General features: G+C 38.5%; 5 protein-coding genes and 1 long non-coding RNA gene across 9 annotated transcripts; 2 read left to right on the top strand and 4 right to left on the bottom strand.

Annotated features, from left to right (window-relative positions):
• Positions 1–289: 289 nt before the first annotated feature.
• On the bottom strand, positions 290–24,739 carry PSME3 (proteasome activator subunit 3). Its single transcript, XM_014055358.2, has 11 exons — positions 24,565–24,739; positions 19,906–19,938; positions 19,479–19,541; positions 19,221–19,325; positions 18,975–19,023; positions 17,967–18,079; positions 15,748–15,816; positions 9,799–9,866; positions 9,632–9,686; positions 8,749–8,835; positions 290–1,748 (listed from the first exon to the last, which is right to left on the bottom strand). The coding sequence occupies exons 1-11, from the start codon at positions 24,712–24,714 to the stop codon at positions 1,668–1,670; spliced, it is 873 nt and encodes a 290-aa protein (XP_013910833.2). The 5' UTR covers positions 24,715–24,739; the 3' UTR covers positions 290–1,667.
• A 94-nt stretch (positions 24,740–24,833) lies between these two features.
• On the top strand, positions 24,834–35,823 carry BECN1 (beclin 1). Of its 4 annotated transcripts, none has more exons than XM_087713277.1 (12): positions 24,834–24,990; positions 26,417–26,547; positions 26,871–26,938; positions 27,161–27,219; positions 29,691–29,781; positions 29,984–30,120; positions 30,810–31,004; positions 31,576–31,722; positions 32,426–32,575; positions 32,709–32,769; positions 34,145–34,287; positions 34,757–35,823. In XM_087713277.1, the coding sequence occupies exons 2-12, from the start codon at positions 26,421–26,423 to the stop codon at positions 34,923–34,925; spliced, it is 1,347 nt and encodes a 448-aa protein (XP_087569403.1). In that variant the 5' UTR covers positions 24,834–24,990; positions 26,417–26,420; the 3' UTR covers positions 34,926–35,823. The 4 variants fall into 4 exon arrangements, with proteins under 4 accessions (XP_087569403.1, XP_013910836.2, XP_087569404.1 ...); XM_014055361.2 differs by having other exon boundaries at positions 24,842–24,962; XM_087713278.1 differs by lacking the exon at positions 24,834–24,990 and adding an exon at positions 25,406–25,680.
• Positions 35,632–41,888, bottom strand: CNTD1 (cyclin N-terminal domain containing 1). The gene is made up of 8 exons (XM_014055334.2): positions 41,730–41,888; positions 40,952–41,144; positions 40,774–40,849; positions 39,833–39,989; positions 39,206–39,368; positions 38,080–38,224; positions 35,913–36,009; positions 35,632–35,768 (listed from the first exon to the last, which is right to left on the bottom strand). The coding sequence occupies exons 2-8, from the start codon at positions 41,121–41,123 to the stop codon at positions 35,661–35,663; spliced, it is 918 nt and encodes a 305-aa protein (XP_013910809.2). The 5' UTR covers positions 41,124–41,144; positions 41,730–41,888; the 3' UTR covers positions 35,632–35,660.
• A 35-nt stretch (positions 41,889–41,923) lies between these two features.
• LOC106540277 (uncharacterized) lies at positions 41,924–43,844 on the top strand. The gene is made up of 2 exons (XR_001312862.2): positions 41,924–42,260; positions 43,518–43,844. It is a non-coding gene; the product is annotated as an uncharacterized LOC106540277 (long non-coding RNA).
• Positions 43,845–50,845: 7,001 nt separating this feature from the next.
• On the bottom strand, positions 50,846–89,090 carry WNK4 (WNK lysine deficient protein kinase 4). Its single transcript, XM_014055363.2, has 20 exons — positions 88,490–89,090; positions 75,105–75,277; positions 73,265–73,485; positions 72,093–72,250; positions 71,647–71,735; positions 68,986–69,205; positions 68,031–68,364; positions 67,580–67,689; positions 67,407–67,465; positions 65,864–66,005; positions 62,544–62,660; positions 62,262–62,438; positions 61,800–61,857; positions 60,488–60,640; positions 59,121–59,623; positions 58,502–58,598; positions 57,102–57,420; positions 56,811–57,013; positions 55,950–56,047; positions 50,846–53,312 (listed from the first exon to the last, which is right to left on the bottom strand). The coding sequence occupies exons 1-20, from the start codon at positions 89,057–89,059 to the stop codon at positions 53,310–53,312; spliced, it is 3,804 nt and encodes a 1,267-aa protein (XP_013910838.1). The 5' UTR covers positions 89,060–89,090; the 3' UTR covers positions 50,846–53,309.
• A 40,460-nt stretch (positions 89,091–129,550) lies between these two features.
• On the bottom strand, positions 129,551–142,342 carry VPS25 (vacuolar protein sorting 25 homolog). Its single transcript, XM_014053998.2, has 6 exons — positions 142,247–142,342; positions 139,378–139,523; positions 138,302–138,355; positions 137,962–138,050; positions 137,068–137,143; positions 129,551–132,638 (listed from the first exon to the last, which is right to left on the bottom strand). The coding sequence occupies exons 1-6, from the start codon at positions 142,294–142,296 to the stop codon at positions 132,526–132,528; spliced, it is 528 nt and encodes a 175-aa protein (XP_013909473.1). The 5' UTR covers positions 142,297–142,342; the 3' UTR covers positions 129,551–132,525.
• Positions 142,343–144,179: the final 1,837 nt, after the last annotated feature.

Below are 144,179 nucleotides of genomic sequence, written 5' to 3' on the forward strand. Positions count from 1 at the left end.
GCTGCATGAAATGAGACCAGATATTGCAAGCAGTTTACTCCTGCTTAAGTACATTCTGAATGAACAATATTCATTCAGCTTGGAAGCCAACTAGGTTTCAATGTATACTACAAAAAAATAAATAAAATGAGGATGTCTTCAAACTTCATCGAGGAGACGGACTCAAAATTATACCTCTTTCCCACTAACAGGGCTGAGATAAGAATAATAAAGGGCAAAAATCAAATGAATACACACAGAAATCTTGGTTACCAGTGCACTGGCATCTATGAGGGTGATTAAAGATAGATTCAAAGTTCCTGTTACTTTTAATTTGTTGGCATAATAGAAGTTGTACATAGGTTCAATGTAGCAAGGAAATATAAACAATCCAACAAAGCAGCTGATACAAGGAAACAAAAGCAGGGAAGGCTGCTCTCAGGAGCAGGTGGTGAGGGCAGTTGTTATGTGAATTTTTACCGGGCTAAGGTATGGCTTGTCCAGCTACAAATGACAGTGATGCAGAAGCATCTGCAATGAGTTCAGGGCAATGAACGAACCTCCTGTGCACTTGGGAGATGGCAGAGAAAAGATCTCTTTAAAACAAGCAGGGGAAGCAGCCAACAAACTTCATTCATCCTGCCACTGTTGCCTATTTTTTAACAAATCTAACACCACTAACAAGACTACGTCACTAGATGGATATAAAGATAAATAGTAAATCTGAAAAGAAACTGCAGCATCCCAGATAGACAGCAACCCCTTCCTGTTCTCATGAAAACCAGAACGAGAAAAATGGAAGAAGCCAACTGGACTTATTCAGACCTAGCAGGACACCTAGGACACTTTGGGCATTCGTGAAAGTGAGGCAAGAAACAAGTGCTAGGCTCATTTAATTAGAGAAAAAAGGATTAAGATGAATATACTTGACCGTGTTTGATCGTTCATGCTGAAATTTGGCAGATCAATTTTGCTAAACTATCTAATAGGTTTGCTTTACCCCAAGGAAAAAAAAATGTGAGAATGCCCACCGCACTCAAATGCTGTGCTAGAGTTCCTTGTTAGGCAAGAGTAGATTTACTTTCTCATAAACGTCTGGAAGATTGTGTGTGTGGTGTGTGTGTGTGTATTCAGAATGATAAAATAAAAGTAATGGAAGAAGTACGTGTAGAAAGGAGAAATTTACAGTGGCATTAGAACTTGCATGATTGGACAAATTAGATAAGGGCAAACCATGTTGAGATGAAAAACTGAGTTTCAGTGGGAAGACTGAAGTGAAGCTTATGACTAGAAACATCAGCTCTGAGTAGGTCAACAATGCTTTTGGCAGGGACAACCTACCTGGGAAGCAATTTGTCAGGGATGCTAGATCTGGATCATTTAGGGCTTCTGATCTCGGGATCCTTGCCTGCAGCAGCTTGGCAAATCTCCCATTCCTACCAATATAGGAGAAGATGCTCTGTTCTAGCCTTCTATATCTCAAATACATAGTAGGAAAAGGGAGAAATTTAAAGATCCAATAAAAAAACCAACCAGAAAAGGACTAGGTGAGAGTTTCTTTAGATGTTTAACTAAAAGTATGGTGAGGACTGTTTCCAGCCAGCTTCCCCATCTTGATAGTCACATAAATTGAGGCAAAGACTTTCTTGAGCCTACTGAAGAGTTCATAAGTTCAGAATGCAGCCAGTTCAGTAGAGGGTCTCTGCATTGCTGCTCCGGGGTCGCTTGATCTTCTCAATATTCTTTAGAATCATGTCATGCAGAGTCACCTGGAAGGAGAGAATCTGGTTGTTAGTTTTATATTTGTTTAGCCATGAGTATCATATTTCTCTCCAGAGAAACTCAGAACAATTGTTGGCCAACAACATAACATTCTATACTTCAATAAATGCAAGGTTGTTTGGGAACTATTGAGTTAAAATTAAACCAATTTCATAGACTCATGGGTTTCCCACAAATGTTTCTAAGATACTATCAATTGAATAGATGATTCTTTAGGTATAGAGGATTCTTTTTCAATAGGCTTGCATTTGAAGTGTTGACCTGAATCATGAATGCCGTTGTAGTTGTAAATATAAATTGCCACTACCAAGAGTGCAATACCACAAGATTGAAGCTGAAATAAAGAGAATATCCTACCTTCAAATTAATCAATGTTACAGTAACATAGCCTTTCCTAGTCCGATACTTAACAAAAGTCATCAGATTTCATCTCCCAAAATTTTCAGTCAGTATTGTCATTTGCCATTTTCTTCTCCATTTCCCAATATTTTTAATAAATGAAAAGCATTTCTTTGGCAGACACTAATGTTCCAGACAAGAATCTCAAAGAACAGTCCTGCCATCAGTTACAATTTTGAAATTTTATTCCAGTAGATCTGGAGGGAACTACCAATCCAACAACATGGAAGTACGTAGTGCCACTCCTGTCTATCATAATGACTAATCTTCATAGTGTCACCTTTATTTTCATCACTTTAACACATCACGATAACTATGATTGAGAACAAGTTGTCAAAAGACCTGTCAGGTTTACAAATGAGAAATTTGGAATTGCATTTCCATTAGCTACTCCTATAGTAGAGTATATGGAAGAAATACTGAAGTGAACACAACACAATGGTATAAATTAGCTGCACAGCCCATGATTAAATATGTTTTTTCTTTCAATTGTTAAAAAAGTATTAGCTGCTATTGACCAGTGCTAATGACTTATGTCACTTGCCCAGTTTAAATGAAAGCTTTTTAACTCCTGGTTGTAACTGTGCCACATGAAGAAAGATCTCTAAGGCTGTCGGTGTGGTAATGTGTCACCAATGCTATATGAGCAGCAATGGCTATCAGTTGGCTTAAGAGTGCAATTCAAGATTCTGATTATTATCTAAAAAGTCCTACATTACGTAGGGCCTGATTACCTAAGATACTAATTCCTGCTCATCAGTTAAGATCCAGCAAAATGGGTGTGTTCCAGGACCCCTCTATTAAATCTTGCCATCTTATGGGATCTAGGAAGTGTACCTTCTCTGTTGTACCCCCACCATGCTGGAATCGCATCCCTCAGACATAAGCATGGCACGCTTTCTTCTAGGGTTCTGGAAAGGCTTGAAAAACTGGCTTTGACCCAAGGGGCTGATGGGTTTTTCTTGTTGTTTGTTTAAAGGCCCATTTGTTTTGTGGATTTTATTAGAACATTTAATATCTTTAACTGTTTTGTACACTTTTAAAAAAAATTTATATGCAATCCAGACTCCACTGGGATTGGGTGGCCAATAAATTTAAATATATAAATGAAAACATTAAACAGCAATAAGAAGATAAGCATTTCAAAAGCCTTATTTGAGAGAAATGTACTTAAATTTCACATTACTGATGATTTTATTAATAAACTAGAGTTAGTATTTAGGTATACTTGGGTTCTGTATATGTACACTCTTTAGTTTTTTGAAAACAATTTCAATATTTCTTTCACTGAGAAAGAAAAAGAAAGGTTTCTGTTAGAAGGTTTTCTTTATGTGTTGTGCTCGGCTATTAAGGAGTTCAAAAAAGGAAGTGATACATTTCCAATATTTCTCACCACAATTTGTAGGCCCTCAATTAGGTTGCTGCAGGAGACTTTTCACATTTAATTAATTTTAGATCTGAAGCAATTTTAATTCATTGTACTTTTCTCAATATAACATAAAACATGTAAAATGTCCAAATAAACCAGGGAATTTCTTTTTAAAAAATCTGTAAAAGTAGCATAGCTAATTGATCATGTTTTTATCGTTATGCCCTGGTTCAGAAACTATGTTATGCCACTTTGTTTAAATTTAGTTTGTGGAAGAAGCCATAATAGCCTTGGGTTACATAACACAGTCTGGTTTGAATTAGGTTTAGAATGTTATGTGTGCCCAGTCTGTAAATTCTACATATTATGTGAATAGAGTTATATTTCCCATTTTTATGTCCCCTCCTGCAAAAAAGGCATAGGATATGCTTAAAATAGGTGATCTAATTATTAACTAAGGAAGCAAAAGTATCAATTATTCTATTCTTATTTTTCATTACATTCTTCATTTCTATTTCATTTTCATTACATTCTTCATTTCTATTCATATCTAGCATTGATCAGTCTGAGTAGTTACTCAGACTGATCAATGCTAGATATGAATAGAAATTAAATCAGTATCACTTAAGCACTTGTCTGGTATTTGCAAATCCAAACAGATTGGAAAGTTTCATGTTATCTGAGGGTGATTCCTTAAATAAGCAGTGGGACTGTTCTACAATCAAGAAGCCTGCACAATTATATGGAGCCACAAAGCCAATTACATGGGGACTGCGCTTAAATATCTGTTTATGTTTCTCTAATACAACACATTACACAGAAATGTTTTACTTTTTATTTCTTTGTCTGTTTCTTGTTTTGTTAAAAGATATCCAAAGATTTGTTTTATCTGTTAACCAGCATATATTTTACTGTATTTCTCAATATTTCAATGGTTTGGACAATACTATTATTCTAAGATGGGCAGCAACCACAATTTCATACACAGTTGAATTATAGACTAAAAAGTGGTTTTACCCCCAGAAAGAAAACTCCAGGACTGGGCTGCGGGTGGACAGATGATGGCAGCATTGTGCGTTCGCACTGAACCCCCGCAGGACCTTTTGACCAACATTGCCCGGCCTGTTGAACCCCCGGTCTCTTTAGTGAACCAGGATTATTCTAGAGGACGTGGTTCGGGTGTTAGTAGAGACTGGCCACCTTATGGGACTGACTGTGATAGTGACTGTGATTGTGACCACTATCATTACAACCCTCACAGACGCTCCTTTCCCCCAGCTTTTCCCCGTGACTCAGCTTTTGCTTTAACATCATTACTATCAACTGCAGAACCATCTGTTGAGAGCCATGTGACTCTCCTTGAACTCGCAATTTTAATTTAAAAGCTGCGCATTTCTATTTCTTTTTAAACAAATTCTTTCTTTTCTTTCCTCTTCTTCCTTCTGCCTTAGCATGGGATATGTATGTATATGCTTGTAATTGAGTGAATGCTCCCACTTTTATTGCAATTATTGTTGTATTTTTCTGTTTTAACTTTAATGTGGGGATTGCTTGTGTGAGTGAATGATTATGCCTGACTTGGAGGGCCTGCTGGGGAATGCGGGGGGTCACCGGGGTGGTTGGGGGGACTACTGCCACGGGAGTGGGTCGGAGCATTGCGGTCGTAGCAGGGAGGGGCAGATATGGCGGGGACTTTAGGGCTGGCCATTACCGGGGAAGGAGGGCTCGCTACATCACAGAGATCCCTCCTTCCGGCCCTATGAGTCCCACTCTGAGGCCAGATGGCGCGAGTAGTCAGGACCCTGGTCTCAGGCTGTTGTTGCTAAATGCCAGGTCTGTTGTTCACAAGGCTCCCCTCGTCCAGGACTTAATTTTTGACGAGAGGGCAGACCTGGCATGTATTACTGAAACCTGGCTGGGCCCAGAGGGAGGAGTCCCCCTCGTAGAGCTGTGCCCAGAAGGATTTCAGGTGCATCATCAGCCGAGAGCCCAGGGAAGGGGTGGCGGTGTGGCTATTGTTATCCGGGAGTCTTTAGCACCTCGTAGGATCCCTGCTCCGGAGCTTGTCGGGTGTGAGTCCCTGCTGGTGAAGTTGGACCTCAAGGGTCAAGTGGGTGTGCTACTAACGTACCTGCCTCCCAACTGCGTTGCAGCAGCCCCCCCCCCCCCGCTCCTCGAATCAGTAGCCGAGCTGGCAATTGAGTTCCCCAGGCTCATGGTTCTGGGGGACTTTAATTTGCCTTCGCTCGGTGAACACTCTGATGGAGCGCAGGAGTTCATGGCTTCCATGACAGCCATGGGCTTGACCCAGGTAATTCGGGGCGCAACCCACTCAGCGGGTCACATGCTCGACCTCGTATTCCTCTCGGAGCAGTGGATTTGTGATCTTGGTCTGAGGGGTAATGAGATCATACCCCTGTTGTGGTCAGACCACTGCCTACTGAGGCTTGACTTCCGGAGGCCAAACCCCCACCGTAGGGAGGAGGAACCGACCAGGTGGTTCCGTTCCAGGCGACTTATGGTCCCCTTGAGGTTCCAGACGGAGCTTGGGGTTATTCCTGATACTCTCGCCCACAGTTCGGCGGAGACTCTGGTTGCTGCCTGGTACTCAGCGGCATCGGAGTCTCTCGACCGGATTGCGCCACTATGGCCGCTCCGGGTCGGCGGATTCCGGAGGCCTCCTTGGTTCACCGAGGAGCTCCGGGAAAAGAAGCGCCGGAGGAGACGCCTAGAGCACTTGTGGAGGTCCGATAAGTCCGAATCGAACCGAGCACTTTTGACAACATGCACCAAGGAATACATCAGGGCATTGAGGGCAGCTAAAAGAACACATATTGCCACCTTGGTTGCGTCCGCTGAGTCCCGCCCAGCCGTCCTGTTTAGGATCACCCGCTCCCTCCTAAATAGGAGGGATGTGGGGGACCCCCTACAGGGTAAGGCTGAGGAGTATGCCCAGTTCTTAGCGGACAAAGTTGCTCGGTTTCGGTCGGACTTGGACTCCACCTTTGCAGATCCAGCCGAGTCACAGGGGGATTACTTGGCAAACCATCTCTGGGATGAGTTTCAGGATGTTACCTCTGGGGATGTGGACAAGGCCATACGAGCTGTGAGTGCCTCCACCTGTATACTGGACCCGTGTCCCTCCTGGCTGGTTGCCAACAGCAGTGAGGTGACACGCGGCTGGATCCAGGCGGTCGTGACCGCCTCCCTTCAGGAGGGGCACTTCCCCGCCGCGCTTAAAACGGCGGTGGTGAGACCCCTCCTGAAGAAACCATCCTTGGATCCAGCCGTTTTTAACAACTACCGTCCAGTCTCCAACCTCCCCTTTGTTGGGAAGGTTGTTGAGAAGGTGGTGGCCTTCCAGCTTCAACGGTCCTTGGAGGAAGCTAGTTACCTTGACCCCTTCCAGTCCGGCTTCAGACCTGGTTACAGCACAGAAACCGCTTTGGTCGCATTGACCGATGATCTCTGGAGAGCCAGAGATGGAGGCCATGTGTCCATCCTGGTTCTCCTTGACCTCTCGGCGGCTTTCGATACCATCGACCATGGTATCCTTCTGCGACGACTGTGGGAGGTGGGGGTGGGAGGCACTGTTTTGCAGTGGTTCTCCTCCTACCTCTCGGACAGGTCGCAGTCGGTGTTGGTCGGGGGGCAGAGATCGTTCCTGAGGCCCCTAACATATGGGGTGCCACAGGGTTCGGTCTTATCCCCCCTACTATTTAACATATACATGAAACCGCTGGGCGAGATCATTCGGAGGCACGGGATAAAATACCATCAATACGCGGACGATACTCAATTGTATCTGTCCGCCCCGTGCCAACTCAATGAAGCGGTGGACATGATGAACCGGGGCCTTGAGGCCGTTAAGAACTGGATGAGTGTTAACAAACTGGTACTCAACCCAGACAAGACTGAGTGGCTGTTGTGTTTCCCTCCCAACAATTTGGCCAGTGTTCCATCGCTCAGGCTGGGGGGTCAAATTTTACACCCCTCAGATAGGGTTCGCAACTTGGGAGTCCTCCTGGACCCACAGCTGACTTTTGACCATCATTTGTCGGCTGTGACCAGGGAGGCATTTGCCCAGGTTCGCCTGGTCCGCCAGTTGCGACGCTACCTGAACCGGGAGGCCCTCGCAACAGTCACTCGAGCCCTTGTGATCTCTAGGCTGGAATACTGCAATGTGCTCTACATGGGGCTGCCCTTGAAGTGCATTCGGCGACTGCAGTTAGTCCAGAATGCAGCCGCGCGAGTGATAGTGGGCGCACCACAGTTCGCCCACATAACACCTATCCTCCGCGAGCTGCACTGGCTACCTGTCGATCTCCGGGTGCGCTTCAGGGTATTACTTACCACCTTTAAAGCCCTCCATGGTAGTGGATCTGAATACTTGAGAGACCGCCTCCTGCCGATTACCTCCCTCCGACCAATTAGATCACACAGATTGGGCCTCCTCCGAATTCCATCCGCCAGTCAATGCCGACTGGCGACTACGCGGAGGAGAGCCTTTTCAGTAGCAGCTCCGACCCTGTGGAACGACCTCCCCGTCGAGATTCGCACCCTTACCACCGTCCAGACCTTCCGCAAAGCCCTCAAGACCTGGCTATCCCGTCAGGCCTGGGGATAAGTTTCTAATTCACCCCGCCCGAGTGTTGAGTGCTGAATGAAAGTTGTGTTTTACTGTTTATTTTATTCATATATTGTTTATGTTTTTATATTGCACCCCCCCTTTCCCTATGAATGTAAGCCGCCCTGAGTCCCCTCAGGGAAAAGGGCGGCCTATAAATCCCAATAAACTAAACTAAACTAAAAAGTATTTATTTTCCCCCCACAAATAATTTCAATCTCTTTCTTAAGGCTTCCAGTATCTATGCAATTTGTTACTCACTAGCTTGCTTATATTAGTATTATTCCTTAGAAAGGATATATCACCATATTTCTTTCAACAAGAAGTTAATTGCTAATTGCTTCTGCTGGACAAATAATAAATCTAAATAAATAATCTAAAACAACAGCACAAAAATACAGTACTCAACATACTATTTATTTGCAACTTCCAATACTTCTCACTTGACTATGGTCGCTAGGAGTTATACGAGTTGAATTCAGCAACACACAGAGGTCAAAAGACTCTTACCTACTTTTGTGACAGGAAACTCTTAATTCATTAGGAAAAGGGATATTATCTTCCAACTTGGGAAGAAATAACAGTAACTTACATATTGATTTCTGAGCTCTGAAATGATGAGGCGGAGACTGATGTATTCTTTTTCATCCATTTCAGTCACTGTGCGGCGATAATCTTCCTACAGAGACAGTTATTTAATCAGAACCATTTAATCCAGGGCTGCCAAACTTGCTGCCTGTGGGCTGGATGCATCACATGCTGGCCACGCCCACTTTACCAAAGGAGGGAAAAGTTGCAATACATCACATGACAACATAGTGACAATACAAACTTGACACCCTTGATGTAGTTCCTACCAAGCAACAAGTAGGAGTGAAGAATTTTTAGGATCTTTCATTATTACTGTATGGCTGGAAGCTATAGTACAGATTTCCCATCTCTGCACTAAGACAACTTGTAGCTAAGGAGTTTCATTCCATCTCTCAGATTTAACAGTACAAAAACCTGTCATGTTCTCAGGGTTTTCATAAACAGAACACCAACCATTTCTGGAATATTATTAATTAAATTCTAATTGGAAAACTAGTCTTATGTGAAACCTTCAGATTGGAAATCTGAAGCAAGGATGTGCACTTAGGGTAGGATTGGGTAACTTTTTCCAATTGTGGAAGCGAAAGGAGGGCTTTTTTTTCCGTCCAGTGATAAGGGCTGCAAGTTAAGAAAGTTAATCACCATGTTTTAAAATATTTTATACTTTTACCTTAAATCTCGAGAAAATAGTTATCCAGCAATACAATTGTTTCTAGGGGTTTCTAGAGACTTCCCACTTTTTATCTAATATAGATCTAGGCAGTTTATTCATAATGTTATTCCCAAGGAAAACATGCTCTAGAATCTTTTCAATTATTTCTAATCCACCCAATGGTCCTAAATCTAATTCAGTAGTCAATTTAATATCTCCACTTAACACTTACCACATGAGGATATTTTGCTATTTTAGAAACCAACTTTGCTCGTGTGATGTAGTATCTGAAATAAAAGGGGGAAAGTGCTACAATGGGTGGTGTAAGTGACACACAATATATACTCTGGAGAGTTACCCATCTAGAAAAAACTTGAAATGGTCTGCAAGGATATTCACCTAGAGATCTGGTCTAAATATGAAGCTGCCTCACTCTCCACAGTTCGGAGCTCCGCCACAGTCTCTTCCTGCAAATAAAGAAGTTAGCAATATTAAGAGAAGACTTCAAACTGAGGATAATTATAATTGGCTACATCCAGACAGCATTTATAGGTAGAATACAAGACTTGGTTTAGCAACAGTAACTGGGGCTTGCAGCTGTTAATTGAAATGGTTGCTAAATAGGAAATGAAGTGCAGGTAGTCCTTGACTTACAACCATTCACATAGTGATGATTCAAAGTTACAACAGCAGTGAAAAAAGTGACTTATGACTATTTTTCACACTTACAACTGTTGCAGCATCCTAAGTCATGTGATCAAAATTCAGGGGCTTGGCAATTGACCTGTACTTATGACAGTTGTGGTGTCCTGGGGTCACTTGATCACCTTGACAACATTCTGTCAACATTGACAAAGTCAATGAGGAAGCCAGATTGACTTAACAACCATGCTACTAACTGATCAACTGCAGTGATTCACTTAACAATTGTGGCAAAAAAGATCATAAAATGGGACAAAACTTACTTAACTGTTTCGCTTAGCAACATAAATTTTGGGCTCGACTGTGCTTATGTCAAGGACTACCTGTAATTGGGTTTGCTTTCTTTTCTTTTTCCCAATCCCTGCTGGCTCAAAGCTGAAAAGACCTACCAGTGTCATATCCTAGGCTTTCCTTTGCTTCCCAACAACTTTTCTATCCTTTGGAATGCTCATCTAGAAAGTAGACACATAATGGGAAATAGACATTGAAAACAATGCATTGGTGCCAGGGCTGGGAGCCATGGGATACCATGCAAACAGCCTGGTATATTGCCTATTATGTGCCTGCAAACTTTCCTATAATCCCTTTCTTTCCAATTTCTCTACTCTGCAAAGGGGGATGGGAAACCAGGCAATTTTGGTATGCAAATCTGTCCTATGCCTGACCTATTTTTGCACTCATAGAGTGGTGAACAAGAAAATAGGGAGATGGATTACAAGAAAATAGGTAGAAATACAATGGGGTGATTGCACAGCATGGTTATGGATCCTAGCCTCAAACTGGTACCATCACATCCCTTTTGCATATATTCCCCATTTTGTACCTGTTTACTCTCTTCCAATTCCTTCCTCTAATATCTTTCTGCTCTACAAGGTGACCAGATACAGGACATTGTGTACTGATTATAATGGTGATCATATGATTGAGGAACACAACAAATGTCATTGATATGGTCATAGGACATTTTTTTCAGCACTATCACAATTTTAAATGGTCTCTGAATGAGGCAGTGGATAAGCAAGGACTATCTCTGATCACAGCATTATGCCTATGATTTCTAACTTCCAATTTAAATAACCTGAGTCAAATGAAATAAAAATAATCAAAATGCAGTAGAATAATATAAAACACTAGCACTGTGATGGCGAACCTATGACATGCATGCCTGAAGTGGCACCCAGAGCCATATCTGAACTGAACTGATATCTCCTGGCACATGCAACATCGCCTGTTCATTTTCTGGGTTTCTGGCATGCTTGCACATGTGATGATCAACTGGTCTTTGTGCAAACAGCAGTGCTGGAAATCGGAAGAGCTTGTCTTCAGTTTTCTGGCGATAGCCAGCTGATCGGTGCGTTTGAATGCACAGCTGTAACTGGATGACCTCCTGGACGGAGCGCATGCATGCATCTTTTTTTGATGCATGCATGCCCCCTGGGTAGCTCCTCTTCCTGGTTGCGGCCAAGATGAGCACATGTTAAGTACTCCCTTTTCGGCACTTGGTGCCTAAAAGATTCACCATCACTGCTTAGCACAATAACATAGTTGGAAGTGACCTTGAAGATCTTCTAGTCCAACCCCCTGCTCAGGCAGGAGACCCTGTACCGTTTCAGACAAAAGCAGTCATATCAGGGAAAACACTTCCTACAAGTCAGTCAACTTCTAAATAATGATTTGTTCTTCCCCCATTAAGAGAAAGTTCCATTCAGTCGATCGGAAGTTCTCCAGCTGAACAGACATGGGGGATGTGAGCTCTGAAGAGCCTCACATGAATCCTGTCTGACAAACCAATTCCGAGATCCTTTTTGGATCAGAACCCACCCACCCACTCCACTGAAGAAAGAGCAGCATCTCATCAGACCCAGAGGGAGTCAACAGGTTCTGCGCAGGTCGAAGATTGGCTCTCTGAATCGGAGTAGGAGCAACAGCGTGGTAACATGGCTGCACAAGAAGCAGGCTTCAAGCCAAAGCAACTGAGCAGGAGCATACAGGACAAGATGAAAGATTAGTAAGAAGATCTATTTAACCCACAGTCATACATCAAAACTTGGAAAAGGCAAAGAATCTTGAGAATATAAATAATATTAATGGACAGATCTGTATTTTGGCAAAAAGAAAGAAAGAAAAGCCAACATGGGTTTGTCACAAACAGATCATGCCAGAATAATCTTATTGCGTTCTTTGACAAAGTGACAAAATTAGTGGACAGGGGAATAGCGTCGATATAGTTTACTTAGACTTCAGTAAGGCATTTGATAAGGTAGACCAATGCCTACTACTAGATAAAGTAGAAGAATGTGGGTTGGATAGCATCACCAGCAGATGGATTCGTAACTGGCTGACCGACTGCACTCAACATGTAGTCCTCAATGGAACTGCATCTACATGGAGGGAATTATGCAGTGGAGTACCCCAAGGCTCTGTTTTAGGTCCAGTACTCTTCAACATCTTCATCAATGATTTGGATGAGGGAATAAATAGGGAACTCATCAAATTTGCAGATGACACAAGGCTGGCAGGAATAGCCAACACTCCAGAAGAAAGGCTTAAGATACAGAAGGATCTTGACAAACTTGAACATTGGGCATTATCTAACAAAATGAAATTCAATGGTGAAAAGAGTAAGTTCTACATTTAGGCAAGAAAAACAAAATGCACAGGTGCAGTATAGGTGGTACCTTGATCAATAGTAGTAACTGTGAGAGGGATCTTGGAGTCCTAGCGGACAACCATTTAAATATGAGCCAGCAGTTGCCAAAAAAGCCAACACAGTTTTAGGCTACATAAACAGAGGGATAGAATTAAGATCACGTGAAGTGTTAATAGTGCCTTGGTAAAGCCACCATTCAGTTTTGGTCGCCACGATGTAGAAAAGATGTGGAGACTCTAGAAAGAGTGCAGAGAAGAGTAACAAAGATGATTAGGGGACTGTAGACCAAAACATATGAAGAACGGTTGCAGGAACTGGGTATGTCTAGTTTAATGAAAAGAAGGACTAGGGGAGACATGATAGCAGTGTTCCAATATCTCAGGGGTTGCCACAAAGAAGAGGGAGCCAAGCTATTCTCCAAGGCACCTGAGGGTAGAACAAGAAGCAATGGATAGAAACTAATCAAGGAGAGAAGCAACTTAGAACTGAGGAGAAATTTTCTGACAGTTAGAACAATTAATCAGTGGAATAGCTTGCCTCCAGAAGTTGTGAATGCCCCAACACTGGAAGTCTTTAAGATGTTGGATAGCCATTTGTCTAAAATGGTATAAGATTCCTGTCTAGGCAGGGGGTTGGACTAGAAGACTTCCAAGGTCCCTTCCAACTCTGCTATTGTATTGTATTAAAAGGGAAAAATGGAGGGTTGAATCACTAGCTCAAAAAAAAAGCCATTTGCTTGAAACAATTTGGACAAAAAAGGAGAAAGTAGAGAAGTGACAAACCACTCAAGTACAAACTCTAAATTTGGTTTTGGATTTGAAATAGAAACCAAACATACCGAGGAGATTTGCTTTGTCCGAATTTCTTCTAACTAATATATCTTAAGCAACTCCAATTAATGAGAGGTGGAATGTAACAAGGGGAAAAAAATCAAGAAAAAAGTACTATTTTCTCACTGATAGTTGATAACCTAATCTTGCTGGTGCAGGAAGATTTAATTAACCAACTGCCATAAATCAGAACTTGGAAAAGAAGATGGCGAAGAGAAACATTCTCAAGTTTGGCTGTATGCAAGTTTGTTTCAATAAATATATTCTGAGTAACTATAACCAACGAGAGGTGGAAGGTAACAAGGGGGAAAAAAATAATAAAATCAAGAAATGGGAAAATACAACGTTTTTTTTCTTTGCAAAAGATCAAGGTGGCTCCTGTTTCTCTTCTGCTTCACATTAGCTGAATTAGCTAAATTTAAGGTGGACCAAAACTTTGAAGTAAGAACTGTATAACTAACTACAATTTTGAACTGGACATTAAGGAAGAACAAAAGATTAAGATGGCTCCCGCCGCTCTTCTTCTCCACATCAGTTGAACTAGCTAAATTTAAGGTGGACCAGAACTCTGAAACTCATGAAAGTGTAAATAGAATTGTGAACTCAGAGAAACAGGAACTGAAGGAAGAAGTGAAGAAGGGGGAGGGATAATGAAGGGATAGAAACGGTGGGAAATAAAAAGCAGACAAAAAACTTCATTGGGTTCAACAGTGGTATAGAGAAAATTGTAAAGGGGGCATTTATCCCAACAAAAGGGAATAAAAAGCAGAAAAAAGATGTTTTGGAGATTGACATGGCATAAGGAAAATTGAAATATGAGGTTATACCCCAACAAAGGGAAATATAAAAGATCTTTTTGACAGAGGTTTGGGGAAAATTGAAGAGGCTGGACGTGTCAAAACAAAGAAAAGGGAGAAGGCAGAAATAGACTTACAAAAGACTTACTAGGAAAAAATCAGAAAACTAGAAATTGTTATATGTGAAAATATAAAGGAATAAGGGGTTATTCCTAAATATGACAATGGAGTTGCTAACTGACTGAATATGATAATGGAAAGATAATTAAATAAAGGTTAAAACATATGGAATATGGACAAATATGAAAATGATATGGGGAAATTGTAAAGCAGAGGTTTGTGATTCACTTTTATACATGATAATTAAACTGAGTTGCTAATTGATTGAATATGACAATAGAAGGACAATTAAGCATGGGTTAAAATATATGAAACATGGACATATATAGAACTTTTAAAATGATGAACAAAGTGAGATGTGTACCACTTGTTATTCTATATAGTAGATTAAGGGAATTGTAATGAACATTGAATAGTAAGGATTGTTATTTAAAGACAATTAAGGTTAACCTAAGCCAAGATAGGGAAAAATGGAGAGGGAACATGAAATATACTTACAATGGGAAATTATTGAGATTTAAAGACAGAACCACAAATTTGGGGCGTGTAAGGATGCACAATGATATAAATATAATGATGAGAATAGCTGGGAATTATAACCAGGTCTACATCTCGGCCAAAAATAGGCTGGGGGTGGATGGGTTTAAAAACACTATTACTATATATGCATACTTCCCCCCCCCTTTTTAAAAAATAAGAAAAATATAAGTTAAAATTAAATGTGTATATTGAAAAAGAATTATAAATACCAACAACATAAAATGGAGCTTGCTCAGAAGCTGAAATACACAAGTAAATGAGATGAAGAGTGTGAAGTAGAGGAGAGAGGTAAGGAAAGAAAAGAGGGATAGGGGAGGGGGAAGAAGAGAGAAAGAAGGAGTGGAAAGGAGAGAGAGGAAAAGGAGAGAGGAAGGGAAAGTAGAGAAGAGAAGGACGATAGAATGAAGAAAGGAGGTAGGGAGAAGGAGAGAGGGAGAAGAAAGTGATGGATAAGGTACAAATATGGTGTATGGAGAGCAGAAGAGCCAATAATTGTTTAATTGTTTTTGGGAATTGATGGTAAGGCAAATTGATGTGAACATTTAATAATATAATACGATGTTTGCTACGTAATAGTATACATGTGGTTATATGTTATGAAAATGAAAAAATAAAAAACTTTATATGAAAAAAGGAGAGAAAGTTCCATCCATAGTACTTTATCCATAGGCATAATTTCCCAGAATTATCTCTTCCATAATCAATTTACCTGAATAGAAACACCAAAGTTGTTTCCATCTTCTATCCTGGGAATCAGCAGTTGTACCCACATTTTGACCTGAAGAACAAAACTGCATGTTAAAGAATTGCTATCCTCCTGGATAGTCTACAAATGTTTTGCTAGCTGAGCTCTGCATGAACCATTTGCTTAACTGAGAGGCCATTTTTTTCCAGAATAGTCATAAAAAGTAACAATTTAACAAACATTTGGCCCTTAGACCCTTATGATCAATTCTAACATTGGGTTAACACTGATTGATGTGTTACAGCCCTTCAGACGCAGGAGCACAGTCATGACTGACTGCACCTCCATCCAATCAAAAATTGATACTCCTAATAGTCTACACAGAAAGTATCTTTGTACAGCATAGCAGCAGCCAATTATATCCAAATTTCTCTACAATCTACAATATGTAGAACTGATTATTTGACAGATGACATATACCGTATTTTTCAGAGTATAAGATGCACCAAGGTTTTGAAGAGGCAAATTTAAAAAAAAAGTAGGTAGGTAGAGGGGGAGAAATACAGTAGGTAGGTAAGGAGAGAGAGTAGGTAGGTAGGTAGATGTTTCCAGGTGTATTTATCCATGTGCTGGAGAGGGAAATCGGTGACAATTTGCAGCACCTAAGACTTTGTTTCTGCTGGCACAGCACTTGATCAATATAATTCTCATCAATCAGTTAAAGAGCTTTCCGAAAGGAAAAAAGTTTTTGTACTCTGCAAACCTTGCGAAAACGGGCCAATTTTTTTTTTAAAAAAAAGGCATGAATAGCCTTGGGGGGGGGGAGGGCTTGCAGAGTGCTCCTGGGGGGGGCAAAAATGAGCAGAAAATGGCCCATTTTTCGTCAAAAAATTGCATGTATAGCCTTATGGAGGCTTATAGAGTGTTGCTGGGGGCCGGGGGGGGGGCAAAAAACGGGCTGTTTTTTGCGCATTTGTGCCCTCCCCATCCCCCAGGAGCTCTCTGAAAGCCTTCATAAGAGTATGCACGGCCATTTTGGTGAAAGGAACAGTGCTTTGGGAGGCAAAAAATGCTGTATTCGGTGTACAAGACGCACTCAGATTTTCAGCCTTTTTTTTGAGGAAAAAAGGTGAGTCTTATACTCCGAAAAATATGGCAATTTTTAAAAAATAAAACAGAGTACTAGCAGTCCTTAACTTACAACCAAAATTGAGCCTAATTTTTTTGTTGCAGCTTTCGTATGACAGTTGTTAAATGAATCATTGCAGTTGTTAAGATAGTAACAGAGTTGTTAAGTGTTGGGGTCTGCTAATGGCCAGCAGAGCTGGCAGCAGATTCGGACAATGAGGAAGTTGGGGAGGAACATGAGCCAGTCCTGGAGTCTGGGGAAGGCTCTGATGAGGGCTCTGCATCGGAGGCAGTGAAGGGCCCAGGGTCGTCTGACAGTTATCAGCTGCCTTTGAAGCCTGTTCCTAGTGTGTGCATATGCAGAGTTGCCAGACAAAGAGAATAGATAAGGAACAAGGGTTGACTTGGGGTAAGGCCACAGGTGGATGGTGAATGCCCCTCCCAGAGAAAATAAAAGAGGAGGGAAAGGGGATAGAGTTTGTAGGAGACAGTTAGTTTGCTTAATTGGTTCGTGTCTCTCTGAGACTCCTTGCCAAGTTTTGAAGATATCGTCCTGGCAGCTCTCCAAGCCAGATAAAGTCTCTGACTGTAAATTTACCCTTGAAAGACTTTGCTGGATGTGAATGAGAGGAATAACTTAATAAAAAGAGGTTTTGCCAGGACAAGGAGTCTACTTCGTCATTTGGGGAAGCCTAGGTCAGAACATTACGTAAACCTGTCTTCCCTATTCACTTTGCTTGTCAGGTGATTTCAAAAGGTGATGTTGTGCACTGCATTCATCATAAATACATGCCAATTGTCAAGTATTTGAACTTGATCATATGATCATGGGAAATGCTGCAATCAATTGTGTGGAAAATGGTTGTCCGTTACTTTTTTCCATGGCATTGTATTGTCACTAAATGATTGTTTGTAAGTCTAGATTTGTAACAAATGTTGCCTTAATATAATACCTCTGCAAAAGATATCCTAGAGGTGCAGAGAATATTTATTGAATTGTAAACTGCAATTTCAGAAAAGCATTTGATTTTATCTCTCCCCTCTTAAAAGCAGCATGTCTAATAATTGTTTTGTAAAACAGAATCTCAAGGCAAAAAAGGCAAACCAATGCTTACTGTATTGCACTTCTCAATCAGCAGCCGAATCTCTGGTTTTACTTTCTCAATGATGTCCACCAGTTGCTGGTTGCTCTTCAGCATACCATTAGGCATGACAAACACTTTGGTACCTAGTGCCACAGAAAGAGACTAGTTGTAGGTCCTGCCAGTTCTTGCCATCAAAGGCTGAAGGAGGGGTGGTAGTGGACAAATGGGCAATATGATTGTGTGTACGTGATGGGAAATAGGGAGTGGGGAATGACAGGTGATGAAGACGAGAATCAGGTTTGTACCAGAGACACCACCAAGGCCATGCACCCTGGAAAAGAAATGTGAATTGCCTACATCTCAATGTTCTCATAACTTGGTGAGTTCCGATTGGTGAAGCATGGATTGGTTGCAGAAAACCTTTTCTGTATCTTTTTCATGTGGAAAACCTTAGAACTAGCCTGACTTTACTGCAACCAATTTCCTTAATAACAAAAAACGTTTGCTTCAACCTAATGGAGTCAAGGGTCTTTCTTTAGGGCAAGTCTGACACTAGTTACTTATTCCAGGGAAGCAAGCCACCCCAATTTCTCATAGAAATTCAAATCTTTTTTCCCCATTCCACTTTTAATCCAATTTTTAAACTCCGTAGTACAAGTGTTGATCTCTGGTTGAGGTTATGGTAATAAGTAATCACCTTCCATTCTTTAGATTACATCCAATTCTAGGATCCTACTCTGTTCAAATTATACAGAGACACTGCTTTATACAGAGATAGAAAAATGGCATTTCAGAGAATCATTTCAAATTCCAAAAAGCTTATCAAATATTAAGCAGCCAGCTTAACATGCATTTTGTTCGTAGTACGTCCGGATGCAAAATAAATATACATAACATTCATGGATTTTTTTGTTACCATATCAATGTTCTAGGATTCTGAACAGTTTTACCTACTTTGTGATCTCAGTGATTTCATCAATTAGGACAAATTTCCAAAAACCAAATTGGTAGCCAATAATTAACTAATACAAAATCTACCTTGGAAGGTTTCTTCAGAGTCTTCTGATTTTCGCTTTTTCATATTGGACTAAAAAAAGAAGAGAGGAAATATTATATACATAGTCTTCCTTAAGAGTAGCCTCTGGAAACAGATGCTACAAAGCAGATAATTGCTTCAAATGCCAAAAAGCTTTGTTCTCTCTCCAGCTTATCAGCAAGTATAATTAATATAATTATGTTGTTTTAATCAATCATTAAATGTTACGAACAGATGACCAACCTTACCCTATCCAGTCCATCGTGACTGTTTGTCAGCAGAATTGGGTCCGGAACAGGAAGGTTCATGTCTGAGTGGATTTGTGTGAGATCATGAATGTTCAGAATGGGATCCTAGGGCAGAATATCCAAAAGAGTGAGGTATTTATGCTCAGGAACAGTATCCAATGTGGTATTAAAAGCTAATAACTAGCAGACTGTTATTTGATAATGTATCATTCTTGAAATAAAGTATCATTCTCAAAATAAAGGAAATAAAGCTCTTACCTTAAGGAACCCATCAAGTTCTAAAAGCTTCTTTGGGAAAAAATTTGCCACTAGATCCTCAGCCTGAAAGAGAAAGACCACTAATTATGATGCATGAATTTTATTAATGCAACTGCTGATTCCATAAAAGGAAGGCTAAGACCAAGCCTTGGTATGGATCAGGAGAAAACACCAAATAGATAAATGCTTGGAAAGCTGAGCTACTTCTAAAGATACATAACAAAAGTCCTACAATTTTCTGTCAGTAAGCACTAAACTATAGGGAAAGCCTCTTTTATGACAATCAAAAGCAAATGTAACAATCTGAAGCCATATTCATTTTCCAGTATTTGAAGGGCTGCTGCAAAGAAAAGATCAAATTATTCTCCAAAGCTCTGCTCTAGTCAAGTCTATTCTTTGAAATTGCAAGCAGAAATCAGACACTTACTTCACTTGTGATTCTCTCCCTGAAAGAGTCTACCTGCAAAAGAGAAAAGGTGCAGTTTAGTACAGCATATCTGAATTAAGTGCAACATCATCACCCCAAGCACTTTATCTTTGCTCACCTGAATAAATTACAATTTATCACTTGCAAGTGATATTTTTGAATCATTGTTGCAGAATATAAGGCATATATAATAAATCAATTAGATACTACAAAACCAGGAGATACTTTAGAAGAGTATTAGATTAAAATATTTTTAATGATTTCCTATGTATTAGGGCCCAGTATAACCCTCTTCTCAAAATTTCACTGTTTTGGAACCATACACATGTAAGTCCTCAACTTACAACTAGAACTGAGACCTGAATTTCTGTTGCTAAGCAAGGCAGTTGTTAAATGAAGCATAGCTGATTTTACTTTTTGCCATCATTAAGTGAATCACTGCAATTGTTAAGATAGTAACACGTTGTTAGACGAATCTGGCTTTCCAATTTAACTACTTATTAAGCGAATCACTGCAGTCATTAAATGAATCATATAGTCATTAAGCAAATCCAGCTTGCCTCGTTGATTTTGCTTACCAGAAGCTTACTGGGACAATCATAAATGACAAAAAGTGATTCTAAAATGCTGTAACCGTGGTAAATATGAGCCAGTTTGCCAAGCTCTTGTATTTTGATCATGTGACTATTGCAACAATCATGTGAGCACTGGTCCTAAATGACTTTTTTTCAGTCATTTAATGGGTGTAAATTGAGGATTACATGTATCACTTTTGCTTCCTACCTAGTTTGATTTTGTATCATTGCTGTTGTTTGCTTTCATCTATTTTTATAAAAAAATAATTGCAGTGCATATACTGCAATTATATACACATACATATATACATTTTTTTGACAAGCAGTGAGGTAGCCTAGAGGTTAAGATGCTTGCCTCTCATTTGGAAAGTTGAGAATTTAATCCTAGACAATGACAGACAGTACTATCAGGGCACAAAGAGAAAATATCTGCTGTGAACTCCATGTAGGCATCAGGAAGACCACCTAACCAATAAATTACTCAGCTCCATTCAGTCATCCCAACAACTCTGAATTAAGGGATTGCAAAATTGTAAAAGGGAAAAAAATCAAATTTTTATGCTGCCCATCTTCCCTCCAAGATGGATTTTAAAATCAGTCTGTATAAAATAGTACTTATATATTCACAAATCTGTAGTTTGTGAGATATTGGTTACCAAAATTATTGTTTCAGGAAGAGAACAATTTTTTTACTTCTTTTTATTTGTTCATATTACTGCTTGAGCTAATATGAATTTTCTCCAATATTTCAAAAATTCATTAGTTTCTACCTAAACCACTGTTCAAATTATCATTCTTCCATATTGAAAATATTTTTACTGATTTTTATCTTCTTGCACCTTGACATGCTTATTATTCTCAACTTTTCTGCTTAATTTTCAATTAGGTTGATCACTTATTCCTTTTCCCCCCAAATATGATCTGCTTGTTTTGCATTAAATTTTAACGACTTTTCAGCCAAAATCCTAGAAAGACTAACCTAAGTAATATCATATTGAACTGAGTGGTTTTACTTTTTTACTGACATGTACAGAACTGAAACATACTCTACTATCATGCCTTGGTTTATCTTCATTTGATCTGAGTTCTTTTTAACTTTTCCCAATTCAAAATTTTTCATTAAAGTTGCAATATATTATTTTATCACATATTGTGTCTTATCCCTCAAAATTTCTGTCAACAGATGTCACAAGGTCTCCTACTTTTACAAGTATTAGAACTTTCCTTATTAATACTATATTTGATTTTTCTTAATCTCTTCCTAAATTAATTATATTTTGTTAGTGTTAACTTCTTTTAGTTTCTGCTAACTAAAAGTAAATTCCCATCTTTCCCCTTTTAAGAACAGCAGTAAGAACAAGTAGAATTTCAAATGAAGATGGTGTCAATAAATTTTATTTACCATTATCCTACTGTTCTATAGTGTATTCAGAAAGTATTCAGACCACCTTCACTTTTGTTAATTTTGCTATGCTGCAGCCTGATTTTATAGTTGAAACTTTCTTTTTCTCATTAATCTACACTCAGAAGGCCATCATGACAAAGTGAACACAGCTTTAGAAATATTTGTAAATTTATTAAAAATAAAAACCTGAACTATCACATTAACATAAGTATTCAGACGCTTTGCAACATGTGAAATTTAGTTCAGGTGCCTCCAATTTCTTTTGATAATTGTTGACATGTTTCTACATCTTGATTGGAGTCCACCTGTGGTAAATTAAATTGATTGGATGTGATTTGGAAAGGCATACACTTCTTTATAGAAGGCCTCACAGCTGACAATGCATACTGCAGCAGAGCCAAAGCCATGAGGTCAAATGAATTGCCTGTAGAGCTGAGACAGGATTATTTCTGCTGCATTGAAGGTTCCTAAGAGCACAATGGCTTCCATAGTTCTCAACTGAAAGAAGTTTGGCACAACCAGGACTCTTCCAGGAGCTGGTTACCAGATCAAACTGAGCAAACAGGGAAGAAAGCTTTAGTAAGAGAGGTGACCAAGAGTTCAATGGTCACTCTGACTGAGCTCCAAAGATTCTATGGGAGATGGGACAGAGATCCAGAAGGATAACTACCATCGCAGCCCTCCACCAATCTGGGCTTTATGGCAGAGTGGCTGGACGGAAGCCTTGCCTTGGTGCCAAACATATAAAAGCCAGCTTGGAGTTTGCAAAAAAACACCTGAGGGACTCTGAGATTGTGAAGAACAAGATTTTCTGGTCTTGTAGTCAGAATTCTTTAAATCGTAGGGTCATTTTTCAAAAAATTGAAAAATATATATAGAGATATAGATGATGCAGTAGAATTTGCTGTACTATTTATATTTTAAAAAATGGAATTGCATTTTACAAAGCCAAAACTAATTTTAATTTTATTGGTGAATAGAAATAAACAATGTTATTCAAAATGCATTAACATTTCATTTTATTAATGTGATGAGGTATCATCTTAATAAAACAAACATTATGGTAGAACAAAAAGAAAAAAAATAAAGAAATTGGAGCATTCTTAACGTATTTTTTTTACTTGAAGCACTTTTTTTAAAAAAATCTGGTTTAAGTCCATCTTTTATACACTTCTGGCAATAAGGCTCATTACATTCTACTAGTCTTGTTGCTGGTTGCGAATTTGTATCTGACCATCGCGACCCCATGGACTCCAGGCCTTGTTTGCCTTTGGTACTGTCTGAGTGGGTTTGCCATTTCCTTCTCCAGTGGACCACATTTTGACAGAGCTCTCTGCTATGACCTGTCCGTCTTGGGTGGCCCTGCATGGCATAGCTTATAACTTCAAGGCAATAATCCATGAAGGGGCTGTTAGTCTTATTTTTGAGCAATTTTTAGGATTGAATTATAAAGAAAAATTAAAAAACTGCATTCATAATTAACATTACATTTACATATCTTTCTTAAAATATAAATCCAACACCACTGGTCAAATTGATTTGGCTTAAAGTCTGCTGTTTTATTACAGCCACTAAAAGGAATCCATTTTACTTTACGCAATTTTTTCACCCATTCAATCATTTAAAGGGTGAAAAATTAAATAGGATTTTGAAGCAGTTATATATATTTCTCAGAATACAATTACTATTGTGTGCACATCTTTTCTACATATCAGGATTTACCTTTGAAATATATACAACTATGACTATTGCAGATTCATTTTTATTTTCGTTCAATTATTCATAAGTATTCTGTAATTACATTTTGTCAATAACAATGTAATTTTGCTTACTAATCTGCATACTAGACATACTGAATATTATTTTTTAAAATTCAATTTAAACGAATCCTATTTAATACTATAAGACATTGTGGAAGACCTATAACAATGTCAATATCAAATGGAACCTACCGTTTTACCCAGTAAATTTAAAAAAAAACTTTGTATGTGCTGTATTCAAATAATAGAAAATTACTCCATACAGCCTTTATAGAATAAAACCCTACATAACATTTGTTAAAATCAAAATTATTGCTATAAAGCTACACATCTAGGTTTTGCAGGAAGCATGGTGGCCGAATAATTAATAGTCTTGAATTATGTTCCTAAATTATATAAATTGGGGTGCTTTTCAAGGTAAATAAATATCCCATCCAAGAAATGTGTGAAACATATGATTTTCGTGGAATTCAATGATCTCGCTAGATAAAAAATATTCTAACGCAAACATCTTGTTTTCATTGCCATGGGAAGCTGGAAGGGTTGCACTGCTTGGCGGGTTTTAACTCCCATGATAAGAATAAACAGCAAACTGTCGTGTTTGTTGGCCTACAACCTGCGTAATTATAGAGGAATTTGCGGTTCCTCTAAGCAGACTGGCTGACGAATGGAAGCCCAGTGACGCCCTACCAGTAAAGCTCCCAACGGCAGATCACTTGATCCAAACACGTGCCGTTCAACGGGTCTGTGGCTTGTCGCTGTAATAGAAAAAACTACCATGCTTGGATCACGTTCGACTGGCAAAAATAGTCACCGTGGCGGCAACTTGCTTGCGTTGACCTTCTATACCACTCTGCACATGCCTAAAGGCACGCTCGCGGCGGGCTTATTAGGACTTCCCCCCCTCCCCCCCCCGTACCTTGATCTTAACTTCTGGGTCCACCTTGAGCAGAGAAGCCATAGCGGGGCGGAGAAGCCAATATTCCGAGCCAGATCTGTTTCCTTTTATCCCGCGCGCGCGACCACCTGAGAAAACCACCGGCTTCGTTACCGCCGGAAGTGAGAACATAACGCCCCGCCACCGCCCTTTCTTAACCAATCACAGAACGCGATTTTAGCCAACGTGATTGTTCCTTGAGCCTTTGTGGGACAGGCCTTATCCGGTGCTGTGCACATGCGCTGAAGAAACAACTTCCGGTTGATATGGGTGAAGCTCGGTAGTAATAAGTGAAGTGATTGACGTGGAGCCAATCAGCATAGAAGTAGGAAGTTGAGGATGGTTCGCGTTCGAAGTGACTTTTTCCCTGCAACTTACAGGTTATCTTCCGCTGTGTAAAAATCCTAGGTATTATTTCCTTCTGTAGCCGTTTGTTCTTTAGTATCTTTTGCCCCTAAGAGATGGCCTACCTTCCATGGTTCTCTTTTTGATTATTGTATTGCCTTTAAACTGAAGCATTTTTGCGTTTTGGATCTAGCTGCGTTACTATGGTCAACAGATGGCAGCAAAGAGCCAACCAGATACCCGCAGCCCCAACATTGTGGTGAAGCCACTTCGTGGGCTTCCTCTATGCTGCTGTGAATATGGGGGTGGTCGTGACAGTAACACGTATCAGTTGTGCGGTTTCCATTCGTGCAAGAAGGACATCACCGACTTTGCATCTCTGCAAATAGCTTTTCCAGTCCAGCACACAGGCTCCCTCTCTGATGCCACGGAGAGCGAGAAGGCGGCCCCGTCTGTGTGCTTCCTACGGGCGTGAGCAGAGTGCGATTTCTCCGGAAGAGAAAACTTTCTGCGAAGCCGTTTTGAGAGGCGGCGGGGTTGCTTGGGAGGGAAAGCACTTTCAGAGGAAGAGAAAGTCGACCGTGTTGTTGTTGTGAGGGAAAGATGGTCTAGCGGTGATTTTTTTTAACCAATCGATTTCGTTCGCTCCTGGGGAAACTTTAAATACGTATCGATTGGGTATCCCTCCCATCGTCAGGGAACCTGGTTATGGCCACTTAACAAGCACCTTATTAGTTCGTTGTTGGGCGTGGAGTAGGTAAGAACGACAGAGAGACTTGGATGGAATCAAGGTAGATTCCAACGAATTTACCCTTTTCTATTCCCAGCCATAATTTGTCTACCAGCTTCATTTTAAACTGGACCAGAAGAAGGAAACTAAAGCTGTGTTCTTTATAGGTAGTAAATATCAGTAAACTGCAGTAGAACAGATTATGCATTCAAAGTACCTCAAAGATAAGTATGTGTATTGTTCCATAAGATGGGGTTGCACTACCAAAATCATGTTAAGGATTGAACCGTACTGGTACCTGACTAATTTTTGTGAGTAGATTCTTAGTTTGGACAGTTCCTGTTTTCCCCAAAGATACTTAGTATCAGAACCTAGCTGATTTTCTTGGGAGTTACACTTGAAAAGGTGATGATTAAATCATATGTCATTAATTGGATTGATTCAATATGTGTCATCAAATTGATGTTTTCCCACAGGCATAGAGTTAAGGTCTGTCTATGCATAGATAGGATATATAAATAAATGTTCTCCATGATAATGCCAGAGGAAGAGATGGATGATCACTGTAATAATAATGGCAGAAACATCCCATTCATGCTGCATGAGAGAAGATACCTAGTATAGTAGTAACCATTCCTGAATTTTTACAATAGAACTACATGGATAGAAAACACAAACTGGATAGCAAATATAAAATATAAATGTATACCTACCTACAAAATGTTAGAAACATTGTATTGACTATCTTTTTACTTTCAGAGATATGGATGCATATAAGTCACCTGCTTGTACCATGCAGGTCAGCTTTGTTTGCCAGCGTTGTAGCCAGCCCCTTAAATTGGACACATCTTTCAACGTTCTTGACAAAGTCACCATCCAGGAATTGACAGGTAAAGAAAATGTGCCTAAGGCCAATGCAATCATGAATTCCACATTGTGAATGCATACACTTGTCAATGGCTGAGAAAATTCAATGAAAGTAGAATATAAGATTGTTGGAAACAGTAACACAGTGTTGTTATGAAGAATTCAGCAGAGCTTAATCTGAGGCAGTTCTCAAATCTGAACTCTGTTTCAGAAATCTCCTTGGAATTGGGAAGCAAAACCTCAAAGGAAAAATATTATTGACAGATATAGTAATATTTCTGCTGAGTTTAGCGTTATGTGCAAATATTTTTATTTTTTCTGTGGTAATTGTTTATCTTTTGTGTAGCTCCTCTGCTTACCACTGTTCCAACAAAACTGAGTGATGCACAGGAGGAAGAGACCCCTTTGACTGAGGTAAAGTTAGCATATGATTCTAAATTAAAAGCAATGCATCATTAGAAGTTAAACACCAGTCATTATTAGGAAGTATTATTTTTTTGGCATTTAGTCTGCAAATTTTCCTTATAATATGTGTACCTTGTAAAGTGACAGGTTATTAAAAGCTGCTTATGGACTCAAACATTTATTTCTCTTTGGTAAGGAATCACAAGATGCTAATGCTAAATTTCTTTTTAGGAAGTGTTTATTGAAAATCGCCAAGATGGAGTGTCCAGAAGATTCATTCCCCCAGCCAGGTATTAATTATTATGTTCTCTGCTCTAATACCTTTGTAGTAAATGCCATTCTTTCACAGACTGGACATTTTGATCAAATTCTGATACTGAAGTCTTTCTGAGGTTGTTGCATTTTAATTCGGGTGGAGGATGTGCACATGCACACACTCATACCCTCAGCTGCTAATAAAAGCAAAAAAATAGAGCTAGAGCTAGAGCAAAAGATAATAAAAGAAACAAGAATTCTCCCTACCTATAGGAAGTGAAAACAAAATATATTTTAGTTCTTTCAGCCTTCCTTTGAAAGGAAACACAAATAGTCCTATGACCACTTATTAAGGTTCAATTCAAGGTTATGACAGCACCACTTACAAATGGTTCTTGCACTCATGATCAATGCAGCATCCCTATGGTCATGTGATCAAAATGTGATTGCCTGGCAACCATCATGTATTATGGGTGCAGCATCTCAGGATCATGTGATTACCATTCACGACTTTCCTTGAGGGCTTCCAGCTAGCAAAGTCAATGGAGAAAACTGGATTTGCTTAATGACTGAAAAAAAGGTTGAAAAATTGTAAAATCACTAAGTCACTTAATAACAATTGATGTAATGTAATCTGGTGCTGAGCTGTGGGAGGGAGGAGTAAAGTGAAATATCAGCCTTGAGTTGTCGTTATGCAGAAAGTGATGCAGAAGAGACCCTCCCTAATTTCTTCACAGTTTTTATCAGATAGGTATGAAGAGTTTACTCTGGCAAGATTATGCCCTTTTGTGAACAGCAATTTTAAAAAATGATTTGAACATCTACACATTTAGTACTTGATTTCCCATGCCTGACTATTGCTTAGCGATAGAGAGTTCTGGTCCCAATTGTTGTCATGTCAAGGACTACATATAGTTCATTTTGAACTGGATTCTCTATTATAGAACAACAATTTTCAGAAGGAGTCTAGGAATTAGGGGAATTGGTCCAATATTATTAGTTAGTTTAGTTGCAAAAATTTAAAAAGCTAGTTATGTTTGCCCTCCACAGTAATGAGACCGAAGTATCCCCCTATTATTTCTGCCATAGGACATTCATCCCTGCCATTTTTTTTCCAGATCAGAGCAACCATTCTACAAAAGATTTTTTATGTGGCCATGGTTCTTGATAACTTGTATAAACTAGCTAATATATATTCTAATGAAAAGGAATAGTTTTCTAAGAGGCATTTAAATTGAATCCAAGTGATTCTTGGATGCAATGAATCCAAACAAAACTTTGTTATTTTTTAACTCTATTGTTTATCTCTAACAATTCAGACATCTTTTTCTTTGTAGCTTAAGCCTGCAAATTATAGATTCTGTTTTCAAAGATAGTATATAGCAGTGATGGCAAATCTTTTTTGGTTCCTGTGCCAAAAGTGGGGGGGAGTGCAGGGGGATCATGCATTGATGTGCCACTCATAATGCTATGGATGCGACTCCCCCCCCCTGCTTTTGGAGTGGTTTTTTCACCTTCCCCAGGCTCCAGAGACTTTCTAGGAGCTTGGGGAGGGTGAAAACAGCATTCCCTCCCTCCTTCCATGCCCTCAGGGGGCCTCAGGAGCTTCCCTGAAGGCTCTGGAGGGCGAAAAATGGACCTATGAGGAACCCTGAAGTTCGGGAATGGTGATTTCTGGTTTGCTCGTAGGACCAGTTTTTGCCCTCTGGAGCCTCCAGGGAAGCCTCCTGAAGGCCTCTGAAGGCTCCGGAGGGCGAAAAACAGACCTATATGGAACCCGGAAATTTGGGAATTATGATTTTGTTTGTCCATAGGACCATTTTTCGCCCTCTGGCGCCTTCAGGAGGCTTCCCTGAAGGCTCTAGAGGGCAGAAACCAGCCCTACGAGCAAACTGGAAGTCCAGTTTGTCCTTAGGGCCAGTTTTTGCACTCCAGAATCTTCAGGGAAGCCTCCTGAAGGCCCCTGATGTCTCTAGAGGATGAAAAACGGCCCTATAGTTTGGCCATAGGGCTGTTTTTCGCTCTCTGGAGCCTTCAGGGAAGCCTCCTGAAGGTGAAAAACGGCTTCAAAAGAAGGCCGAAGTCAGCTGGAAGCCCGAGCATGTGCACTGGCCAGCTGATAGGGCAACACCTCGTGTGCCTTAGCAAATGGCTCTATGTGCCACCTATAGCACGCGTGCCATAGGTTCGTCATCATGGGTATAAAGAGCAAAACCTATTTACTATTTAGGAACTGGAAATTGTTTGTGGAACAAAATGTAAACTACTATGGTTTAACATCAGAATTTTTGATGTTAAAAAAAAATTAACCTCAGCCCTCTCTGGGCATGCACGCCGTCATCAGCTGCTCTTCCAGGCTCCATCACGTGCATTCGTACCGGACAGCTGCTCTCTTCTGGGTTCCAGCTTGTGCATGTGCACTGTTTCGGCACTCAGTCCCAAAAAGGTTAACCATCACTGATCTATGAGAACACAGCTTATAACAAAATCTTGCTGCATTTTTCAGGATGATGTCAACAGAAAGTGCCAACAGTTTCACTCTGATTGGAGAGGCCTCTGATGGAGGAACCATGGAAAATCTCAGCAGAAGACTCAAGGCAAATTTATCCCTATTCTTGAATGTACTATCAATGTTTAGAAAAGAGTGGTTGGAAGAATAAAATACAATAATTTTCAACCTTTTTTATCAAAACAAAGCGCTAATGAATAGTAGTTTTGTTTGACAAAAGCTTTCTGTCTCATTTAACAAATTGTAGAACTATTTTCTCTTTTCTAAAATGAGCTTTTCTTTCCTTACAGGTCACTGGAGATCTGTTTGACATCATGTCTGGCCAAACAGATGTGGATCATCCTCTATGTGAAGAATGCACTGATACACTTCTGGACCAGTTAGACACACAGCTTAATATTACAGAGAATGAATGCCAGAACTACAAGTGAGTAATAAATTTCAGAAGGACTACAATATGTTCTTGACAGAATAAAGACACAGAGTTTTACTTTTGTTCACTAAAATATTTTTTACTGAAAAAGGTACCATATGCTCTCAGACACGTATATACTCAAGCTGTTGCAATTCAGCTTCTATTTTAAAATATAACAAATTATAGGTAATCCTTGACTTGTGACCATAATTTATGTTGCCAAGTGAGAAATTTATTAAGTGAATTTTGCCCCATTTTATGACTTTTCTTGCCACATTTGTTAAATGAATCACTGCAATTGTTAAATTGGTAACATGTTTGTTAAATGAATCTGGCTTTCCCATTGAGTTTGCTTGTTAGAAAGTTGCAAATGATGATTACATGACTTCGGGACACTGCAACCATCATAAATATGAATCAGTTGTCAAGCATCTGAATGTAAATTACATGACCCTGGGATGCTGCAACAGTCATAAGTGTGAAAAATGGTCATAAGTCGCTTTTTTCAATGCTATTGTAACTTCTTACAGTCACTAAGTGAACTATTGTAAGTCAAGGACAACTGTATATCTACACAGATTTGATACTCAGAGATTACTGGCTGGGTTTCCAGGTACATAATTGTGAAAGAAAGTGAGGTTAAAGGGTTCTATATGGTTCATTGCCACCCCATATAATCACTGGTTTTTTGTTTTTTTTAGGAAATGCCTTGAAATCCTGGAGCAAATGACTGAAGATGACAAGGAGAAATTACAGTTGGAACTGAAAGAATTTGCTCTTGAGGAAGAGAGGTTAATTGAAGAATTGGAGGAAGTAGAGCAAAAGCGCAAGGCACTGACTGATGATTTTGAGAAGGTCAAAACTGAGGCTGAGAGGCTGGATCAGGAGGAAGCTGAGTGAGTGAAATATTGCTTAAATATGTTGTTGGAGTTCATATCCAAGTTTTCATGTTTATTGGTGACTGTTTTTCCATTTTTTTCCTGCTTATACTAAAATTTCCATTTTTTATGCCTATACTAAACATCTTCCCGCTTTTTATACTGCTTTCCCAGCTATTACTTACCACATTCTGCTACACTTCATTTTCTCCTTATCCCTGACAGACTTTTTATTGGTTCTTGTGTTTTTCACATTTCCTTTAATATCCTATCTGTGGCTCACTTACTCTAGCTATCCTGAATACTTGATAGGAAAGTCCAGATAGAAGTAAATATAGTTTCATAAGTCAGACAGGGAAATGCTTATCTTTATGCCATCTGTCTAGCACTAGATAGGAACTATTTTTTTTACTCAAATTAATTCTCATGAAATTAATTTCTAATTCATCTGAACATTTTTGAAGCCTCTTAAAATTATCCCTCTTAAAATTTGTTCTTTTGGATTTGCCACTATTCTACATGCTGAATCCTTAAAGGTTTAGGGAGGTCCTCCAAAGAATTAACCTTATTCTCTTGATGTTTCCTGGAGGTATCAAAAAGAATACAGTGAATTCAAGCGGCAGCAACTAGAATTGGATGATGAACTGAAAAGTGTTGATAATCAAATGCGTTATGCGCAAATGCAGCTGGACAAGTTAAAGAAAACCAATGTATTCAATGCTACTTTCCATATCTGGTAAGAAAAGAGATTTGGATAGACTGGGATGGGAGAAATGTAGTAGAGTACCAGTAGTTGAATCTGGATGGAGGAAAATGCATTTAAGTTGCAACATATATACAACAGCATATTTGATCATTTGGGCTCAGCAAAGTTGAAAATTTCAGAAGACTGGACAGCATTAGAGCAAGTATAATAGTTTCAGTTTAAGTTTGCTGCAGAAGTCTAACTGAATACTGTTTTCAGTTTATACTTTACAGTGTCCACTCATAGTTGGATTCTTACTTTCCACTTTTTAAGAAGCAACCCTTATTTGAGAGTCTTAGGTCTTTCACCATGAATAAATAAGCTCTTTAATCAATATTTATTCCCTTTTTGGAGGGTACTATCTGTAGTATTTTTTTAATGATAACTAATTAGTAATATTTCACACATGGTCCTGTCCAAGATCCTTCTACCCTTGTTTTAAAGTTTCATATTGCTTTGCCAAACTGACTGGAACTAATAGTGATGGATTTTAAATAATCTGGGCAATATCAGACTGACTTCCTGTGCTAAAGACAGATTTTCATAAAAGCTGTGGATCTTGATGTTTATGTTTAGAAAATCATTTTAATTTTGGATAAGGTCCATAACTTGCTTAAAAAGACTTGTTTGTACTGTGGGTTAGATTTTTCTGTTTTCCTCAAAAGCTTAGCTGATTAGATTTCTTCCTGCATAGGCATAGCGGGCAGTTTGGCACAATAAACAACTTTCGTCTAGGCCGCCTTCCAAGTGTCCCTGTGGAATGGAATGAGATCAATGCAGCCTGGGGGCAGACTGTTCTGCTTCTCCATGCCCTTGCCAACAAGATGGGCCTGATCTTTCAAAGGTAGATACGGAGACATCAAGCCACCCCTCCCTTTGTCAGCCATAGGAATGGCAAGATTAGTTGACTTGTTTATTGGTATAGAAGCCTATTCAACACATTTCAATCAAATTATTCTTGTGGCTGTTTCTTGCAGATATCGTCTTATTCCATATGGAAATCACTCTTATTTAGAGTCTCTTACTGACAAATCTAAGGTAAGAGACTTCCTCACATTTTAGTTTCCAAAAATCCCTTTCATGCACCTGCATTTTGGATTTCTAGAGTACTGTATCTGTTTGTACTTAGAAGAGATTAGTCAGTTCGGAACAATATATATCCAGGTTGCCCAAAGTTTTTAATCATAGTTTGGCTATTCCACTTTAAATATAATATGTTGAAATATCTTGGTTTCTGAGTATTTATTGATGGGAAATGGGCTTAATAAAAGACAGAATTGGTTTAGCTTTTAGCATTTTTAGTTTAATGAAATATTCATGCATGATAAAATACTTAGATGAAGATAATTGAATTTATATTTTGGAACTATTACACATTGTGTTTATGCAGTGTATGTAAACAAATATAATAAACATACAACTTAAATATGTGAACACTGTACTGCATATGTATTTAGGGACGTGTTTGAATATTATCTTTTTACAATTGTACTGTTTAATTTGATATTTTATATAGTCTCCTTAAATATGATACTGAATGTGTGGAACATAAGTATGAATAAGTGTTTTTGGGTAGCATCTCTCTACACTTGTTTTACCATGGATCCCATAGGGATTTACCATATTTTTCAATGTTTAAGATTCCCTCCCCTCACCCCCCAAAAAAGTTTGTGGAAATGTCTGTGCATCTTATACAACGAATGTTGCCAAAGCCCCGCCCATCCACTGGCACCCACCCTTCAACCTCTGCCTCCCAGCAATTTGCTGTACCTATCCCTGCTGCCTGGAACAGGCCGAAAATGGGACGTGTGAAGGTCGAAAATGGGACGCACAGAGGCCGAAAAGAGAGGTGGCGATAGGTGGCAGCGGCAATGCGTGGTGATGGTGGCAAGGGGCAGTGGTTATCACTGTAGCCTGGAACAGCTGATAGGCAGTATTCCAGGAAACAGATCCAATCACCAATCAGCTGTTCATGCTAAATCAGGCTGTGCTAAGGTAACCATGTTTGCTGCTTGCTGCAAGGAGGCAAATTGCTACGGGGCAGAGGCAGATTTTTTTTTCTTGTTTTCTTCCCCAAAAGCTACATGAATTTTATATCCAAAGCATCTTATAGTCCAAAAAATATGGTATTTGTATTTTAAAATGCCCTAGATACTAATTGAAAAAGAAGCTCGGGTTTATGAGAAACGGATAATTCTCCATTAGAGTAAAACAGATTTTATTTTCTTGTTTCCTATAGCCTTGACCTACGGTAGTTTAGAAGAGCAGTAATAAACAACAAAGATTATTCATGCTACCTAACTTGCAATGAATGCTCTTTATTGAGTAAAGACGCTAAGCAGCTTCATTAATAATAATGTAGAGCCATAGGACAATTCCCTGTATTTCTAATATTTACATTTATGTCTTCAAGGAGCTCCCTCTTTACTGTTCAGGAGGCTTACGGTTTTTCTGGGACAATAAATTTGACCATGCAATGGTGGCATTTCTAGATTGTGTACAACAATTCAAAGAGGAAGTAGAAAAGGGCGAGACCCGTTTCTGTTTACCTTACAGGTAAATGTCAATGGTGCAGAAAGTAGGTTTTCTTTTCTTACAAACTTTAATTCTGTCTGGTTAATCTAAATTAAGTATCTCTTGCTAAACTATTATATAATTGAATTATTTTCTATTAATTTCAAGGTATCAGGTATACCAGAAGTTTTGCTTTTCTATTTTAACGCAATATAACAACAGCTAGATTATTGTGGTTCTTCAAAGTACTAATAATAAGCTATCACATTTAGTGGTCTTGGTATTTTTTAGTTGACTCTGCTTTGTCGTTTGGTTGTTGAAAATATGTCAAATAAGGAAAACTTATTATCTCTCTCAACAAGAGCTTTAACATAAAACTTATATCTAAAGATTAATAAATCAGGGCATTACAAAAGAGGAGTGGGATTTATTAAAAAAAATAATGTAGTGCTAATTTAAGATAAAATGCCAGCATTTTCAGTGTCTAATAGGATCTGTTTTTCCAATACAGAATGGACGTGGAAAAGGGCAAGATTGAAGATACAGGTGGAAATGGTGGTTCCTACTCCATTAAAACCCAGTTTAACTCAGAGGAACAGTGGACAAAAGCGCTCAAGTTCATGCTGACAAATCTGAAGTGGGGTCTAGCTTGGGTTTCTTCGCAATTCTATAATAAATGACAATTATGAAGGAAAAAGAATTCAGCATGGCGCAATATACCAAAATAGGACTTGGGACTGTGACAGCCATACATTAATTTAGAAGAAGAAAAATCCTCAAGCTTGATATTACATTATAAAATGGAATGAAGCAAAAAGCTTCATAGCATAGTTTACATAACATGTAGCTAAAGTATACAACTAAGCTTAGGAAAAGAATCATGTATTTTCTCCAATAGGACAGGAAAAGGAGACAATATTCGTGGTCGAGGCTCTGCTTAGTTAGGTTATTGTAGTTTCATTATTGCACTAAACTAGAAATACAAAATAAATACATTGATTTTTTTTCGGAACAGTTTATCAGTTCTAGAGATAGGAACACATTAATGTATTTTTTGTCAGGTACATTTACTTGTTTATACTAAAGCTTCTGCTTTTACATGTAATATTTATTGTCATAATCCATACATCTAATATTTGTCTTACACTGCTATAATTTTTGTGTTGTAATGGTTATGCAAGACTGCTGTAAATGGTTTTGATGCCCTAATCACGGACAAGATACTTTTCTTTGAATCTTCCCTCTTAAAAGATTAAGATAACAAAAACTGTGTGATATCCATTAAACTATTGAAGTTATGAGGATGTGTAATGCCATTTTAGTAGTTATCTGCTTACAAATCCCATGCTTATGTCAAATACTATAGTACATTTCTTGATAATTAGGCTCTTCAACTTCAGAAAAATGAAGGGTTTCTAACAATCATTCACTCTATTACCTAGACTGTGCTTCAGAATTGCATAGACTGCCTCAGTAATGCTCTGCAGACTGATGCCTGTGGTGCTATTGAGGTAGTCCACAACCTTTCAAAAGAAAGACAGAAAAGTTTTAGATGGGTATGCTATATCCTATAAAGCTGGGGATCTTATGGCTAGCAAGTCACATGTAGGACAACAAAAATCTCTTCATTTAATACATGAGTGGACTAAATGATAAGATATATGTACCTGATTCCAGTCTTCATGATTCAGCAGGAAAGAACTTGCACCAATTACTCCTACAGCTAGTAGCATGAGGTCTTCCTTTACAGACACAAATTTGGCTCTATGAAATTAAAATGACAAAAAGAACAAGAACTGTATTTCAGCAATATAATAATGATGTACATTTGGAAGTACAAACTTCCCCTGTTTTCCTTAAAATAAAACCTATCCCAAAATAAGCTCTTGTATGTTTTTGTGCTTAATATAAGCCCTACCACCAAAATCAGCCCTACTTAAGAGTCTACATGGCTGGCCGGCTGACCATTTCATCTGGTTGCTCACTTTGCCATGGCCGTGAGGTGAGGTGGTGATGGAGCTTACCTCAGCGCTCCCACAGCCAGGCCATCCATGCTGACACCTGCCTCGCAGTGGCAGCACAAATAGCCATGTGGAGCAGGAGCCTACATGGCCACCAACCCACTTCTGCTTGCAGCTGCAATGGAGCAGCCACAAGGACAGTCTGGTGTCAGGGTGTGGATGGCTTGGCTCTAGGGGCCTTGAGATAAGCCAGCGTGGGGTGCATTGGGCAGTTCCACCCCCCCACCACCTCACCTCGTAGTCGTGGCACTAGCACGTCATTTTGCCACCTCCTCTGTTTTGGCCACAAGTAAGCAGAAGTGGGCCGACAGTCACATGGTGTTCTGCTGGATGGGGCTGCTGGAGGCTCTGCCACAGGGCAAATATTGGGGTGTGGGTGGCCTAACTGCGGGGGCCTTGAGGTAAGCTGGTTTGAGGCATGTGAGGCAGCTCCAACCCCCACCCTCGCCTCACAGCAACTGCACTGGTACACCACCTGGCCTGTCCCACCATGAGCAAGCAGAAATGGAACTCCCGTAGATGGAGAAAAAATAAGACACCCCCCCCTCAAACAAGCCCTAGTTTATTTGGGGGCCCAAAAGAAAATAAGAGCCAGTCGTATTTTAGGGGAAACACGGGTATTTAGCCATATCAAACCAATATGGTAAAATAGTTGATTATTTGTAAAGCATTTCTCTGTTACATTCACTCATCTTTTGAATCAAAATATATGTTTTGAAGACATAATGGCTAGAATGCCTATAGCATCATTATATTTAAATAGCACATTTCTCACAAATTCATTGTGTTCAGTGGAGCCCAGGTACTGCTGTGAGTATCCATATAATAAAACAGTATACTTTCTTCTGAATTTCTCCTCTTACATTGAATATATTAGGCAACAGTGCTGAGTGGGGCTGTATTTTGCTGGCAGCTAACAATGAAGAGATAAATTTAATGTTTTCATCTCCCAAAAACTAAACATTAACAAAATTTAATGTATAGCCAACAACCCTATTAGCATAGGAAAAATATTTTTTTCCAATTTCTGTATATTGCGCCAAAGTGTTAAAAATGTAACATTGGGAACCAAAGGTTTTCTTAAGAAAACCTGCAGATTTGTGAAATCAGTGACACTTTTCTGTAATTAAAAAAACCCAGATTCAAAAAGGTTATTTGAAATGTTAAAAGGCAAGTAAAAGGATCCAAAATGAAACAGTTTCTATTTAAAAGTTCACTAATGCAGAGGCTGCCAACCTTTGGGGACCAGAGACTGGTTCTATGGAGACTGGTTTTTCTGTAGACCAGAAGGGGTGTGGTTTCGCATGCTGCCTGCATCCTGTGCATGGGGCTTCACTTGTTTGCTCAGCGCAGTTTTCAATTCTGCAGCTTTTAATTTTACGCCATAACTCATTCCAGTGGTGTAAAACAAAGTAATTGTAATTATGTCTTCCCAGTAACTCCTCCAATTCATATCACAATAACTTACATAGGGAATATTTAGGTACATTTAAAGTTCAAAACTATCCCAACCAAGTAAAAAAAAATGCTTTAAGCTGAGCATTGTCCATATTTAAACATTCTGCAGAAGGAAAGGTTTATATGATCCCAAAAAAAATCATTATGATGTTTGCATACTGAAGCTAGATTCTATCAGGAGAGCTTTGTTTACAAACACATCTCTTTTAAAATCTGGTAGTGGAAAACTAACCCAGATATTCTTGGTCTATAAAGTTAATTTTCCATTTGTGCTGCTTCAATATGCACAACTCTCAAATTTTGACTTCCCTTTATGGCATACATTTATTGCTAGCTTGCTTCTTTCAGAACTTACAGTTGAAGTTCACTTGGTGAGGAGTTTTCTATTGAAGACTTCAGCAAGGTATCATAAATATTGTTCCGCAAAAGATATGATAAACTCAATAAATGTTTGCACATTTCATGCAGCTCTTTTGTGGGACGTAAATAGCCATTGTATCCTAGTATTGGGAGGGGAAAGTCCAAGAATTAGATGCTATAAGAAAGAGAGTGGGTTTCTATAAGGTGTGAGAATCTATCTCCTTGATCTTATGATCTGTGAGCCATGGATAAATTTGCTTCCCCCACTCTCTTGTTTCTGTCTATTTCAATACTTTCCATTTAGCTAACTCCATGTCCAAAGCAGGACAAGAACTCATCATTTCCTGGTTTCTAGCCTTGTGCCTTAAACACTACGCCAAATTGGCGGTCATATTATAACAACCCATAAAACTTAACTATATCTGTGATGCCTGAGATAAAGATTGAGAATAATCACTGATCCACAACCCATTTTATTGAAACATTTAGCTTTCTAACCACTAGAAGCAACCCCCCCCCCACACACAAAAAGAAATAATAGGATTCCTAAGAACAACAGGGACATGGCCCTGTAGTTCATTGGTTAAAAGAAGAAAATGTGTAGTCACTGCCTTCCCCTGAGATGTTCTGTAAATTGTCACTTTATCCTACTGCTCTAGGATGTAATTTGGAGATTTTTTTTAAGAGCAGCAAATGTTGGATAAGTGCTTCCACCTGCTGTAGAACCTAGGAAATAAAGAGATTTACCAATTTAAGAGTGGCTGCTCAGCTACGGTAAGAGATATAGACAAATCAGAATCAATACCAATTTTTTACTGTTTCCCTAAAAATAAGACCTCCCCGAATAATAAGCCCAATCAGGCTTTGGAGCGCATGCCCTAAAATAAGCCCTCCTCTGAAAATAAGCCCTCCCTGAATATATTGCAGCACAGTAGCAGCTATGAGGTGACCACGCTCGCTGCCTCCTGCACCTCAAAAATAATAAGACTTCCCCAAAAATAAGGCCAAGCTCTTATTTGGGGGATCAAAAGAAAATAAGACCCTGTCTTACTTTTGATAAAACACAATACTAGCAGGGCAAAGCTGTTTCATAGACTACAGTATATGTTTCCTAGGTATACCTAAAACTTCTAGGAGAACTTCAACATAAGCAAGTGGAACTGGAACATTGACTTGAAAATGCAGAGCCTTCAAAATAGCTAGTTCTGATTCTAATAATTCTTCTGTAGTGTACGAGAAACCCAAAGACTTCAGAAACTTCAGAACCATTTTGTTATTAACAATCTGTGTAAAAGAAGTAAGAACATTACATCCAAAATGCCAATTTTACTTTGCCATAGTGTACTATGTTTTATTGGAATGGGTTGTGTTGTATGTTGCAGTTTTTAACACAACATGAATCATATTAAAAAGCTGCCCAATTAATTCTTTCTACTGCTAATAGTTTATATTTATTTATATATCAAACTTCTTAACCATCCCATCTCCCTCATAGTTGATAGTTCATCATTGTGAAAGCCAACTTCATATATAGTCATACATCTCCTTCAGCTCTAACAATTAACGCAAGCTATTTATAAAGACACCATTGCTGAGCAGTTTATAACATCTATTTTCGTCTTCTGATCAGATTGTCTAGTGAGAAATAATTATATTTTTCTCAAATGCACACGTGCATTTAACAGTGCTTTTTCTGTCATTGAGAAAGTCCACAAGATATCTCAGAAACAAAACTTGAATCTCCTTACTTTGTAATGGAAAGAAAGCTTGCTGGCAAGCTGAATGCAAGAGACTAAACGCAGCATATACGTGTCTTCCATTTGTACTTTCAATGAGGCCCAATTGCTGTCTTCTTCCTTTCCTAGAGTCAAATTAGAGACCTCTTCTAAAAGTTTGAGCATATACCTAAAAATACAAAAGCATTGATAATGTATCTAGAGAAAAGAGCAGATACTTACTTGAAATTTGCTTTATAATTTACAGAAACAAGTAACCGTGTAACTACACTGATTTTACAGAGTGACAGCTATTCCAAAGAATCATGAATCAATGTATGAAACAGCTACAATAAGCTTTAGGACCTTCACCACCACCACCACCCGCCCTGCGCGCCCAAGAATCGAATTGTCCATTTGATTCAGTATTTTTGGTGCAGTATATTCACAATTGGATATTAACTGGGATAATTAAAGTGGCACAAGAATGCAATTTAAATACTCCAGACTTGGTTTCAGACAAAGTTTTATAAAAACAAGAGATGGGAAAGAAGCATGCAAGAAAAGAAAAAGAAGCATTGAAATCTAAATTGTATATTTGTAGACTGAATGCATTTGTAGTGGTGTCCACAAATTCCCCCTCTGATAGAATTTGGGCTTTTGCTATTCAAAGCAGGCTTGTCATTAAATATCTTTTGATTTGTAACTGTTGATAAAGTATTCCCCACAAACAATCTTTTGAGACTTTAAAAAGGAAGAGTATATATTTTAGTTTATATATTTATAGGTTAAAGCTGTGATTTGGCTGCTATAACTACATCTATAAAACAATAAAGGTTACAAGAAATAAAACTGCAACTTTAAGCACATCTACTTAGAGGTAAATACTACAAAATTAATTTTATTTAATCTGTGATAAACATATAAATTAAAGGTTCTATCCTAATATCGACAGTCAAAGAGAAAATAAATACCTTTCAAATATTTCTATTGCTTGATATGTGGCTGATTCAGTTAGACTCCACTTCCCAGCTAAAAGAAAAACAAATTCTGGCACAGACACAAAGAAAAATTATCATAGTTAGAGGCTCTTCTAAAATGTCTTTCAGAATTTCATCTCTGTTTCAAGAACTTGTTAAGGCCAATTCTTACCTACTATCTGTGTGACTTTGAAACTGCCTGCCTCATCACGCAGCTCACTCAAATATCGCTCATTCTCTATAGCCATGTGAAGCAAAGTATCTTGGATAATTCCAGGGGTCACTACTCCAAAGATAGGTTCTGAATACTGGTATCGGGCAGACACCTGTGCAGGTAAGCCCATTCTAAAAGTATTGTTAATACTCTGAAAAAAAAATTATCATTAAACTACAGTAATTGATTTCTTCCAACAGTTTGTTCTGTTTCTATTAATAAGGAATATAATGATGGTTAAAACAGGGTACAGTGACATCTATCATATTAAGATATTATCTATTGATGTTTTATATGTTAATGCTGTTCATGTAAACAGCTTAGATTTAACAGTATTGAAATGCCATTAAAGCATCAAAAATAAATACAATTCAATGTAAACTTTATGAAAGGGGATAATAAAGTAATTTAGAAATTTAAAGATTAAATTAGTCTAATATAAAATTGTACTTTCTTTAAGCTCCTGCAGGGAATACTCCTAAATGCATCTCTGACTGAAGATTAATTGTAGGTGAGAGAGAAGAAAAGTACTGAAGCGGTAGGTACATTCATGATATGGCTAGTAATATATTTCATATAAACCTATCTTTAGAAAATGAACAGCAACCTTATTTTAAAAATCCGGCTTTGTTTAAGGGGACAATACGAAATACATTCAGAGTTGTGCCATTAAATTGCAATAGCACATATTAAATTCAATTAGAATATGTGTGAATTTATCGAGTAAATTAAATACCTAGTCAAGGAAAGAAAAACTGTGCTTCTCCAAGTTTTTAGCTTTCACTTTGAAGGGGAGAAAAAAGACACACAATTAATTTGAGGAAATCCTCATCTACCATACCGTGCCATAAACTGTCAGCTCAAAATATATGTCACACCTCCCCTTTTAATTAGAGTTTGCCCTTATCAAAGATGGCAAAAAAAGCATGACCTTCACAGCAGTAACAGTCAGGGGTTTTTTATTTTTAAAAAAAGCCTGGCGTCGCGATAAGCGTACGTCATAGCCCTCAACAAAAATGGCCGCGCGGTCCTCACTGGATTTATCTTCCTGGAGTTGATATCTACTTTCTTGCCAAGGTCCTGGGAGAGATGTCTGCGCCACAACGAGGAGGGAAGTTTTTGCGCGTGCCGCCGATGAATGCCAACCCGCAAAGGATGGCTCCCGCTGGATTTAATCCAGGGCCGGGCATGAGGGTGGTTCGGCGAGGGATGAACACTCGCAACAACGCCTTAGCGCTCGGGCTAGGAGTTGCCGTCGCAGGAATCTGTATCCTTTTGTAATCTGAGTGCCATGGCTGTCCGAAAGGGAAAGCACGTGAGCCAGTTTCGTTGTTTGAGTCCTTGGGCTTCAATAACCTTAAGTTGTCTGGGTTCTTGCGCGTCTCCGTAAGTCCACAGAAAATGGAAACTTTTCTGTTTAAAATCGGGGGCGAGGGCGGAAATTCAGACCTCTTGCATGGCAAGCAATATCTTGGGCCTGCAGACAACCTAGAAATGGATTGTTTTCTCCCTTCCCTCCCTGATTTTAGGAGGGGAGATCAAGATCCCCGCGTGGTTTTCTCCTATTTTGCCCTAGTTTTATTCTTGCAGTTACAACTACTCAAGAAATGACTGGCTGACAATTATTCTTCAAATGCCCTGGTCCAGTGAATCCTGAGTTTCTGTTCTCATAAGCCGAAGCTTATCCACTACACCATCTTGGAAACTGAAATCTGGCAACTCCAGATTATACTATAAATTTTCACAGTGAGTTGCATGAAGCAGAGAGTTTCCTTGTATGCTTTGGCTCCAAGGAAGCAAAATGCATTGCTCCTAGCTATATCCCAGCCTATTTCCTGGATCCAAATAGCTAAGAGCTTTGAGTTAGAATTTGCAGGTATTGAGATTTTTTTTTTTACTTTTCAAAGATATAAGAAAGGTTTTGAAATGTAAACATGTATTTATCTACATTTTAGTGGTCCTTTCTCCAGAATATGGGAATCCATCACTTGTTCATACAGAATACCTCATCCAAACTGATTGGATCTATCTCTATCTCCCCCCCCCCCCCCTTTCCAGAATGACATTGTTTTTTTTTCTTAAAGCATATCTGACATCAAGGGTGGTTCAGTGGCTAAGACACTGAGCTTTCGATCAGAAAGGTCTGCAACTCGGCGGTTTGAACCTAGTGCTGCGCAACGGAGTAAGCTTCCGTTACTTGTCCCAGCTTCTGCCAACCTAGCAGTTTGAAAGCACGTAAAAAATACAGGTAGAAAAATAGGTACCACTTTAGTGGGAAGGTAACAATGTTCCGTGTGCCTTCGGCATTTAGTCATGCCAGCCACATGACCATGGAAATGTCTTTAGACAGCGCTGGCTCTTCGGCTTTGAAATTTTCTCTACACTATTCCTTTGCATCCAGTTTAAGGCAGAGAGAGTGTCATGGTGCAATACCTCTTGACTGGTGGTGGAAATGACTGTTAAGATTTATTTAGCAGAGGCTAGTAGTATGCATACTGGAATTTTCCTGAGCTGTCATGTGCAGATACCTACACCATGTACGCTTTCTCCCAAGATGGCTTGTTGAAGGAAGTAGAATCAGAGGCTGAAATCATGCGAGCACAGGCAGCAAAAACCTCATCAGATTGAGAGTGAAAGAATTGAAGAATTACTCATTTTAGATGTTGAAAGTCAACATTCCTCTTTGTGCGCTCAGACTACTTGACGATAAGTTGCACAACTCCAAGGATAACACCCTGCATTTCAAAGTGTTCACTGATAACATATATATCGCCATGTCTAAGCTATAAAAGCTATTTAAACCTTTTATCTGCTTTGTGAAACTCCAATAAACAAACTCAATGGAGGATAATTGTGTGTGAGAAGTTATTTTGGGGTAGAACTCCAAACTGCCTGAGGAAGAAGGCTCAGAACTTAATGTACTGAGTTATGTTTTAAAATATATTTTACATCTGTAATGATTTATTAGTATTAGAAATAGTATAGGTGAACTCTTTGTGTTCCTCATATACATGTAACTTACCAAGGTGTCAGGTTTTATCAGCATATTTATATTTACTAGAGCTGTGTAAACTTCAAAGGGGTATTTCATTTTCATGGTGCTTTGAGGGGGAAATAGACCTTCAAAGCTGTTTTATGAAGTAACATGACCCCTGCTATCCTACCTTTGCTTTGTATTCTGTAGGTCCCTCCACCCCCACTCAGCTAGAGCACACACACGATGCCTCAATAAGGTTACCAATGTTGCCTCCACAATGGAAAGCTCTGCTAATCATGTCCAATTCTAAATTCCTTGCAAAGAACAAACATATTTATAAACATGACAAGAAGCAAAATTGTAATAAGAATCTTGCTCAAAGGATTGTTTTTTAAATCTTTTAAATATTCTTACTTAGAATTGTAGGTTCTGAATATAATACCTTTGAAGACTATTGACCTAAAACATGTGTAACCATTATATTTGAATTGTTCATCTCTTTTTCTGCAGCTAACTGTAACAATTTAATTAATGTATTTTAATCTTTAAATCTTTCCAAATTGGCAATTATTATTAGAAAAGAAATATTTTATTAGCTATCCTAAAACTCACCATCCATCTTGAGTAATCTGTTTGAAAGTATGAGAGGTACTATGGAATAGATAAAAAGCGAGGTTGCGCTCCGAAAAACGTCTATGGATAGCAGCGCAAAAAAACATTTTATTGATGAGAAATAATAGACAAAAACAAGGTTAATTTAATGCAAGATATTAAAGTTTTGTCCATTTTAAAATAGAACCAAGAGAAGAACTGATGACAGAAGGATATAATTGTCAGTGATTCTTTTATTTACAATTATTAGAAAAGTAGACAAAAATATAATTTTGAATACTAATATTTAATTTGAAATATAACCATGTATAAATATAAACATATAATTACTAAAATGCATAAACATTTATTGAAATTTGAAATAGAAGAACGAGTAAGAGAATGAATGAATAACGGCGACCAGAGGTGAGGCAGGCCCCATTCCTGACCTTTCGGAAAGAACCCTGGCCTTGCTTGGAGTACACAGAGCAGCATGCAACCATAGGGCTGGCTAGCACCCTGAAAGCATTCCCTATCTTTTAATTAATTTTTAACATTGAATTTTATTCATATTTGCCTCTTTTGCATTTTATATACAGTTTTTATATTTTAATATTTTATTTGTACACTGGCCAGAGTGACTCTGAGGGAGATCGGCATTTTCAAAGTTTTTGGTTATAATATCCAGATGGAGGCTATTCACAATTTCACAACCCCTTTCCTAATCAATGCCCATATTGGACCCAATGCAATATCTGAATTTAACCAAAATCTGAATTTATTACATGTTTATACCGAATCATGTGCTACTTTAATTCCTGCCCATAATGTTTACAGCAATCTGCAACTCTTATTCCATCATTTAATAATTATATTTGTCACTTCATTGGATAATTCTAACTCCATATAATTTAAGTTAAAAATGCTACCCTTTGGAAACACTCTATTTATTACTAGTCATTGTAAAGCTTGTCTTTTCATTGAAACATTTTGTGCTTTGATAATTCTATTAAAATACCTCATCCTATAGTTTGTTCTGAATGATTTTTGAAAGTTATAAGCAGTGCCTACCAAATCCCACATTATACATGTATTTGTTGTTACTTTAGATAGATAAGCCAATTTAACTTTCCAGAAAGTTGTAAAGTTAGTTGAACTCATCTATATTTTCTTGTCCTCTTTCCATCCACAAAAAGATAAGACTTTTTTTTAAGATAAATGTTTGCTTAGTGTCTTCTAGCATAGATACTTGGGATTACAGTATATTAGGTTTGAAAACAGACTAAAATCAGGTTCTATAATTATCCAATTATAGAACACTAAAAGAATGAAATTTCTTTAAGAGTCCTAAAAAGTATATGTTTGCGTCTATTATTATTGCTTTACATTCTTTTTGTTATTTAATTACCAAAAAAAATATAGACACTCCCTTACTTATGAACTTTAGAATGACAAACGTTTACCCATACAAACAAACCTATCCCTGACTCCAGTCTAGAAGGTTCTATAAGTAGAAAATAGATTAGTTTATGCATGCTGTGAGCCTCCTATCAGGAAGGTGGCAGTACCACATCCTTGGCCAGGAGCATGTCTGGTAGGCTCCATGAGCCTTAACTGAGTGGAGCAGAAACGGACATGAACATGCCTGAACAGGGTCCAAACACCTCAGGAGAAAAGAATTGCTGAGGCACTAAAAATTGTCTCCACCTGAATACTGACACAGGAGGGGGCTCTATCAGAGAAGAACAATTGACTCATACATGCTTGGAGAGGTTTAATGGCAGGAAAATGGGTGGCATGAGAATGGGCATTGGAGCTGGGAGTCTCTCATTGCTGGGAAGCTCCCACCAAATTTGCTCCTACTTATCCCTGTGAAGAATTAAACGGTATAGCTTGCTTATCGTTTATATGATCAAGACCAAACAGTGTACACCTCACCCTTTCATTTGTGGATTGTACTGGTTTATCTTGCTGGCAGTTCTTTCCCAGTGCGGGTCCCAATGGCCTGTCTTTGCCCCAGTGGCTGAAGTCTGAGCAAGTAAGTGAGCAATGAGAGAAAGCTGAGGTGTTCACTGCTGTTTAAAGAGCATTCAGGGATTAGGGTTAATTTGCAATTAATCAGGTGAAGAAATGTAACATTTTTTTTAAAATACTTGGACTTATGAAAAAGGCACTTAGTAATAGCCTCTTGGAAAACAATCTGTTCATAAGTAGGGAACTGTAGCCGTTTCTGTAATAGCTGCCATGATATTGTACATTAAGGGGTTCTTGGCTACTTGGACTTAAAGGTACTTTGCTTACCCTCAGACACTTTATGATTTAGCAAGAGCGTATACGAGTCACAATTCTATTAATGTGGAACAAACGTCTCTTAAAATGTAAGCCTTTTCAGTTCAGATTGATCCTCAAGGTAGCTTAAACTAATAAGGTCATCCAGGGCATGAACTAATACGTAATTTCAATTGAAAATATCCAGAGAATGACTACAGTGTTTAAATAAGATAATTCTATTGTCACACAGAATTAGTACCAGCACACTAATATTTCCCCCCCCCCCCCCAGATATTAGAAACACATTACTCACATGTAATTTTTAACAGCTTTGCAAATTATCACACATTCCGAAGCATTTGATGCTTCGGAAGCATCAAAAGTAACAATATTTAATGAGGCTCAGAATATCTGAGCACCCCTTTTCAAAGCAAAATTGATTTCAAAAAGTGAGTATGAGTATGAGTAGTTTATTTATATGCCGCCCTTTTCCCTGGGGGGACTCAGGGCGGCTCACAATTCGGAAGGAAGGGAGGACAAACAAATTAACACATAAGACAGTACATCATTAAAAGCACAACATTCATACAATTCGGGTGGGTTGCGGTCTTTAACCCCAGGCCTGACGGGACAGCCAGGTTTTAAGGGCTGTGCGGAAGGTCTGGAGGGTGGTGAGGGTACGAATCTCCACGGGGAGATCGTTCCATAGGGTCGGAGCTGCCACCGAGAAGGCTCTCCTCCGCGTGGTTGCCAGTCGACATTGACCGGCAGATGGCAATAGCAATAGCAATAGCAGTTAGACTTATATACCGCTTCATAGGGCTTTCAGCCCTCTCTAAGCGGTTTACAGAGTCAGCATATTGCCCCCAACAACAATCCGGATCCTCATTTTACCCACCTCGGAAGGATGGAACTCGGAGGAGGCCTAATCTATGGGATCTAATTGGTCGAGTGGAGGTAATTGGCAGTAGGCGGTCTCTCAAGTACCCAGATCCACTACCATGAAGGGCTTTGTAGGTGACAAGTAGCACCTTGAAGCGTACCTGGAGATCGACAGGTAGCCAGTGCAGCTCGCGGAGGATAGGTGTTATGTGGGTGAAACGAGGTGCACCCACAATCGCTCGTGCGGCCGCATTCTGGACTAGCTGAAGTCGCCGAATACTCTTCAAGGGCAGCCCCATGTAGAGCACATTGCAGTACTCCAGCCTGGAGGTCACAAGGGCACGAGTGACTGTTGTGAGAGCCTCCCGGTTCAGGTAGGGGCGCAACTGGTGCACCAGGCGAACCTGGGCAGATGCCCCCCTGGTCACAGCTGACAAATGGTGTTCAAAAGTCAGCTGTGGGTCCAGGAGGACTCCCAAGTTGCGGACCCTGTCTGAGGGGCGTAGTATTTGACCCCCCAGCCTGAGAGATGGAACACTTGCCAAATTAGTGGGAGGGAAGCACAACAGCCACTCGGTCTTATCTGGATTGAGCACAAGCTTGTTAACCCTCATCCAGTCTCTAACAGCCTCATCACGTCCACCGCTTCATTGAGTTGGCACGGGGCGGACAGATACAACTGTGTATCGTCTGCATACTGGTGGCATTTTATCCCGTGCCGCCGAATGATCTCGCCCAGTGGTTTCATGTAGATATTAAAAAGTAGGGGGGACAGGACCGAACCCTGCGGCACCCCATATGGGCAGGGCAGGGAAGGTCTGGCAAAAGATTATGGCAAAGATCTTTGCCAAAGGAATTGGTGAGTAAGTTAATTCCTTGGAATTTCTCTGGAAAAGGAGATTGTCCATGTATGCTCCATATGACTGTTTCCCACTAGACGGCAGGGCAGTCGTTTTCTGTGGATTTGAGTGCTGGGATATGATGAGATTAGCCATCTTTCTCACAACTCCAGTGGGACTTTTTAAAAGAAATTATGTTTGCAAGCCACACTTTTAGAAATTGCTCATTAACTATTTCTAAGCTATTAGAGACCTTCACAATTACAAATTTGAAAATGATTGTGAGTTTACATTTAATCATGAATTTTTTTTTAATTGTAAGCTTAAAAATTCAAAGAATCTGAAATAAACAGCAAAACATAAAATAGGATTTTGAGCCTAGAAAGTCCTAAATGGATTAAGGGTCCAGATATAAAAAGATTTGGAATTACTTATAAAGCACAATTAGCTTCTGATATGGTTTTCACATGACATGGATAAATATTTTAATGATTTCAAAAATTGACCATTAGAGGGAACTAAAATTTTTGCATAAAGATATAGAGGCTTGACAGTTGGTTTATGTTATAACAATAACAACACTAAAGGAGAATTTTAAAAAATGGGATTAGAAAACAGTAGCCACAATGTTAACAATATTAATGATGTCTGCTTCTATGGAGAAACTTACAACCACAATTGAGCCCCAAATTTTTGTTACTAAGCAAGACAGTTGTTAAGTCAGTTTTGCCCCATTTTGAGACTTCTTGCCAGAGTTATTAAGTGAATTACTGCACTTATTTAATTAGTATCATAGTTGTTAAGTGAATCTGCCTTCTCAATGACTTTTTCAAAAAGTTGCATAAGGTGATCACATGACCTTGGGACATTACAACTATCATAAATCTGAGTCAGTTGCGAAATGTCTGAATTTTGATCATGTGACCATGGGAATGCAGTGTGAAAAATGTGGGAAATGGTTGTATTACTTTTTTCAGTGCCATTTTAACATCAAATAGCCACTAAACAAAGGATTCTGAGTCAGGATTGCCTGTATGTTCAAAAGATATTATTGAAAAAATATCAGATATAGAACAAATGTTATTTGACAAAATAAGAGATGGTATCAAAACTGTATATATAACTGATAGGCCAAGAGAATGATTTAGAACAGCTGTCCCCAACGTTTTGGGTGCCAGGGACTGGTTCCGTGGAAAGAGGTTTTTCCAAGGACTGGAAAGGGCATGATTTCACACACTGCCTGCATCCCACACATGCGCAGATAGGAATTCACTCATTTGTATGGCTCAGTTTCTGGTGCACCACAGACAGGTGCTGATCCACCATAGCCCAAGTTTTGGGGACCCCTGATTTAGAGAAAGGTTTCATTGATTGTACAAAAGAAATTGGTTAAAGTTTGAAGTTGAAAAGGGAAATACAAATGATAAACCAAGAGAGTGATCTAGATAATTTTTCAAAAGAGGTGTGATGGAACATATATATGAAGGTGAGGTGAAGTGATGGTTTACAGAAAAACAGCAGATTCTTTCAAAGGAGGGAACATGTTTGAAGAAAGAGGGCAAGACAAGAAACTTCCACCACAGAGCTGGATTTTGGGAAGCGGAAATAATTTGGGATAGCCGGTCTCTAGAATCTCCCAAGGTATAGCCATCAGTTTAGGATAGTATATGTTTAGTCTGGAAAAAATCTGCCTATACAGCGTAAGCAAATACAAGAATTGAACTTTGGCGGTTTTGTTTTGCTTTGTGTTGGGGCAAGGCCTGATGAAGCTTGAAAGCTTTCTGTGATGGGACACAGAAGAAATGAAGAGAAATCAAATCCTACAAGAATATTTGAACAAACTGAAGATTGACACTGATAGAGGTAAAAGGAAGGAATATAAAGATGGGTTTATTTGAAATAGTTAAAATAAGATATGTTACTAATAGCTACTCTTTATGGACTTTCTGCTGAAACTGGGACTGGAAAAAAATGCTTTATGGAATAGATAGCAGATGGGATATCACATAAAGTGATAAATGTTTGTAATTTTAGAGAGGCTGGAGAGTTACTAAAATTTATACTTGTGGTGGTTCTTTATATTTTGTTCTCTTCCTTTTTCTTTGTTTTTGCACTTTTCACTCATTTCTCTATTCTGTTTAAATTTAGTTAGATTTTCCTATTATAATAAATATTCTTAATAAAAATTATATAGGGGTGACTTCAAAAAGTAGAAAAAATAAACTTGACATTTAGTATTTAAGTGTACTGTTTAAGTTTAGTTAGATTTTCCTATTATAATAAATATTCTTAATAAAAATTATATAGGGGTGACTTCAAAAAGTAGAAAAAATAAACTTGACATTTAGTATTTAAGTGTGCCTGTACTTTTTTTCTCCTTCAAATGACAAAAAAAAGATTCTTATTGCACAGGTAGGTCCCTACCCCTGAATTGTTGAGGTTTTCTATTAAGCAGAATTCTTGCAGGCTTTGGCAAGAATTTCCAGGCCATAAACTTTTTGATGTGCTACTTTGTCAACTGTATTGTTGCTCTTATTGTTTCTTATATATTTGGAGTAAGTGAATCATTAAACCAGCAATTGACTAGAAGCCAGCCAAGGTATTTATCAAATGCATATTTCTTTAAAGCTCAAAGAAAGGATATTTTTCTTTAATAGAAAATGTGTCCTATGCTCTTTGTTTGTAATTCAGATTTTAGCAGCAGGATTTCCCCCTCTTATTAGAAGAGATTCTAGAATATTCTCAGGTCTAGTGATCAGAGCTAATTAAGGCAATTATAACTTAACCTTCTAATACTACTACTTAGAGTATATTTTGTATGAACCAAAGAAGCAGGATTGAGCTCAATAGTACTCCATCACTTTTGTTCTTCAAAAGTGGAATACAAGAATAAACTATTTTCAGAAGAATTACATACTTGGCATGAGTAGTCCCCCCCCCCCCCAAAAAAAAATCAGGTACACCAGAATTATTGGAGAGTAAATGACTCAGATAGTTGAAATGTGTGACAGTTCCTGCTTGTTGCTTTCATCCATTGCCAATTTCATCCATTTGTCTTTGTTGTTTCTGTTAGATCCTTTCCTTTCCTTCTAAAGAGTTTTGATCATAATATTGTTCCTCTTTGGTATATTCCAGCTATGGCAGTTTTTTATAAATACATTTCTTTTACTGTGGAATATGCCTTTTGCATCAAAGATGTTTACTATTAAAACAATTTTACTGGAGATGTAAGAAAAAGTAGAATACAATGCTTTCTCAGCTTGTGAAGAGAGGCATTGTATGCATTGTTCTTTCTCTTTTACTGGCCCATTTTATTCCCCTGGAAGTTCTACTGATGACAATGGAGGTGAATTCATCTATACTTACTCAACTATTACCATAAATTTGCTGCTTTCGTGCACATTTATCTATCTATAGCACCAAGGAAATGGAAGACTAGATTCTGTGGCTAGAAGTCTTCAAATAGCAATTGGGGGGAGGGGGGGCTCTGCCAAAAGCACTGTAGCATTAATGCTGGTGTGCAGAACATTGGAAGTCAAGAGAGGACTTAGTAGGTGGGATCATCTCAATACAGGAATGCAGCATTCCTTGTTTAGTGAGCGGGGGATTCAAAACACCTCCTGGATCCTGCCCTCCAGTGGGTTAGCCTCCTAATAAAGCCTTTATTGTGCTACTGCTTGCCTTATTAACATCAATACTTGGGAGGAGGGAGGAGTCAATTATTTCCTACTTGCAACACTTGTTTTTTCACTAACCCTGCTTCTCAATATTTGAATCTAAAAAGATTATGGAAGAAAAAAGAATAGCTTTCTAAAAGCTCTTAGTCCGAACACAACCTCAATAGGGAGCTCAGAATATAGTAAATATTGTATAGGGAAGACAGGGGAAAAAAGGGTCAAAGAATCTAGACTGTTTTTGTCTGAATTATGTTTATTTATTTTAATTGTTCACATTTTATTTATTTCAGCCAGGTTGGTGCTGCTTTATGCAATATCATATTTCCTTTCAAAGCCCGCCTTTATATATTATGGTAGATGTACAAAATCTCATGTACAAGGCTTTCACTTCAAAGTGCAGATACCTTTGTAAAAAAAAAAGTTGAACCTTAATCAAGGCAAAAATTTTCAAAAGTGCAAAGGAGACTGTCACTGCTTTTAGGGCTAAACTTGCAGCTGAATTAATAAGCAGAGGACCTTTAAGGCTAAGGCATATTCATCTCCCATAAGACAGCTGCTTAAAGAGAAGCCTCAGGTGGCTTTCGTACTTAAGGAGAGCAAGTAAGATCCTTCTCTAGGCCCTGATCTCCCTCTTATCAAGGCACATAGTCAATAAAGCTTGAAGCATAAGGATTCCACTCCAGAGCATGAAAGATCTCATAGAGCACACTTTGCTTCTATTTTCGTTGCATTCTTTTATAAGAGAGAAGCAGCAGAAAAGCACGCACATCCTGACATTTTCATGAGAAATCCTCCCAAATTGCAGAGGCTTGACATCCCTTTGCATATCCAAAGCTTATAAAGAAAAATTCAGTAGCACTGAAGTATGGTCATCCTTATTTGTTTGGTACAGATACAATTCTCAGGAGCATCAATTCTGTTCCTTTTTTCTCAAAATATCTTTGCCATACTAAATAATAGTGACAGCCCTTATAAACAGGGCAAAAGGCATAGGTTGCAAAAGGCCCTTTCATTCCATCCTTTTGAGGGTGGGCACCAGGTTGAGGTAGAATCCACAAAAGCATCCTCCAATGGTCTGGTTACTGAAGAAACAAAAATAATTTTTGAGAACAATGAATTTTAAATAGCAGGCACTTGATGTCTACTCTGATTGATGAAATGGACTTACTTAACATGCTAAGCCATAAAAATCCATCATTTTGTAGGGGCTGATCATTTTTATTACTCAGATGTTACTATACTTCAACTCATAAAGTCCCTTGCTATTGATATTGCTGGCTAGGGCTGAACTAATGGAAGTTTTAATTCTGGAGTGTCACAAGTGATGCACTCCTAGTATGTGATATTTGAATCTTATTACTATGGTTTAATAGATTTAATTCATGGTTAGCACAGTATATGTTTTATTTCATTTATCAGATTTATAAACCTGTCCATCTCACTGATGTGACTGTGATTATTTAAAAAACAATTTTTAAATAACCATTAAAAACAACTAACCTAAAAACAACTTTTAAATAGCTATTAAAACAATAAACTTAAAATGTATCAAATCTCACATAAATTACTTCATGGGCTCCTTGTTCTTGTAGGATTCCCAAGCCTGCTGGAAAAAACCACTCTTAAAGAGATTTCTAGAATCCAATAGGGTTGAGGCTAATCTTGCCTTGAGGGAATGATATTCCAAAGAGTGGGTGGTATGTAGCAGAAGGAACCAGTGGTGGGTTGCTAATCGGTTTACTTCTGGATTACTTATGCTTGTCATGCGCACAACGCATACGCAAAGTGTCTGGGTGGATGAGTGAGCAGAGCCTCCCTCCTCCTCCACTACTGGTTCAGCAGAACCGGGAGCAACACACCTCTGCATGGGACCCGTAACATGCTTTTCCTGTCAGACCTAGATGGATGCTTGATGTAACCCAGAAGAGGTGTTACATATTATTAACATGTATCTAACAAACCATGATTAATATATTCAACCCAGACAGTCTATTACTATAATGGCATGATTTCTCTAGCCAGAATTTGATACCTGAGAATTTCAGCTTCTATTCAGCTCTTGTCCTATGTTATGCATAATTAGAAATTTGGAGAAAGTATTTCAAGTGTTATTAATGGACATAATTATTCTAATATCTCTTGAAATATTAAACATGGACTTGGTTGTCATATTTTGACAACTATAGCAAAATAATAAACTAGTGTGCTGTATTCAAGCTCTGTTGTTTGACTCTTATAGGGTCCTGATCTATATTAGATATTATGGATCTGCACAGTAAATAAGTTGTTTAGACTGGATTTGGCATTTTTGTCCATCTATCAAGTCCTTCCCAAGGACATACAATAGGCAGATGTTGTTTGATGATGTGAAAAAAATCATTGTAAGATATAATCTGTTCCAAGTAAAGCTACCTTTTGCAATTGACTGACCACAAAATAGAAAAAGTAGTAAAAAAATAAAGCAGTACTCTAGAATTATAGAATTCAAACAGACAATACATGTTTAAAAATTATTGATAAGAAAAACAAGGAATTCTGAACAATGGATATGGCACTTGGAGACAGCAGAATAGAAGAGAGAACTGGAGAAAAACAGAAACCACAAAGACCTGCAAAATAGAATGACTGTGGCAAAAAAAAGCAAAAATGTACCAATAGTAATAGGCACCTTGGGTGCAAAACTACTGGAGCATCACTTGAACACAAAATCATCACCAGTCAATAGCAAAAGGCAGCTTAGTATTATATTTTTATCTCACCTTTTATATATAACTTAAGGCAGCAAACATACATGTTCATGAGTGAGATCCAAGTTTTGCCAGGGCAGGTTTTTGATATGAACATTGTTCTTCAGATATTTATTGTTTCCTGCTCTCTTTAAACAAGCTGAAGATTTTGAAAAACTTATTTTCCTAATTGCAATTTTTCCAAGTATTTTTATTAGCTTCTTATGCACCCTCGTATACTATTCCTCCTGCTCTCCTGACAATGTATATAATTGAGTTATAAAGTGTCCTACAGTGGCTGTTGGCAAGTCTATACAGTATGAGCCATAATATATTACTGATGGGATAGTTTTACAAACCAGTAAATTTATTCTTAGGTGTGGTTTAGACTTACTAGAGAGGTACAACAGGTTACTCCCTTCTAATGAACAGTGCTTGTCCAGGCATTATTTGCCAAATGCTAATCAAATATTCCACCTTGTCCTTTTTGGTACCATATTTAACATTCTATCTCTTTCATTTTTGTAGCGAATTAGTGAACATAGAAAACATTTCTGGTTTGGCTAATTCATGCCTGGAATTATCACATTTGGGAGAATGACAAAGTGAATTTTGCAGTGGGGGAGAGGGGTCAAACTAGTCAGCCTGAAGAAAACAAGATTCTGCTGTGTTGTAGTACAAGTCTGCACTATCTGCATATACGACAATATCTGCATGTACCAAAGGATCAGGGCTTGTGGTCCAAGGCTGTGGTGCTACTTTTGCCATGTAGATGAAAATATCTGGATACCATGCATGGGAAAAATTGATCTAATTTCTTCAAACAAGAAAAAGGCAATATGGGTTGCACTGCCCAACAGAGGGTACTTAACCTCTGGCCCAGAGCAAACATTCTAGAAACATTCTAGTGTTTCTCAAACTTAGCAATTTTAAAATATGTGGATTTTAACTCCCAGAATTCCCAGCCAGCTGCATGCCTAGTCCATTCCTTACCAGACATCCAATATCACTAGCAAACTTCACGCCTTTACTTTGTCGCTGTTCCTGGGAGGCAAGGTTGCTGCCACCCACAGAATTTCTCCTCATGATCCCTGGAGAGGCAATAATCACATTAATGCAAAGACAGCTGTTAACAAAAATCAATACATATAAGTATAATATGGGAAGCTAACATCATTATACAATATCACACACAATTACAATATGTATGTTACTTGCATTGGAATGGGGGGGGGGTTAAAAAAAATTCTCCCACCCACCCATCCTACCAAAATCTTAATCAAGATCATTAGTTTCTTCTAATATTAGAAACAAGGAAACAGTTATTTTAACTACTGCTATGGGATGAGTGGGGGTGATTAAAGTCTCCTCCCTTCTCAGGGATTTTATGTGTCTGGAAACAGGTAAGTGAATAAATAGCTGTACAATCTGTATGTGAATGAGGTTAAAAGGATTTATCCATAAAAAGTTGCATTTGTTCACTATTAAAGTGTTTTCATTGAGTTCAGGGCTATAGTCTTGTTATTTCATTGAAACAATTTTTCATAAATAGGTTGGCAAATATGAAAGGTTCTCAGCTTACAGACATCCAGGAAAGGCCCAGAGCTTGTTAACAAAACAGCAGTGCTGAATTGTTTCTCACAAAACATTGAGCTGGTGTACACAGAATCAGGGTGGGGCACACTGCATAAGTTCTATATTCCTTTATTCGCCAAGGACATTTTCCAAAGTGCCATAAGACACTTTCTCATTTAAGTAGGCTTACTGAAATTTGCCTTACAACTACCGCAGATTAGTCAATGAAGTCTGTAGCATGCTTGCATGCACTTAGCAAGGAGGTAAGAAAGGACTTACCTTGTGGCTGCGTTGTGTCTGGGCGCTGTAGGCTGCTGCGCCTCAGGGTATTGGAGCTGCCCTTAGAGAGGCGGCGTTGGCGACTGGAGAGTATGGTGGCAGGTGATACAATTCCAGCAGGTGGCACCTTGCCAAGGCGGGCATAAAGCTCCTCTATTTCTTGTTTTTGTTGGGCCTGAAGCTTTTCTACTTCAGAAAGATGCCTGAGAAAAGAACAGAAATAAAGGGATTATTACTGAATGGAATAGAGGGAAAACTTACTTACTGCCAAGTAGTACCAAGACTACTCACTTCTGACGCAAGGCTTGTAGTTCAACCCAGACGTCATCATCTTCTGTGTTATCTGAATCATCGCTGCTGGGGCAGGAAGGGATGTGCATAAAATTCATCCAAACAGTATTGCCATGTGGCAACTCTCCTTCGCCCTCTCCTTCTGCCACAGTAGTAGTGCCCTCCTCGCCTTCCTGCACAGGTGTTTCACCAGGAGATCCACTATCAGATTCAGAAGTACTCGAGATGTTGGGTCCATTGTCTTTGGGGGGGGATTCTGATGGGATATTTCGTGTGGGTGTCACCTGGAAACGGCCCAGGATTTGTGGCTTGGTCTCTCCTGATAAAGAAAAATGAAGTATGAAGAGGGCAAATCTTCCTATAGAGTAATATTTTTCAAAATTAGTAACTTTAAGATGTGTGGGCATATACTCCTAGAATTCCCCTCTAGATGTTACAGTTACCAGCCACTGCTCACAGGATATTATGAAGCCCAAGCAATGCTACTTAAAGTTCCATGAAATCTATGGCCCCAAACAAGTAACAGAGTGCCAAACAAAGGAAAGACAGCTGGTACTTTTGCCTCCCATTTCATTTGGTTAATGCTCTGGCTGTGACTCATTTTGAAAGCTGGTGAAAGGTCACGGCTTATAAGGTGCTTATATACATGCTTCCATAAGAGTGGTAAACCTTCCCTGTAAAACAAGACAGCCAAAGTTTCAAGGAGAGGGATGCATTTGGAGCTCAGTTTGGGTGTCAAAAAAATCAAAATAAAAGCAAAAGGGCTAGCTCAGATCCTCTTCTCCCTCTTTCTCTTTATCATGCCTGTGAAAGTAATAAAGCAGGAAAGTATGGTTTTAGAACTTTTCCATCGTTCCACAAGTCTGTGACTACAGCAGCAGCCTTGTGCCACCTGCAGCAACACAAAAAACTAGCCATTGAGTCAATTGATGTTTGAAGAGAAAGGCACCAGAGAAGATTTTCAGGGATTGGAAGGGACAATTTTGCAGCTTGCCATAGCCAATATTTACTAGTTAGACTTCCCATTAAGGTCACTTAACCACATCAACAAAATGGATGCAGTCAAGCATGTGAAGAGATTTTGCACACTTTGCAACTGTTGGTACTCTCTTAGGAAAAGAACAGAGTTTTATATCAGTATAGCTAAGAACAATTTAAGCCTAACACATAGTATTTGTAGAAGGGAGTGGGGTGTCAAAATTTGCAATGCAGCATTGTGTTGCAAAATTTATCCCGTTTGAACAATATATGCATCACCACATCTGGCGCTGTGCTGATTTTGAGCTATCTGAATTATCAATGGATAATAATATATGCTGCTCTTAGTCATGACTTTGCACCACAGCTACTTGCAGAGGGCTTCAAATTTCCTGCTCCAATTCTTCTGAAACACTTCTTACCTTCACTGACAGTTGTGTGTTCAGCAGGGGAACCATTGGAGGTAGACTGATCTGATACGGTTAATTCTGTTCCAGACCATGAAGAAACAGGAGGTACCTGTGGAGAAAGGGAAATAAATCAATAGAGAATTTCCTATTTTTGGTCCATTCACCAGGCAGTGGAACTCTAATTTATTTCTTCAAGAGATATCTGTGTTATCCATTGATAATTCATTAAATCAGAGGATTAATCTGGGATTCAGACAAGCTAAAATAATGTACATCTCACCCTGATAGGGAGAAAATGCTACAATCAGGAGTTCTCAGTCAATATTTAACTGAGGTTCCTATGGAGCTGAGGTAAAGCTTCCCAAGAATGTTCCTCTTGTATAATAATAAAAAAATCCCCATGCCCATTGTTAGAATTGCTACCTTTGATGACTAAATATAAAGCATTCACTATTCCCTAAAATGAACAAACTTCCATGTAACAATGTTCCCATTTGTATTCACTCATCATAGTTAAGTAATACATTTCAACAGTACCTTAGAATTGAGGCATAAGGACACAAGAGAGCCTCTTGTCCCCCCCCCCCCCCACATCTATAGGCACACAAGATACTTGATTCAAAAGACTTACTGGATGGTTCTCAGAATTCCCAGCAACCACGGGGACTGGAGTTGGCTTACAGCCTGGAGACACCACTGACCCCAACATTCCATTGACAAAGTGGGCTGGTTTTGGGGAAGACCCCAGCTCAGGATAGATAAAACGTACGGTAGTTGGGCTTGGTGGACACAGAACTGGTGGCTGTGGGAGTGGCGAGGTATAGAGAGGCCCTGTCTGGGCAGTCCCTACAGATACTGCTGGGAGAAATGACTGGGCCATACTCATCATAGCCAGAGAGAAGACATTGGCGAAGGAGAACAAAGGGGAAGTAGAGGTAGACCACATTGGGATAGGTGGTGCATGCACAGTGGTGCCAATGGATGGGGCAGTGGAATTGGCAAGGGGTAATGTGGGGAGAACAGAATTTGGCAGAGAAATTGGTTGAGGAATGGGGACAAAGTAAGAGGGAGTTGTAGGAGTCCCTGGATACATATGGTAGGTTGGCCAAGTTTGTCCAGGTGTACTGGTGATGCCTGTAAGGAAAAAAGCAAATTGGCAGGTCAGTTGCTCCTAAAAGCAAAGGAAGAGAAATCAGCTGTATTTCACTCATTATGTAGCATTGCAGAAAGCCTTCCCTATGTTTGCAGAGCAGCTGGACCCAGTTAATTTTGTTCTTTCCAGTCACCAATCAAGCTTTATTTCCTAATTAATATTGTGGATCATTTCCCGGCTTTTTCCATCAATGTCCATATTTTGCACCTTGGGAAACTAAAATATGTGATGAGTTTGGCATGGCTGCTTATGTATTGATTGATTCTATTTCAAAAGGTTTAAGATATTTTAAAAAGAAATAGAGGAATGGGAGACTAGTATAAGATAGAGTGAGAGACATAATGTATTGTGTTATATAATTCGCTTAGATTTCCCCACATTATTGGGATTACAAAAAGTCTTGCCCCTGCCCAGATCATAAATACTGTAAGTAAACCATTTTTACAAGTTTTTCCAAATTCAATTTCTCTCTTTGTTTTTTTTAAAGGATGGTTCATGCAGGATATTAGACTCCTCCAGATTATCCCTTTATTGTTGAATAATGTTATATCATTATCACCAGCACTATTTTGATCCAGTAACTTTTTCTCAGTTCAATCCACTCACAGGGTTGTTGTTGGGAAAATAGGAAGAGGTGATATTATATACACCACCTTGTGTGGTACAACATAAAGGCAGGAAATAATAGTTGTTATCATCTTAGATATCTAGCCAATGTCCAGCATTTTACATTGCTGGATAAAGATCTTTCAAGATAGCAAGCCTGGTTAGCTTCCCTGAATGCTGTTTACTTAAATAGTATTTTACAACTACTGGTAGAAGTAACCACAAACAATCCGTTTTACCTGCAGATGTAGTTGAGAGCAGTGGCTGCCCAAGGTTTTGGGTAGTTGTTGGGGGAATGGTGGGGCTGAAAGGATCATTCTCAGAAATTGCATCCACCACTGAAGTATGGATAGGTGATGACACAGGCTGTCCTGAGCTAAGGCAACCAAAATCTGTAAAAAGTTGAATTCTTAGAATACATATTTAGATCCTTTACTACAGATTAACATCCCTTAATGAATAATCCTATAAGGAGGAATATGAATATGAAGAATGAACATCCTATAAGGTCTTTCATCATTTCTCATTTTCATATTTGCTAGCATATTATTTTTGATAAGGTATAGCAGTGATGGCTAACCTTTTTCTAAAGGTGTGCCAAAATTGTGTGTGCACGTACAATTGTGCATGCATACATGCATGCCCACCCACCTGTGTGCATGACCCCCACACCTACACATTTGCATGTGCTCCCTGTACATGCGCGGGCGCCCTCTCCATGCAGGGAGGGGAGTTTTCACCTTCCCCTGACTCCGGAGGCTTTCCTGAAGCCTGGGGAGGGCGAAAATGGCCTTCCCTGGCCCTCTGGAAGGCTAAAAATTTGCTGGCTGGTCCATGCACATGTGCTGGAGCGGAGGACTGCTGTCCTGGCAAATATGGCTCCATGTGCCACCTGTAGCATCCATGCCATAGGTTCGCCATCACGAAGGTATAGTATTCAATCATTATATCTTCTTTTCTTGTCTTATGAAACACATTTGTATTCCAAAACAGCATAAAGCAGATAAACTCTGTTTCAATTTTTATTAAAATCTTGAGAACTGGCAATTGCAGCCTAATGCAAAAGTGTACACTTAGAATTAAATAATTCTAAATTCACAAATATATTTTGGGTACCCAAAATGAATGGCATTTATAGTGCCTCTTCATTAAAAAATACTATTATTCCAAGCATTCTTTGTTTCAGCAATATAATCAAGAAAAATTGAGACCATATGAAAAAAAAATCATTTTTATTAATTCCCTAGGAATCTGTCTCCTGCACTTTTTTTGGGTGAAAATAATAGAATCCTAGAGGAAACCATAATTCTTTGAATGTATCAATAACTGACTATTAAATTTTGGAAAGATTTATCCTTCCATTTTTATAAATAATGAAGACTAGTAGGAGTAATATTATAATGGGTTAAATTCTCAGAGGATTTCAGTCCTATTTCCTCTCTCATTGCCTGTTAGGTTTCAGTATCTGAGAGATCAGACCCAGTAAATGAAATAGCTTTTCAAGTAGCAATTGAAAAATAATATGGGTTGAGCAAATGTTTGATTACATACCACTGAGAGATGATGATGAGGAGATGGAACATGAGAGGTCTTGCAGTGGCAGCTCGGCCTAAAAGAAAACAGGAAAAAGGTAAAAAATGTAAATAATCATTCAATAGATAACGAAGAGAGATCTCTCTGACCATCTGAAGAATGCTCTATCCTTCTTAGCTATTGTGTATTTGGGATTAATGGAAGAAGAATCTTATTCGAGGTTCAATTTCCAGACAAATCTGAATTTTTCTTGTAATAAAGTGCCTTAATGAAAGTGGCCTCAGCATTTTAAGTGATTGTAGGATGAGTATAAGAAAAGCCAAAGGAAAAATGGCTTATCTCTGTTAGTGTGCTTAGCTGACCAAAAAAATGAGGAGATGCACCAGCTACTCATTTGGAAAATAATAAAAAGGAGCATTTCCGGATGTTAAATAAATATTTTCTATCCTAATTCTCAACCAGTAAAGATCTGAAACTCACTGAGGGAGCGTTAGTAGCTGAAGTAGGAGATTTACATTGCACATCAGGCTTGCCCAGAGCCCCCTGTTCTTTGTTCAACTTATCCTTCTGGAGTAGTGCTTCTACACGCAGGATAATATCATGAATTCCTTGGATGAATTGCTCCTGTTCAGATTTCAGGATAAATTCCTTGGCAACCTGGAAATCCAGAGGCACAGTCACAAGCAGAATTAAGGACGTTCCATCCTGCCCCCAGTTCCTACTGTTATAGATAATGTGAATTAAAAAAATCAACATCCATACCATGGCAGCTGCGATTTCCTCAGGATTGTCTCCATCCAGGTCAAATTTGAAGGTGACCATCTTGTTATTATATGTTTGTAGTTGACATTCAACTACTTGATCATTCTGATTTGGCATCTACAGAAATTAGGGGGATTAATATTAGGGTTTCTGTGAACATGTGCAAGCAACACACACAGACACACACACACACACACGGGAATCCAGCCTTCTTGATGGGCTTCAAACTTTTCAAGACAGTTTGTTAGAACATGGATGATTTGGAGAGGAATTATTCCTGCCAGCATGTTAATCATACAAAAGCGGTTTTTTAATGCATACATTTATATGTATTTCTGCTGAGATATTTTACAATATTACAGTTAAGTAGATTGGCAGAAGCCTAATGCATACCATCCAATTTATATAATTTTGTTTCTTAAAAACAAAAATAGACTATGAAGACACTACAGTAATATTCTGAATAATTAGTCATGATATGTGTATGATTGGTAAAGATTTTAAACATACATATATAAAAGATTTTGAAATTATGGAAATTCCATTGCATATAAAAATGCTAAATTCCTCTGAATAGATTATTTCTGTATGCTACTTACAACAAATAACCTTCCCCCAAGATTAATATAAAGTATTCTCTGAAAATCTGAAGGTCAGACAAAAATAAGGAGTTTAAAAGTAGTCTGTACTGATTCCTCAGGCTAATTTGCTGAATTAATAAATGTGGAAATCCAGAGCTATTTACCTAACTGAAGTTATAATGAGAATATTTGGAAGGCATTCAAAAAGGACAGTAGGAGTTAGTAGGGTGTAGTTGTTAGTAACTATGTCATGGCCTAGAAATCAGGAGCCTGAGTTGTAGTCCCATTTTAGGAAAATCAGCTGACTAGGTGATGTTCGGCCAGTCACTCTCTCCCAGTTCAACCCACCTCATAAGGTTATTTTTATAGGAAACTGGAGGAAGAAATATTAAGTATGTTTACCATATTGAGTTACTTATAAAGTAATAAAAGCAGGATAACAATCTAATAAATAAATAAATAATACTAGATGATCAAATCTTATAATTACAATTCCGAAAGGAGATATTTATATATTCAGTTCAAATAAAAATTGTTTTTTCTGTTATTTACTAATTTCGTTCCTTGTACTGCAAAATAGTTCTTATATGTTTATATAGGAAGAGAGGGTGATTCTTACCAGGACAGCAGGGAATATAAGTACATAAGGGATTAAGTATTTCTTTTATTAGAGAACAAGAAATAGATGAGAAATTAGAAAAAACAGGGGAAGGGGAAAATAGAAATGAAAAGAAAGAAGCTCCCCAATGTATAATAGTACAGAGAGAAAAGAGAAAAATCTCTCTAAAAAAAACAATAAAAGGAAATCTTGGAGATGGGTGTTCAAATAATGCAACAAAAAGATATAAAGGATACTCAGGAGGGAAAGATTAGTAGATACAAAAAATTAATAAGAGATACAAGAGCTCAAGAAAGAGAGAGAAAAGATTGACCAAAAAAATAAAAAAAATGGAATTCTAGAAAGATTAAGAGATGATGGATAATGAGCAAATATATTAATAAAATGGGAAAATACCATAATCCCAATAAATGCAGATTAGTAAATTGTAATCCAAGATTAGGCAATGTAACTGTATTATTAATATGAATAGTGTGTTAAAATATATTGTACTCCCAGGATGGATTGAATATTGTTTATAATTGGTGTTGTTAGTATTCCCATACATTTGGAACATTGACGCTATGGTGGCATAATGAGTGATTTTCATAATATTGAAGGACAACACCTAGGAAGGGATAACAAATATGGGACACAAAGAAATGTTATTTATATTTAAATGAATTAATGGGGAAATATAAAAGAAATATGAAATGAGAAAAATATTGTCAAAGTTGGAAGATAAGAATTTTACATACTATTTGTATTATTATTGTTAATGTTGTCCAAAAAAGATTTGGTCCAGACAATGCAATGTCCACAAATTATGTATGTTTATACATAATACAAAGTATTTTCTCTATCAATATAGTAGGTACTACACTTCTATTCAACTCATTTCTCCAAATTGCTGTCTTTTTTAAAAAAAAAAAAACCAGTCCATAGGACTAACGCAGACACAAATGTCACAGTGGTTAATTATCTGACTCTAGAATTGTAGGGGAGCAAATAAACATACCGTATATACTCGAGTATAGGCTGACCCGAATATAAGCCGAGGCACCTAATTTTACCACAAAAAACTGGAAAAGTTATTGACTCGAGTATAAGCCTAGGGTGGGAAATGCAGCAGCTACCGATAAATTTCAAAAATAAAAATAGATACCAATAATGCCATTGCCCATTGAATAACATATACAGCCTGCCTGTGCCCATTAAATATACAGTAGCCATTGTAAAAATTTGCTCTGCATAACAAATTATTATCACACAATACCGGTGTATTCAATGAAATACTTCACTCACCTCATGATGCTGATGTCCCGCTGTGATGATGATGTCCTGCCTCCTATGACACACAGCACAGTGATTCCTATCATTGGATCACTGTACCAGAGGAGGTGGGACATCGCTATGTGGCTGCTTGCCATAACAAGGAGGAGGTGGGACATCGTTGCAGAGCGGCAGGAGGGGGAGGAAGGGGAATCGTAAGATAGCCCTGCATTACATTAGAACGTGAGGAGGGGGGATGGTGCGGTGCACGCTGCGCGGCAAACTGACACAGAGGGAGGGGAAACTCAGGGGCGCTGGGCCATTCACGAGCGTCACCCAGTGGCATGGCCCCGCCCCTTTTTCTCCTCCATTTTGGGCAAATTTTTCACTGACTCGAGTATAAGCCGAGGCGGCTTTTTTCAGCTCAAAAAGTGGGCTGAAAAACTAGGCTTATACTTGAGTATATACAGTAATAGTAGGGAAAGGACACAAAAAATTTATGCAACTTAATATTGTGTCCTCATCATGTTTTATTTAAGAAAATGGTTCTAGATCTGATAGACATAATTAAATTTTATGCCAAATTGCACGGTTCCATTTTTTCATAAAGAGCCAGCTTGGAGTAATGGTTTAGGCGCTTAAGGTAGAAACCAGGAGATGGTGAGTTGTAACTTCTGATCAACCGTTCTGGAGTTGCTTTGCTTATGATTATAATTTTCCAGGGCTATTTTCTCCTTTTTCCACTATTAATATTATCTCACAATCTTAGTACAGTTGTATCTATATAAATCCTTTTTTCTATTATTGTCTGTTAATTACAACAATAACAACAACAATAAAACCTAAGTGTTGCAAGTGATAGCACTCACATTAGTAATGCGCAGACGAGATCGGGCACGACGGCGAGCCAGCCTTCCAGAGCCTCGCTTGGTCAAGGGCTTTGATCTATCCTCACTTGCGGAGAGACCCTCATAGCCATCACTCAAGCCAGAGGCCACATCAGATGTGTAACTATTCACAGATGATGATGAGGAAACAAATTAGAAATGTGATCAGTTTGGATGTATCATAAAAGTTATCTCACTTCTTGTCCTTTTTAAATTTATTGTTTCAGGCAAAGCTGAGCCTTTCAAGAAATGGCCTTAATTCTTGCTCGGAGGGAATATGTACCTTCTTGTCCATTCCATCCTTTCCAAGCTGGAAAGGATGGAAAGTATAGAGAGGGGAAAAAGAAGTATGGGATATTACCACAAGATTCCAATGCAATCCTACCAATGGTAATTTCACCACACCTTTTCTGCTATACATATTCAACCTATACTTGCAATTCTTTGCTACCCTTAACAAATTGCCCTTACTAAAGGGTTTTGTTTTTTTTTTGGCCAAAATGAAATTCCCATGAAGTTCTTCTGTGAATGTGAGCATTGTCTTCCTCTTAGGAGAATCTGCTGTTATGTTCCTTGGTCTTCTCTCTCTTTCATTCAAGTAACCGTTTGGGAAAGGCCTTGAGAATAGCTTTCCTGTTTGTTGTGTAATTTAGATTTAGATCTATGTCCTTTCCCAAAAAGCACCATGGTGAATTGAATGCCTTTTTGCTTTTCTTTTTTGTTTCAGACAGCACTGATTATTTGGATTGGGGAAATAAAATCAATATCTGATAAACTTCAAATAGAGAAAGCAAGCCCAGATAGGCTGCATCAGAGTTCTATTGTCAGTTAGTTGGGCATAGTAATGGTTATTAGAAAGTGGTCCATACAGCCCAATACATCTTTGGCATCCCCAGATACCAAAGACAAAGTTTTTTTTTTCAATCAAATTTTTATTTTTTATTCCAAAGACAAAGTTGTTGAATCATGGTGCCTTGGAAATTATTTAAATTATTTATTGAAGAAAATGTATATGTCTGCCCAGTTCCCTCTCTGTTACTCTGGGCAGTTTACAAAGATAAAAAACAACAACATAAAAACAATAAAAAAGCAATAATCTCTCCCTCCTGGCAACAACCACCAGTCAATCAAATAAGCCACTTGTTGAGCTCCATCCCACTCCGGGTGCCCCTGCCCCACGTTCATCAGTTCTTCAATGCCTTGCAAAAGGCTGTCAAAGTGGGTCCAATGTTATCTCCATGAGGATCATGTTCTGAGTTATTTAGAAATTAACAGATGCTGGCATGAAGTAGAGCTCTTGTGAAGGCAAGCACTAGAGGGGGAAAGTCCAATATATAACAGACGTTTTAAAAGCACATCTTCCTGGGTAATCCCTATAGAAGTTATCTTTATTCTAGGGAATTCAGCTTTATTTATCTCGGTACAGTATATTTTAGGGTTTAGAAGAGAGAGCAAGCAGCAAGATATTGTTCACTCTGCATCCTGAGACATAGCCCATAATAGCTAACCTCTGAAATTCTCCTACCTGTCGACGGGGGAAGAGATGTCACTGATAGAGACAGGATCCAGGCTCACAGCAATGGTCTGTGGGTATAAAGAAGGAAAGGGGAGTTGCAATGCCTAGCCAATTCATCTTCTCCCCATGTCTAAGCCTCAGCCACGGCAGCTGCACATGCCAGGGACAGAATTTCCACTCACCGAAGCAAAAGAATGTCTTGAAACAGTTATTGGGCTAGAATGACTCTTCAGTTTTTCGGGCGAGTCCACAAATCCAGAGGAACTTAAATATCCATCAGTTTCACAATCAGCTGTGGAGGGAAAAGGGGAGATATAAAGTAAGATTTGACTGCATCTAATCTGGTGGCCTTTTAAGCTTCCCAGAGCACTGCTAATTTTGCGCAGCTTCAGTGTAAATGTTAGATCCCTCCAAGACAAAAAGAGAGCAAAAAATCTCAGCAAAAACTGACAGAAATATTTAAAAGATGCAAGCTAGAGATTTTCAGAATGCTTGTGCAGCTGAGTCAAACTTCAAATGCCTCTCCGTCTGGGAATTATAGAGACTGTGGTTCATTATGCTGGAGGTCATATGTAGTCATACAGTCAGTCATTGGTTGAAGATAGAGACAACAAAATGAATGGGTGTGCTTACATGTGGTAGAGGAATAATTGGGATGAAACTGGAATGGCTGGTGCTGATCAACCTCTGGCTCTTCTGGCTCTGTGGGAAAAGTTGATCCAAGGGCAGAATCAGCAGACCCTGGTGTGGTGGGGTTTGAGGTCTGGACAGGACTGAGAGGCGAGGGGGAGTCCAGGTCCAGCAAATGCAGGATATCAGGAGTCATTGCTAGAGATTGCTCCTGGCGCTTCTGCTGTTCCTGAGCTTGTTTGGTCTTCTCCCGCTGGCGTTTGATAGCAAGAACTCGCTCTCGCACTGCTTTTGCCACTGGCTTGTAGTCTGCCTCACATACAAAGCCTAGAACCACCTGCATGATGGGCCAGTGAGATAGAGTAGAAGGATAGCAGAGCAGGAAGACAGAAAACAGAAGGACAGTCAGACAAGGTCATACATCTTATCTGTTATCTGCAGTACTGTCCTCAGAGCAGACTCTATTGTAGATGTGTAATTAAATTGTAAGTTTTGGATGTGAGTGTGAGGTAGGTTTGTGATTAGATATATTCACACACACAAATCTCTGGTGGTGTGAGCAATTCCTGAGCTACCAGCAGACAGAATTTGTAGAAAAATATACATCCAATGTGACATTGTAAGGGAACAGATAAAGAGTAAATCTCAACTGTGATAAATCTCACGACACAGAATGCAATGTGAGAGAAAAGATAATATGAAACTACTCTGATTTCTTAAATACAGATTTGAATAAATAATGATTATTCCTATGTTAGGATATGATACTGCCATCATAAGAGTTAATGGATAGCCACTTCCCTCAGAAGATGTGCCATTCTTAGGATGTGCTAGTACAAAATGCAGTTAGAAAAATAAAAGACAGAGATGGCTCTACTCTAAATCCCTTATTTATAAAATATTCTAACCTGGAAAGATTTGGAGAAATAGTAGAGAAATGAATGACAGTAAGGTGTACCATTTCTTGGGCAACTTCCTCAGCCACATCCTTATATAGCTCAAAGTAAAACTCCAAGGCATTGTTGTCCTTGTACTTCCCATGCAGTTTTTTAGTGTCATCCATCCGTAGCCAAAGCTTCAAAGTGGTCTTAATACCATCATCCTCTTCGGCTAATTCAACATGGACCCCTGTATCCTCATGGAAGAAGGAGTGATCCAGAAGATCCTGGATGGTATATCTGCAGGGAAGATAGGGAAGCAAGTTGAATTTAAACTATTCTGGAAAAGGAAGGTAACAGAAAGTAAGTTTAATTCCCCAGATTGTTATTTCAATATGACTTAAAGAGGTACCCAGGCCAGGATCTTCATAAGTACATGAACACCAATTTATCCCATGCCCTTAACGGCTGTATTTTTCAGAGTATAAGATGCACCTTTTCCCTTCAAAAAAAAGGCTGAAAATCTGGGTGCGTCTTATGCATCGAATACAGCATTTTTTGCCTCCTGAAGCCCCACCCCTTCACCAAAATGGCCATGCATACCCTTATGGAAGCTTTCAGAGAGCTTGTGGGGGCTGGGGAGGGCAGAAGTGACCAAAAACAGTGTTTTTTGCCCCGCCCAACCCCCAGCAGCAGTCTATAAACCTCCATAATGCTATGCATGTATTGTTTTTGACAAAAAACAGGCCTGCTTTTTTTGCCCCTCCCCCCTCCCCCAGGAGCACTCTGAAAGCCCCCCCCCCGGCTATTCATGCCTTTTAAAAACAATGGACCCGTTTTCACGGAAAACGGACCGTTTTTGGGAGGTTTGCAGATTGCAAAAACTTTGGAACCCATTTTGGAAAGCTCTTTAACTGATTGATGAGAATTACATTGATCAAGTGCTGTGCCAACAGAAACAAGTCTTAGGTGCTGCAGATTGTCAGTGATTTCCTTCTCCAGCACATGGATATATACACCTGGAAACATCTACCTACCTACTCTCTCTCTCCCTACTTATCTACTGTATTTCTCTCTCCCTCTCCCTCTATCTACCTATGTACCTACCTACCTACACTCTCTCCCTACTACCTATTGTATCTCTCTATTTCTCTCTCTCTCTCTCTCTCTCTCTCTCTCTCTCTCTCTTTATCTCTTTATCTACCTATCTATCTACCTATCTATCTAACTACTCTCTCTTTCCCTATCTACCTACTGTATTTCTTTCTCTTTCTCTCCCCCTCTATCCCTCTATCTACCTACTTACTTTTTTAAAAAAATTGCCTCTTCAAAACCTTGGTGCGTCTTATACTCCGGTGCATCTTATACTCCGAAAAATATGGTATATAAACTTACTTCTTAACCCCCCCCTTTTTTTTTGTTAGATAGCCTCCTCAATATTCAGCCAGTTGTGAGTGTCTGAAACTTGTTTGGTGCTCAAGAAAGCAGAATTTGGGTTGTGTTGTTAAACCAACCCACCCTACCATCTAATAGTTTCCATGACACAGCTGTCTCCCACATTTAATAATGACAGTCTCTGAAGTAGCATTACAAGTCTGAGGGTCTTGAATTCCAAGGGAATTTGAGATTTAGACTGACAGTATCTTAATTGGTGATTCAGTATTTTATGTCCATCCTGACAAAAGGCACATCTCAAATTACAATGTACTTGAACTACATGCTATTTTGAATCTTTGCACTGAATTGTCTACCTTGGAGAATATATATACATATTATATATTATATATTATATATTATATATTATATATTATATATTATATATTATATATTATATATTATATATTATATATTATATATTATATATTATATATTATATATTATATATTATATATTATATATTATATATTATATATTATATATTATATATTATATATTATATATTATATATTATATATTATATATTATATATTATATATTATATATTATATATTATATATTATATATTGAATATTGAATATTGAATATTGAATATTGAATATTGAATATTATATATATTTATATGTTCCCAATTTGGCTGTCAGGTTCTATGTAAGATTCTAAGTGATTTCTAAAACAAGAATACAAGTAGTTGTTGATTTACAACCACAACTGAGCCCAGAACAAGACAATTGTTAAATAAATTTTGCCCCATTTTATGATCTTTCTTGCCACAGATGTTAAGTAAATCACTGCCATTGTTAAATTAATATCATGATTGTTATGTGAACCTGGCTTCCCCATTGACTTTGTTTGTCAGAAGGTTGCAAAAGGGGATCATGTGATCCTGTGACAAGACAACATCATAATAAAACATGCCAGTTGCCAGGTGTTCAAATTTTGATCAAGTGGCCATGGGGATGCCGCAACAATTCTAAGTGTGAAAATTGGTCATGTCACTTTTTTCAGTGCTGTTGTAACTTTGAATGGCCATTAAAGGAAGGGTTGTAAGTTGAGGACTATTGTATTTTAAAGGGGTGCAAATAGGTACTGAATTCTTTTTACCCATTCCTTACCTAGGTCTACCCATACTTCCTACCCATTCCTACTTAGATTATTTTTTGTGTTTACCAGATATTATGGAATTTTTAAAAGGGGTTCAACATGCACTTTTACACCCACAGGCAGATATGCATGCAGAAACCACAAAACACCGATATTCATTGATTTAGCATAATCACGTAAGCAGCTATGCTGTTTTCTACCTTTCATTTTTGTTCATTCGGATACAACCCTCAATTATCTCCTTTAGTTCAGGCACCTTCACCTTGTGAAAACTGTTTGGTTTCATACCCTGTTTTGAGAAACAAGAGACAGGATCAAAACGGGTCAGGGTAGAAGGGAGAGCAATTCAATCTCTTTTTCTCTTATGACAACAAATCTTGCTTGCCTTTCCTGCTACGAAGAAAAAAAAGGCAGTTGCTTAGCCCTTTTCTGTAAAACCTAATTAGCTGGGCTAACACACTAAACTAATCTGGATGCCTGGAACATGGTTCCATTCTAAATCCAAAATTGCACTAGCAATCTAATTTAAAAAATTAGAAAGTAATCATGGGAAAGTTTCTTTCTCCCTTTCCACCACATAAGGACACTGCAACAGAGAGAGCCAGGAATGCAGAGAAGTGAGAGAAGGTGGAGGTTGTACTCTTACCGAGGTAACCTTACGATAGATCTGAGCTGCATTCTGGCATTCTGAATAGGGGTATTCTGAGGTTGCCATTTCAAGCATGCACATGCCAAAGGCATAAACATCCACTGCTTCATCATACTTTTCCTCATACATCTCTGGAGCCATGAATTCAGGGGTTCCTGGAAAAGGAAGGAAAGGATTTACTTGAGACTTAATATTAACTTAATATTAAGTGACACCATGGCAGTGCCCAGGACATCTTTAAACCTTGATTTCCCATCTCTACTTAACATCTCAGACAATAGCGCCTGGTATGTACAAAGTTTTTAAACAGGCCCTGGGCAAAACTCATTCACATTTAACCATGAGATATACAGATAGTTCTTGACTTATGACCACAATTGAACCCAACATTTCTATTGCTAAGTGAGACATTTGTTAAGTGAATTTTGTCCCATTTTACAAGCTTTCTTGTGACATTTGTTAAGTGAATCACTGCAGTTGTTAAGTTGTGGTTCCCCATTGATTTTGCTCATCAGAAGGTCACAAAAGGTGATCACATGACCCCGGAACATTGCAACTGTTGTAAATATGAGTCAGTTGCCAAGAGTCTGAATTTTGATCATGAGGATGCTGCAATGGCAATAAGTATGGAAATGGTGATAAGTCTTTTTTTTAGTGCTGTAACTTCAAATGGTCACTAAATGAACCATTGTAAGTCAAGGACTTTCTATATAAAGGCCATAAAAGACCCATTTAGTTCAATGGGAACAGTAATACATTATTGAAGCAACCTTGTGAGAATCGAGAAATACTTAAACTAACAATTCTGTCCCTTAAGGTTTTGCTTAAAAGATTGCCTCTTCCATAGGAAGAATAGAGCAGAGTGGAATAGAATAGAATAGAATAGAATAGAATAGAATAGAACAGAACAGAACAGAACAGAACGGAATGCATAAGTATATAAGAGTGTGCATATGTTCCCAATCCCAGCAAAGTTATGCCATTTAATACTACCATCTGTGCAACTCATGCTTATTTCCAAATTTTGGAAGCAAATAGATCCAAATATCTTAGCAAGGTAATCCTAATAATTACTATTGCTGAATATAGTTTTAAGGATGAATGGCTACATAATGTCAAATCAATATATTCTGCTACACATTCTTTACTTTCAAATACACATCAAGTACCTATGACACTCTTGGCAAATGAAGCACACTTGAGTGTGGCCAAACCAAGGTCTCCAATTTTGACTGAGCCAGTAGGGCCTGTGATAAAGACATTATCACATTTCAGGTCCCGATGGATTATTGGGGGGGATCGTGTGTGTAGAAAATGGAGTCCTCGAAGAATCTGTCTGCTCCATCTCTGAAGAACTTTCATCTTCATCTCCTTGAATCGTTTCAAATATCTACAAAGAGAAAGAGAGATCGAGAGAGAGATCTGGTTCAGAGCCATCTCATCATCATTGACTGTGGGCCATGATAGGCAGAACCTAAATGCTTTCAAAATGCCAAAGATATTGATGAGTCAAGAGTCTCAAAAGCAGTGTTCCCAAATAATCCCATGATGACTAGTCTACTCAGTGATATAATCATAAACTGGTGATTAGATGTTTAACAGAAAAATAAAAGAAAGGAATAAAGTGAAGTTTCCTTATCTTTGAATTTTCTGAAGTTCGCTGAAAGAATAAAAACAAAGCAAGATAAAATTTCCAATTTCATTGTTTTAGAAATATTTCTTTTTTATTATTTTAATGCTTGTAAGCAAATAAATTTAAATAAATAAATACCACATAGTTCATGAAAATACTTTTTAAAAAACCACAACCCAAGGAGAAAAAATGTGATGGGACTCTGACCACAACATCTATCATCCCACTGATGACCAGAGTTGATTCAACTGAACTAACTGGCTACGTGGCTGCCTCCTTCCTCTCTTACTGCTCCATGTGCATCCAGGGTGAAATTCAGCAGGTTCTGACACGTTCTGGAAAACCAGTAGTGGAAATTTTGATGGGTTCGGAGAACTGGCAAATGCCACCTCTGACTGGCCCCCGAGTGAGGTGGGAATGGAGATTTTGCAATACCCTTATAGCAATAGCAATAGCAGTAGACTTATATACCGCTTCATAGGCCTTTCAGGCCTCTCTAAGCGGTTTACAGAGAGTCAGCATATTGCCCCCAACAATCTGGGTCCTCATTTCACCCACCTCGGAAGGATGGAAGGCTGAGTCAACCCTGAGCCGGTGAGATTTGAACCGCTGACCTGCTGATCTAGCAGTAGCCTGCAGTGCTGCTTTTAACCACTGCGCCACCTTGGCCCTTCCCCCAGGAGTGGGGAGGGAATGGAGATTTGCAGTATCCTTCCCCTGCCATGCCCACCAAGCCACGCCCACAGAACTGGTAGTTAAAAGAAATGAATTTCACCACTTTACGCATCCCTCCCAAAGTTGCACTCTTGATGAAAGATGACCATCATCTGAAATACAATGCACCAATCTTTGGTTCAAATATATCTCCAGAACTGAATATTGGAAACATGAATTACAGATTCAAACTCATTTGTAGTCTGAAGGAATTCACCTTAATGCAACCCAATTATCTTTGAAAGAAAAACTTCCTTTCATTGTCCTACAATGTAGCAGAGTGGTCCTTATTTGAATCCTATTCCCACACTGATTAATTGCAAATAATTTGTTTTTGCAAGTAATCAGCATTTGGATAAAAAGTTGTTGGTTAGCAATTAAGGGAAAACATGCAGGAAGCCTGAAGATCTCAGTTCAGACACTTCTTTTTCTTCAGCAGAAAGAGGAACGTATCAGACAATCTTTGAAATGTTTTCTAGAGAAATAGCAATGTTATTAATATTTTGCTGCACAATGACCCTCTCTGTGGCTTGTAGACCTGTCCTTTAATACAGGAGATGGGTTAAAAAATGCCCCCCCGCCGAAAAAACCCTCAACATAGCTCCTCCAAAGCTGCTTTTCATTCCAGCCACCCATTCCCATCCAATCTGTTGTGTGCTCACGTTTTAAGTGTGCCTGACGTCATGAGTTCTGTCACCAGCACAATGCAGACTTGTCCTTTGATAGAAGACTTCCATGAGTCATAGAAACGGACAATGTTAGGGTGTTGGAGTCCCTTCAGCATCTCTACCTCCTCACTGAAACGTTGCCTTTCCATTTTGGATAATTTCCGTGTCTAACAAACATGAAGAAAAAAGAAAGAATCTCAAAAGCTCATTTTTGAGGCTGTTGAATTCATACCAATATACTGTAGTCAAATTAAGATTCTAGATTTTGAAATCAAAATTTCACATTTTAAAATGCTCACATTTTATTTCAAACTGGAATTGTGAGAGATATTTTTATTCATAATATTAATTCCAAGGAATGAATCCTTTGAAGGGAATGATTTTCCTCTGCCTTACTTTTTCAGATAGTCTCATGAATGGATTATTAGGCATCCATCAATGCTATCTACCCCTCTTAGCTTTCCCAGACCAATTACCTTTATCTCAGTGGAATAATATTGATCTCTGAAGATCAGAAACTTATTACATGAAATACAACCAAAACTGTTGCGAGCAGACACCTATACATGATTATATGTGTGATATCCTCTACAATCTTCACATATCTACCTAACCTTCCAGACTTCACAATTAGTTTTCATTTGTCCATCCTGACTTTCTCCCTGTCACTTGGTGTCTTCCAGGATCACAGACATTGGTGAGCTCTCCAATTATGTTCATATTCATCACAAGCTTATTTTACATACTTTTAATTGGCTTTATTGCATTTTCTGCTTTTTCTGCCTGAGACATTTAACTCATATCTTCTTTACTATTTATCCTAACATTTTTGTATCTAAAACTGAGATGCTTACTCCTCTCACTCCTCACAGACCTCAACTGCAAGCTAGCCATATTCATGGCTGTCATAGTTAACTTCTTCTATGGTATGTTCCAGTCAGCTGGAGATTATACAAACAAGGGACTGAGATCCACTAGATATTGGTATGGAAAATAAAACAGAGTCAAGTAATCCCCTTAGGAAAATAGAATTTTGAAGATATTTTTATTCTTGTTTTTAAGTCAGAAGAGTGGTCAGTAAATGATTATTAAGGAGAATATGTAAACAATCTATACTTCTTTGGGAAAGCACATTCTGACTTATTATATAGCTGCATCAGTATTCTTTCCTAAACTTAAGGTTTTTAACTAAACACTGAATTCAACCGTGAATAACACAGGTATTGGGAAAATAAAGAGAATATGTAGTATATTTGAGTCAAGTAGTTAGAGCAAGGACCCAAATCTGTCTGAATTTACCTCAGTTTTAATTCCACCATACCTCATCGCCTCCTTGAAAAGAAAAGCCAGCCAGAACCCTACTCAATTCACAGGCCATACTGAGCATTAAGTAGAAAATGGAAGGTCAAAGTGAATAATTAGGCCTGATCTGTCTATGCAAAATGTGAATTAGAAGTAAAACTGATGATGATAAATTAAAGTTGAATTTATAAATGTTCCTTTATATCAAGGTTGTGCAACTCAAGAGTCAGATGAGGCATTCTCTGGTCTGTTGACAAATATAAAATGAAAAAGGTGAGGCCAGAATCTAAAATGGGATAGATTTAGGAGATTTAGGTCCTTTAAAGAAGGGTTTAAAGGGTGGAACATATGTCATAAGCTTTGTGCAATCAGCAGGGTGCTTCTTTAGTAACATTTTACCTGTAAAAGTCAAGCTAGTCTGCCTAAGTACAATATTTGATATTCATTTCAAATGACCATGTTAGGTAGGAGAGAAATCCAGACAGCTGAAATCTGGTACTATCCAGTCCGTACCAGCATCAAATTACAAACTGGAGGTCCCTGAGGGAATACTTATTTCAAACATAAAACCAGAAACAAGTACAAAGTCCAGCAGAGCCAATAATCACTTGATATTTTATTGCCTTTTCAGTCTTCACCATAACACTGTATAGTAATTAATTTAGTCTCTCTCTTGTAAAAGAGAGTACTTGTGGAAGGCTTTACAAATTTCCTTGCTCAAAGTTTTTCTATACAAATGTCAATGGCCAGCATGCGGAACATATTTGTTTTTTCAACTAGGAAGCAAAATGGAATCATCAGAAAGTCCTGTGGAAACTCTTTGACCACCATTACAAAACACATAGCAGAATACCAAGCTCCCCAAATTAATGTTCATTTCTCTGACACACAGCACAGAACCAAAAGTCAGAAGAATATTCTGAGAGATAAGGAAGATAACATAAAAAGACAAGAATCCTGGACTCATTTTGCCATTCTTGGGAAGAGAAAGAAGTCTAAAGCAAAATTTATCAACCCTGCTTTCCCGGGTTCATTTTACAGCTATAGAAAAGGAGCACTCTCATATAAAGATACGGATTAAATATCTAGAAAATCACAGTCATCCTTGCTCAAGCAACCTGTTCTTCTAATAGCCACTGTAATTCCCTATCTGCAATGGTTAGATTGCCTTTGAAAAAGCTGCAGGAGAGGGGGAACTAGAGAGGTAGGTAATGGCAGTAATCCAACTATTTTTCTTGCAAATCAGAATTGGATCCAATTGGCTAAGTGCCAAAACTGCTGCCACCACCAAATTCTCTGCTCCATCCACTCAGTGCTGGAACAGAGGCACTTTCTGGGTTGCAGAAATTGACTGTGTTAAGAAATTCCTCTGTGTGCATGTGGTTATTTGCAAGAAGAAGAAAAAAAGAAAAACCAAAGGCCCAGGAAAAAAATACCACACAACTGTCCATGTCTGCCTTCTTCCATATTCCAGTAAGCATATTTGGAAAAGAAACAACAGGGAAACAGATGAAATGTGTTAAAAAGAGGCAGTTTTGCCAGAGGGATAGTGTCTGTGATGGCCCTGTGCCCACCTGTTAGACCACACTTCCTCCCTGTGCCGGCAGGAACCGCCTCACCTCCCTATTGGCCAGAACCTCTGGTGGAGCTGGAGGTGGATCATATTTTTATACTTTGGGGTGTTTATGAAGTTTTGCTACAAATGCAGCTGTGTGCCCTCAGCCACTGTGAAAGCTTCATTGTATGCAGTTCAGGAGGGGCCCGAAGAAGAAATCCAGAGCTGGAACAACTTTATAAATAAGGAAAACCTATAGCAAGGAGCATACTTGTAATTTTTATGGAGGTGGAACTGTTGCACAGGAGGTTCATTCCCTCATGAGAAGTGTTCTGAATTAGTTTATATGATAACACTTTTACAGTACTATGATAAATGTGATTCTGCAGAGTCTACATATTAATTGTATTCATATATTACACAAAACCAGGATATATTTAACTATGGTTTGTTAAATAAGCCACAACTAACTAGGCTTATACTACATCTGGGTTTACGAAACACAATGGCTGGGTTCTTATAACAAACCCAAATCACATTATGGCCTAATGCAATATTGGAGCCCGCATCTACATCACAGGACTATGTTTCTAAATAAGCTCTAAAAAGTCAGCTTAGAAACAATTAGAAATGGGGAAAATTAATTTGCATCATATCTCTTAAATTTCCTGAACAAATAGGTACAAAACTAAAATACTTACATACTGTGTATTAGGACTACAGTATCATTGCAAAACATGTGAAATGCTGTGAAAACATTAAAACAGCACTTAAGAAAGAGTCCTAGAAAAAAATGCATATATTTGAAAAAGTCAATATAAAAACGCATTTCTTAAGTAGTACAGAAATGTATGCATGTTTGTATTGCTTACAAAGTTGCTGGTACACATATAAGGCAAAAACAAAGCCAATGTAGCTTTTACTAGAAGCAAGTCTAATTTGGAAGATTTGCCTCTTGAAATTAGAAGATAAGGAGTGAATTATTTAAAAGAAAACAATATTGAATCTCTGTATGAATTTGACACCTATTATATAATTTGATGCGTCTTAAAAAAAAGGAAACCAGTTTTCTGAAATGTTCAAATTCTTGAGATTTCTACTCCCTAAGCCTCAGCAGGTTAGCTAGTCATTTAAAAGGGAGGTGCATAAGCAATTCTACCTCCCTAGAAATACCTTCCCTATGATTCATTCCTATTCTGAAGGAAGAAGGGGTGTGTCAACACAAAAATGTCTGGACATGGACATCACCCGGATTCCCTTAAAATGCCTAGTGACTCTCTAATCTTATGGCATCAGTTGTAGGAGATGACCAGGCTGAGGCTGAGCCTGAGGGAGAGGTCAAACATGTCATCAGTCATGAGTCCCTGCACACCCACAAAAGATCTAAGCCCACCTTGAATTCCTTCTGCTCTTATCTCCTACTACTTTCCCTTGGCCATTAGTAGTTCAGATTCTTGTAGAGAGTTCAAGCTTACAATAAACCTTTATAACCATTTGAACTGTCTGATCTCCTGATTTTATTGGTGCTTGACACCAGCCCTATAAAGAGATTGGGTTGCTACTGAGCAAAATTAAAACTTACTAGATTGCCAGCTACCAATATGTCTTAGTTTATAATAAATTATAAAATCAAAATTCAAACCAAATGAGCTAAAAACAGTTACCAACATCAGTTAAAATTAATCTCCATGGTTAATTTAATTTAATAACAATTAAAATCCATGGTTAAAGGTTTTATCCAAAACAAAGTTTCTTTTGATAGTGAGATGGGTGGCATATAAATTTAATTAATTAATTGAAAGCATGTTTCAAAGCCCCTTTAGAAACCAACAGAATGCTGAGGTCTCTCAGTTCAAGAGTGTGTAGTAGTGCGTTCAGGGCAATTGTAGAAAAGGCTGAACAGAGATGCTATGAGGTGACCTTTTGGCAACTACAAACCAGCTCCTTGGGTTACCTCAATGAGATGTGGGGCAAGGGCAGAGATCACATGGAAAAAGATGTCTTTCCAAAATCTGATTAATGGCAGATACAATTTGCTGCTTGATCAATTGCTTAGACAATGTAATATATGAACTTCCATCAATTTGTTTTCATTAACAAGGCAAGATTCAATGAGATGAAATCATCTGTCAGCCCCACAGTGCATCCCCATCTGGAGGGACTAGTCTCCTTTCATGTTGCTTGATAAACTATTAGTTTTTGTAGAAATACTGGTTGTCTAAACTGACCTCCCCCAAATTACAAATTGGTAGAATGAAGGCTGATACAAATGATTTGACAAATGAGATTTACTGTAATTTCTTTGTTTCATTGTTGTGAGCAGCCTAGAGGCAATGAGTTAGGTGTATACAAGTTTAATAAATTGGTTATACAGTTAGCCAGATGTTTAGACTGGATTTGTTATCTATCAAGTTTGGGAATAGGAAGATGTTGCTTTTTGATGGTATTAAAGATCGTCACAGGATGTTAGCTGTTCCAAATAAAGGATATATTTTGCAATTGACTGAAGGTGATTTTGTCAATGCCAATGGTTATCACCATCATCACCACCACCACCACCAGAAAGTGGTCTATGATAGATCTCTATCCACAGCATTCAAATGCATATTTAGAAGCTTATTTCTTGCTTTTTCCTTCCTTGCAAATTTGCCATTTATTTCTCAGCACAGGAAATAGCTAACCCAGGAATTCCTTCTCATAGGCAAGACCACAGATCAGATCTTAAGACAAGAGGTAGGGCATTGGGTTCAAATAACAGCTGTTTGACACCCAGCCAATACTATTCCAGGCCTTTGCTGCAGCCTCAGGTAATTGATATGGATGGACCAAGTTTGAAGATGGCTATCTCTTAATCCTGGACATGATCAAGAATGCCAGGCCCAGAAAGGGTACCTCCTTGTAATGATACCTTCAACATTTACACTTACATACTCTGCCTATTTCAGCATTTTTCTCCAACTAGATTCTCTTAGAGCAAGATACAGTTTTTGCAATAAAGACCAGTGAAGATTCAAAGGGGGCAAATGGATTACTCATTGGTTATGGTACCTTCTAGTCTACACACACACACACACACAGTCTCAGTACTGAACCTAAATGCTAGGTTTTGCTCTAGTTGTAGAATCCACATTATAACTAAAGAAAATTGTCCATGTATGTACATTGACCTTTTCTCCCCATTCTGCAAAACCCTAGTTTAATGAGGGCAGTTTTTCCAGTTATGGGATCCCTTTTCTCTCATTTTAAAATCAATCACTGCCCATTCATACTATCTACTCACACTACATAGGAATCTCAGAGCTGAGAAAATGTCATTGCTAAAATTGTAGAAGAACCCTAAGTAGAGTAGTTGCAGTTAAAGAAAGGACATGTGGCCAGAACATTCGGAATAATGGAGATAAGGAATAGGTGGCATACAAATTATGTTGTAATAAATGAATTGGCACACCGGCATTGTACATAATGCATTCGTGATTGTACCTTCTTTTCCCATGTCATTATAGAAGCGCAGAGTCATTCCTGGCATTTTTCCTTATTTCTTAAAAATAGTGCTCTCTAAGTCCTGTTTCCCAGGCACCTACTTAATTGGAATTAAACAAATTGTGAGGAAGAAATACATATATCTATATTATTATTTATTTATTGGTTTAGTATTATTGGTCTTAAATTTTTAAGGTATGAGCCTTAAAGTAAAAATAAAGTAAAATAAGTAAAAATAAGTAAAGTAAAATAACATAGGGACTAGTGTGCAAATTGCCCATCCTACCAAAGTATCCAATATCTGAAAAAGCCTGGCATATAAGCATATAGGCATAATTACTACTTTGCTTTAAAGTCATGGCACCCAAAATAGCAATGTTTGCATTTATGAATGTATTTATTGAATCCTGAATCCTGATTCTGATCCCACAATATCGATTTCAAGTTTCCCCGCCTTTCTCTTGGGACCACAAACACATCCAATTCTTCCCTTTAATACTTGCAAGATCACTTCAATAAATATTTATCCTCTCCTGACATCCTCACTACTTTTCTTCCCTATACTTCCCCCACCCCACAAAAGAGGGCAGGCATAAAATAGCTTGAACCTACTTCTGAAAACCAGAAATAGACCCAGACAGCCCATTTTGGATGAAGAGTCTGGGTACCAACCGCTTAGGTTTGTGGTTTGCTGACCACAGATATTTTAATAGGTAACATAATGAACAACTGCAGGAAAAAATAGGACAGAAGTTTATTTAAAGAACAAGTGACAGAAAACCCTGTGTTTCTACAAAAGCCTCCACAGTACAAGAACTGATTTTAAGTAAAAAAGAGAAAGAGGGAGGGAGGGAGAATGAGAGATAGTAAGAAGATATTGTAAATTTTTGTCAGGTTTTTTTATTTTTAGTTAGCATCTGCAAACTGAAGAACATCAGTGGAGATTACTCATGGCCTATGATTCCTATTCAACTCTGTGACATCCTACAATTATGTCAATGAATTGCGACCAGATTCAGGCTAAAGTAAGAAATCTATCTATATATCCATCCAGTCAATCATTTACCACTTTTTCCCAAAAGATCTCTGAGCGGCTTTGCTTGAGTGCAAGAAATTTAAATCTATTCCAGAATAGCATTAAAGAGCTAATTCTGTATTCGAAAGAAGCCCAGAGATCACATTTGTATTAAAATCTTGCACCACAACAGACCAAAAGGTTTAGTCCTCTGTCAAAACCTGTCCAGTAGGGGCAGCCAATTTTATGCCCCCCCCCCAGTTTTCTAATTTAGCATTTAAATTCAGTTATGAGAAAATGGCCATTGTTACTTTTGAGCATATGTAGAATGTCTTTTCTTAGCATCTAGTTTCTAGTAAATTATCATCAACTTTGCAACCTTAATGTGAAAAGAAAACGTTCAAGGTTACACTATGTTACTTTGAGGCAAGGCCCAGCCAACATCCTAATTTCCACTCAAGAAACCCACTTTCTTACCATTGAAAAGCATCCCCTTTATTTTGAGGTCAAACTGTAAATGTACTAAATAGGATGGCAAGGAATACAACAGGATGCAGATTCCCAGAAATAATTTTAATACCTATAATACCACTTCTTTATACTGTAGTTAATAAAGATTTATGTGCCTCCCCCCCACCCCAGTACAATCATCAAAGTCCTTGCCATGGATATCTAATAGGGCTATATCAGTAAGAACAGAATGTGGGAGAAATAATCAAGATCTACCTAGTTTCAAGACATAAGCATAAAGAAAAGCTAACAGTTTAAGGCGTTCTTGTCCTGTATCCAGCTAGGGCACTATCTGCTTACTCTAATGACTTCAAGGATATTTACCTTATTTGCAGATAAGAATTTAATCCAGCTGTGACTGTGACTGTGTGTGGCAGGAAAGTGAGATAGACCTAGACAGCAATGAAGTGTCTCATTGTGTATGAAACAAAACTCATAATATGCTAAACCTGCCTGAGTTTTAAAAAATCAAAGTTGGACAGAGAGCAAAGAACAATATTATTTGCTTTTCTGGATGTAACAAGAATTGGGAATTCGTGGTCTGAATACATTTTTAATTGACAGAAATGAAGAACAGCCAAAAGCAGAGAATTATTAAGGAGAAACAATAAGTGGATTCCAGAATTTCAAATAATTAAGTCATCTTCACTCTTTGGACATCAGTCACATCATCACAAGCTCTTTTATTTGCTTACTGTAATGAATTAACATCACCACCAGTGATGGGTTATCATTTTTTTACTACCAAATTGCTCATGCGCATGCGTACACTCATGTGTGCATGTGATGATTCTGCACATGCGCAGAAGCATCCAGGTGGATGGGCGGAGCCTCCCACCACTGCTCCCGATCTGGGCTGAACCAGGAGCAACCCACCTTTGATCACCATCTAGCCTTTTGCTAACTACAGAAGAAAAATAAATCAATACCTATGCCATTTTCCCAAAAGATGATAATCCTGAATGTAATAAATAATAACCTTAGTCATGCTAAACCAGAAAAACTTGATTAAAAAAAAGATACTAAAAAGAATTAAAAAACAAGATTATAGAGAAAGGTAACATTGGGTTAAATCTTGTCTTTGTAGAAAGACAGAAATAATAATAATAGGAGGTGTGTATTCATGGTTGAGCTGTCATGTTACATGGAGACAAATACTGTAGTGAATCCTCAAATAATTATGTTTTAATAAGCATGTTGTAGTGGTTGCCTTCAGATTCAAGAAAATTCCAACATTTCTATAGAAATGACAACAAAGAGATTGCTTCAACAATAGCTGCAAGCACATTTGCTAGAATATAACATGTCTAAAATCCATCATTGCTGTAATACATTGGACATTTCTGATCAGTTTGATTTGAGATTTGATAAAATTTGCACAAAGGCTGAATTATCTAAAAGAGTTGTACTGAAATAATGCAAAGGTTTGGTTTTAGAAAGAGCTATGATCAACCAGTCATGCATAAAAGAAAACATAATTCCAAAAAAGAAGCAATTATTGCCATGTACTTCGTAAATAAAAGAATACATGTGTGTGTTTGCATGACACTGTGTTATGAAGTTGTGGAAATAAGCATCCTTTGTTCACGTACTCAAACCAGACTTCTTTGTAGATTTAGGAGATTGTGGACAAAAATTCCATTTAGGAGAAATTACTACATAAGCAAAATGAATTGAGATTGTGAATTATAGCAATCTTTATTCAGCAGCAACAACAGTAAAGTAACCCCCCCCCCAAAAAAAAAGAAAGAAAGAAAGAAAGAAATGACTAAGACTGGAACTGAGATTTATCTCCTCCTTCTGCAAAATAAACATTTCTTTCTTCAGAGCAGGTAAAGTGGGGATAACTGAAAAATGTCTTTCAAGGGGAGATAGTCATGGTCTATATTTGATAGTTATATCTGCAATCATTAAAACTCAGTTGTCCATGATGACCCTTGCCTAGTCCTAAGCAAAGTGAGAAAATATTGCTTCAACATGGGTTAGGATCAAATATGGATCCCGATTGTGATAAAAGAAATGCAAGTTAATATTCAAATGCAAGTCCTCAGTACATAAACCAGTCTTCTCAGTTAAACCCAGTGATCTAAGCTAAGCCACACATGCCTTTTTAGAATGATAGGTTTAGCCATAGCCTAGTGATGCAAGCTACCATGTGACTAGTCATATTAATGTTTTGCATAATTACATGTTTCATTCTGATATATCTTACCCAATTTCCTCTTGTCCACAGGCAAATAATTTAGGAACACTGAGGTTTTCATACCCCCACCCAAAAAAAGAATATCTCACCACTATGCATTAGGACAGATTCGCTCATTAAACTTTGGCCCATTGATTGTAATTTCCTACTTTTTCTACCTGAGCATACAGCAGAGATCTCTTTTTCTGATATTCCATATCTGATTCCACAATAGTGGAGTCCAGGATTGAATGCTGAAATAAAATTACTGGATACAATATAATTTTCCAGAAACTTCAAAGTGGAGAATGCTGATAATGGGTCCTTATGCCAAGAGCTATTTATAGGGATTCTGGTTCACATCATCAAAACATTAATGCCCTTTATTGCCCATTGGCTGAATTTTTGGGGAATAAAAATATTTAACCCACTTCAGAACACAATGAGAGAAGAAGCATACAAATAAATATCGTAGCTTTTTTTTAGAGAAGAAAAAAGTCATAGAAAGAAGAGGAAAGGCTGTGTTCCCTTGGAAAGCAAGAAGAGTGAAATGTTCTTAAGCCGATAGAAAAAATGAATACTGAGCAGTGCAGCAAGAATTAATTTTAGAGAAAAAGAAAATGGAAAAAATGTCCAAAGTGCTTGAGCTAAGGAGCAGGAACTTAAGAAATCATAACATATAGCAGAAGGAAAAAAAAAAGATGATGACGGGATAAAACTGAGAAGATACTGTAAAACTTCTCAGTGAAGGTTACATTTGTTTGCCAAGAATTGGGCAAGCAAGAATTTTGGGGCTGGAAGAACTAAAAAACTTTTGTAAGCAGTCAGAAAGTGGCAGAAAAGAAAAAAGAGAGAAGTCAAGGCTGAGCTTCACATTTGTACTTTTTTTTTAGTTGCAGTTATCCAATTAGCTACATCAATCTTTTTTATCCTGGTTGCTGTCTAGACTTGACTGACTACAGCTGCTGCCATTTAGCATAACTACCACCAGCTGTAGATGATGGAAGTTCTAGTAACTTAATTGGGATTTGCTACTGGAGTTTACTACTCAAATTAGGTGGCTATATCTGTTTTAAACAATTATCTGACTTTAGAAAACAGTGTTTAGCTGAACTCCTATAAATGGATCTCATAAACAGGACATAGAAATTGTATTTAAAAAATCTGTTTATATTACTTACAGTATTGAATTACAGAAGCTTTCCACAAACACTTAATTAAGCAAAATGTTGTTTTAAACTAAGGTAACAAAGATTCAACAAAGTCCTTTAGAAAACTGGTTTAGTGCCTTGAAAAGTAAGAACTTTGGCCTTCTCTATTTCTAAGACTTTCTACTACTACTTACTCTCAGAAAAAAATTATCATATTTCTCTTAACTATTTTTCTACAACCTGAAGGATTCCTTTTACTATTCTTAGAACACACAAACTACTGGTACTTCTATTCTCATATATGTCCCAGTCATAAATGAACACATAAACATTTACTTCCAGATACTTATGGGAATATACTTCCATACCTTTATGGCACACAACTTGCCAAGCAAGTCACATTGAACTCTGATGAATTAATCCCTCTGGCAACAAAGAAAAGAAAATAGCTGCTAGCCTAGCACTTTCCCTGACTCTATCATGCTATATCCTGGAAACTAGAAACTAATCTTGATGGGATGAAAAAGCAAGGGCAATTGCACCTTTCACTCCATGGGAAAAGGAAATTTTGTCAATATATACTTTTACTTCAATTCATTCCGCAGGAGTACTGGAAGTAATACTCAAAGAAAGGTCAGTTTGTATCAGACATTAGTCTTGGAACCCGGGTGGATAAAAGGGCTAAATTCTAAAAAAAAAAATGTGACTGCATGAGTCCAGACAGAAGATCATTCCCTCATTATTGAAAAATAGATCTTGAACTTGAGATTGAAGACAGACGTCTTCAAATTAAACTTTAAAAATTTCTCTTTAAAAACATCCATAATACTTTCCAGGTTATTTAGATTACAACTCCCATCAAATCCAACATCACGAGTATGTAGGAATTCTGGGAGTTGCTTGAAGTAATTATGTCCCAAGGTCAGCTAATTAAAATCAGTATAATTAAAACATCACCTACAATTACTATATCTCTTTATTTTTATGCATTGACACTTTCAGGGTAACAATTTTTCCAGTAAGTTTTTGTAAAAAGTGGGGGGGGGAATGTAATTTGTATATCTTAGCTAACATTTAGGATTGGCAATTGTACTGGTTTTTTAATTGGATTGCTTTGGGAGAAACACCTTTATAAAAATGAATAATTGAACAAATAAAAGTAATCATGATATACAATAAGACTTCCAGAATAGTCTTAGATTATTTTGAAACATATACAAACTAGCAATAGTGGCTGAGACAACTAGACCATCGTAGTGCAGTAGAATACTCCCTGATGTTTTTCAAGGATACATAAGGAAGTTCAACCAATAAGATGAGATGTGAAGTAGGGTCTTCTTTCCTTACTAAGCAAAAGGAGGACCATCTATTAATTATCTTCAAGATAATGCCACAGGCACTCCGTCCCTGCCTCTTCTTGGCTGATTTGTAACTTTCTCTCATTTACCCCATTTTGGTTTCAGAACATTTCCTACATGAATCATCTACTCATCTTTTCTAATTCTCCAACCACGCCTCTAGAAGATAATTTGTCAGAGGCAGCATTGGTAACTTTCTAATAAAAGTATTTCATTTTGACTCAAGCTTGGTTTAAAGTTTTTTAGACTGGCCTAAAGATTCATTTTACACTACTTCTAAGCACAACTATATTTTCAATGTTCCTTTCCCTTGAAAATGGGAGAAATATTGAATGAATCTGCCTCCAAACTGGTGAAAAGCCTAGTAACAATATAAATTGAACCACCACAAACACAAGATTTTAGAAGTGGCAGGAAAATGTATGTGTTAGGTGTAATACTCAAATACACCATGTGCAAATACTTTATGGAGAAAACAAGGATGTAAATGCTTCAAACTTTGACTAAACCACAATCCAGTAAAATGATTGCTATTTGAATTGTTGTTTGCACAATGGAGCTATGGCATATCTATCTTTACCAGGAAAAAAAGGATTTGGCATAAACCTTCTCCCATTTCAAACCTCAAATTCAAAAGGTGCTCCCTTCCTCTCTTTTCACTATCCTCCTAACCAGAAATATTTTCGAGGTGTCCAAACTATCATATCCCCAACCAAATATATTTCCAGGGGACTCAGCCATCCGCACTTTGAGCTTTGTCTTTCATCTATTCCAGGACCTCCGGATCCCTGCTTGCTAGGAAACGCGGGACGCCCACTTTACCAACCTGCAGCTCGCACCAAGCCACTTCCACAGTGGTCTCCGTGTCTAGCCCTTTGTAAACAGTCTTGAAGGAGCCGCGGCCAATCTCGATGTCAAACTTGAGAAAGCGACCGTCCGGGGACGTGGCCACGGCCCGGGTCTCAACTTCTTCGTTTTCTTCTTGTTCCCAGTGTTCGCGATCTTGGCGGCTCTCCGTGAGACAGAGCAGAGGGTTTGACGGGGCGACTTCGGGAGAACTCTCGCTGCTTGCGGATCCCTCGAGAAGACCTCGAGACTTAGAACTCTCTAAAACTGTAGCTAGCGGCTCCATCCCCTCCAAATCCATGGGGTCGGGACCTGCGGCTACAGCGGGGGCACCATCTTCGCCGTCGAAACTTCTTAATCCAAGCTCGGTCGAGCTTCGACGGCTGATTTTGTAGGCTGATGCACGGCGACCAGAGACTCCGAGGGTCCGGGGACCCTCAACCTGGCCAGCATCTTCATCCATGCCGCAACTAGTCTGGTCCATCCTATCAGTCTGGGGTGTCAGCGCTCCGGCACCGGGGCCCGAGTGCGAAGCCCGCAGCATTAGCATCGGACGGCCAGTCAAGAAAACGCGCTATATCGGAGCGCAATTGCTTGCCTACTAAACCAGTGCCCAAGCAGCCGCTAAGTGCGCTCGGCGGCGGCACCGCCCCCCTCCAGGCGCTGCTTTCTCCTCCCCCTTTTTTAACTAACCTGTTATGTTCTACTCGCCGCCTACCTCTTTTTTTCCAAGGGAGCCACAGTGCACTGCACCGACACGACACGCCCACCCCAGAGTGCTGGAAGCGCGTACCCTTCCAAGAGCCTTCTTTAAGCTCAGTAACTCGTGTGTTCGAGGGTAGCAAAAGGTTAGCAACGGGATATCGTGCTGCTGCTGCTGCTGCTGCTGCTGCTGCTGCCGCCGCCGCGCCGCCATTCCTGCTGTTTTTTTAATGGGTAATAGAAATGCAAAATGTGTTACTTTAACTTTGGGAAAACGCCTTTCAATGAAAAAGGCTCTTAAAATCCCACGTGCGTCAATGGGGCCAACTGCATTGTCATCGTCATTGCCTTCATATTTTCCTAGTTTTATGGCGGTTGAGAAGGTAAAAGTTTGTGGGCAAAGCAAATTTCTGTATTCTCTGTTATGCCTTGACTTTTTGATGAGACGACATAAACTTGAAATGTTTGCTTTTTAAAACAGGATTGGAGTTTACCAATCTATTTTCATTGCAGCTGATTTCAACCCAAATGCACCTGCAACCTCTGTTGTCCTATATAGCTGCTTCTTAGGAACGACTACCAACAAGCTTCACCTTTTTGCAGTTTAGTGATATTCACTGTTATTTTTCATCCATGAATGTGAGTTAGATACTATTCCTCAACAAATGAAAGATGACGCTGAATTGTAATAGTTTGTTCAAGATTGTACCAAAAGTATTTTGTTTTAATGACATTTTGACATAATGACTTTAGATAGAAATCTTTTCCATACTAGAACTAATAGATTCCTTAACTCCAAATTGAAACTTGTAGGCACTTTGACTGTTAATGCATTTTTTGTATGTAATTCTTTTGTGGCTTACTTTTCCTGCACCAAAAGCTGTTCCAGAAGCTTTATCCTGTCATATATGAATTGGGATGCAGGATGCAAAAAGTGTATAAAGAGAGATTGTTGTATTTCTTTCTGGTCTACAATGTCATGGAAATCCCCAGTTAAGGTAGTCCCCACTGAATCTCTTAATGATGAAGTCTATTCTAGCAATATATCCTACATTACACTTAGCTGAACTAATTCCATAAATTGCCTATGTGACATCAGACCAATTGGATTATAAAGGACTTTTTTCTCAATTTCCACAGTGATTTCTTTTTAACCAATCTTAGTGGTACCTGGTTCAGCTTGCTCAAAGCAATTGTGCTGTTGTTGTTAGTTGCAAAGTCATGTCCAATCCATCATGACCCCCTGGACAATGTTCCTCCAGGCCTTCCTGTCCTCCACCATCCCCCAGAGTCCATTTAAGCTCATGCCTACTGCATCCAGCCACCTCATTCTCTGCCGTCCCCTTCTTCTTTTGCAAAAGTGTATTAGTGTATTCTCAGCATTAGGCTCTTCTCCAATGAGTCCTTCCTTCTTATTAGGTGGCCAAAGTATTTGAGTTTCATCTTCAAGATCTGGTCCAAGGGAAGTCAGGTCTCCTCTAGAACTGACCAGTTTGATTGCCTTGCAGTCCAAGGGACTCGCAGGAGTCTTCTCCAGCACTATAGTTCAAAGACCTTAAATTCTTTGGCGCTCAGCCTTTCTTATGGTCCAACTTTCACAGCCATACATTGCAAATAGGAAAACCATAGCCTTGACTATATGGGTTCCACCACAAAATCGCGGAGGACAAAATTGCGCTCGACGAAAGCGCGCATTTGACGTCATCACAGCGCGACGAAAACATCGCGCTGTGATCGAAAAATGTAAAAATAAAGCTAAAACCTTACCCTAACCCCCCCAAACCTAACCCTAAACCTAACTGTAAACCTAACCCTTATCCTAAGCCTAAATCTAACCCTAAACCTAACCGTTAACGTAACGCTAAACCTAACACTAACCCTTAACCTAACCCTAAACCTAACCCTTACCTTTATGTGAATCATCTTGCTTTAATTTTAATTTTATTTCAATTTTTAATTTTTTTCATCGCGCTGTGATGACGTCACATGTGCGCTTTCGTCGAGCGCGATTTTGTCCTCCGCGCTTTTGACGGGTCACAGACTATATGCAAGCTTGACTGTAGTTTAATGCAAAAATGAGAGAGAACTGAAGGCAGAAAACCAAAGAACGCATAAATCTTTCTTTCTCCCTCTGATTGCTGTAACTTGATCATATAGAAATGCTTTGCCTTGTTCATCTTTCAAAGCATTTGAAAATGTGGGCATTTTTAGTAGTATGATGCTCAATGGATACTGTTCAGTAAATGATTTACAATAGGTATATTATAATTTATAATTAGTATTCACTTAGTTATATCTGACTGTTTTAATAATTCTTATTTTTGCATTCAAGTTATTTTTGTAGTATACTGGCTGCAACTCACAATTATTATTTTTTGTAGGAGGATCACCTTGTCCTTGCAGGTATATTTTCCTCCTCCACCTGTAGCCTTATCTGCTTATCTACAGAACACTTCTTTCTCTTTGGGGCACACTGCATTCTGACATTTACTTCCTTGATTAACTTAAAAAGGCTGAAAGCTGAATATTAAAAAAAATATTAGCAACTTAAAAAAATGCTTTCAGACTAGCATAGAGGCAAAGAGATATTAAACAACACCTGCTATTTGTAGTAACAGGAACAATACTATTGATGCAAATGAGAATTGTCATCAGCCTGGATTGGGAACAAATTCCACTCCCCCTCCACCCCACCCCCCCCAAGCGATGATTTACTTTAAAAGTAAGCACAGTCATTCAGAGAACCTTCAACTGTGTGGAGGGTCACTTTTAACGTAGCTATATGCTCAGCCTTCATTTCGTGCTTAACTATGTGACCGCACCTGACCTTGATGAAATTATGAGCATAAGAAGACATGATCATGTAACGGCCTACTTTGTTCTGGGAACAGGCCAAGCTTTGCAAAGGCAGAGAGATGCTTTGGAGATCTGTCAGGAGAGTAGAACACACAGAAAAAAGTGAAATAGGTTAACAAGTGAGAACAGAGATATAAGTATGACTGCACAGCAAAGGAAAAACAATCTGAGAAAAAACAAACCAAAAACATTCAGTGAAGCAGCAGACCAGGAGATTCTTTATGGAGCAAAATAAGAACAAAAATGCTAAAGCTAACCATTGGGGGAGTCTTTTTCTGCTTGGATGGTAAACTCTTTGTCCTTGTAATTAAAAAAAAATTCTTACTGTCACCACTACTAATTGTTCATGGAGTGAACTGCTAATATAAATACGGGGTTGTTGGACTCGTAATGCAAATTAATTATACTGTTGTTTTTCATGAGATTTAATGGATTATCTTTTATTTTAGATTTCAAAGGTGAGGAAATGGCGAACAAGTAAGTTTATCTTAATGATATTCTTGGAGAATGTGATCATCTTTGCTTATGGATTACAAATGAGAGCTTTTCTGCTCTCATCTGCCTGATCTTATTAGGCTTTCCTTAGTTGCAGACTATGGAGATACTTATTTGTTGTATTAGTCATGATTTCACATGTTGCTCTAAGCCATAATGCAGTTTCCACAGGACTGTGTCTGAATGTAACTACTGTGGCTTATAAACCAACATTTATAGGTTAGCATAATATGTAAAGCCACTATTGTAGCTTATTCATATCCTGTTTAAAATTATGTTTTACTGGAATAAACTGATTCCATTTCGGATAACATTAAAGTTCTTTTCAGAGTCAAACTTCACAGAAAGTATGAAAAAATAAAGAGGAGGGAAAAAGTCTGAAGGAAAGCAAGGCAACCAATATCTGGTAGAAGAACAAGAACTTGGAATGCAGCTTCCAGGTATACTTGATATCAATATTTGAAACTTATGAGGCAAATCCTTTGCCACACCATTGAGAAATGCCCAATTCATTCATTTCATTTAGCTACTTTCTTCAGATTCTTCAGATACTGTATATTCTTCTTTCTCTGTTTTTTTTTTTTTAACAAGCATAAGGTTAGATAAAGCCAAGAAGCTGGCCTGGGTCACCAAATAATATTTATGACTGAGCAGGAATTTAATTTGCAGCCCTTTGGATTTACTTCATGTAAGTAATTTAATTCACAAAGCTGAAATATAACAAAATTATGGAGGCCCCTTCACTTGCTCTCCATGTTGCTCCTTCTCCCTGGATGAAGTCCGCCTTTTCTTGCAGGAGAAAGCAGCAACAATTATTCTTAACCTCCTCCTGTCTGGAGAATGTTCTCCTTTTTCTGGCTAGAGAGAGAAAGTGTACAATGATGAAGTTTCTTTGGATTCTCCAAACTAGGAGACAGTAGGACAGGGATGTTAGGCACGCTTGTGAACTTATGCATGCCCCTTACAGACCTCTTAGGAATGGAGTGAGGTCAACAGTAGACAGTCTTAGGTTAAAGTTATGGTGGTTTGGGGATGTAACAACAGAGTTAGGCATTCCACTCCAGACATTGACCACTCTGTTGCTGAAGTCGTATTTTCTGCAATTGAGTTTGGAGCAATTTACTTTGAGTTTGTATCTATTGTTTGCTCATGTATTATTGTGGTTGAAGTTGAAGTAGTTTAGCTTCCCCAGATTTCCATTCCTTAAAGGGATGGGTAAATTACCCAAACTACTTCCCACAATGAAGAGGAGTGACAGTGAAAGCAAGCAATTTTTTTAAATTTTCATTGATTTATTTAGTCATTCCTTTCTTAGAACAAATTTCACTTGGTCCTGGACTTACCAAGATTAATCCAAGCCATGATTTTCAAATCCAGTTCCAATTATGGCTTCACATCCTGGTTCACAGTTAATACTTAGCAGCAACAGCCAGTCATTGAACTTCCTGAGACTGAGGCAAACATACCAAATTATATCAACCTCTGTTATCCAATGTTATATTAACTTACTTGAATCAAACTCTATGGGAAGGAATGATGCACATATATATTCAAAGGTATACGAAGGTGCCCATTTCACTCATAATTAGAGTCTTAAGAGCCTCGAATGGCTGTGAGGACAGGTGCTGTTTATTTCCCAAAGCATCCAGTTCCAGGTGTTGGCCAGTTTCACTTATGATCTATGGTTATTATTGGCTCTCAGCTAGCAGACAAGTAGCCTGAGCTAATCCCTAAGAGTGGCTGATCTGAAGAATAGGTCTTGGCATGAGGGATGACAACAGGAGACTTTATCATGAAAACCCTTGTTGGTTTGTTTAATTCACCAAACTGTATTTACTCAAAATAGCAACTGTGGCTGGGATTAATTTTCAGTTCCCTAAGGTCAAATTGTTTCCCTTCCACGATAAGAGGAAGGAAGAAGTAGGGAGGAATGGAGCTGAATGGCCTGCTCTGTTCTAATTCCACAAATATTCCCTGCTAAGAGAAGAGACATAGTTCATGGCACTTTGATAATGGGCCCTGAAACATACAGAACAAAGCTGCAGACAACAACAGCGACAAAAAACACATGCCCAACCTTTTCTTCAGGAAAGTTACAACCGTGGAAGCCTGTTTCCTAATCTTATGAGGCCGACTCTTGTTTAGCATTAAAAAATTATTCATATATGCATATGTTCAGGGGAACTAATCTTTATGATCACGTTTGTGGACTAAATAGCAATAGCAATAGCAGTAGACTTATATACCGCTTCATAGGCCTTTCAGGCCTCTCTAAGTGGTTTACAGAGAGTCAGCATATTGCCCCCAACAATCTGGGTCCTCATTTTACCCACCTCGGAAGGATGGAAGGCTGAGTCAACCCTGAGCCGGTGAGATTTGAACCGCTGACCTGCTGATCTAGCAGTAGCCTGCAGTGCTGCATTTAACCACTGCGCCACCTTGGCTCTAAATCTTTGTATTGAAAAAAAGCTTTGACTGATTAAATTCAGAATAAATCACAGTGACTTTTAAAAGGGTGACAGCATGTTATCTGACATAAATCAAACCCTTGTCTGTTTTTATTTGCTTTCAGTTCTAACTTCAGCCATAGAAAATGTTATCTGAAGTAATAACAACTATGTGGATTTTACAGAACAAATGGGACTTTTTTTGAATCAGGCAGTATTAAAAATGGCTGTTTTCACCGTCTAAAAACAAATCTGTTGTGATTCAAAACTTTTGTGTTAGTGTTGGGCTTTCCAAAACATTCTGGACTTGCTTCAATAAGTTGCCCAAAACAAATATACCTTTATCTGCTAACAGAAATAAATTTAATTACTGGTAGTTTTATTACATTATAATGCTTATTGTTACAGCATAATGGACAGTGAAATGGAATGAATTGCCATTTAACACTATTAACACTCCCTTTCACTTTTTCTTACTAAAATGTCTAACAATCTTTTTGATCAAGAAAAGAAACCACTGAGCTATGCAATGATTGGTCTTGGGAAAGCAAGCCATTGAATATAAATCCATGATCCAGCGTATGGTGGACTCTTTATGATATTTCATAAAACCCCTACCTGTTCTTTTTGCAGTGGGAGGAGTTGCAGCCTATTATTTGTAGCTTTTTTATTCCAAATTCTTTAGTAAATTTCCTACAAAAGTGCAAAATTGGAAATGTTGCAAAATTCCAACCTGAAATATAAAAAAATACTTTAAATATTATAAGGACTTGGGTCTTATCAATGTATTAAGGCAACACTTAATTTTATTATGTTTTGGGAAGTATGTCTCTGTTTTCACCTCAGTTCAATCAATTCCCTAGATGACTTTGAAAAACATGTTAAAGATTGTTGAGTCAAAATAATTACTATTTTTCCACATAGTTTTAAATATATATATACTGCTCATTGCTCACTTCCACCTATTGCCAGTAGTATCAGCTGCAGGTCAGCTGATTCATTTTTCATCATAGCTTCCTCCATTTGACTCAGCTTCCACCCTTGGTGACATGATTCTCATCACATATTGCAATCATTTTCATAAGTGATGCCTACATTAGTTTTTGTGCAATCTAATATTCAGATTCACAGTTTCTTATGCACACTAAAATCTTTTTTGCCTGATTTTAAATCACTGTCCCATGTTAACTATGCTTCCACATTTCAAGTCTAGATTAATGTGTGCCAACTTTGGCAACTTTAAGATGTGTAGACTTCAGTTCCCAGAACTCTCCAGCCAGTGTATTTGGGAATACTGGGAACTGAAGTCCATACATCTTAAAATTGTCAAGATTGAAAAATATCGGTCTAGATAAGCAGCTATTCTCGACATTATTTGTGAATATCCTGTGTATAAAGGAACAGAGCCTATGGTCCTGTAAGTATTGTTTCAGCACCTCCACTTTCCCCCTGACCAAGATCATAATTCTCCTCCATCTCTGCACAGCTCTTTGTACTTACAGTTCCAAAGTTTGATCTGTTCTAGCATGGTTCACAGGCAAAAGATATTCCCCTTCTACACCTTGTCAATGAGACCAGAGTTCAAACATGATTTGTTGCTTCTTCCTTTTCTGCTGCAATTATAGTTTTCCAACAAAGCTAGTTATCTGGATATCTTAGAGGGTAAATCTGCAACTCAAACAGGCAAGGGTCCTGCGAAGGAAGAACTTTGTACCCTGTGTTCCTTGCCAGTCAGAGTGGCCAAATTTTAAAGTGGGTAATGGAAAATCAGCAGTTCCCTTGTAACACGTGGACATTTATTTAACTCCCTTGCAAAAGTCAAGCTTTTAAAATGCATTTTAGGTGTCTCTGAATAGCTTATAGTAGAAATGTTTAACCTGAACAAAGAACCTTTTTATAAGGTGCTTACTTATTGATTCTGAATCTTTTCCTCAACCAAATAATACTTCCTTTTAAAAAACTTCATTGCTCTCTTTGAAGCTTTGTGACAGAAACAAATCAGATATATGTGGTTTATTAATCCTACCTTTAAAAAGCAGGAGTATGAGATTTTATATTTAAAAGAAAAATGAGTGTGTGAGGCAGAAGAACAAATCTTTCCAAGACCTGCCAGGCTGAAAACAATGCTACAAGTTGAAATCACAGAGATGCAGGGAGAGTTTGGCTCATTTTTCTCAAGGTGTCCTGTGTTCGAGGTAATCTGACAAGCACTTTTCTATCATAAGAATGTTGGCGTTTATTTGATCACAGCTATGACAGATAAAGATAATTTTTTCCAGGTTCATTGAAATATAGAGTTGGAAGGAACCTTGGAGGTATTCTAGACAACCCTTTGCCTAGGCAGGAAACCCTACACCACTTCAGAAAAATGGTTATTCAATATCTTCTTAAAAACTTCCATTGTTGGAGCATTCACAGCCTCTGGAGGCAAGTTTAATGATTAATTGTTCTAACTGTTAAGGAAATTTATCCTTACTTCTAAATTGTTTCTCTCCTTGATTAGTTTTCACCCATTGCTTCTTGTTCTGCCCTCGGGTGCTTTGGCGCTTGACTCCCTCTTCTTTGTGGTAGCCCCTGAGATATTGGAACACTGCTATCGTGTCTCCTCTAGTCCTTCTTTTCATTAAACTAGACATATCCAATTCCTGCAATCGTTCTTCATATGTTTTAGTTTCCAGTCCCCTAATCATCTTTGTTGCTCTTCTCTGTTCTCTTTCTAAAGTCTCCACATCTTTTTTACATTGTGGCGGCCAAAACTGGATGCAGTATTCAGTGTGGCCTTCCTAAGGTGTTATAAAGTGGTATTAACACTTCACATGATATTGATTCTGTCCCTCTGTTTATGCAGTCTAGAACTATGTTGGCTTTTTTGGCAGCTGCTGCACACTGCTGACTCATATTTAAATGGTTGTCCACTAGGATTCCAAGATCCCTCTCACAGTTGGTGCCACATATACTGCACCTGTGCATTTTATTTTCTTTGCCTAAATGTAGAACGTTATTCTTTTCACCATTGAATTTCATTTTGTTAGATAGCACCCAATGTTCAAGTCTGTCAAAATCCTTCTTTGTCTTAAGCCTGTCTTCTGGAGTGTTGGCTATTCCTGCTAGCTTGGTGTCATCTGTAAATTTGATGAGTTCCCCATCTATCCCCACCTCCAAATCACTGATGAAGATTTTGAAGAGGACTGGGCCTAAAACAGAACCTTGGGATACCCCACTGCATACTCTCCTCCACGTAGATGCAGTTCCATTGAGGACTACACTTTGAGTGCAGTTGGTCAGCCAGTTATGAATCCATCTGGTGGTGATGCTGTCTAACCCACATTTTTCTATTTTTTCTAGTAGTAGGTTATGGTCTACTTTATCAAATGCCTAACTGAAGTTCAAGTAAATTATATCAACAGCATTCATCTGGTCCACTAATTTTGTCACTTTGTCAAAGAACACAATAAGATTAGTATGGCATGATCTGTTTTTGACAAGCATATGTTAGCTTTTGGTTATTACTTTGTTTGCTTCTAGGTGTTCACTGATTTGTTGCTTGATTATCTTTTCCAGAATCTTCCCTGGTATTGAGGTCAGGCTAATAGGACTGTAGTTTCCTGGATCTATTTTATTTCCTTTTTTGAAGATAGGAACTACACCAGCTCTTTTCCAGTCCTCTGGCAGTTCCCCAATTCTCCAGGATCTTTGAAAGATATAGTTCAGTGATTCTGAGATCTCATCTGCCAGTTCCTTCAGAACCTTGGGGTATAGTCCATCTGGTCCTGGTGATTTGAACTTGGCTAAGAGTAGACAGGTGCTCATTTACCATTTTCTTCCCTATTTTAATTTGTGTTCCTAATCTGTTTTTTGTGGTGCTGTTTTTTATAGGTTGGAATGTTTCTTCCCCTTTGTGTAAAGACAGATGCAAAAAATGAATTAAGTAGTTCTGCTTTCTCCCTGTTGCTTGTCACCTTCTTGCCACTTTCTCCCAGCAATGGACCAATTGTTTCTTTGACTTTTTTCTTGTTTTTAACATGTTGGAAGAAACTTTTTTGTTTTTTTTTACTTTTGTCACAAGCTTTTGTTTGTTGTGAGCCTTACCTTTCCTCATCTTTGCAGCAAATAGCTCAGGCTATTTGCTGATATTCTGCCTTAGTTATGTGCCTCTCTTTCCACTTTTTATACTTGTCCTTTTTGTCTTTCAATTTGTCAGAGAGTTCTTTATGCAGCCATGCTGGTTTCTTTTGAGAGCTGTTATTTTTCTTCTTCATTGGTATTATGCTAGACTGGGCTTTTATAATCTCACTTTTCAAAATTTCCTGAGCTTCTTGAGTTGTTTTCCCCTTGAGGATTCTTATCCATGGAATCCTTCCCAAGCACTAAATTTATTGAAATTAGCTCTCTTAAAGTCCAAGATTCTAATTTGACTTTGTTCTACTGCTTGTGCTTGCATGATGTTGAATTCCAATATTGCATGATCACTCACCCACCAAGGTTCCTGTAGCTTCACCACCTTCTATCATTTCATCTCTGTTAGTGAGAATTAAGTCCAATATGGCTGATCCCCTTGCTCTCTTCTCTACGTTTTGGAGAACAAAGTTGTCTGCTAGGTTTGTTAGGAACCTGTTTGATCTTCCACTTGGGATAATAAATGATCTTCAAAACTACGGAGTCATCTTGATTGAGCAGAACATAGATTGATGAGATACTACCAATTGATTTAAGAGGATAACTTCTATTCTTTTGTCTGTGGAGAGTCTTAGTCATTAGGTAATAGTTGCCTCAAAGGTGCTCACCCCTCCCCAAGGCAATTGGACTGTTTTTTTTGTGGAAAGGAAGAAGAAAATGTATCCTTCTCATCCATCTCATTCTCATTCATCACTAATGAAGCCTCTTGATGAGAAGTGAAATGTTTTCTTCTACCTCAAAGGGGGGTGGAGTCCAGTTGCCTTTTGAAGGAAAAAGTACTTTTGAGACATCTATTCTTTTGGGGTTCAGGTTTGCTTAAGTGTATATCCTTTATAAGTTCTATGAGTTCTAGATTGATGAGACAGAGCTGTGGCTTTTCAGGACATAAAAATTAAAACTGTACATAAATTGTCTCAAGCTACCCCATCTATGATCATATATCAGGAGGAAATTCAATGGAACAAGTTTTTACTATTACATTTTTCAGTGTTAAGTAGCTTCAATCACATGAAAATGAAAAAAATCTTGTTCACAATTGTTTCAGCTTGGATGCCATGATTAACGTACCCACATTAGATTTAATTAACAACTACTGATCTTACCAGTCAATCTAGCACAAATAATAAATAATGATAGAAATATGCCCCTATTGGTTATTCTAGATTTTTCAGCAGCTTTGATGCTTTCAATAATTATAACATCTTGACAACCTGCTTTGATATAAGATTCAGGGAGATTCCCCCCTCCCCAATGATTCCTACTACTCTTTAGTAAGTTAACTCTAAACAGTAATTTGAAGAGATTCCTTTATACAACTTTGACCATTATTCTTTTTGAACCAGTAGATGCACGTAGAATATTTGTTCTTTGCTAACAGCATGCACGCAAAATGTTTGTCTATCAATCCATTTATGGGAGGACCAACTGGCAAGAGTTACTTCTACCAATTGTTTAAAATATTTCTTAGATTCTCTCTAGTACCTACCTTCTTCTTCTTCTTTTTTTTTTGCACATTGGTGTACTTCCAAATAAAACTGGGCTGCAACCACTCACATTTATTTTCTAAGAATGCTTTCACTGTGTATGTTGGGCCTACAGGCATTTGTGGAAATACAGATTGTTCCTGAGGTTGTTTCTTTCATTTGCAGATGCTAGCTATTCATTAAAAAAAATTAAAAGACTCTAAAACAATACCCAGAGCATACCAACAATCCCACAGTTCTACCTAGAGCTACAGATATTATCTTCTATTGGAGACTCTAAAAACCCAAAAGACCTAGTGGGGCAGGAGGCCTGAAAGGTGCTAAAGGAGGTGTTGCCAGATGTACTCACATTAATAGAGAACATGTTGGGAAGCATGTCACGGTAAATATTCTTCATTCTATATCACATCTATATTAACGTCTATATCATTGGTGAATAAAATATCATATTCATGGTAGTAAAACCCTGGAGGTTATATGGAAGGGCAGAACTTGCAATAGTTGGAGCATGGAAAAAGCAAGATGGGACAAGGTAGTGAGGATCAAGGTGATTGGTTTCCTATGGCTAATCACTAAGACAATAGTTCTAATCTCCAATAGAACAATAGTTCTAATCTCCACTCCTGGCTGATGTTTAATAAATTAAACAATAGAGAAGAATGTAGGTAGGATACCATAACAGACAAGAATAATGTGTAGGCCCCAAGTTTGGGTGTTCCTAGAAAATCCATTGCTCCATTACTTAGTTGGATACTGCACTGCAGAGTATTGCCTTTGAACAACTTTTAGAAATTTTAGCTATCCAGAATATTGTAGATAAACTATTAGCGAAAGGTAGTTTTAGAAATATAACCTGACTTTAGTAAAACAGCTGTACTGGAATTCTGTGAATTTCCAAAGCCAGTATAAAATGTTGCTCTAGGGGCTTAATGTTTTCAGAAGAAAATATTTATCATCCTAATTGTCTACATACTAAGGACTTCTAGAAGAACTCTCTTGTCAATGTAATTATTGAGTTACAGAACAGAAATCCCTCCTAAATTATTCTGCTGCGTACTCACTATGATGACTATACACTACTTTATAAAACTTATTCAAAGATATTTCACCTGACAGTTGACAAAGCTTCTCCATTTTATTTGAACTAGGTTGAGCTACAATTTTATTAACCTATATTGAATATATTTATTTATTTAGTTGGTGTTGGAGAAAACTCCTGGGAATACTGTGGACAGTGGAGAAAAAAATTCCAAACCAATGAATTATTGAACAAATCAACTCAGAATTCTCATTCAAGGTACAAATGACCAAAGTTAAATTATCCTATTTTGGGTACATTATTCAAACACTCAGCTCCCTGGTAAAAATTGACAGCATGATGATTAGATTTAGTTATTGTGGTGATGGGAGCACCATTAGGAGATTTGAAAAAACATGTTATGGATAGATTATCATTTAGAAAATTATATTGATAATGACTTAATGGCACATAATAAATAAAGTGAATTAATTAGGTAATCCATTCAAATAAACCAATTTGAGCACCTCTTTGATGAAATTAATACTTTCAATAGAAATTATCCACAAGAGACTTTCCAGAAAAATATTAGTAGCTAATTCTTAGTGAAGATTCAATAACATCTACCAAGAATTATTTATTGGGCATGTTAATCCAGATATAATAGGTATCTAACAGAATGCAAATAAAATAAAATCGAAAAGGATATTTGAAACCAGTTTATGAAAATAGTCTAGACAAGGTACATGTAATTTGTTGACTATATCTCTAGTATATGGACATAGCATTTGTTCATAAATCATTAATTTAGAAAGGCTTCCCAAAAAATATAGTTTAGCATTAATTGGTATATAAACTGTTAGATCAGGTGAACAGATGAGGCAGACTCAGGCTTCAGCAACAGCAGCTCTTTATTAAGTAGCAACTATGTACAATCCAGCAAAGACTCTGTCTGGCAGCAGCCCTTTTACAGGGAGCTGTCGGACCCTTCAACCAATCTGATTTGAATACTGTTCCCGCCAGAACAGAGGACCTTGGTGGAAACTACTATATGATTCTCAGTATGTAACACCCCTCCCCTCTTAGTTGGATTTGTCCAACTTGTGACATAGTGACGCAGGTAGGCAGGCTTTCTGGTAACTCACCCAGACCTGCGCAGTTCAGTTGGCGCTGGATCTTCGGTCAGGTCGAATGGACCTGTTGTCTCCCTGGCTTTGCCTGGTGCAAGCTCCTGGAATTTTCCATAAGGCATGAGTGGCATTTCTGGAACCGGTTCACTCGGAACTTGCTGCGGCCCTGCAACCTCTTTAGATAAGTACCCCTGTATCTTCGGGTTTGAGACTTCTGTGGAAGGAGTGAATTCGTGCTCCTTTTAGGTAAGGCTTTGGCTAACTCATGCAGGAATTACCTCTGGCAGCCTAAGATTGGATTGGGAGACGGCCGTGGAGTTGGTCAATGTGCTGCCTCCAAGTTCGACCGTCCTCGAGCTCCAATTGATACGAGCGAGGTCCAGTAATGCCTGTAACCATGGCAGGAATCCAGAGGGCTCCCCCCAGCATAGTTGTGGGCGTAAACTTGATCCCCTATGCTAAAATGTCTAAGTTTGCTAGTCGAATCAGGGGGTGGACCCTTGGGCCATCCTCTCCACACCCAGTTTAAAACCTGTCTAAGAGTCCGGTCTTTCACTGAGTTGGTGGGCGATCTCACTGGAGGAGACAGAACCAACCCCTGAGACAGTCTATAAGCAGGACTGCTGTCTCAGGGGTTGGATCGGCAAGCAGTTCTGGTAGAGGGCATCGGTTGATGGCGTCAGCATGCCCCAAAGTGGTGCCAGGTCGGTTGAGGCAGTAGCTGTAGGCTGTGAGGAAAATAGTCCAATGAGTCATCTGCGGCAACAGCGAAGCAGGGGTAGGCCAGTCCCCAGCCAGGAAGCCCAAAAGTGGCTTATGGTCTGTGATGATCTCGAAGTCACGGCCATACAAATACTCATGGAACTGTTTTATGCCACCTACTGCAGCCAGAGCCTCATGGTCCAGTTGGCTGTAGTTCCGCTCGGCAGCTGACAGGGTTCTTGAGTAGTAGGCAATGGGTGTCTAGGTTCCTTTGGGCATGCAGTGGCTGAGGACAGCCCCGACGCCAAATGGGGAAGCGTCATAAGTCAGCACAAGTGACAGAGTCTGGTTGTACTGGACCAAGAATGTGTCTGCTGACAGCAGTCTTTTCACCACGGCAAATGTGGCAGCTTCAGTTCTGCCCCAGGTCCACTTGGCCTTTTTGCTGAGGAGCTGATGTAAGGGCTCAGCAACTGTGGCTTTCTGTTTAAGAAAGATGCTATAGAAGTTAAGGAGTCCAAGGAACACCTGGAGCTTGGTCTGATTGTGAGGTATAGGGGCATCCTGGATTGCCTTATTTTTTTTGTTTGTTTGTGGGGTGAATCCCAGAGCTGTCGATGAGGTAGCCTAGGAATTCAACCCTTGGCACATTAATTTGGCCTTTTTCTTTTTTGAGGTGAAGGCCTTATTCGCTAATTCTGGTCAAAGCAGTCCTAAGTCTTTTGAATAATTGCTCCTAATTTGCAGCTGATACCAAAATGTTGTCAAAATAGAGGACGACTCCTGGTATCCCCTTCAAAAGCCATTCCATGACGCTTTGAAACAGTCCAGAGGCAATACTAACGCCAAATTGTAGCCATGTGCATTTAAAGGCACCCCTATGCGTCACAATGGTTTGGGCCTCAGCTGTGGCGCCATCTACAGGCAACTGTTGGTATTCCTGCGCCATGTCTAATTTTGCGAAAACTTTTCCATGGTCTAACGCAGTGGTCCCCAACCCCCGGTCCGTGGACCGGTGCCAGGCCGTGGAGTACCTGGCACCGGGCCGCGCAGCGACCGGGGGCCATGATCGCTGCAGCGGCCGGGGGCCATGATCGCTGCAGCGGCCGGGGGACATGATCGCTGCAGCGCAAAGGCTCCTGAGCCGTGCGCAAAAGCTCCTGGGCCGTGCGCAAAGGCTCCAGGGAAGTTTAATCAAAACAATCTGATATATAAACAATCAATGTGTCGTCGCGAACAACGCCCCCCACCCCTGCGCGCGCTCAGCGGGCCACGGTAAAATTATCAAAGGCTGACTGGTCCGCGGCGATAAAAAGGTTGGGGACCACTGGTCTAACGAATGTAGTAAATGCTGTACAATGGGCACAGGATAAGCGCTTTGTTGTAAAGCCTTATTTATTGTGCACATAGTCCGTGCAGATGCGGACTGACCTATCTGGCTTGGCCGGGGTCACTATAGGGGTCTCCCAGCATGTGTGATCTACCAGCTCTAGAATTCCCTGGCCAATCAAATTGTTCAATTCAAGATCGGTTTTGGGGCGGAGAGCGAAAGGGACTCTCCTGGGTTTTAGGCTAATAGGGGCTATGTTGGGGTCCAAATTAAAAGAAATTGGAGTTCCCACATATTTACCTAGACTGGTTCCGAAGGCATCCTCGAACTCCTTAAAGAGTTCCTCAGTGTTTTTATCATGAATGGCGTTGATTCCGGTCACTCCAAGCCCAGGGATTCAAACCAGTCAAAGCCTAGGAAGCTTTGCAGGGCTCCGCCGACTACTGTCACAGGAAACAGACTGTTGAAAGTGCCTTGTCCAAGAACCAGGATTCGGTTCCCCTGGTAGTCGCTCAGGCATATGTCTGGAACCCTCAGCTTGTGCCTCCTCAAGTTGGGGACAGCTCTTTTTAGCGTAGCCCAGGACATAATGGTCAGTGATGACCCTGTGTCAATCTCCATGGAGCATGGAGACCCCTCAAGGAGGATTGTGACTTTCAGCTTTTTAGCCCGCGTCGTGCAGGCTTGACCGATGGTGGTCTGGAATGTTGCCCCTTGCTGCTTGGGTCGCGGTTGCTATTCCCCTTGTCTCTGCGGTTTTGGGCATACAGGTTGGCTCCTTGGTTGTCTGGGTGATGCAGGGAACTTGCTCCTGCAGACTCTGGCGATGTGCTCCTTTCATTCGCAGTGCTGGCAGATGGCATCCTGGAAACAGTAAACCGATCTCTGGTGGTTTCCTCCACAGCGGCGCAAGGTGGGAAACACGATTTAAATTCCTGTGCTGATTCTTTGTGGTCAGCGCACATGCGATAGATGTAGTCATCGCTGTCTGAAGCTTCTGGCTCCGTAGTCTCGCGATGCACTCCTGTAGTTTTGTGCGTGCTCTTTGGGCTGCTTTGTCTCTGTAGGGTTTCCATCGACTTGGTCGAGGACTCGGTAGCCCTGGCTTCGTCCAGGGTGATCTGTAGAGTGAGGTTGGTTTTGGCGAGATACCTCCTCTGTAAACTAATGTCCCAAACACCACAAATAATGCACTCGCTGTAGGCCGCAGCCTTTTGAAATGCGGCAACGTATTGGTTGATTGTTTCACCTTCCTTCTCGTTACGGAGGTTGAATTCGTGCCTCCACACGTATTTAGATGATCTGGGAGCTTAATGTGTCCACAGTGTCTGTTGTAGAACTGTCCAACCGACCGAATGGAGTGGCGTTGGCTTGGACAAATCTTTAGCTGTCTCGAATACCTTTGGTCCACAGTAGCTCAGGAACATTGATTTTTTTTTTTTTTTGGCCTTCGGACAGGCCCAGGAGGTTGTTTTCTTCAAGGAAGCAGTCAAATCTCATCATGTAGGATTCCCAGTGCTTGGTGGCTGGGTCGTACAGACCTTGTCAGGCGTGCTTGTCATCTTGTCTTGGCAAGCAGATTTGAATTAGCCAATTTAAGATGGCTATTCTCTGCTGCGCTTCACTCCGGGCTGGATTGACTTGCTGGATTGCTTTTGCTCTTTTTGGTGCCTAGTTGCCTTCCAATCCCACCTTTGTTGCCAGTGTTAAATCAGGTGAACGAATGAGGCAGACACAGGCTTCAGCAACAACAGCTCTTCATTAAGTAGTAACTACGTACAATCCAGCAAAGACTCTGTCTGGCAGCAGCCCTTTTACAGGGACCTGTCAGACCCTTCGACCAATTAGATTTGAATACTGCTCCCGCTGGAACAGAGAATCTTGGTGGAAACTACTATACTGGTTCTTAGTATGTAACATAAACTTTTTTTAAAAAATAAAGAAATTTCAGAACCAGATGGCAATGTGAGTCATTTATCTAGATTATCTTTTGGGAACGTGATTGATATTACTGGGATGGCCCAGATTCAAGGCCATATTCAGCAAAGAAAGCTCACAGATGACTTTCAATTAATGACTTTTCCTCAGCCAAATTTACCTCAGAGGTTATTATTGTTGGGAGGAATAATACCAGAAATGAAAATGCTATATGTAGTCTGCCGTCTGCAGTTAAGGAAAAATACAAAGATGAAGAAAATTAAAATAAACCATTGCTTGTAAATCATGCCACAGTTATCATTGGTAACAGTTCTGTGACTTGTTCATTATATACAACTCACTGAGTAATTTTTATCAGTTTCTATCTGAGTTTCTATCTGAGTTAATTACCAATAATCCCACACTCCATAAAAGTTACAAATATAAGATTGTAAATAGCAATAGCACTTAGACTTATATACTCTTTCATAGTGCTTTATAGCCCTCTCTAAGCGATATACAGAGTCAGCATATTGCCCCCAACAATCTGGGTCCTCATTTTACTGAGCTTTTACCAATTCCAGAAGGATGGAAGGCGAGTCAACCTTGAGCTGATCAGAATCACACTGCCAAACTGCTGGCAGTTGGCAATCAGCAGAAGTAGCTTCCAGTACTGCATTCTAACCACTGCACCACCACAGCTCTTAAATCAGCATAAGGCTTTTTTTTTAACCATTTAACATTTTTACTGAGTTATAAAATAAAGTAAGATACAAAATACAAAAGTAAATAGGAAAACGGTGGAGAGGAAGAAGGGGAGGAAGAATAAGGGGAAAAAAATATCGACTTCCGACTTTGTTGCAGTAACAGTTCCACTTTTGTGCATTCAGTGATCTCACTTCTGTCAAAATATATAATAACAAAGTTCCAGATTTTACCCCAGGTCTTTTTCCATTAGGCCAAAAGGAAAAGTTCTGGTTTCATCTTTATCATTTTCAAAATTTTCTGTATTAAAATATTAATCATACTCCATTTTTTTTGCTTTATCACAGATAATAAAGTCCCTTTTTATTTTTATACTTCCAACATTAATTTGATATACCTTTATACATCTTAGATAACTTATCTGGTGTTAAATATCAATGATACATAATTTTATAGAAATTTTCTTTTAGATTATAATTTAATGCAAATTTTAAACTCTTCATCCATATATTTTCCCATTATTTAAGCATCATATTATAACCAAAATCCCTTGCCCACTGAATCTTACAATATTTTACATGTTTATTTCCAAATTCAATTTCAATAACATTTATAGATCTTAGCGATAATATGTTTGTTTCCACATAATAAAATTTCAAACTCATTTTTAACAAAGTCAAATCCACAGCACTTTTTATCCAGTTTAAATCTTTCAGTGGTTGACAAGTAAACCAATGGAGAACATAACCTTCTGATTCAAGTTCTCCTCTTGGCTTTAGTACTGGATCACCAGAGTTGAGAGATAAGATTTTACCATACATCAATCAGTCTGGTTTTGTCACCATTTCTTTTCTAAAAAAAGGCTTCCTGTGGTTTGACACTCAAAGAGGCAGCTTCATAGAGAGCCTTGTTTATATTTATTCCAAACTCTTAGTATGGCACAAATCGGCATAAAGCTAATGCACTTGATGAAATAGATTCCAGGCCACAAAAGCAGATGCCTTAATAAAAGTGTTTGTGGTTCTGAAGTGCTGCAATATCTTATTTGTACATAGGTGAAGTTTAAATTTCTCTTTGTATCAATCACAGAATCTTGTCCAACTTATTTGTACTTCATTTCCCCATATATACTTTTAAAAAAGAAAACAGTGTGCACAACATGTGTAGAAATATGCTTTGTAAAAGGCTTTGAATAGAGATATATTCTTCTCAGATTATTACAATGGCACATAATACTGCACGGAATTTTAAGTTTTGAATAATTGTGAATAGGATACTTATTCCATTGAAATTAATAATTATAGAAACTAGGCTTTTATATATTAAAATATACTTATCCAACTTCAGATTTTAAAAGGGTATGCCTTTAAAATTGCATTTCTTGAATTAAAATATGTTTGCTGCAGTAATAAAAATGTTTAAATGATTTCAAAATGATTTTAAATCAAATTCTTAACTAACCATACTTGGAAACTGGTTCAATGAATATTCAATGAATATTATGAATATTTTTAACTTTGCTGAAAAGTAACTCTGCTGTAAAGTTATAAAAATATCAATTGAAATATTTATTTATTGTACTACAGTTAAAACTGCATTCTAGTGAGCCCCAAAATGACTTCAACATTATTCAATAGGAATAATGGCAAATGCAACAAACATCCTTGAAACTTTTCTTGCTTACACCCAAGATAAATAGAAAAATATTGGACATCTTTTTGGATATCCCTCTAATTCCCAGGATTGTGACTATAAAGTATACCCTCAAATATATCCTGAAATCCTTTGCTTTTCACAGAATTCCACAGCCAATGAAGATCTACCTGATAAACGTTTAGAGATCTGTAATTATATCTTTTTTTTTCTATACCTTTTAGCAAAGAATAATTGCAAATCCAGACTCAAATTGGAGCGCATTTGGAACAAGTTAGACCTATATATGGGGAGTGGAGGGAATTGTATATTTTTCTTGGGTTTGAAGATCCTCAATCTTCCACATGGGTGGCAGCCTTACATAACACAAAAAATTTCTGGGAGATAAATTATGGACCCTGCACGAGGACCAGCAGAAATGTGTTTCTTGGCATTAGGGTACATGTAGTCAACTTTTTGAGGTTTCCCTGTTCTGACCTAGGTTTTCCAAGAGCATGAAGCAAACTCCTTGTCCCGAAAAAAACCCCTTTTATTAATTTACTGTGAATTCTGCTCATTCACATCCAGCAAAGTCTTTCAAGGGAGGGTTTACAGTCACAGACCTTATCTGGCTTGGAGAGCTGACAGGATGCAAAACTTGGCAAGAAGACTTGGAGAGTCACAAACCAATTAAGCAAACTAATTGTCTCCTGCAACCTCCACTTCCCTTTCACTCCTCTTTTATTTCCTCTGGGAGGGGCCATTCACCGTCCACCTTTGGCCTTACTCCCGTCTAGCCTTGTTCTTTAGTTGTTCCCTTCGTCTGGCAACTCTGCACATGCACACACTGGGAACAGACTCCAGCTGTTCGTCTGTCTCACTGATGTCTGACTCTGAAGCCAGCTGGTAACTGGCATACGGCTTTGGCCCCCACTCTGCCTCCAACACAGAGTCCTCATCAGAGTCTTCCCCAGAGTCCAGGACTGGCTCATGTCCCTCCCCAACCTCCTCACTGTCCAAATCTCTTGCCAGCTCTGCTGCCACAAAACTGCCAAAACCAGTCATAAAAGTTGTATTAAAGAAGTACAAGACACATTTTTGTCTGGAACAGTATAGGATCTCCTACCACGGGCCAAGGGTTAGACTAGAAGACCTCTAAGGTCCCCTCCAAGTCTATTATTCTATATTCTTTATCCTACTCAGTGAGTTGCTAGTACAGTTCCTCCTTTAGACCTGAAAATATGTGGTTAAGTATACAATAAAAACAACTTAGTTGAAGAAAAGATACTCCTTAAATCAGGCTAGTTCTACCTGTTCTACCTGCCCCAACAATGGAAGTCTTTAAGAAGATGTTGGATAGCCATTTGTCTGAAACGGTATAGGATTTCCTGCCTAGGCAGGGGGTTGGACTAGAAGACCTCCAAGGTCCCTCCCATCTCTGCTATTGTATTGTATTGTATTACCTGTGGGACACATGCAGCCTGGACAGCTAGTAATGTGACCCCCAAGATTATAACATTTTAACATTGTGATGTGATTTTATATACATTAATATTATTATATATTTTATATGTGACCCAAGACAATTCTTTACTCAATATGGCCCGGGCAAGGCAGCCAGCCCATTCTCTAAATAATATTCCTTCTAAGAACTCCACCCTGAGTTCTTTGTGTATAAGTAGAGCCAAGGGATGGAATGGGTAGAAAAAGCTCCATCATATTCATGGACATTCTAACCTTTAGGATTAGAATGATCTTCCATCTGTTACTTCCATCCTGAACTGGATGCAATATTCTAACTAGCTCACCAGTACAGCATAAAGTACTATAATTTCACGTGATCTTGAAAGCATGGCTCTGTGGATGCAGCCCAGGACTGCACTGGCTTTTTTGACAGCTGCATCACATTGCTGGTTATCACATTTATGTGATAGTCCACTAGGATACCTAGTTTCATCTCACAGTTAACTGCTATTGAGCTAAGGACCACCTATTCTATATCAGTGTATTTGGTTTTCCTTGCCTATGTGTAACAACTTAATTTGCTCAGCACTGAATTTTGTTCACTAGTGTTCATGATTATCAGGATCCTTCTGAATCTTAAATCTATTTTCTAAAGTCTTAGCTATTACTCCGGCTTGATATTATCTGCAAATTTGATGTTCCAATTCTGTTCTTTCATCTAGAACATTTATGAAGATGTTGAAGAGCACTAGGCTTAAGACAGAAGTCAGAAGACATAAAGAAGGCATGCTTTCTTCCATGTAGATGTAGTTTCATTGAGAACTACATGTTGTTGGTCAGCCAGTTCTGAACCCATCTGGTGGTGAATGCTGTCTATCCCTCATTTTTCTATCTTACAAAGAAGTAGGCTGTGGTCTACTTTGTCAAATGCTTTATTGAAACCTAAATAAACTATGTCCACTAATTTAGTTACTTTCTCAATGAAAGCAGTAAGTTTTGTCTAGAATGATCTGTTTTTGACAAACCCATGGTGACTTTTGGTAATCATCTTGATTGTTTCTGTGCATTGCTTGATTACCTTTTTCAGGATTTCTCCAGATATTGATGTCAGGCTGATTGATCTGGATTTGTTAATGTTTAATGATAGATACAAGCTGCTTATAATGTTTCAATATCTTGTCTAATTCATGTGTATTTACTGGTAAAAGTAGAGAAAATTTCTTTAAGAACTGTTGCCTAAACTATTTTGCATTTCTATATGTCCTCATAGTTTTTACTCCCTCTGAAGAGGATGCCAGAAACCACAGGCAAACCCCCCCCCCCAACCAGATCCCTTTCCTTAGACTTCTGAAGTGAACAGGAGTCAATCTGTTTGAAGTGCAGAGACAGCCTCAAGGTAATGAGCCCATCCCATTTTCCTTTAAAATAGGACTGGCACTGTATTATATAGGAAATGTGGTAGTAACATATGCTAATAAATACCTTCAGGGCTTAATTTGAGTTCAGTTCTAGAACTGGTTTTCAACAAAACAGCCCTAGATCATGTGAATTATCCTTGTGCACATGAAGAACAGATTTCCTTCATGGGAAATGGAAATTCCCCATCTTTGCAGATGCAGAATAAAAGGTTGGAGTCTAGAAGGATTTTTTTTTCAGTGCATTGAACAGGAACAATGTTACTTCTGGCTAGAAAATTCTGAGATTCTGTTACAAAACAAAAGAAAGAATTCTTATACAGGAAATACTCATTTAGCAATCATGATTAGGGCAGGCAATTTGGTCATTAAGCAAATAATTGCAAAGTAAAACAACAATTGTAGTTATGATTTTATTTCAGCTTTACTTTGCTTTATAAATTTGCATAGACCATAAATGTGAGATTGATTGTAAAGTTACTCTTTCATCACCATTGTAACTATGAATGGTTGCTAAATGAAGCAATTGTTTTCTTTCCAACAAGTGAGGATTACCTGTACATACGTACAATCAGTGACGTGCGGTGAGGTTTCTGGCTGGTGAGGCAGCAATTTTTTTAGACTTGTGGATTTCAACTCCCAGAATTCCATAGCCAGGCATGCTCAGTTCTGATTTAAAGCGACAGCATTTGTTTTTCTCCTTTGCTAAATAAGTTTCCTTCATTCTTTTTCTTCTCCCTTCCCCTCCTTCCTTCCTCCCTCCCCCCTCTCAAACACACACACACACACAAACACACACACACACACACACACACACAGAAGTTGGATTGGACTACCTCTCCTACCCCCTTCCTTTCTCTCATTCAAACAAACTCTCTCAAACAAGCTCGCGTGCACACACACACACACACACACACAGTTGGATTGGAGGGAGTCAGGGAGACTAGGGAGGAGGTAGGAAGCCAGTCAAAGAGCCATGTTGGAGCACAAACACACTTTCCCCCTAGCCCCGGAAGGATCCAGCCCAGCTTCACTGATTACAGGTTTGAAAAGACAACGTGACTCTGCCTGCAATCAAACTACACATGGGGAGGGAGAGCGCTGCCCAAAACCCCGCACCAGGAGATGAAGTTTGAATTCCTCCACCTCCCTCCAACCCACATGTCCCTTTTCCAGCTGTTTCAGAGAGGATTTCAACTCTGCACTTGCCTGTCATCATGAAAAGAAAAAAAAATGTAAAAGGAAAAGGCAAGAGCTGAGGTCAGATTGAACTAGTTGCTGCCGGATTGTGGATGACTCTGTTTAGTGCTTAACTGTTTAAAAAAGCCTTTAAAAAGTGCCCTCTACAGGAGGAGGCGGGGGAACGTCGTGCCTCATCTACGTCAGGAATTTTTTGCCTTTTAACCCTTGCTTAACTCTGCTTGATTGATCATAAAATGCCAGACTAGATGAGGCACGTCATTCTCCCACCTCCTCCTGAAGACGGCACTTTTTAGAGGCTTTTTAAAACAATTAAGTACTAAACAGAGTCATCCATGGTGACTCTGGCAGCAACTAGCTCAGCCTGACCTCAGCTCTTGCCTTTTTCCTTTTACATTTTTTTTCTTTTCATCATGATAGTGGTGAGGCTCTGCCTCCCCTGCCTCCCCTGACTGCACGTACCAATGCATTCAAAAAGTATTCAGATCCCTTTCACTTTTGTTATGCTGCAGCCTGATTCTATAGTTTTGGAAATATTTTTGTCTCATTAATCTATACTCAGTACAACATAATGACAGAAAACAGAATTTTAGAAATGTTTGTAAATTTATTAAAAAGAGAAACCTGAAATATCACATTGGCATGAGTATTCAGACCATTGTAAAAACATGTAAAATTTAGCTCTGATGCCTTTATCATTGCTAACATGTTTCTAAACCTTGATTGGAGCCCACCTGTGATAAATTAAATTGATTGGACATGATTTGGAAAGGCACACACTTCTCTATAGAAGTCCTCACAGCTGACGAGTGTAGCAGAACAAAAGCCATGAAGTTGTTGGAAGAAATATTCTTCTGGGTTCCGTTCCAAGTGGGGGAAAAGACATTGGAAACATGAAGACTGTTTGGAAACATGGTTTAATGGTGGACAGGATCACATGGCTTGAGTTCCTGAGCAGAAAGGGACAGAGATGTTGAGAATCCCTGGGTTTTATGCCTCTTTGGCTTTGAACTTCCTAGGGCACAGGAAGTGTATCCTGATTAGTTGCTGTCAGAGGTCATAGCTAGTTTGTAGATTGTCTGTGTGCTAATAAGTTTGGTTGAAACTTGGTGGGTGGTGCAATGAAAGGCAATAAAATGGGGTAGATCTTTGTTATGTAGAATAGGCTGACTCAGGCCTTAATGGCCCATTGACAAAGGTAGAGAGGGCTGTTAAGAGTGAGTCTCTTTCCTGCCTAAAACATGTTTCTCCATTTCTCATCCAGCAAAATATAATATTCTGTCTTTTTAATATAGGATATATTTAATATAGGATATTTCGTTCTTCTAGGAGAGGGGTGGGTGCTAACTTCCTACAAGGTCAAAGGAACTTCCTGCAGAGCTTAGAGACATAATTATTTCTGCTGCACTGAAGGTTCCTAAGAGTACAGTGGCCTCCATAATTCTCAACTGGAAGAAGTTTGGCACAATCAGGACTCTTCCAAGAACTGGTCACCTGGTCAAACTGAGCAAGAGAGGGAGAAGGGCCTTAATAAGAGAGATGATCAAGAACCTGATGGTTACACTGAGCTCCAGAGATCCTGTGTAGAGATGGGACAGATTTCCAGAAGGATAATCATCACTGCAGCTATCCATTGATCTGGGTGGCTAGACAGAAGCCTCTCCTCAGGGCAAAACCCAAAAACCACCTGAAGGATGACACTGTGAGGAACAAGATTCTCTGGTCTGATGAAATCAAGATTGAACAGTTTGGCCTCAATTCTAAATGTTATGTCTGAAGAAAACCAGGCACTGCCTATCACCTGCCCAACATCATCCCAATAACGAAGCATGGTGGTGATGGCAGCATCATGCAGTGTGGGGTGTGTGTGTGTCAGAAGCAGGGACTGGGAGACTGGTCAGGATTGAGAGAAAGCCGAATGGAGCATATCCTCAATGGAAATATATTCCATGGCACTCAGGACTTCAGACTGGGCTGAAGGTTCACTTTCCAACATGACAATGATCCTAAACACACAGTCAATACAACACAGGAGTAGCTTAGGAACAACTCTGTGAATGTCCTCGATGGCCCAGCTCCAACTTGAACCCTATTGAAATCTCTGGAGGGACCTGAAAAAGGCTGTCTACTGACGGTCGCCATCCACCCTGACTGAGCTTGAGAGGATTTTAAGAAAGAATGGCAGAAAATCCTCCCAATCCAGATGCGCAAAGCTTGTCGGGTCATACTCCAAAAGACTGGAGACTGTAATTGCTGCCAAAGGTGCTTCAACAAAGTACTGAGTGAAGAGGCTGAATACTTTTCCCAATGTGGTATTTCAGTTTTTTTCTTTTACATAAATTTACAGACATTTCAAAAATTCTGTTTTCATTTTGTCATTATGGGGTACTGAGTGTAGATTAATGAGGAAAAAAATGAACTACAACAACTGTAGAATCAGGCTGCAGCATAGCAAAATTGACAAAGTGGGTCTGAATACTTTCTGAATACACTGGCAGTCCGGTGCACAAGGATCCCTTGTGTCTTACAAATAGAAAGAACAAACCTCCAAATGACTGAACCATTTGGTTATAGATCTTTGCAGATGGATTGCTTCCAGCACTACTAATCAAATCCATTACATACTTCCTCCAGTTTGTGTTTGATCTCTAACTGTGTATCTTAATAAAAATTAATTACCTTGTTAGAGATTATTTTGTGGAAAAATACTTTAGACTTAATCTGGAATCATCCTGTAACTTACCAAGAGGTTGAAAGGTTCTGAAGAGGTTCATAAAGTTGCCTGTCTTTCTTTTGGGTGTGCAGCTTTCTGATAAGACTGTCAATGATATCTCTTCTACCACAGCCCACTTTTTTTACTCATCTTGTAGTGTAATCAACAACCACAGCTGTGGATGTGACTTCATTGCACAAAATAGGCTCCCCTAAAGCTAAGTAGGGCCTTTTTCATTGTTTTGCAGTCCTGTTGCTGGCCAATTCTTTAGATGTTTCAGGAAAGTGGATTGGCAGATGAGTTTTTAACAAACAGCCTTACCCCAAAGGGAAGGAAAGTTCTCTGCCAAAACCTCACCCCAACGAAATCAGCTTTCATCACACAGCTAGGGGAGAAATGTGGTTTGTAACTGGATTCACATCTCTTTCTCTATACAAAAGGTTCAACATCTCTCTACTTTGAAATATATTAAAAACAGAATAAGTACAATAACTAAACATAAGCCTATCAGTCATATATGGAAAATAAGGTTAGAAGCCTACTCATCTCTCCAGCCTGCTATCCAGTATGACACCATTTTTATTTTCATGAGTATCAGTGTTCAGAGGAAGCAAACTGCTGCTTTTGCAGAGAAGTTCTCTCTCTCCCTCCCTCACCCCATCTCTGCGTCTGTCTGTCTGTACACCTCCTGATTGTGCTTGTGGTTAAGAAGGGAAATTTTTGGAGTCTGCCTGCAAGTGAGGGAAGAACTCAATAGCGAAGAGGCAGGAGCAGTGCAATTGTAGAGTTGAATTTTATATGAAGTGGCTGCAGTTTTAGCAAATATTTATTAAATGTACCTGGAAAATTAAAAATAGAGGAATACTATCATTTATAGTAAATTGGAAGACTGAGAAAAAATAAACTTGTAGAACTCTCAAAATAGGAGGAGTAAACAGTATTTAAATAAAAGATGGTTGTGAGCCCCTTTATCTTATCCTCTATCAGCTGTTTCCTCATGAGGCAGGTTGTTTAATTAAGAATTAGAATTTCATTCAAAGAGAGCAAGGGCAGATGGAGAAGGTGATTTTGGCAGGAATGCAAAGCCCAAAGGCAGGGCTAAGCCAGGGCGTGTTGGAAAGACACGCAAGGACCTTGAGTGCATGTTAAAGATTTACTGCTCAAGGTCAGTAAGATATGGAAGGAGGGAGCTCTTGCTTGGTAAAAAGAATAAGAAGACCCACTTCAAATGCTGCCCAAGGAAATACTGTTCCCACAATATAAGGGAAGGAACTAAACTTGAGGAAGAAACAGAGCCTAAGGGTCACAAGAACTTGGCTAGAAATTTGATTTCTACAGAAGCTTCAGCTATAGAAAACCAAACATTTAAAGAATCTACTTCTGAACATCTGTATAGTTGGTTAACTGCCTCTCTCTCTTACACCCCATACTTTAGCTCTGGGAAACATCATCAAACTTCCAAGTTGTATTGTAGTATGACATCCATCATACTACATACATACATACTACACATAGAGGAAAAAAATAGCCAGTGGCAAGTATCATACTATATACAGTATCTTTTTTATTTTAACTTTGTTGTTTGAACTTAGCCATGTTATTTGTAAGCAATGATTCATGGCTTATCATAAAATATAATTCTCATGATTTCACCACAAAACTATGACAGTGTATGCAAAGAAGTAGCTAGTTTGTAAGTAGAATCATTCAGATAAAAAACATGGAACTGGTACTAATCACAATGCTTTTTCCCTCAAGCATGCGGTAATGCATTAAAAACCGAATTGGAAACTGCTAGAAAAGAGCCATTTTCCTCAAATTATTTATTCATATAGATAATTAAATCACTTCATCACTTTCTGATCTGCTATTCTGTTGGTTTCCTTACTGTTTGTTTCCTAGAGGCTGGTAACATACCAAGCTGTCTGAACATAAATTTTGTAAGAAATGTTAACAATCATCATGTAATTAATTGGGTGCCTTTTCCCTGAGGATGAGCAGTTGGGGCTTTAGAGGCTAGGTTGTACTTAAAAAGACAATGTCGAATTTCAATGGGCTGAATGCAAAAATTGAAAGAGGAAAGCGGACAGCATGTCAGTAATGTCTATTGCTACTTTTACAGTACATCAGAATGGGTCATGGTCCTTTCCTCTTTGGGCTTGAAATAATGATTTTTATCTTGAATGTGTCTGTATCTATGTTTATGTTTAATGTAATTAATTACTTTGGGCCATCAAGTTGTTATAAACATTTAGAGGTCACAAAGATTATTTATTTACAGGTAGTCCTAGACTTCCAAAAACAGTTCATTTAGTGACAGTTCAATGTTACAACAGCGCTCAAAAAAGTGACTTAATGTCTGTTTTTCATACAACCATTGTAGCATCCCCATGGTCTCATGATCAAAATTCAGACGCTTGACAATTGATTCACATTTATAATGGTTGATAGGGTCATGAGGTTACCTTTTGCAGCCTTCTGACAAGCAAAGTCAATGTGGAAGCCAGGTTCACTTAACCATGTTATTAATTTAACAATTGCAGTTATTCACATAACAAATTTGGCAAGAGAGGTCATAAAATGGGGCAAAATTCACTCAACAAATGTCTCATTTAGCAGCAGAAATTTTGGGCCCAATTGTGGTCATAGGTCAGGACTACCTGTATTCCAATAACACACCCATTGCTACTATTGTCTATTCATTTTGTGTAATGGACTGTGAGTAAAACCTTGAGAGATAAGAACTGCAGCCTAGACAGTGGTTTGATAAACCATTCTGAGTCCAAATCAGGAATATAATTTAAATAAGTACCTCAGAATTGGTCCTCCCTAGTTGTCTGGAATGAAAAGGCAGACAGGGAGAAAGTGTTTTCAAACTTAACAGAATAACAATTTTTGCTTCTTAATGTGTTAAATTGTTTATTCATTTGTGCTTAAATGAGAACTTTTTTGTTTTGTTTTCTTGGCTCTCTATTTATTTCAGAAGTCTTCTCCAACACCAAATTTCAAAGGCATCAATACTCTTCCTACTTTGCTTCTTCAAAGCTCAACTTTTGCTTCCATGGCTTGTGTTATTCTGATCTTTGTAGTTATAGACACATTCCAACATTTTAATATCTTTTCCAAGACCTTCTTGGCTGTTCTACCCAGTGTTAGAATGTGGCATATACCTTGACTATCGTTTCTTTACTGTTGATGATTGATTCTAAAAGGTGAAAGGTATCTATCTTTTTTATATCTTCCTTTTGTTAATTCTAAGGATGGTTATTCTACCTATTGTAATTAGTTGAGCTTTATATTTAATTTTAACATTTTAATCCTATTTTTTTCTGTGCTCCTTGACTTTTATTAATACAGTTTATGGAGTAGTGTCATCAACATAGCATATATTATTGATATTTCTTCCTCATTTAAAATCATGCTTATTTTCTTTTAATCCACCTTCCCTTAATATATAGGCAAGTCACTTGTTTGAACATGATAGTATATGATATGATATGATAATGATAGTATGCAGATTTGCCACACTGCTATGTCAACCCCAGAATCAATCTGTTTTACTATGTTCTATCTATATTCTGATTTCTTGTTCTGCATATAGGTTTCCCATGAGGACAAAGGATGCTCTGGATTTCTCATTTTTGAGCATATTCCACATCTTGATGTGATTAACACAATCAACGACTTTTCTATAATTAGTGAAGCACATAGTGACCTCAGGCAGGCAGACAGGCAGGCAAGCAATAGTTTACTTAGCAGCATGGCTGATTCTTCTTCTGTGGCTTGCCATATTTCAGTGACGGTGGGTATTCCACCATTTCCTGTAGGATTGTGACTTTGTAATTATTAGATCGCTGGCCTAACTTTATCTTTTAGTACTACAGTTTCTTGTAATAGGGAATATCCTTTATCTTTGGTTTTAATATCTGTACCATATAGAATTTATAAATTATACTCTTTTACCCCCCTTTGAATGGTTTATTGTCTGTCTAATGGCATACTTTGGCAAATCAATTTGAAGATGGACCCTCATTCTGAATTTGGAGTTCTTTTGAAAGGCTTTCCTTATTTTTCTATGACTGTTTCTAATGCATTTACAGATGCTGTTGAAATATTGTTTCTTAACTCTTCTAACAGTTGTCTAAAATTTCTTTCTTGAGATTTATCTCCTTCTTAGTTTTAGCTTCTCTCCTCTTCTCTTCTTGGAAATTTCCATGATTGTTCTGACATCGTTTGCTTTCTCCTCTTTCTTCATTTTTGGCAGTCTCTTTTCCCATTCATTCTTAATAATATCATGCCATAATTCCTCTGATTCTCTTATAGTGAGGTTCAGGACTTCAAAGTAATTCCTGATGTTTTCCTTGAAAAAAAGATATGTTCAAGATGGTTTTGTGGAAATTGGCCTTTTTTTAAAGCTTCCATTGGAGCTTGCACATGAGTAATACATGATCTGTTCCATAGTTAGCACCTGGCCATGTCTTTGATGCTATAATTGAACTCTTCTATCTCCAAGTGGGTAAGACACTACGCTAGAAACTAGGAAACTGAGTTATAGTCCTGCCTTAGGCATTAAAACCATATGATTGACTTTGGGTTATCACTCTTTCAGACCATCATACTTCATGGGATTGTTGTTGTGGGGAAAATAGGAGGAAGAAATATTGGGTATAGTCCAGAGGTGGGATTCACTTACCTTCCCTATTGGTTTGCAAATGTGATCATATGTGCCATGCCTGCGCATGTGCACCACCTTCTGTGCATGCCCAGTGCTTGTGCATTATGTTGGAGCAGGTGGGTAGAGCTTCCTGCAGCCGTCACTACTGGTTCTCCTGAACTGGAGAGAACCAGCTGAATACAACCCTGGTGTAGCCACTGCCTTGAATTATTTATAAAAATAAAGAGAAAGTTAAATATAAATATGACTATAAAAGATAAGGTAAAGGAGTCCCTGCAAATTTTACTTTGCTAGTTGTTGATAACTATGGGGACAGTGTTCATCTCTCTTTCAAGACCATTGAGCCAGCGCTGTCTGAAGAAATTTCTTGTCACGTGGCCAGTCAAGCATCACGGAACAGTTACCTTTTCACTCAGGTGGTACTTATTTATCTACTTGCAATTTGCATGCTTTTGAACTGCTCAGTGGAGAGGAGCTGATGCAAGGACTGGAGCTTATCCCTTTATGTCTCAAATACACACAAACATTTGTGTGTGTGTTTGTGTATGTATGCATGCATGCATGCATGCTCTTACATACTATCTTCTGCTATAGAAAAGCAGATGTATCCATAATTATATGGAGAAAAACTTAATTCCACTGATATATTCTGATAGACTCATGAAAATCCAGTTATTATATGATGTAAAATGTGAATGGCCTTTTAAGGCTGTCAGTTTATATGGCTGTCTATCTTTCAGTTGGATTGTGTTGTTTATGTTAAAGGTATGATTCCCAAACTGGACTCTCTGATACTCTCAGTATGAACGCATAGGATGCCGTGAAATAGTTTAAGTTTTCAAAAGAAATAGATTAATATTTAGACACTGCATGAATTAACCTGGTATTGCTGTTTCCCTCTGTTTCTGTTAATCCTGCAGTTCCCAAACACTGCACTGTATTCAATTTCTGTGAATTGAGAAAGTTTGGGTTAAAGGCAAGGCCTAATATGAATAATTCCCAAGTTGTTCAAAAGTGTCTTTTGAAACTATTAAGCTTTTTCTATGAATAAATAACTTTTGTCAATGTCAAAGCTCTCAATCTTGGGTCCTGAGTGCTGCATACAAGGGGAATCTTGTCTTTATGGTTTCTTGATGGACAATTTGTGAGACATTGTTCTTTGCATTTGTTGCAAAGGAATTATCATATTTGCAGAGACAGATGGGTGTTATAGGGCTGTGGGCACCTATATCAGGTGTTATTGGGGCTCGATGAAGGGACTAATTACCTACAGAATTAAGCATCTATTTTGAGATACATTCAGATATCCACTTAACTGGCAACTGGAATTTTCAGTAAGAAGGATTATGGAATTCTTTATTTCAGTTGGTCATTTCTTGGACAGTTATAGGTTTTTTATAACTTTGGCTCCTAGTAATTTGTGAATCAGGTTTGGAATGCAAGACATCAGTTGTCTGTTTCTTATGTTTTCTTATTTTCCTTTAAAGTTTTAACTGTGTGAATTCACAGCACTGGAGATCAGCATTCTGTTATCAAGAATGCACATCAAATATCTTTGTAATTTCCAAATTATTTATTAGAAACCATGGGACAGAGAGGGTTTTTTTTTTAAAAAAAATGTGTTTAATTCCTTCTTTACACCCAGCTGCCTTTCACACATGAAATTATTATTTATGTTTATCATATGTACCAGTGGTGGGTAGCAAATATTTTTACTACCGGTTCGGGCTTACTCCCCCACGCACGCAATGCTTCTGCGCATGTGTCTGGCCTCCCACCACCGTTACTACCAGTTCAGCTGAATCGGGCCGAACTAGCAGCAACCCACCACGGATATATACCAGAAGAATTACTCTGCAAGAAAATAATTTTTTTTATAAATTTGGCTCCACAATTATAATATTAACATTTAACACAAATCAAATGCTCCTGATTTCATAATCAGTATAATTTTAGATGGATTTAAGACACAGAATATTTAATATATGAAATTAATATTGTGTATATTTTTCTATACATTTTTATAATTCATAAATAAATTGCACAATATTATGTTACGTATCCAGGTATGAACAGGCTCAGATTGTTAAAGATCAGTCCTGTTAATTTGAAAGAATCTACTCGCCTCCACATTATGGAATGTTTAACCTCAGCCTCTTAGCCATTTATTATGCTGTGTATAAAGATACCAAATTCAGTAATTGATAGTATTAATTTGAAACATTTAACCAATCTGATTCTTAATAGCTAATGGGTAAAGAGTGAACAATTTTACTTATTATTTCTTTTTTATTGCTTTTAGATTAGATGTTTATCCTTGTAAACCACCTGGAGTCACTGAGAGAGTTGTTGGTCATATCAATTTTTAAACAAATAAATTGCAGCAGATCAGCACCATCTTGTGGTGTGTTTAAATGATGGCACTTTCTTTTTATGTGTTTTATCATCAGGGCAGCTTTGGAATTTACCTTTCATATTTTTATATAACATAACTGCTAGATAATATGGGCTTTTATACTAATCTTATTCTTAAATACTTAACTGTTTATCACTGCTGAAATTAATCTACTTGTCAAGGAAAGAAAAAGCTAAACATCTAGTCATACCAATACAGAATACTATACAGCTGGGAAGTTACACTACTGAAATTTTAAAGTGTTTTTTGTCACTTCTCATCAGGTAGCCATACCCTTCTGGGATTCAAACCCAGGGTACTTGCATTTTAGGTAGATATATTAACCTATAAGCCACAGGGTTCAAATCCCGGAAGTGTATGACTAGCTGATAAGAGCTAAATATCTGAAATAGATCTTTACTAATCTCCCTTTATTTGTTTTTCGGTAAAGCATAAATTCAACACAAAAATAGTTTGTCGCAAAAGCAACTGCCTGTTGAAGGCTCCTGGATTGGTGCTGAAAGGTGAAAACAGAAGTAGTATGCTCTGCCCCATAATTGGGTAAATCAGATTGCCCTGACAAACAACATGAAGACACACAGATATTCTGGGAGAGGAGATTTGAGACCTAAGTCTCCTAAGTCTCAGCCATTGTGTTTGAATTTGGCACTTTTGAATAGTTTATGAAAAATTGATGCTTTCAAATGGTTTTTGAAAAACTTTCTCAATTGTGAATGCAGAATGCAGCACAACCATTCTGTAACTAATGAGATCCATTGAATGTTAATATTATTGGCTTATGTTCTCTTCAGTAACTGTTTGTCTCAATATAATACCTGTTCACTCCATTCTAATTTTTCTTAGGCTTATATCGTTTGCAATGAAATGCCTTCTTCAGTTCTAATGTATTACATGTATGCATTCTAATATTGGTGGAGCACCAACATATTTGATGCTGTATCCATAACAGCTTAGTCCCAGTACTTTCTGGCAAGTCTTCTTTGCCTCCAGGAAACTCCTATTTAATATATTTTTTAATGCTAATTTATTCATCCATCCACAGATTCCCATGTCATGGTAATTGAAAATAATTCAGTTGGCAAGGGTAAAGCCTTTCATCTCAGTTCTGGAATGCTGTCAGGAACAAGATTGGGAAACTATCTCAGGTCAAATTCAGAAGAATGTTATTTATCTGTATAAAAGCCTTATGTGGCTGCCAATTTTTAAGAAATACAATTGGAGTGGCTCATAATAGTTATATAAAACCAAACATACAAGCAATAAATAACAAAAATAATTTCCAATAAAAACAAAAATCTGGCACCACAACCTATCTCCTTTAATGCAGCCGGCATTACAAGCTCCAATCTTATCCTATCTCAGCCCTTTGGGAAATTTAAAACAATTCAGGAGCCACTTGCAAATAAACGCCCCTTCCATATGGATGCCACCTTGAAAATGCCAGTAAGTGTAATGATCAGACAAGTTGACTTCCTGCTTGCTCCCTATTTTGATTTTTTTTTATTTCCTTGGGCCTGAAGCCACGTTTTGGAATCACCACCAGATGACAGATGAGATGAATAAAAGCAATGGTCAGGAGCAATGTTCCCTCTAATTTTTTTCCCTGGTGTGGGCGGAAAAGTATAGTGTTTGAGCAGCACATTTTCATGCCTGAGCACCTGATTTTTTTTCACAGATGTCACCCAAGACAACAATGAAATCAGTGTTATATCAAATCAAACTAATAAAAATTTAAAAATTGTAAACGAATAAATTTAGAAATATTTGTTCAAAAGCAAACTCACCACAATTATCTTTTCAAACTCATTTTGGATTAAATAAAAAAGAGCTTTGAAATGAATATATAAATGGCACTTAATACTAGTAATATTAAAATAGTAAATGTTTGATATACTTCATTTTAATGAATTTCACTTGATATACTTCATTTTAATATATTATATGCAATTTGCTATTTTAAATGAGTAAAATGATTAAAATCCCCATGTATAAAGTCTCATTCACATCTAACAGTTTTCTTCCATCATTAATTTGTAAACTCAAGGATTTATTGCCTGTCTGTTCAACAATGTTTGCTGATTGTTTAAAAAATTGTGGCAATTTGTTCCTTTCTATAAAGGTGATTTCAGTAACCTATTACTACTGAGCTCTGGGAGACAATTCTGCATATAACTAATGATAGTAACTAGTGACCCAAAATATCCAACAAAATTGCACAGATAAACTGACAGATAGGAAGTGTAATTAGCTTAAAAGCAAAAATATTCTCAATGGCTTTGAAAATCCCAATGAATTATCAAGCATCACGTGATGTCACTTGACCAGTTGGAGACTCAAAGATAGCTAAGATTGCAGCCAGGAGAGGTAGAACAGGGAAGATTTTCTTTGAAAGGGAGAGATGCACGAGGAAACAGATCCTGCTTTCTGCATTTGGATTCTATGGCGCGCACGCTCTAGGTGGGAGTCTAGGATCGCTGCCGCGCCGCCCTGGATTTGCCAATGTGAGCCTCAGGTGGGTAGCCTCAAGAAACAGCATCAGTGAGCTTCAAGCCTTCACTTTCTCCTCATTGTGTCACTGCCGCCGTTTCTCTCGAGCGTGGGTTGCTTTTTGCGGAGCAACCCACGCTCGGCTTAGTTGGCTCGTTCTTGGTTCGCGACCAGCCCCCACTCCCACCCCTTGTGGGGTTTTATGTATTAATCGAGGCACGGATGCTGGAGAGGAAGAGATAGCCGGCTGCTTTCACACAATGCGTTTATCTCAGAGGCTGAATTAATCATGCGGATCAGAAAGACACGGAACTTTCTTTCAGCGAGTTTCGGCCAATCACTCCCCCCCCCCCCCAACGAGGCAAATTTAGCCTTCTTAAACTTGTGCAAAAGCAGCTGCGGGCAATGGTCCCTCTAAATAGTTGCTCCAGGAATCCCGAGCCACCTCAAGTCTTCAACCCAGTCACTTTGCTGCCCTGCTACACCTCAAGATTCCTGTTTAGCTGGAGGGGGTTTCAAACGCGACTCTGCAGACTGCAGTCCGTTTTGGGCAAATTACACTGCGTGGCAGTTAGAAACTGCTGCGCGGTGTTTACTTTCCATGTGCGTGCCCGCGCACCTGCACACCTTAGAGGGAACACTGGTCAGGAGCATATGTGTACAGCTCCTTTGGCATACCATTAAGTCTCTATTTTATCATTCTGTTCAGTACCAGACACATTTAAATAATATTTAGTTCCTTCTTTGTTGGGATGATTTTCCATTGATGTAAAGTGCAGAGACCAGAATTTGATTGGAATCTTATACATTTATTCTGTAATTGGCTTTCCAATATTGATACCAAAAGCCTATTTTGGAAGGTTTTTCTCCTGCTCCATGAATTGTCCATTATTAGACTTCTCATTTATTATCCAAATCTATCCCACATTGCTATTGAAAGCTGGACTAATTGGGATATGGGATAAAGATCATATGACTGCAGCACTGCAAGTTGTTTCTGCAGATGGTTTCCCCCCCTCTAAATCATTTTAACAAACTTTGGCCCTTCCTATCCACTAGCTGTATTCTACAAAATTAGTTTCTGTCACCAGTTGTTGCCATCTCCTCAGGACCAATAGATGGGTTGGCCTGTTTCATCACACACCCCCACCTCAACGAAAGCTGCAAATGGTGCTACTGGCAATATAATTAGTTGAACTGATATTTTTGATTATTTATGCAGCAGATATACAATTGTCTGCTGTTTCTCAGTTGTGAATCTTAAGCTATTGGCTGAACTGCTATAATGTTGTGCAACTATTTTATTGATTACATTTGAAGCCAGATGAAAGCATTTAAGACCAGGAAAAACTGAAAAACCAATGGGTTAAATATTTTTAGACCTACTCAATAGGCCATCTGCAGTTGATCAAGCTGTCTTATGGCAGATTTTTCAGCTGTCAGTTTTGGATGCTCTAGACATGCCTTCCTCTGCTGAAATCAAGAAAGCATAGATGAATTTAAAAAAGAGGGTAGGATATCATTCTAAGCCTCTCACTGTGGCTATCAAAAATAGGAAGCAAATCAGACTACAGAAACAACAGACGTATCTCACTGAGGTCCATCATAGGCATATACAGACTTGTCACTTTTTCAGAAAAGAACCTCTCAGGTGGCTTTTGGCTAGAATGGATATTCACAATGTTATTTCCCATAAGGTAAATTCAGGAGAAGTGTATTGAGAACAAACCTCTTTACTCTATTTTCATTTACCTTTTAAAGGCCTTTGCCCCTGCAAACAGGGAGGCTCTCTGGGTCATTCTGAACCATTATAGATGAATGAAGAAGTCCATGAAATTGATTCATGACAGAATTGACAGGTTATTTTTTTTACAATGGTGATAAATCAGCTGCATTTGCTGTTTCATGGAATAAAACAGGGTTGTGTGCTAGCCTGTACTCCTCAATGTGTTCTTTGCTTCAGATCCTTTGCCAGGTTCTGAAGAAGATAGCTACTTTAGGTACCAACTGGACAGCTCTCTCTGATCTTTGATGCTTGAATAAAGATTCTTGTTCAGTTATTCAGGAAATCCTCTTTGCTGATGACTTCGCATTTCAGATGCAAAGACAGTGATCCCCGTAACATTTTTTCAGATATTGCTATGCTCTTTGGCGTATCACTTCGAACCAGACTTTATTGGTCCGTTCCACATTCCAAACCTATAGGACCAAAAATAACTGTTGACGACATTCAGCTGATAAATATAAAGAGTTTCAAATATTTGGGAAGCATCATCTTGAGTGATGGGTCTTTGGACAAAGAAATCTACAGAACTGTGATTCTCCCTTTTCTCCTATATGGGTATGAATCTTGAACTCTAAACAAGGCACATCAAACAACTGTAGAATTTCTCCTCTGAAACAGAGAGTAATGTGCTTTCTGCTCCATCCTTGGCATGTGTTGGCATGTGTCCAATTTAAAGGTCTTGGATTGTACCTGGTCCACCAGCATTGTGTCCCCAATTATCAAAGCCCAGATGAGGTGGTTGGGAAACATTAGAATGGATGACTATTGTATATCTTGCCAGTTGCTGTATAGTGTAATGAAGTCTGGAAAGAGTGCTTAGACTATGCCAGTTCAACAAACATGTTATGAAATGAATTGTATTTCACTGTAACACTCAGCTACGAGAACTAGAAACTGCAACTGCTGACAGAACCTGTCTTGATACCCTCTGAGGCCTCCACTGACTGTGAAGACAGGTACAACTGATACAAACTGTGAATAGCATCACAGAAAAACATCCTGTTACTGCAACAATGGACTTCTAGTGCCCCCTTCAAACTATTCTGTACTTCCAAACTGGAACTAGAGGTTCCTCCATGTCCAGAATGAATTATACAACAGCATGTCTTCTTCAAACCTGAAAAATCATTATATCTATTTGATGCCAGATGAAAGCATTCAGATTGCTTAAGTTCAAATAAATGTATTTTATCTGGCTTTATAATATTTGAAATCTACATGCCAGTGGAGTGCTGAAGATTTCACAGCAATTTACTAAAATTGCCAGAGAATTTGCTTGGTAAATTATAACTGAGATTAATAGTAGTAAAAGCTATTAATGACTTTGTCTATAAAACACAGTCTCAGCATTCTCCAATTTTGCAATACTATGATCCCTTATGATAAAAAATTAATTTGGGCAACATCCCATGATTACTAATTATTTCATTGTAGTTAGTAATACTTTGAACTTCTGGACTTCATAACCATGTCCGAGCCAACATTTTTAAAAAGTTGGAACTCTCTTCTGAATGGAACGTGATTCTCCCAGAAGATTCCAACATATAATTTGAGAACCTATGCACTAAGTCACATCACAATTTAATACAGTCCTTGCTTAACTATATTCAGTTGCATCAATATGAAAAAATAACTTTTTGAGCAACCCACACATTTACAATCTTCACAGGTCTGTAAAGGAAAGGAAAGCTTTAAGATCAAAAGCACAATTGCAGTTTCTCTTAGTGACTGCTTTGCTTGATGATTATGTTTCTAGTCCCACTTATAATGGCTAAACCAGGACTACCTATATTGTCCAAATATAGAATTCTGGAATTAAGTTTCTTAACAAAAAACTGTTCTAAAGCTTACATTGAGCATGACTTAAAAGTCATGGTTAAATACTTCTAGTCCTCCTTGCAAAATGAAAGAGGTAAAAGAGCATTCACTAATTTGTAATGCTGTAATTAGCAGTTTTACTGGCTCCATTTTGTTCTATGAAATTCTTCTTTGAAATTCAAGAGTGGAAGACGGATTATCTCCCCTTATGTCAGTTTTTATGGTCTTCATATCAATCCACAACAGTTTTTCACATTGTTTTTGAGAGCAGGGAGAAGGAATAGATTCACCCAGCAGTAAAATTAATGGAATATTGACTAAAAGAAAGGAAGTCAATAAACAATCATCTGTTTCAAGCATGTTCAGTAAATAATGCTGTAATACGACAGTAATAAATATTAAAGGTAGGACTACCATATCTGAACTGCAAAATCCAGTCAGCCACTAGATGGAAGCAGACATCTAAAAACTACTTAGTTTTTATTTCCATTTAATGGTACAATAATACAATTTTGCAACCCAAGTATGTCTGTCCTGGTTAAATTAGTGTGTTCAGTAAATAAGCGAATGGATAAATGGGTAAGATAAATAAATTCATTCAAAAGCTTAAAACATCACAATTGTCTCTGTGTTCCATGCAAATACATTTCTAGAAAGAATGCACAACTGATTTGAAGACATTTTTACAGAAAGTCACAGTCCTCCTACAGGCCAAAGTAATCATCCAAAGGATTAATATAATACCATAATACTTCATTTGTTAATTTTATTAGAACCACTATCATCATCTTCCCTGAGGTATTTTTGTAGTTTCTCCTGCTCCTTTCGGTTGTGTGTTGTTGCAATTCACAAGGTAATTATAAATAAATGATGCAAGATTAATTTCCCTTTTAAAAAACTCCTTTCAAAAACATAAAAATGGCAGAAATTAGGAAAGCTTTTTTTTAAGATCTAAGGATGTCAGGATTTAAATTACTATTGTCATAGGACAGTACTATAGTTTTTCATGAAAAATAGATTATATGCTCTAACATCATATTTTAGTTTAAGGTAAAAAAATACCCTAGAAACTTGTTTTGGAAGTAAGAAGTTATTATTCTAATTCTAATAATCTATGGGTATATTCTCAACATTCACTGGGTCCAGAGAACAGCCTGTCGTTGCATACCTCTTTTTATTTTCAATAGCCATACAAAGATTTAGGAAACCTCTGGTAATTTAACTTAAAAGCCTATTCTCATTTATGTTCTCAACAAATAAGAGAAAATATCTATATGTGATGAGTTGGAACTCTACCATACAGTATCGGCTGAAATGTATGTTTAAAGGAAGAGGTCTAAAGTAATGTGGCAAAGCTGGGGCAACAATATACCCAATAGCCAGGATAGCTCTTTTGAGCTATGAAAGCCAATTATTCTTCTCTAAGTAGCAATGTTTTGGCAACAATTTTCTCTTTTTGCCCTCTTCCAAAGCTTTTGTGGATAGACAGACTAGAGCGCCATAGTTATAGACCTAATTAAATATTTGCCAGAAAGATGAATCCTTTATGATGTGAATAGGAGGCAAGGGTCTAAGGTAGATAAGAGACCTATATTTATAATTCTCTTTCTCAACATTCATGGATGTTATCTAAGGACAATATGGCAGCTAAGGGCCAAGGTTCAAAAGGCTGTTGCCTAAGGAAGAAACTTTTTGCCTTGGAGCAGTTTTCTATCACCTGCTACTTGTAATTTGAACACAATCTATGTGACAATATACACTGTAATTTACCATTTATTATTTATTTATTCATCAAATTTCTATGTCGTCCATCTCCCCCTACAAGGTGACTCTGGGCAGCTTACGAATTATCCAACAGGTGAAAAATAATTAAAAGGTTAAAATGAATCAACATAAAAATATTAAGAACTGTGCCTATAAGGGCCAAATGGGACAAGAATGAGATATTTTTATTCCTCAGCCACCTCCAACAGTGTGTGCCTCCCCCACAAGGTCAGCTGGCAAAAGCCAGGTTTTCATATCCTTCTGGAAGGCCAAGAGAGGGAGGGCAGTTCTCCTCTCTGATGGAAGAATGTTCCACAGGGATGGGACCTACCTGCTTCAATATTAGCAGATGTGATATGTAGCAGGCCTCCTCTGCTGCCACAAGTGGAATATGCTTGTCCCATCAGGGAAAGACGACTCCTCAGATACCCTGGACCTATGCCGTGTAGGGTTTAAAGGTAATGACCAAGACCTTGCTTTGTGAATTCATCTCTTTCCACCGGCATGAGCTCTGATTTACCTACTGGAAAGTCATGCTTGATTAACTAATTCTCTAATTGACTAATTATCAATATTCTTTCTCATTTGGTGAGATGTCCTATATGTCAACTGGAAAATCTTTTAAGCCAAGGAAAGGTCCATGAAATTCAAATAATAATCTTTTGACAAATCCAAAGGTTTATCAAATACTACCTTCACTATAGTCTATCAGTTAATTATTTTCACAATACCTATTTAATGCTGTTGTCAATAGGCAGGCTAGGGAAAATACAACTGATTCAGTTTTGAGCATATCTAAAACAAGCTCATGAAAATAAGTTAATTTTGCAATCCTATCGATCCTTTGCATCATACCCTGATCTAAGCAACACATCAAATACATTGCTAAAAGTTGCAGCCACTGCAAGTAAGTGATCCTAAGAGCTGCACAAAAATTTCTGAAGAACATAATTTCCCCCCATTTGACAGCAGAAGAAATAGTTTTTCAATACAATTTTCTTGGCTTTTTAAATTTTATAAATGTGATTCAAAGGAAAGATTTCATTTCATAATGAACTTGCAGGACATTAATGCTAAAAAAATCTAGGAGAAATGCCCATCTTCTAGACAAGATGCTAAGTGTTGAAAGATGAAATCAGACTAAATACAGACATGAAACTAACAATAATATGGGGGAGGGAGGGAAGAACTGAAGGTCCCCTTGGTGTGAGAAAAGCACACAGAGATAAGCCAACACAGAGGACTTTTCTGTAAACACAGTATAGTTTAATTTGTCCAAAGTCTTTAACGCCCCATTCTGTTGTGGATAGCACAGTCTACGTGGCTTTCTGCCCAACTGGAGAGAGTACTGCATTTTTGATCCCCCAAATTATCCCTAAATCATTGCTGCAAGCAGCAGGGCTTATTGTCTGCTTCAATTTGGAAGGCCAAACTCAAGAGCCAATAGTTATTTTGTGTCATATGAGCACAAGGAACATTCTGATTCCTCCATAAATCTATTCAAATCGTCATAGCGCAATAAAAGGCAGAAGCTGCAGAGAGAAGAAAATGGAGTCAAACGCTGAGCCATCAAGATACAATTTGCTGTTTCAGCCTTCAACGCAAGGAAACCAGAGCAGAGAGAAACTCTTTAACCCAGAACACCTTTGTACAGTCATACTAGGCAGCCAAAGCAGAATCTGCATTAGAAGAATTTGACGCCCCGCCCATCATTCAGAGTGAATATTTCAGCCTTATGCTCCTGTTGCAAGGCCTGCAGAGCTCGGAGAAGTACTAATTCTTCCAAACCATGGAATTCTAGAAGAGAATAAAAAATATCCTTGGTTGAGAGAAAGTCACCCATGATTTATATACAAGATAATACAAAAAATTGGTTGGGGATAGAATTGGTGGCAACTTACCTAGCAATACAGAGAATGAGGAAAAGGTATCTTGCTAGAGCTCTGAATTTGCATAATATAAAAAAAGCATCATGTTCCCTGCATTTGCAGGGAATGCAATAATTCTTTTAAATATCTAACATTATCAAGAAAGGCTAAATATTCTATAAACAATGGCAGACAAAGTTTACAAAAGTTTTCTTCAGTCATGCTGAGATATTCTTGCCTAAGGCTCATCACCTGAACTTAGAACAGCATAACCAATTCAGTTATTTAATATTTAGACCAAAGAATGTACTTTCCAACCACATATTATGAAATATTTACCACTATTGAAAATTTACTTTCCAACCAGTCTGAGACTATCTTATTACTTTGGCATAACAATGTTTTACACAAAGTGTAGAAAAGGAATACTTTTGGATGACCTGTGGCAGAAACAGCACAGGGGTACTATTAGTTTGAATTTATATGGCCACCCATCTAATAAGAAGTTACTCTGGGTGATGTACAGAAAAAAAAAAAAAAAAAAAGGATGAAAACATACTTGTATTCTTAAAAAAAAACACATATAGGAGATTCCATCATATATTCATTCATCCACATTGTTCTTAACTTTAGTGAATTCCATATCATTGATCATGTATTCTTCTAGATCAGGCCTGGGAATGGGGGGTAGGTGGCATGGTTCTGTACTAATTCTCCCCCTTTTTTGGAATTGGCTGCAGTCAATGTTGATGGGAGAATGAAAATCTACACACACATACACATACACACAGACACAGTCTTCCGGTTGATGTCACAGCGATTTCAGACACAAGGAATGGGTCTCCAGGTTCCTTGTGCTGAGTTCTTCCTGTTTGTGGGCTCAGGAGGGAGCCAAAGCCGCCCTGTAGGCTTTGGTGAAGCAAAGCGGGGCACCCTGTGAGGTCGAGGATAATCGCAGACCCCCTGCCTGACCAGGGGTCTTTTTCCCTCTCAGCCATGGCAAGAAGAAGAGACAGCCTAAAGATGGCTGCCACAAAGCTGGGACAACCAAAGAACAACTAAGACTTGTTGGAATGAAGTAGGTGGACTGTGCTGGAACCGGGGGAGAGGATTTTCCTTTTGCTTTAAATTTAACCCCAAGGAACAATTTAGAACTATCGGCTCAGATCTATATTTTAAAGTGGTGTCTAGCACTTTGAGTAAATACCAAACCAGAAATGAAAGGCACAGGAGAGAAAAATAACAAATATTGAAATATATAGGAAATTGGGGGAAAATGGTATTGGGAAGGCATTTTTAAAATGCTGTAATTACTTACCCATGAAACTTATTCTGCTTTTATAATTGTTTTACAATTGTTTACCAAAACAACGTTTGAGTAACAATACTGAAATTTAAGTGGAGAGTGCCACCTGGTGACGAAAGGGGAAACTACACCTACATGAAAATATCGGACTATTTTTAGCTACCCCATGATTATTGGAGTCCCAAATATAAAAACGAGGAAATTATTCAGCTAAAAGGACACTTGAATGTTATGCTAGATGATTGAACTTGAAAAGGGATGCAAAGAGGCTTTTGACAACCTCTGGGACTATCTAAATGAAACTGAGTGTCTATATACGGGATGTAAAGAATTGGGACTAGCACATTCCCTGAAGGGTAATTTAAGGATTGAACTAATAGTTTTTGGATTGTTGGACAAAAGTTGAATCTTTTAAAATAAAATAAGATACTTTATAAGGAAGAAATGAGTGGAATTCCGAAGGAGATGGAGTTACTTTTTCAAAATACAAAAGACATCATGGAGAAAAGATTTAAGATGATAATGGACAAAATGGAAAATACCAAATGAGGAATGATGAGTAAAGCTCAAGCTGCCCAGGAAAGGAAGGAGTCAACAGAAGAAACGAAGGAAGAAGAGAAAGAGGAGATAACAATGAAAATAACAGTGATTGTTGAATTAAACTGGGGGGGAGGGATATTAAGAGAGTTGAAAGATATGTTTGAAAGGGAGATGGGTCTGGGTAGAAACCTTAGAAACTGGGCAGTGGAAGTGGGTAGAGTTAGGAGAAGTGCTTCTTTTTGTTGTGTTGATTTTCTTTTCCTTTTCTCTCTCTGTCTCTTTCTTTTCTAGGTACGTGACATGATTAGAAGTTAGATAGGATAGACGGAATTTTTTTTAATAAAGTGACATGATTAAAAGCTAGAATAAGTGATAGAAATAAGAAAAGGGGGAATATCAGTGTATACTTTATAATAAGAAAAGTAAAAACAAGATATAACATGGAATAATTGAATAATGATGGACCATAGCCTAATATAAATGTGTATTATTATTAGAAATACATAAGTTGGCTCAATATAATAATTATGATTAATTTTATTAGTTTTATTTATATTATAATATATGACAGCCAGGTGCCACGCTGTTCACACATTGATTTGATTTTTTTTTTAAAAAAAACAGAAAATAAAAAAACTTGGGGAAAAAAAGAAAATTTAGCCTCCTGTGAGGCGCTACAGGGTTTGGCACTCTCTCCTCCTGTTTAACATTTGCATGAAGCCACTGGATGAAGCAAACAGTTTTAGCTGAGATATCAGTGCTTATTTCTACTCCAGGTCACCTCAGTGATGGTATGGAAGTTCTTGTCTAAATGTCTAGAGGCCACGGGAGCTAGATGGGAAAGCTCAGCTCAGGCAAGACTAAGTGGATTTGGGGTTTTGGACCTTCTAGTCCCAAGCCCCTCCATTTTTAGTTGTGGAAGGGATGGCACAGCTTTAGATAGAGCCACTGCCCAATCATCCTGAATGCACAGGTCCTGCTCAAAAAACAAGTGACAGTTACTGCTAGAACCTTTGCACACTGGGCATGGGCAATTGATACAGACTTTTTGAGCACATCTGACACTACTGTTCCGCAAGTTGCACTGGCTACACTGTGTGCAATTCAAGGTGTTGGTTCTTACTTTAAAGCCCTGCATAGCTTAGGGCTGGACTATTTACAGAACCATCTCTATCCAGTAGTTTCTATCTATCCTATCTATCTCGCAGTAGTATGCTGTACTATTGGCCAAGCGTGGCACGACAAAACTGTGCTCCACTAAAGTGCGCCCGATTAAACCGCGTCGCTAACGTCATTAGCAGGGCGACAACAGCGACCGCGGAGAAAAAAGGGCGCTTTAAATAGCGCTTTAAAAGCAAGCTGATTCAAGTTAAGGTAAGGGTTAGGTTTAGGGTTAGGTTAAGGGTTAGGTTTAGCGCTAGGTTAAGGGTTAGGATTAGGTTTAGGGTTAGGTTTAGGTATTAATTTTAGCTTTAGCGTTCACAGCGTGCTTTTTTCTCCGCGCTGTTGTCGCGCTGTGATGACGTCAGCTACGCGGTTTCGTCGAGCGCGCTTTAGTTGAACGCGGTTTTGTGGTGGAACCTTGGCGAAGAATGTTGGCTGGTTGAGCTAATAGGAGAACCTTTTCTGTTGTGACCCTTGTTCATTGGAATATCACTCATCTGGAGATTAGAATATCACCCACCTGGTGATTAGGCTGGCCCTAATCCTGCTAGCCTATTATAAGACTTTGAAGATCTGATTTGTGTTCAAGCCTGAGGCTTTGAGTGTGTGACGGAACCCATCTCCTGGTTATCTTGAAGGCTTTTTAAATGATTCTCCAGCTGCTCTGAGTTTTATTCATTTTATTTTGTATATGCATATATTTTCTATTTATTTAATACAAATATAAGTTGTGAGCTACCCAGATTTTTGTACTGGATATGGACAGCCATATGTCAATTGAGACAAGAAGTAAGCCCTCCTGGACTCTCATTTTCTGCTCTAAGGCCACTGTTGCCAGGAAAGCCTTTACACAGCTTCATAAGTAATCTTACTTTTTAGGATTACATATATAGATTGTTGCAAAACAAGCTTAAAAATTTCAGCTAGTTCTCAGATTGTCTTTCTTTTTTCATTGCTTAGCATAGCACAAATGGAACCAAATTAAAGGCATGGTCATTGATCTGGAACACAGTCAAAATAATGACCTCTATGCCCTGACATTTCATTGATAAATAGAAACAAATTAATCAGAGAAATATTCAGGGCATGAATCCAGTTTGTAAGAATTAAAATCCAATTACATTTAGAAAATATGAAGTATATACTCTGCTGTTGTGAAAACTGTTTATCTCTCTTATATTTAATATAAGAAACTTGAAATAACTTTTAAAAATTCAGCAAGGGAAGAATGTGGATAGCAAGAAAGGTTCTCTGAATTAAAAATGAGACAAAGAAACACAAACAATTGATCTCTCTTTTGACACTGTCATATATTACTATAATGGGAAATGTACGAGATGAAAGTTACCTTCTTCCTCTGTATCCTCGCCATTGGATAACTCATAGAGTGTGAAAACCGAGTTTGTCGATCCATTCTTCAAAACCTGGAAATGGGGAGGGGACAGGTGGAGAAATACAACACTTGATTTTTGATATCATTGAGTTTTATATTCCAAACTTTTTTTCCTGCTAAAGATATTCACAATAATTAAATAAATAAATATAAATAAAACATGAAAATATATAACAAACATTTGTAAGAAATAGTTTATTATATCTTGCTAATAAAATTGTACCCCAAAATACTGAAAAACAATTAAAGCAACGGTCAAGTGCAAGGAAGCCTCCTGAGAAAACCATTGTAGAGTTGGGAACACTAAAAAAAAGCCTTTTTGTCATCGGTCATCAGTCTAACTTCTGAAGACATGGCTTTGGGAGAAGAATTTCAGACATCAACCTCATCTAAACAGACTTAGGAGGGTAAAAGTTATTGATCTACTTTTTGTATTCTATCCATGTACTGTTTTAAAAGATAAACTTAGCATTATGAAATAGAGACAAGTTTCCTGTGAAATGATTAACAACCCGGCAACTAGGTTTAAACATGAAAAATGAGATAATATTCAAGATTTTCAAAGCTATTCATGAAAAATAATATAAAATTTGCTTGTTATAATTACAGCTGGACAAAATTGTTCCAGGAATTCCACACTCTGGTCACCTAAACTTTCATTTAAAAATATGACAAAAGGCAGAAGACGTTTGTGTTGTGATGATGAAGATAGAAAAGAACTGTGGGCTCCTGCTGAAATTCAGATTCTGGGAAGAGAGAAAGGAACTGTTTCAACGTATCTTTACAAAACTATTTTCTACCAAAATTTAATTAATTTTGCATTGTTACCCCCCAAAATACTGCTCTTACCCATTGGTAAATTAACTTGCCCCATTCCTCTGGACATCGCCACAGGATAAGAAAGCTAGACTTGTTCTTGTCAAGCCATTCAAGATTCCCTGGAATGAAACATAAAATATCTCTATTATTAATGTCTGTTAAAAACATTACTTGTTTTTACAGAAGTGATGAATTCAGCCCTAGCTATTCCAGCAGCCTGACTTATTTCTAGATAAGTCTTATCTAGTCCCTTAAGGCTGCATGTCTTGTCACACCTACTTTGATGTTAATCTTAATGAAATGAAGGAGATATGTATACCTGCAGTTAATTATATTTGTGATTAAAGAGGCATGTTACCCTCAAACTTACCTTTTTTTCTGAGCTCCTCTAACACAACAAGGATGGATTCCAGTGAGAGTTTTCCTGTTCCATAGTTAAGAAAACACTAGGCACAGGATAAAATGTGATAAACTACCTAACTCAAAGGAATTCAAGATTTGGGATTGCAACAAGATGTTAATGTAGCATTATGTAGCCTCAAACAATCAAATCATCTTGCTTCTGATGAAGCACACACTTTAATCCTCCCATCAATTGTACCATGCAGCTAATAACCATGAGTAGTATTTGGCCACAGAATGAGAAGGAATGAAAGTAGTATTTATGCAGCCCAGAATTTTGACTGTATAAGCACAGTAAGAATCTGGCAGCAGTTGTAATTAAACTTCAGATTTTGATTGGAATAAAATTACTATCTAAAATTCTATGGAAAATTTCTATTAGAAAAAAAAGTTTTTTAAAAAAATTACAGGAACATCAGAAAACTTGATAATCAATATCTTACAAAACCAAATCTAAAAGAACTGTATGGAAAATTATTTTCTAGTGAATATTGTAAAACTGTTATACTTTTTACAATGTCAGTTAAATTAAACTAAATTATAGAAAAAATGATTTACAAAACTCTTCATCAATTGGCGATATTCTGTGTAATGTTTTCTTTTCCAAGCCACCAATATCTTGCCAACAATAAGTATCACCTGAGCATTTTGTTTTTAACACAGCTTCAGGGAAATCAATATCAAGGCATTCTATGTGATTTCAAGCAGAAAATGGCATTTTTAAATAGAGCTTAAAATCAAATCTTTAGAAATCAAGAACTTTTTCCTCAGCAGAACTAAAAAAACTTAAGGTAAAGTGGTTTACCTAAAAACAAAATTATTTTAGAAGGCAAATCTATTCTATGTACTTTTCACAAATCATATAATCCTACATCTAGGACCATACCAATAGCATACTCGGTTAATGCTACAATCTCATAGTGCTTCAAACTTGAACTTTTCACTGACAAAAAAGCCAACTCTTTTATCACCAGGAGTTGGATGAATTCCTTGTCACATCACCAAGGCCGGTCAGACAGACTCATGATAGTAGAGAAAGGATACGCTGCAGTTTCCAATTGTTGAACAGTGGACTCTCTTGAGCCTCTGGAACAGTCATTGTATAGAGCTTGTTGAGGCGGCAATATGACAGCACTAAGGAACACCATGCTGTCAGCTGCTTTTGTCTTGTATCCACATTGGGCTGCAACCTAAAACATAAAAAGGAAACAGATGTACTATAAAAGAATCTCAGAAGCTCAATAATTTTAACTGAGAAATCAGAATCAAGGAGTAGAACTTCCAGAATCATACGCCAAGTCTTAACACTTCAGTGAAGACAGCTAAAATTGACTAAAGATCTGAATACAATACAAGAAATCATCCAACAAGAAATCATCCAAATTAGTCCTGTTATTTTAAATACCCCCCGAGTTGACATTTCCATAATTGCCAACAAAACTATACATTCTTTATGATTTTTCCAAACTTCCATAAAATAATTTATCAATTTGCGTTGCAATTTTGGTGGGATGGTCCAGAGCCAAATAATTTAACCAACTCAGTTTTATATGAGAGAGCTGAGGTGGCGGCTTGGTTAGGGTGCAGTACTGCAGGCCACTTTAGCTGACTGTGATATGCAGTTCAGCGGTTCAAATCTCACCGGCTCAAGGTCGACTCAGCCTTCCATCCTTCCGAGGTGGGTGAAATGAGGACCTGGACTGTGGGGGCAAGTTGCTGACTCAATTTGCTAAAAAATTTGTAAACCACTTAGAGAGGGCTGAAAGCCCTATGAAGCGGTATATAAGTCTAATAACTAACTAACTAACTAACTAAATAAATAAATAATAAATAAATAATAAATATGCCTGGTTTAGCCAGTTTAATCTGCCTAAAATACTGACATTTTTGCAGTCATTATCACACAAATATTATCATGGATCCAACAGTCTGACTGGAAATAGCACACCAAACCATCTAGAAAATGTCCTTCAAATAAAATAAAAAAAGTAAAATAGTGTCAGCAACCATTGGTGTTATCAGTTCAGATAAGGATGTGGTGAGCAAGAAGTATTTTATATACTTCCTTTTGGCAGATTTTTACTGTTTCCCTAATTGATTGTTTGTGGCTATCAAAGAATGGTAGCAAAAGGCTTCTCCAATTTAGCATATATTTGAGACAGGTGCTGAATCCAAAAACTTATAATTTTCATCTGTTTTTCTTATCTCTTCTGCTCTGAGAATATTCTTGTTCTCTGGATTTCCTGTTGTCTCCAGTTCCCTTTCCTTTATTTTTCAGTTTTGTTTTTAGCTCCAAGATCCCAACTTTCTTTCCAAATCTTTTATTTTTTGTTACTTCATCACTTCCTTTTTCTGATTTTTTTTCTTTTATGACAGTATCTCTGGTCAATTAAATGTCTAGTTAATTTAATCAGTGCTCAGGTAGCTTAATCTTTGTAATGCCATGATGTTCCCAAGGAGCTGCTTCTTTCTCAGTTTCATGTTCTTCCCTCCTACTATTTGGCAGATGATTACAGCATCACACTATCCTATAATCTATATCCTATAACATTTATTTAATATCCTCCTTAGTTTATTGCCCTCTTTCCAGGTAGTATTCCTGCATCATTTCATTCAAATTCTATCTACCATGCGGAAGAGACAAAACAGTAAGAAAGTACTAGCAGGAGACAGTTCTGTTTTACTAGTATTTCTTCTCCTTAGAAAATACATACTCCTTCCTGTCAACTAAAACTTTGCTTCTTGCTGTTTTCACCTCCATCTCCCACACTGATTCTGAAACTCTCCTCTCCGAGTGCACCTTAATCTTCACTGCTGCATTCAAAGTTTTGCTATCAAACTTTCATCAATTGAGATAAGAGGCAGTCCCTCAAAATCCCAAACGGGCTTCTTATTCAAATCCATTATTTACTTTCATATTTAAAATTCCATAGCATTCCTCCTATCTTATTTTATGCAGTTTTTCTTGCTATACAAACTATACTCTTCCAAATCTTACCTTCTATCACAGTTCCATCTATTCTTTGTAATCTCCTATGCCTAAAATCCTCTTTAAAATCTTAGTAACACCTTTCTATTTCTTTAAATGTTTCCTTGAAATCTAAATTTCTTCAAAATCTTTGATATAATCTAATATTCTTACTCCCAACACTAGCTATGTTTTAAGTACCCACAGTTGCATTTCCCCAATATATCCTATATAACGCTTTGTCTTTTCATTCCACTGTTTTTCTTCTTGACTATTTCAAGTTCAGATCCCTGAGGAAAGGAGTGTTTTTGTGGGGGCGGGGGTGGGATAGGATTTCGTATGAAATGCACTACACTGGACACTATTAACAACTATAGACAAGTCAGATCAGACATTCCATTTTTAATGCAATAATCCTAATTTTGTTTCAAACTAGATTACAGAAAAGTGGATCGTGTTAATCAAATTAGTATTTGTCCTTATGCATTTATAAATACATGGATGGGAAACCTGATACTTTACAGATGTTGAACAACTCCCTATACCTCTCATCACTAGTCAGACTAGTTATGCTACTTTGAGTTATAGATCAGCTCCGGGAGTGGGGGAAGTTCCCTCGGTGAGCTGATTTATTATTACAATTAATGCAGGGATACAAAGTTTCCTCCAGAAATCTTGTAATTCAAACGCTCCTAGTAGTTTTTTTGGGAGGGGCGCGGGGATCACACACACAATCCACCATCCAGAGCAAAACTGGTATCTTTTTCCCGAGAGAAGACCAGAATCAACAGTCGTGGATCGTCTCGCTCCGCTCGAAACAGGCAAAAGAGTGGTACTTTCTACGGAAAGCGGGGCACCTCTAAAGCCTGTACCCCACACCGTGCCTAGAGGACACGAGCCCCTTAATCTCAGGGACATATAGGATGGATAAGACCCGGGACTCACGTAAAGAATGGCGGGAAACTGTACTGCCAGGGCCACTCGAAACTCATCATCGCCGCTGAGGCCGAACGGAACCTCCGCCTTGGAGGACTAACTTCTGGTCCGTCCTACAAATAATTCCGCTTCCCTTCCTGTTTGGAGGCGGCCCCTTTAAAGGACTCCAAGAAACTGAAACCCCAGGACGAGGCAATAGATCTATAAATGTAGAATCTTCCGGTTGGGGTTGTATAAGTCGGAAAATTTTGTTTGCGATTAGTTTTGGAAGAGAAGTTGCAAGTCTGCGGAGCACACGGCCTATCAGCTTGCAGTCAAGCGTCTGTTGAATTTAAATTAAGGTGACCAGATTTTCAGATTGGTAAAGAGGGACACCATTGACGGAGGGGGGGGGGGCTTGATTTAAAAAAATATTTTTTGTCAAAAGGTCACCCCAGGACACTGAAACCAGCATAAATACGAATCTGTTGCCAAACAAAATTTTGATCACGTGACCATGAGGATGCTGCAGCGGTCACTAAGTGTGAAAAATGGTCGCAACGGTCGCTAAGTGTGAAAATGGTCATCAGTCACTTTTTTCAATGCCATTGTAACTTTGGTCACTAAATGTTTTCCCCCTCCTCGAGACACCTCACTTCTTCCTTCATTCCTCTTGCTTATCTACCTTCACCTTATCCGTCTTCTGCTCTTTCCCTCCCTTCCTTTCTCCTTCCATCCTCTCTTCTTTCCTCACTCACTCCCTTCCTCCTTTTCTCTTCCTTCCTCCTTCCATTCTTTCAGCTTCATTTCTTTTGCCTATCTACCTTCTCTGTCTTTCTGCTCTTTCCATTTCTCTTCCTCTTCGCTTCTGTTCCTTCCTCCTTCCCTACTTTCCTATTTCTTCCTTCTTCCTTCCTTCTCCCTATCTACCTTCACCTTCTCTGTCTTTCTGCTCTTTCCCTGTCTTCCCCTTTCCTCCGTCCCTCCCTTTCCTTTCTAGTTCCATCTTTTCTTCTTTCCTCGCTCCCTCCCTTTTTCTTTTTTCCTTCCTTCCTCCTTCCTCTTGCCTATCAACTTCATTCTCTTTGTCTTTCTGCTCTTTCCCTCTCTTCCCCTTTTCTTCGTACCTCCTTCCCTCTTTTCTCCCTCCCTTCTTCTTTTTCTTCCTTTCTTCCATCTTCCTCCTTCTCCTCCCATTCTTTCTCCTTCCATCCATCTTTTCTCCTTCCATCTTCTCCCCCCTCCCTTCTTCTTTTCCTTCCCCCCTCCCTCCTTCCTTCCTCTCCTTCCCTTTCTCGCACACAGGAAGGGGAGGGGAGGCTTTCTAGTCGCTTTCACAGCATAATTTCTTTACCTAACTTTTAAAAAACGGTGTGCAAATCAAACTTGAGATTTTTGTAACCTACAAAGCACCAAGTTATTATCTTCTGTTGTTGTTACAAATTCGCAGCTACTCCATTCTTTCCGATAGGGAACTGCATTTCCGAAGATGCCTCAGGTCCTCAAAGCGCTGAACACGGTTTTGCAATTGACTCCAGTGAGGCCCGGTAGCCGCTGGCTGGGGTGGCTGTCAGGGCGCTGACGGCGGAACGGACGCGCCGTTTGTTACTGCTTCCAGCAATCGAGACGGACGAGGGAAGCGGCGGTGGCGGACGTCGGCAGCTACTGTAATGACTGCTCAGGTGAGGTGCGGAGGAAGAACGGAAGGTCCCTCCCGCCCGCGACGATGGCTCCAGCCATGGACGAGCAGGCTGGCCCCGGCATCTTCTTCAACAACAACGCATTGCTCTTGCTGCCACCTCCGGGTGGGAAGCAACCACGCCTCGCAGACTCGCTTCCCACCGCAGCACAGGTGCCGCACAGGGGTGGTTGCTTCCCACCCGGAGGTGGTGGCAAGAGCAGCACGTTGTTGTTGGGGCCAGCCTGCTGGTCCATGGCTGGAGCCATCGTCGTGGGCGGGAGG

This window comes from Thamnophis sirtalis, unplaced genomic scaffold, assembly GCF_051295495.1.
Source record: "Thamnophis sirtalis isolate CommonGarterSnake01/CBP01778 unplaced genomic scaffold, rThaSir2_p1.2 scaffold_4, whole genome shotgun sequence".
Taxonomy (NCBI): domain Eukaryota; kingdom Metazoa; phylum Chordata; class Lepidosauria; order Squamata; family Natricidae; genus Thamnophis; species Thamnophis sirtalis.

Excerpts from the sequence above, each read along its gene's own strand:
- PSME3 (XM_014055358.2), bottom strand. The coding sequence starts at position 24,714 with ATGTTCTCACTTCCGGCGGTAACGAAGCCGGTGGTTTTCTCAGGTGGT. Across the intron at positions 15,817-17,966 it reads TGATTGAGAAGTGCAATACA|GTCAAAATGTGGGTACAACT; the intron begins GTAAGCATTGGT and ends TTTGTTCTTCAG. Across the intron at positions 8,836-9,631 it reads TAGCAAAATATCCTCATGTG|GAAGATTATCGCCGCACAGT; the intron begins GTAAGTGTTAAG and ends CTGTCTCTGTAG.
- BECN1 (XM_014055361.2), top strand. The coding sequence starts at position 24,922 with ATGGTTCGCGTTCGAAGTGACTTTTTCCCTGCAACTTACAG. Across the intron at positions 26,939-27,160 it reads AAGAGACCCCTTTGACTGAG|GAAGTGTTTATTGAAAATCG; the intron begins GTAAAGTTAGCA and ends ATTTCTTTTTAG. Across the intron at positions 31,723-32,425 it reads AATGCTACTTTCCATATCTG|GCATAGCGGGCAGTTTGGCA; the intron begins GTAAGAAAAGAG and ends CTTCCTGCATAG.
- CNTD1 (XM_014055334.2), bottom strand. The coding sequence starts at position 41,123 with ATGGGCTTACCTGCACAGGTGTCTGCCCGATACCAGTATTCAGAACCT. Across the intron at positions 40,850-40,951 it reads CAAAGTCACACAGATAGTAG|AATTTGTTTTTCTTTTAGCT; the intron begins GTAAGAATTGGC and ends TGTCTGTGCCAG. Across the intron at positions 39,990-40,773 it reads GCAATAGAAATATTTGAAAG|GTATATGCTCAAACTTTTAG; the intron begins GTATTTATTTTC and ends TTGTATTTTTAG.
- WNK4 (XM_014055363.2), bottom strand. The coding sequence starts at position 89,059 with ATGCTAATGCTGCGGGCTTCGCACTCGGGCCCCGGTGCCGGAGCGCTG. Across the intron at positions 68,365-68,985 it reads AGGAAGTTGCCCAAGAAATG|GTGGTTCTAGGCTTTGTATG; the intron begins GTACACCTTACT and ends CCCATCATGCAG. Across the intron at positions 62,439-62,543 it reads AGGAAATCGCAGCTGCCATG|GTTGCCAAGGAATTTATCCT; the intron begins GTATGGATGTTG and ends CTGGATTTCCAG.
- VPS25 (XM_014053998.2), bottom strand. The coding sequence starts at position 142,296 with ATGATGAGTTTCGAGTGGCCCTGGCAGTACAGTTTCCCGCCATTCTTT. Across the intron at positions 138,051-138,301 it reads AGAGGAGCTCAGAAAAAAAG|GGAATCTTGAATGGCTTGAC; the intron begins GTAAGTTTGAGG and ends GTTTCATTCCAG. Across the intron at positions 137,144-137,961 it reads GCAAGTTAATTTACCAATGG|GTTTTGAAGAATGGATCGAC; the intron begins GTAAGAGCAGTA and ends CCCCATTTCCAG.